At 43.9% G+C, this 144179-nt stretch overlaps 1 protein-coding gene and 1 non-coding gene across 2 annotated transcripts; one reads left to right on the top strand and one right to left on the bottom strand.

Annotated features, from left to right (window-relative positions):
- Positions 1 to 35293: 35293 nt before the first annotated feature.
- LOC124556632 lies at positions 35294 to 115122 on the bottom strand. The gene is made up of 3 exons (XM_047130601.1): positions 115079 to 115122; positions 59864 to 59999; positions 35294 to 36041 (listed from the first exon to the last, which is right to left on the bottom strand). The coding sequence occupies exons 2-3, from the start codon at positions 59986 to 59988 to the stop codon at positions 35843 to 35845; spliced, it is 324 nt and encodes a 107-aa protein (XP_046986557.1). The 5' UTR covers positions 59989 to 59999; positions 115079 to 115122; the 3' UTR covers positions 35294 to 35842.
- Trnas-cga lies at positions 38753 to 38827 on the top strand. The gene has a single exon. It is a non-coding gene; the product is annotated as a tRNA-Ser (tRNA).
- Positions 115123 to 144179: the final 29057 nt, after the last annotated feature.

Here is a 144179-nt window from a genome sequence, read left to right as displayed (position 1 = left end):
TAGCTTTTGTCCCATTTGTTGCATTAACTGTAATAACAATGCACTGGTGTCTGAAACATGTTCCTCAGTGCTTTTCGGCAGTGAATTTGCACCGGCAACATTCACATTTTGACAAGCGGAAAACGTGTCTTGACTCATTTGGGAAAACGGTGAGGACGCAAAACCTGAATCTACAGTATTTGCAAAGTTGTGTCCTGTCATTTCGGATTCCTGAGGCGAGCTGTTGCCGACCGATCGATCGATAATGCTTCCCTCTTCACTAATTGTTTCACTGTCCACGCCATTGTTTGCCGCCCGCTCCATTTCCCTATGCACGATTACCAAATTACTACTTTGAACATCAGTTAATTCATTACTCGGTGGCGCTAACACACTGCTTTCATTTTCACTGTCATTTCTCAGTTTACTTTGGAGCCTAGTATTACGTTTTTCACACGCCATTATTGTCACAGTATTTCACACGACAACACAGAAAAACACAATTTGAAGATCAAAAATAAGAGAACACATTAACATAGCACTGAAAATAATATCTAGTTAATTGCAGCTGCGAAATACTTGGTGCAAATCTACATGCATGCCACAACTGTTTTACAGTACGACAATGAAAGACTGCAACTACAAAGGAGATTTTCTCTACAATTACGCGCTAGCAATAAACAAAATCTACACTAATTACACAAACTACAAGAAAAAAATCAGAAGATTCCAGTGAGGTATCCTAGGCTAAGGGTCGACATATGAAACGTCCCCTTTGAACAATTATACAGGACTGTGCTTAAACTGACACACAATATTTTTAGCGCAACGCAATCTGACTTTCAAAATTCCCTACTAAAGAATGGCCCTGACAAACATTAAACTATACCTTTCACAAATCACTTACCTCACAAAAATCTTCGCTGCTCAAGCTACTGCAATACAGCGAGCGCCACTACTGCCAGCTAAATAAAAGATTCAAACTATGGAAGGCACTAACTACTGATAGGGATAGTTAGCAAATGAAAGATATTAATAGAGAACAAACAATGTATTTACCTTGATATCATCACAAGTCATAATATATATATCAGTTCATGACAAATTAGAAACCTCCGCCATCTCTCTCCCCACATCCACCACTGCTGGCGGCTCACCTCCAACTGCGCAACGCTACACGCTGTTCACAGCCAGCTGCCTAACACTACAATGGCAGACAACAATGCAAACTAGCCACAGACTGCACACAGCACAGCCAGTGATTTTCATATTGAGCGCTACGTAACGTTGCCAATAAGAAAACATAAACAGCCTACTTACATAGAGAAAACATAAACAGCCTATAAACAGCCTACTTACATAGAGAAAACATAAACAGCCTACTTACATAAAGAAAACATAAACAGCCTACTTACATATGAAACGTCCCCTTTGAACAATTATACAGGACTGTGCTTAAACTGACACACAATATTTTTAGCGCAACGCAATCTGACTTTCAAAATTCCCTACTAAAGAATGGCCCTGACAAACATTAAACTATACCTTTCACAAATCACTTACCTCACAAAAATCTTCGCTGCTCAAGCTACTGCAATACAGCGAGCGCCACTACTGCCAGCTAAATAAAAGATTCAAACTATGGAAGGCACTAACTACTGATAGGGATAGTTAGCAAATGAAAGATATTAATAGAGAACAAACAATGTATTTACCTTGATATCATCACAAGTCATAATATATATATCAGTTCATGACAAATTAGAAACCTCCGCCATCTCTCTCCCCACATCCACCACTGCTGGCGGCTCACCTCCAACTGCGCAACGCTACACGCTGTTCACAGCCAGCTGCCTAACACTACAATGGCAGACAACAATGCAAACTAGCCACAGACTGCACACAGCACAGCCAGTGATTTTCATATTGAGCGCTACGTAACGTTGCCAATAAGAAAACATAAACAGCCTACTTACATAGAGAAAACATAAACAGCCTATAAACAGCCTACTTACATAGAGAAAACATAAACAGCCTACTTACATAAAGAAAACATAAACAGCCTACTTACAAGTTTTAGACAAAATATAATCCCAGAATGTACTGACTTCGAGGGCAGGGGGAGGAACCTTCGAAAGGCCGGCAAATCTCCCTGGACGCGGACCTACGAGGGAACACCCAGACACGCTACACGAATTCACGGAGCTTCGTACTCCGGTGTGTTGTAGGTTGAGCGGATCACGCCTTTCCTAGTTCTTCATGGGGGTGTTGGAAGTGTCTTCTCGTCTGAATCTTCCTCACGATTGCGTTGCTTCTTTTAGTTCATCTGGCTCATGTTGCGGCGTGCGTTTACTCCAGCAACAGGTCTGGCCACCCCGTGGTCGGGCGCCAGTGCACTTGGTTGCCCAAGTTACGGACGAGGTCGTTCTCCGACATCCGGGCGGCCGCGTAAAAACGATGCGCCGCTTTCCGGTATCGGTGTTTGAGCAGCGGGACTGCTGCGACTCTGTGGAGTTCTCCGGTGCTGAAGTCTCGTGGCAGGTGAAGCGATAACCGAAGCGCCTTGTTCTGGACCGTCTGCAGCTTGGCGATGGACGAGTCGGCCGCGTTGCCCCACACCACAGCAGCGAGCCGGCACGGTAGTTCAGCGTGTTCAAATGGTTCAAATGGCTCTGAGCACTATGGGACTTAACATCTATGGTCATCAGTCCCCTAGAACTTAGAACTACTTAAACCTAACTAACCTAAGGACATCACACAACACCCAGTCATCACGAGGCAGAGAAAATCCCTGACCCCGCCGGGAATCGAACCCGGGAACCCGGGCGTGGGAAGCGAGAACGCTACCGCACGATCACGAGATGCGGGCTCTCAGCGTGTTCGGTCAGGGGGTTAGCTGCTTTCTGTAATAAAAAAAACTGAGTCAATCGACCAACAACGAACATAAAAGGATGTCTTACGACGTCCGCCCCGAGCAGATGCAACGAACAGAAGCGAACAAAATGAGATTTAAAAAAAAAAAAAATACTGGTCTGATGAGTGTCAGGTACAGAGTTATGTCACAGTACGGAGGCAGGGTCGTCGCTGGGTTGAGTAAGGGATACAGCAAGCGCAATCTGGCAAGCGCTTTACCCCTTACTTCCCTGGTGTGCGCCTTCCACGTCAGGTGCGGGTCCAGAGTGACGCCTAGTTAGCGTCCGGTGTTTGACCACGGGATGGGGCCTCCAATGATGCTGAGTGGCTGCAGGTCGGCAGGAACCTTCTTTCTAGTGAAGATCACCGCCTGACTTCTGGCTGCATTAAACTTGAACCGCCATTTGGTGGCCCAATCTCCGAGGACGTCGCAAGCGGACTGCAGGCGGTGACGCATCAGCCTGGCGTTGACGCTTCTGCCGTAGAGCGCCGTATCGTCCGCGTAGAGCGCAACGTGCACGCCCTGCCTCGTCGGAGCGTCGGCAGTGTGTAGTGAGTAGAGCAAGGGGCCGATAACGGACTCTTGCTGTACGCCAGTTGCTACGGGGTGTGCTATCGACGGCCCGTCGTCGGCGCGTACGTGGAAGGTGCGTCCAGTCAGGTAGGATTTGAGCAGGCGGGCGTGCGACACCAGTAGGCCTCGTGTAAGAAGTTTATACACAAGGCATTCGTGCCACACGAAGACTCTGGTAACGCCCAGGATTACCGCCCCAAGATACTCGCGACGTTCCAGCGCCCCCACCGCCTGCTCTACCAGTCGAAGCAGTTGCTGCTGCGTGGAGTGGCCCCTCCTGAAGCGGAACTGGTCGTCAGGGAACAGGCCTTCCTCCCCGACGTGTCGCCACAGCCTCATAACATACAGCCTCTCGTAAACCTTCGCGGGGCCACAAGCCGGGCGTCGAACCCCGGCGCGGACGGCCGAGAGAGCGCCCGCGGCGCCGACGGCGGAGGGAGCGCCCGAGGGAGGGCGAGAGAGAATCTGATATATACCTCACACCTGCCGTCCCTTGACAGTACATTAGCACACCTGATGATGACAACAAGGTCGACTGCCGAAATATTGTTTCCTTTGATCAATCACACCAGGCTGTTCACCCGAGATTTATTTCCTCATGAAATACGCCTGGAGAAATTGAAGAATCACTCTAGATAACTTGTTTTTTTATCTCTTACACCCGTATGAGGCTTTGTACTGAATGTAATAAAAATATGAGTTTTTACAGGTTTGACACTTGCTTTTCTCTTTATATCTGAAACTTGTGTATTCCCCTTATAAATTTCAGTGTCGTACATTTATGATACTTTATACAAGGATGTAACTTACCTTCTTTTTATTCTTTACTGGTAAGAATGCGATAGGTAGACCAACTCAGCGCTTGGACTGGGACATGTGAGCAAAAATTCCAGAGTTCGTCGCATAACGAATAGCGTCAGTAATAAATCTGATGAATACTTACGGGATGTGATATGCTTCTTCAAGATAAAATGCAATCATTTGGAAATTGAAACTTCCTGGCAGATTAAAACCGCGTGCCCGCCCGAGACTCGAATTCGGGACCTTTGCCTTTCGCGGGCAAGTGCTCTACCAATTTTTTTTTTTTTTTTTTTTTTTAAATATACGACCGAGACTCGAACTCGGGACCTTTGCCTTTCGCGGGCAAGTGCTCTACCAACTGAGCTACCGAAGCACGACTCACGCCCGGTACTAACAGCTTTACTTCTGCCACTTCCTCGTCTCCTACCTTCCAAACTTTACAGAAGCTCTCCTGGAAGGTAGGAGACGAGGTACTGGCAGAAGTAAAGCTGTGAGTACCGGGCGTGAGTCGTGCTTCGGTAGCTCAGTTGGTAGAGCACTTGCCCGCGAAAGGCAAAGGTCCCGAGTTCGAGTCTCGGTCGGGCACACGGTTTTAATCTGCCAGGAAGTTTCATATCAGCGCACACTCCGCTGCAGAGTGAAAGTCTCATTCTGGCATTTGGAAATTGTTGCAGGCTACCCTTTCCGTCTGTAGATGAAGCACGAAACAGAGATTTAAGGAACCAGTAGCAGTAGGTGCAGTACTCCACACTTCCGAAGCTCTCCTCTCACCAGGGAGCCACAAGCATTAATTGCACGGCTCTCTGTGACGACTAAACGTGAATTAGATTCTTAAGAGTAATTGAACAGTTTCTTATACAATACTTCTAACGTGCATACCCTGGATGGCGTATAACACCCACGCCATCATCTTTCTATATATTTCATAAATACGAAAGTTTGTGTCTGTTAGTATGTTTGTTACTCTTCCACGGTGAAACGCTGGACGGATTTCGATAAAATTTGGAATGGAGGTAGTTTATACTCTGAATTAACACGTAGGCTACTACATAAACACTGAGGTGACAAAGGTCATGGAATACCTCCTAATTTTGTGTCGTACCTCCGTTTTGCCCGGCGTATTGCAGCAATTCGGTGTCGCATGGACTTTGCAAGTAGTTGGAAGTTTCCTGCAAAAATAGCGAGCCGTGCAACCTCTATAGCACTCCATAATTCCGTAAGTGTTACCGATGTAGGATTTTATGCACGAACTGACCTCTCCATTATATCCCATAAATCGTAGACAGCATTCATGTCTATCTGTCTGGGTGGCCAAGTCATTCGTTCCAATTTTCCACGACGTTATCCAAAATAATGGCGAGAAATTGTGGCCCAGTGACATGGCGCATTTTCATCTACAAAGATTCCAGCGTTGTTTTGGAAAGTGAAGTCCATGGGTGCAAATGGTCTCAAAGTAGCCGAACATAACCAATTTCCAGACAATGATCGGTTCATGTGGATCAGAATACCCAGTCCATTCCATGTAAACACAGCCCATATCATTAAGGCGCCCAGCAACTTTCACACTGTCTTGTTGACAGCTTGGGTCCATGGCTTCGTGGGATCTACGAAACACTGGAACCCTAGCATCAGCTCTTACCCAATGAAATCGGGACTCAGGTGACAAGGCCACTGTTTCGTCTTCTAAAATCCAACCGATACTGCAAAGGGACTTACGTCGGTCGTCTACTGCCATAGCCCATTAACGCTACATTTCACCGCCATGTCATACCAGATAAGTTCGCCGGACCTCAAGCAGTGGTTTCCGCGGTTATTTCGAGCTGTGTTGCTTGTCTGTTAGCACTGACGACTCTACGTAAACGCCACTGCTCTCGGTCGTCGTGTGAAGGCCGCTGGCCACTGCATTGTCCCTGGTGAGAGGTAATGCCTGCAATTTGGTATTGTCGGTACACTCTTGACACTGTGGATCTCGGAATATTAAATTCGGGAACGATTTCCGAAATAGATTGTCCCATGCTTCTAGCACCAACTACCATTCCGGGTTCAATGACCGTTAATTCCCTCCATGCGGCCTTAATCACGTCGGAAGCTTTTTCACTTGAATCGCACGACTACATACCACAGCATCCCCAACACAATGCGCTTTTATACACTACTGGCCATTAAAATTGCTGCACCACGAAGATGTCGTGCTGCAGACGCGAAATTTAACCGACAGGAAGAAGAACCTGTGATATGCATATGATTAGCTTTTCAGAGCATTCACACAAGGATGGCGCCGGTCGCGACACCTACAACGTATTGACATGAGGAAAGTTTCCAACAGATTTCTCGTACACAAACAGCAGTTGACCGGCGTTGCCTGGTGAAACGTTGTTTTAATGCCTCGTGTAAGGAGGAGAAATGCGTACCATCACGTTTCCGACTTTGATAAAGGTCAGATTGTAGCCTTCGCGATTGCGGTTTATCGTATCGCGACATTGCTGCTCGCGTTGGTCGAGATCCAATGACTGTTAGCAGAATATGGAATCGGTGGGTTCAGGAGGGTAATACGGAACGCCGTGCTGGATCCCAACGTCCTCGTATCACTAGCAATCGAGATGACAGGCACCTTATCCGCATGGCTGTAGCGGATCGAGCAGACACGCCTCGATCCCTGAGTCAACAGATGGGGACGTTTGAAAGACAACAACCATGTGCACGAACAATTCGACGACGTTTGCAGTAGCATGGTCTATCAGCTCGGAGACCATGGCTGCGGTTACCCTTGACGCTGCATCACAGACAGGAGCGCCTGCGATGGTGTACTCAACGTCGAACCTGGGTGCACGAATGGCAAAACGTCATTTTTTCGGACAATCCGGGTTCTGTTTACAGCATCATGATGGTCGCATCCGTGTTTGGCGACATCAGGGTAAACGCACATTGGAAGCGTGTATTCGTCCTTGCCATACTGGTGTATCACCCGGCGCGATGGTATAGGGTGCCATTGGTTACACGCCTCGGTCACCTCTTGTTCGAATTGACAGCACTTTGAACAGTGCACCTTACATTTCATATGTGTTACGATCCGTGGGTCTACACTTCATTCGATCCCTGCGAAACCCTACATTTTTTAGCAGGATAACGCACGACCGCATGTTACAGGTCCTGTACGGGCCTTACTGAATACAGAAAATGTTCGACTGCTGCCCTGGCCAGCACATTCTCCAGATCTCTCACCAACTGTAAATGTCTGGTCAATGGTGGCCGAGCAACTGGCTCGTCACAATACGCCAGTCACTACTCTTGATAAACTGTGGTATCGTGTTGAAGCTGTATGGGCAGCTGTACGTGCCATCCAAGCTCTGTTTGACTCAATGCCCAGGCGTATCAAGGCCGTTATTACGGCGAGAGGTGGGTTGTTGTGGGTACTGATTTATCAGGATCTATGCACCCAAATTGCGTGAAAATGTAATCACATGTCAGTTCTATTATAATATATTTGTCCAATGAATACCCGTTTATCATCTGAATTTCTTCTTGGTGTAGCAATTTTAATGGCCAGAAGTGTAGGAAAGAGTTACAGTCAGGGAAAGTAACAGTAGAATTTCACGGACAAGGCGTCATAGTCCAGTTGCGTCAGGTGCGTCTAGTCTGGGGTACTTTACTGGAAGTGCGCAATTGAAATCGATCATTCAGTTTATTCAAGAGGCAGATAAGAGGCGAAAGTAAAAGGAAGAAAAGAGACGGGAGGAAGAAGACCAAGGACAGGAGACCCCTCATTAACGAAATTAGGCAAATTCAGAAGCGAAAAAACAAGGAGCAAAAGATATAGGAAACAAACTGAGGAAATTCAAAGGAGGGCTGATGATTGTGTCGATAAAGTGAATCAGGTCAGAAATTAAGTTAAATGGTGTAAAAGCTTATGTTGAAGACATTAGGAAAACATCAGCTGACACACGAGAAGAAGCGGTAGAACCTAAACGTGAGGCTAGGACAGTCAGATTAGTAAAGCGAGATGCGCGAAAATATGCCCAAATTGCGCGAGATCGGGCAGCGCTGGCAAACATGCAAACGAGCTCAAGCAAGAAGGCTGTTTCTGCCCTTAAAAAACAGGGACAGAGAGTAGTTGAAAAGACAAAGGAAGAAATGCTAGAAATCAAAGACGAGCAAACATGTCTCACTACCCTGCAGAATGACCTGGTGGATGAGGTGAGAGAAATGTGCGAAGGGGTCGCTCGAGTAGAAATTGAACCAGAAGCAACAGCACGTCGCCGTGAGTTCGTTGGCCACTTGGAACGTCAAAGAAAAAATTTTGCAACTCAACCCGTAGCCACGTCTCCGGCACAGGCCGATAAACGGCAGAAATGCCCGCTTAAATTGGGTACCGCTCGCAGTCAGTGGCGCGTAGTGCTCGAAGTACTAGGCCGGACCACATTTGCGCACCACTCAGTCGTACGGATACAGCACTACATGGCTCTGGTGACACTAGACGGGGGTATAACGGTGTTCGGGGATCGATCGGCTATGAAGTCTTTGGCGGACGCTCCCCGGAGGTTAGAGAAAGTCCAGTGCCACAAAATAACGAATATTTCGACTCAAAACATTTTATCTCAATTCAGAATTTTCAGGTTGTTGTAACGGCGACCGAAACAGTCGTGGGGTTGAAGTGACGGAAAACGCGGCGGGACCCGCGGATCGGTGCGCGAACAACAACACAACGGAGAGGACGGACACGACCAACGAAGAACCTTACGACAACAACAAGATCGAGACAACATTTTGGCAACGAGGTAAACGGTGGTCGTTGCTGGTATGGAGGCGAAGTTGGTCTGTTTGCTGGCGCAACAGCAGCAGCTCATGCCGCAGCAGCACCTCCAGTTAGACATCTTACAAAAGTCGCTGCAGTTGCTAACGGACAAAGTCGATGCCGAAGACGCGTTCCCACAACAGCTTCAGAGTCCGATGCTTTCCCACGTCCGCCGTCGTTTCTACCCTTTAATGACGCTAACGAGGACTGGGAAACCTACTTACATCGGCTGAAACAACATTTCACGGCTTTTCAAGTCACACACGACTCCTTGCAGCGGTCGTTGTTTTTGTCTTGGGCCTCCCCGGACACGTTCTTTCTTCTCCGCGAGTTGCCACCGTTGTCCGATCCTGTGGCTCTCTCTTTCCAGGAGATCTGCCTTTCGCTGACAAACTATTATTCCCAACGCTACCATGTAGTCGCCTCTCGGCTGGAGTTCCACCAGCACCATAAACAGCCTGGTCAATCGTATCGTTCCTGGGCCGCAGACTTGCAGGGTCTCAGCCGTCGATGCGATATACGTGCACTAATCAGCAGTGTAAGGCATCGGATGCGGGCTCCCTGATCCGCGATGTGGTGGTTCAGCTGGCTCCCGATCCTGAGGTCCGTTCTGCGGCGTTGAAACTCGACAACCCCTCTTTGCATTGCCCACTCCGGTGAAATTGCTCAAGCGGCGTCAACGATAGAGTACTTGCACCTGCTTGACCCCTGCCAGCACGTGTTCCACTGTGACGCCCTCACGCTAAATGCGGGCCAGGAGGCTCGCGCCGCTACAGCTTATGGCGCGGTGGTGCCGACACCTCTAGGGGTCTTCGACGTTCATGACGTCTGGCGGGGATTCAAATTCCGCGGCGCGCGGTACCAGACAGGTTTACAAAGAGAACCACAATTCATTACATCCCAAGTCATGGATTTCTCAGTATGATAGGATAGTACCCGAGTTACGGTCACTAGTATAAAAATTGGAATTTGTCTCTCGATACCTGGAAGATTCGATAGCAGAGCACATGCGTAGTGTTGAAGCAAACTGCCATAGCTACGGCGAATTCAGAGAGGCTTTCTTAAGGACCTACCGGTCACAGGACATCCAAGAGAGGATTACACAGGAGATTCTATTAAGTTTACGAAGCAGCGGGATGCGGCAATCCGGTCGAGATTCTCGAGACGCTTGTCAACAAGAACCGTTGCCTGGACCACCTGCCGTGTGGTAGCGTTCTCGCTTCCCGCGCCCGGTTCAAAAATGGCTCTGAGCACTATGGGACTCAACTGCTGTGGTCATAAGTCCCCTAGAACTTAGAACTACTTAAACCTAACTAACCTAAGGACATCACACACATCCATGCCCGAGGCAGGATTCGAACCTGCGACCGTAGCGGTCGTGCGGTTCCAGACTGTAGTGCCTTTAATCGCTTGGCCACTCCGGCCGGCCCCGCGCCCGGGTTCCCGGGTTCGATTCCCAGTGGGGTCACGGATTTTCTCTACCTCGTGATGAGTGGGTGTTGTGTGATGTCCTTAGGTTAGTTAGGTTTAAGTAGTTCTAAGTTCTAGGGGACTGATGACCATACATGTTAAGTCCCATAGTGCTCAGAGCCATTTGAACCATTTTTTTTTTTTGGACCACCTGCATAGTGATAAGTACACAATGCAACACTGCTACATGAAACTGCCACTGAGTTATCAGGGGCTGCTCATCGGCAAATTTAATGACACAGTAGAGCCCTGCGAAAATCTCTACGAGAGTTAGAATTTATCAAGAAAGCACAAAACGCGAGGCACCGAATCGGACATAATGAACGAAATTCAAATTCAGATGGCTCTAAGCACTAAGGGACTTAACATCTGAGGTCATCAGTCCCCTAGACTTACAAGGGGAGGCCATGAAGTTTGACACGCGGATTTACTGCAAACTTCGTACACTCGTAGTACTCCATGAGGACAACAAAATGTGTAAGCAGTAGCGCGTACTTCTCAAGCGTTATTTAGAAAATCGCAAGACAATTTCGGTCGTCAGATATACACCAGTGCGTGGCCATTTTTACCATGAGCCGCCTGCAGCCGAGTTGTCAGCTTTCAAGCCCGCCGGCAGGGTAGCTCAGCGTGTTCGGTCAGAGGGCTGCTCGCCTTCTGTAATAGAAAAACTGAGTAAAGGAATCAACCATCAACTTGAACGGATGTCTTGTGACGTCCGCCCAGACCAAACGCAACGAACTATATCGAATAAAATGAAAAAAAAGCCCGTAATCGCTGGGTCGCTGGATCGAGTCCCGCTCGTCAGTTTTTTAATTTATTTGTAACACAGTCATTTTCTTTGCTATTTATATTACAATTGATGTAATGGGAAAAATACGTGTAATCGGATGAACTTTAATTAAATTTGCAATGTTATTTGGCAGTCTACAAATTCTTATTATCACAAATAATATAATATTCACAACTGCCGACTATTAAACGGCCAAACGCATAAAGTGATACTGAAAATGTATGCTTGTCCGTGATTTGAGAAATCCTTTGTACATGGAAGGAGCCCGAAACGACTTGTTACCTCCAAGTTTTGACCGGCACAGACGGCATTCGAAAGATGTACAATTAATCGTCGCTTTCGACATCACGAGTACAAGTTGCGGGAGGGTATTTTTCGCAAAAACATGAAAAACAAATTTAAACGGCACCAGCTGCATTGAATAAATGCTATGTTTCCGCACACGCAAGGTCTTTTGAGGTTTCCCGTGGAAAAACAAACCTCTTTAACATTTTCAGAAACCTCTCTTTCAGCCGATAATTTGGAAGCAAAGCGTGCATAGAGCAGCATTTCCTTAAATATCGGCGCTGATCATTGCCCATGCAGTATCGAGTGTATTTTAATAGCGTCTTCACGAGAAGCAATTTCTCGTTCTCTTTCGATTAAATACGAAAATTTTGAAGACACGGGCAAGCACACATTTTCAGTATCACTTTATGCGTTTGGTCGTTTACTACTCGGTAGTCCTGAATATTATATTATCTATGATAATAAAAATTTGTAGACTGCCAAAATAACATTGTAAATTCAATAAAAGTTCATCCGATTACACGTATTTTTCCCATTACATCAATTGTTATATAAATAGTAAAGAAAATGACTGTGTTAGAAATAAATAAAAAAAACTGACGAGCGGGACTCGATCTAGCGACCCAGCGATTACGGAGCTTCATCGCTAACCGCTGCTTCTTTTTTCTTTTTTTTGGTTCGATGTATTTGGTCGAAGCGGACGTCACATGATATCCATTGAAGTTCGTTATTGATCTTTCCACTCAGTTTTTTTATTACAGAGACACGCCAGGTTTCTGACCGAACACACTGAGCTACCGTGCCGGCGCCACTCAGCTACCGGCGCTTCATGGTAAAAATGGCCACGCACAGGCATATATTTGACGACCGAAATTACCTTGCGATTTTCTCAATAACGCTTGAGAAGTACGCGCTACTGCTTACACATTTTGTTGTCCTAATGGAATACTACGAGTGTACGAAGTTTGCAGTAAATCCGCGTTCCAAACGTCGTGGCCTCCCCTTGTTAGAACTACTTAAAACTAACTAACCTAAGGACATCACACACATCCGTGCCCAAGGCAGGATTCGAACCTGCGACCGTAGCAGCAGCGCGGTTCCGGACTGAAGCGCCTAGAACCGCACTGTCACATCGGCTGGCTGAATGAAATTCTCAAGGTACATCGGGTGGAAATAATGACCTTTTTTTTCGTTTATTGAATTTCGATTCCCCCCGAAGGGGGCGGGCTCGCAGCAGCTTAGTATGCCGCTCTTCAGCCTACAGACTTTGTTTGAATAAGATGAAGAGAATAAATAATAAAAAAGGCGATAAAATCGGAGACTTAAATAGTAAACAGGGATAAAAAAAATTGTGGAACTTACAACATAGGGATGATGATGCGAGGAAAATACATACTAAGCAGACAGGTAAAATAATAGACAGACACTTACAAAAACAAGGCGACAGTCTGGTTTCTGTTCGCAAAAGACATAAAAGTCACACCCAGCGACAGCATGGTTTCTGTTGGCAACACGAAAAAGACGAACAACACTGAACATTCACTGGAACACTGCACTAAAAAGTTGGCAAATGTGACATACCACAGCCGAGAGCAGGTGGGGGGAAAACGGGACAGATGATGGAAAAGTAAAAAAGGGGGAAGGAGAGGAAAAGCGAAGGGAAGGAAGGGGGAAAGGAGCCGATGGAGGATGATGACCCAGAAGAGGGGAGGGGGGGTGCTGGGCAGGTGCGACAGGGAGTGGGGAAGGCAGAGGAGGGGGATACAGAAGGATGCAGGGGGGGGAGAAGGGAGGTAGGTAGAGGTTTGGTGGGGAGAAGACAGTATGGAAGGGGGGGGGAAGAGGGAGCCCAGGGAAAGGACGGAGGAAAGGAGGGGGGTGAGGATCAGGGTTGGTAGGAGGGATAGATGGAGGGAGAGAGGGCATCATCCAGGAGGGGGAGTTGATGGAAGCGACCTTGGGAAAGGAGATGAAGGGTGTAGAGATGGAGGGTAGGGGGGGCACAACAGTGAAGACGTGGCAGGGGGCGGGGATGGGAGAGGAGAGGAGCAACCAGGGGGTGAGGGGGATCAAGGCGGCGGGAGGTGTAGAGGATGCAGACATGTTCGAAGAAGAGGAGCAGATGTGGGAAAGGAATGAGGTAATTGAGGATCCGCGTGGGGGGCGTATACTGAAGGAGAGGCGGAGTGCATGACACTCAAGGATCTGGAGGGACTTATAGAATTTGGGGGAAATAATGATGGGCAAAACGCAAATAGAAACAGGTCGACAAAAAACCAATATCAAGTCCAAAGGTTTAATAAGGAGCCTCAGTGGAATGTCAGAGTCTGACGAGGGACGCATGGTGGTAACTTAACAGAATTTTCAACAGGAGGAAAAAGCAGAATTGTAACCAGTTCATGCAGCTGGTCTGGAACTCACAAGGGAAGCTCCCCATCGACCTGCAGCAGATTTAATGGTGAGAGGGCGCTGTGGACAGCCCGACAAAAACTGAACACAGATCAAGCATGAAAAGAGTGAGATGGTGGACTGGACTGTGAACAAAAAAACAAAATAGAAACAGTTAACCGTCTAAGAACAAGAAGTACAATATAGAGCAAGTGCAAAGTTAAATGGCGTCGGAATTAAGTGGTTACGGTGTCGGATTGCCATCCTTGCGTGCCTTGTTCAAACCTCCCTCATGCCCTTTTTCCCGCTGTTCGTGTTATTCAGATTTGTGTCTGTGTTGTGGTGTAACGTCCGTTTGCAACAACCAGGTGTAAAGTAGGGACCTATAATGACAGTTGATTCTGCACAGCTACTCTAATAGCAGCCGAAAGGAAGTGGCTTTCGAATGGGAACCGCAAACATTTGATTACAAGGCGGCAAGTCAGCGGAATCCTCCACCGGAAAACACGTCTGATGTGTCATACACGGCATAGTGGCGTTGCGCGTGTCGTATGATAGGAATCTCTTATCGACACACCCAATTTGTACGATGGGTAAGTGAGTGAGATATGCCTCTTTGCCTGATACAGGTGTTTGTATAAATATGAATGTGATCACGCCCAACGGAATGATGAAAACGTGATAGTTTGTCACATAGGCCGCAACAAATCAATGCAACAGTTTCACAATCACACAGTTTGTCTGTGCTCTGTTAAAATATATGTTTTTAACCTTTCTGAAGTTGCGTTCCGTTTTGGAAGTCTTGACTCTTGAATTCGTTTGATGTAACAAAGTTTGTTGTTTTCATTTCTGTGAGATGCCTATGTCGTATCTCTCCTTCTCTCACTATTGATCACGTTTACTTGCTACTGTAGCGTTTTCTTACCACATGACACATATTCCATAACTAATGACAACCGCCGAGGCCGGCCGTTGTGGCCGAGCGGCTCTAGGCTCTTCAGTCTGGAACCGCGCGACCGCTACGGTCGCAGGTTCGAATACTGCGTCGAGCATGGATGTGTGTGCTGTCCTTAGGTTAGTTAGGTTTAACTAGTTCTAAGTTCAAGGGGACTGATGACCTCAGATGTTAAGTCCCATAGTGCTCAGAGCCATTTGAACAACCGCCAAGACCACAGAAAGAGAACAAACATGACCGGACGGAAAGTTCACAACGTTGTAAAAAAAAACATTGCAAAAGGTAGTTTTAAACAAGGCTCGCTCACTTGGTAGTCTAAGACCATGACCACTTACCCACGACGCCGTTGTTGTCGGTACTGCTCTTCATTACACATCTTTTTCTTGGACCGTTCACTGTTTCTATTTTTTTTTTCACTCTTCAGGACACCATCTTCATGTTTTCATGCTTCATCTGTGTTCAGCTTCTGACGGTCTATACATTGGGCCATCTTACCACTAAATCTGAGGCGGAGCGATGGAGATTTTCCCTTGTCAGGATCAAACAAGGAGTACTGGAAGGATTGGTAGGCGAAATCCGCAACTCGATCGCCAGAATGACGTAATGGAAATCAGGCCACTTAACCCCTAAAACAAAAACCGCAACCAAAGTCCGCGTAGGAATTGACGGTTCTCCGCTGCGGCCTGAGCCCAAGATAAAAGTCGCGCATAAAATCGGAACGGGCAACAAAATAAGACTTGTACAGTTATATCATTAACTTAGTGTTAACAATCAATTGTTTCCATTTCATTTATGTAGTCATTCAGAGTTTTGTTTTAATTATTGGATTAAATCTTTTCCTGTGACATCTGGTCAATGATTTAGGCGCTTGTAATTTTCCGTACAGCATTAGCACTTTGATAATTTACCACAAATGTGAGACGTACTGGTATTCTGTGACGTTTCGCAGATAGAAAACTTTTTCATGGATGGGAATGCGCCGATTTATCGGTGGAAGACTATTGGGATTATAACAAAACTGCAATATTGCAGTGCCTGCATTATTCTGATTACGATGAAAAGTTCCTTAGGACATTCGTGCATCAGCTTTACAATGGAACGGCGACAAGGAAAATTTGTGCAGGACCGGGACTCGCCGGCCGCTGTGACCGAGCGGTTCTAGGCGCTTCAGTCCGGAACCACGCTGCTACTACGGTCGCAGGTTCGAATCCTGCCTCGGGCATGGAGGAGTGTGGTGTCCTAGGGTTAGTTAGGTTTAAGTAGTTCTAAGTCTAGGGGACTGATGACCTCAGATGTTAAGTCCCATAGTGCTCAGAGCCATTTGAACCGGGACTCGAATAGGATTTCCCGCTTATCGCGAGCGTTCGCCTTACCACTTTTTTTGGTAACATAGGACGTTTTCTTTGGTGGGCAAGTGCCCTACCGTCCTTTTTTTAAAACTGAAAACAAAAGTCCCTGTTTGTTGGTATTCCACTACTGGCCATTAAAATTGCTACATCAAGAAGAAATGCAGATGATAAACGGGTATTCATTGGACAAATATATTATACTAGAACTGACATGTGATTACATTTTCACGCCATTTGGGTGCATAGATCCTGAGAAATCAGTACCCACAACAACCACCTCTGGCCGCAATAACGGCCTTGATACGCCTGGGCATTGAGTCAAACAGCTCTTGGATGGCGTGTACAGGTACAGCTGCCCTTGCAGCTTCAACAGGATACCACAGTTCATCAAGAGTAGTGACTGGCGTATTGTGACGAGCCAGTTGCTCGGCCACCATTCACCAAACGTTTTCAATTGGTGAGAGATCTGGAGAATGTGCTGCTCAGGGCAGCAGTCGAACATTTTCTGTATCCACAAAGGCCCGTACAGGACCTGCAATACGCGATCGTGCATTATCATACTGAAATGTAGGGTATCGCAGGGATCGAATGAAGAGTAGAACCACGGGTCGAAACACATCTGAAATGTAACATCCACTGTTCAAAGTGTCGTCAATGCGAACACGAGGTGACCGAGACGTGTACCCAATGGCACCCCATACCACCACGCAGGGTGATACGCCAATATGGTGATGACGAATACACGCTTCCAATGTGCGTTCACAGCGATGTCGCCAAACACGGATACGACAATCATGATGCTGTAAACAGAACCTGGATTCATCCTAAAAACGACGTTTTGCCATTCGTGCACCCAGGTTCGTCGTTGAGTACACCATCGCAGGCGCTCCTGTCTGTGATGCAACGTCAAGGGTAACCGCAGCCATGGTCTCCGAGTTGATAGTCCATGCTGCTGCAAACGTCGTCGAACTGTTCGCGCAGATGGTTGTTGTCTTGCAAACGTCCCCATCTGTTGACTCAGGGATCGAGGCGTGTCTGCACGATCCGCTACAGCCATGCGGATAAGGTGCCTGTCATCTCGATTGCTAGTGATACGAGGACGTTGGGATCCAGCACGGCGTTCCGTATTACCCTCCTGAACCCACCGATTCCATATTCTGCTAACAGTCATTGGATCTCGACCAACGCGAGCAGCAATGTCGCGATACGATAAACCGCAATCGCGAAGGCTACAATCTGACCTTTATCAAAGTCGGAAACGTGATGGTACGCATTTCTCCTCCTTACACGAGGCATCACAACAACGTTTCACCAGGCAACGGCGGTCAACTGCTGTTTGTGTATGAGAAATAGGTTCGAAACTTTCTTCATGTCAGCACGTTGTAGGTGTCGCCGCCAGCGCCAACCTTGTGTGAATGTTCTGAAAAGCTAATCATTTGCATATCACAGCATCTTCTTCCTGTCGGTTAAATTTCGCGCCTGCAGCACGTCATCTTCGTGGTGTAGCAATTTTACTGGCCAGTAGTGTACAAAATGAGGTTAACAATTTCTTTATACAGGGTGAGTCACCTAACGTTACCGCTGGATATATTTCGTAAACCACATCAAATACTGACGAACCGATTCCACAGACCGAACGTGAGGAGAGGGGCTAGTGTAACTGTTTAATACAAACCATACAAAAATGCACGGAAGTATGTTTTGTAACACAAACCAACGTTTTTTTAAATGGAACCACGTTAGTTTTGTTAGCACGTCTGAACATATGAACAAATACGTAATCAGTGCCGTTTGTTGCGTTGTAAAATGTTAATTACATCCGGAGATATTGTAACCTAAAGTTGACGCTTGATACCTCCGACGTTCTGTTGCGTGTTGTAACAATCACGGGCCACGGTCGGCGAGCAGCATCTGCAGGGACATGTTTACGATGACGACCGTGTTTAGGAGTGTGGCTGTAGTGCACTGTTGTGGTTTGGTCTAGCTGTCGCAGTGTCAGCATGTAGCGCTTGCTGCTATTGTTATTCTGCATTCGTCTCCGCACGCAGACCAACTGTAGTACACCGTGTTACTAGACGTCTGTGATAGTGTAGTGTTGTAGGAACTGTGACCATGGTGTGTTCGAACTCTGAAAAGGCGGAGATGATACTCATCTATGGCGAGTGTCGACGAAATGCAGCTGAAGCCTGCAGGGTGTATGCAGAACGGTACCCGGACAGAGAGCATCCAACGTGCCGCACATTGCAAAACATCTACCGCAAACTGTAGGCAACAGGTGTGGTCGTAGCACGCAAACGGGTCCGTAACAGGCCCGTCACAGGAGAAGCGGGTGCAGTTGGTGTGTTAGCTGCTGTTGCCATGAGCCCACACATGAGTACACGGGACATTGCGAGAGCCGGTGGACTGAGTCAAAGTAGTGTCATGCTCATACTGCATCGTCACCGCTTTCACCCGTTTCATGTGTCGCTACATCAGCAATTACATGGTGATGACTTTAATCATCGAGTGCAATTCTGTCAATGGGCATTAACAGAGAATGCGTTGCAGTTCTACCTGATTACCGATGAAGCGGGCTTCACAAACCACGGGGCAGTGAATCTACGGAACATGCATTACTGGTCCGTGGACAATCCTCGCTGGTTCAGACAGGTAGAGCGACAGCGACCGTGGACTGTAAAATTATGGTGCGGAATCATTGGCGACCACCTCACTGGTCCTCACTTGATTGCAGGGGCCCAAACAGCTGCAACATACATCGCGTTTCTACAGAATGATCTGCCAACGTTGCTCGAAAATGTCCCACTGGAAACGCGTCGACGTATGTGGTATCAGCATGATGGTGCACCCGCACATTCCGCAATTAACACTAGGCTGACCCTTGACAGGATGTTCCACGGGCGTTTCATAGGACGTGGAGGACGCATAAATTGGCCAGCCCGTTCTCCTGATCTTATACCTCTGGACTTCTTTCTGTGGGGTACGTTAAAGGAGAATGTGTACCGTGATGTGCCTGCAACCCCAAAGGATATGAAACAACGTTTTGTGGCAGCCTGCGGCGACATTACACCAGATGTACTGCGGCGTGTACGACATTCATTACGCCAGAGATTGCAATTGTGTGCAGCAAATGATGGCCACCACATTGAACATCTATTGGCCTGACATGTCGGGACACACTCTATTCCACTCCGTAATTGAAAACGGAAACCACGTGTGTACGTGTACCTCACCCCTAATGGCAATGTACATGTGCGTCAGTGAAAAAGACCAATAAAAAGGTGTTAGCATGTGGACGTAATGTGCTGTTCCAGTCTCTTCTGTACCCAAGGTCCATCACCGTTCCCTTTGGATCCCTACGTAATTCGGTGCTCTCCGATACACACGATCGAACAGCGGAGGAGTGGTACTCAAGCGTCAACTTTAGGTTACAATATCTCCGGATGTAATTAACATTTTACAATGCAACAAACGGCACTGATTACGTATTTGTTTATATGTTCAGATGTGCTAACAAAACTAACGGGGTTCCATTTAAAAAAGGTAGGTTTGTGTTACAAAACATACTTCCGTGCATTTTTTTATGGTTTGTATTAACCAATTACACTAGCCCCTCTCCTCACGTTCGGTCTGTGGAATCGATTCGTCAGTATTTGATGTGGTTTACGAAATATATCCAGCGGTCATGTTAGGTGACTCACCCTGTATATGAACTTATATAAGCTGAACACGACAACTGTAAACCAGACTGACGTAAAATTAACATCGTGATAAGTAGTAAACTTTGGGAAGTTAAACATACGTCAGAAATGAAAAATACAATAAAATTATGTTAAAAAGAAATACTTCTCCAACTATGTTTCAAATGTCAATGAATATCTGTCACAATTTAAAGCAAGTCCTGCTTCACTTATAACATGTAAGTGAATTTGAATTTCGGTAACAACCACTGCACTGTCATACCACAAATAATATTTCTGTATTGCTTGAAACCTGGTAAACTGAACATCATTGTCGCATTACGAAAAGAAAGAAAAATACTTCACAGTGGAGAATAGTGTTTCCAATCCCCCTTCCGCTGTTCTGTCATCCGGGTACGTCTTCTCGTGAGTATATACGGTATCCACAGTTCTTATCACCCGTTCATTCTTTCTTCGCGTCGATAATTTAACTTCTCCTATCCAGGACGTTCCAGCTATGCGGGGGCTCTTGAAACACACTCCATAGGAAGTTAGAGAAATACTGTCGGTATTTGGGATTGTTCACTATCTTTAGATGCCGTTCTTTTAAAAAGGTCCAAAAGCCCATTACATTCTTTGGGCCATCTCTGAACATAGAGCAATGTCTGGCCTAGGAGCCACGTTACGGCATTCGTTTTGGTACGTGGGTAGTACGTCCCGTCCGGGAAGAATATAATCCCTTGTTCAATATTGTGTTGTCACATTCGAAGAAAGAAAACGATCATTTGTGTCTCCAAACACCACACTTCTGACGAAGGGCCGCATATGATGCGGCGTTCATCGTTGTCCAAATTTTGACACTGAGGGTATAATGGTGAATCTGTCATATGAATCGCGTGAAGTTTGGAATGGGTGACACTTCTACCATTAACTGTTAGGAACCACATTGCACGTGTCTCTGTGTCTAAAGAAACATGGTGTATCGATCGCCATGCTACTTACCAATTTATATGTGGATGCTTCCTCTCAATATGATTGCTGCGTCGTCCGGTCGTTAGTATCCCGTAGATGTCCCGCACCGTTACAGGTCTGGTTTCCGGCAGAGCCATCTGAACTTAGCTGTATTCTATAAAAAAAATGCTTATAGGCTGTAGTGACTGGGAAATGTGCTGGACCGCCACTGGCGCCAATCCTCTATTAAGATTCCTGCCAGACAAGTCTGGTGTCTTCTCCACAGTTTTAACATTGTGCTGATATACAGGGCCACCGCACGATCACGAACATGAGCAAGACCAAGTCCACTCCTACAAAGAGGGGGGGGGGGGAGGTGTCGTATCTTACTTTAAATAGTAGACCTGCACTCAACAAAGGAACCGAACGCCACCAGTATTCGTCAGGCTATCGTCACCAGCATTGGGAGTACTTGAGAATGCGGAATTCGTGACACCAGGTAGGTGTTAACATACATGACTAGTTGGATCATGTCTAATGCCCGTGTGATGTTCCACCTAGCGCCCGTCCGGACTGACTGAAGTAGTCTCTTATACACTACTGGCCATTAAAATTGCTACACCACGAAGATGACGTGCTACAGACGCGAAATTTAACTGACAGGAAGAAGATGCTGTGATACGCAAATGATCAGCTTTTCAGAGCATTCACACAAGGTTGGCGCCGGTGGCGACACCTACAACGTACTGACATGAGGAAAGTTTCCAACCGATTTCTCATACACAAACAGCAGTTGACCGCCGTTGCCTGGTGAAACGTTATTGTGATGCCTCGTGTAAGGAGAAGAAATGCGTACCATCACGTTTCCGACTTTGATAAAGGTAGGATTGTAGCCTATCGCGATTGCGGTTTATCGTATCGCGACATTGCTGCTCGCGTTGGTCGAGATCCAATGACTGTTAACAGAATACGGAATCATTGATTTCAGGAGGGTAATACGGAAGACGTGCTGGATCCCAACGGCCTCGTATCACTGGCATTCGAGATGACAGTCATCTTATCCGCATGGCTGTAACGGATCGTGCAGCCACGTCTCGATCCCTGAGTCAACAGATGGGGACGTTTGCAAGGCAACAACCATGTGCACGAACAGTTCGACGACGTTTGAAGCAGCATGGACCATCAACTCGGAGACCATTGCCGCGGTTAACCTTGACGCTGCATCACAGACAGGAGCGCCTGCGATGGTGTACTCAACGACGAACCTGGGTGCACGAACGGCAAAACGTCATTTCTTAGGATGAATCCAGGTTCTGTTTACAGCATCATGACGGCCGCATCCGTGTTTGGCGATATCGCGGTGAACGCACATTGGAAGCGTGTATTCGTCGTTGCCATTCTGGCGTATCACCCGGCGTGATGGTATGGGGTGCCATTGGTTACACGTACGGTCACCTCTTGTTCGCATTGACGGCACTTTGAACAGTGGACGTTACATTTCAGATGTGTTACGACCCATGAGTCTACCCTTCAAATGGTTCAAATGGCTCTGAGCACTATGGGACTCAACTGCTGAGGTCATTAGTCCCCTAGAACTTAGAACTAGTTAAACCTAACTAACCTAAGGACATCACAAACATCCATGCCCGAGGCAGGATTCGAACCTGCAACCGTAGCGGTCTTGCGGTTCCAGACTACAGCGCCTTTAACCGCACGGCCACTTCGGCCGGCGTCTACCCTTCATTCGATCCCTGCGAAACCCTACATTTCAGCAGGATAATGCACGACCGCATGTTGCAGGTCCTGTACGGGTCTTTCTGGATACAGAAAATGTTCGATTGCTGCCCTGGCCAGCACATTCTCCAGATCTCTCACCAATTGAAAACGTCTGGTCAATGGTGGCCGAGCGACTAGCTCGTCACAACACGCCAGTAACTACTCTTGATGAACTGTGGTATCGTGTTGAAGCTGCATGGGCAGCTGTACCTGAACACGCCATCCAAGCTCTGTTTGACTGAAAGCCCAGAAGCATCAAGGTCGTTATTACGGCCAGAGGTGGATGTTCTGGCTAGTGATTTCTCAGGATCTACGCACCCAAACTGTGTGGAAATGCAATCACATGTCAGGTCTAGTATAATATATTTGTCCAATGAATACCCATTTATCATCTAATCTTCATAGTAGATAGTCAGTACGAATGAGGCATTATAGGTCGAAGGTGCAAGCCCTAGCGAAGGCTAACACGGAGTAAACACCCGTGTGTGAGCGAAGCTCCGCGGCATGGACGTAAACAGACGTCCGAGCCTCACGACTGCGGAAAGCAGACTTCCCATTTGGCCATCCGTGCCCGACTCACGGCCCCAACCAAACTTCCATATGTCGTCAACCACGCGTTTACTACCTGTACTCCTACATCCATTATGTATATTCCCATACAGGTCAGACGTTGTATTTCAAAGTCACCTGCTCGGTATCGCCAGATAAATACGACATTACATTGCCTGTGTTATTCTGATTGTGGAGCAAAGTTCCTTTTGCCCTCGCGATTAACACTTTAGCATTGCTGTATTAGTAGCTTGTCTCGTCACAGCAAAGGTATGTGCTAGAACAGCATGAAGATTGCATTTTTAGTTCAGAAGTAATTGCACAAATCTTGGAGACACAATTCTTCCCAGAATCCATCTTGGAATGTAGTAATTGTTCGGTTTCGTCCGTTGATATTTTGTGCGTTGCCAGCGGGGCGAATGCACGGTATGTTCCACCATTCGTAGCGAGGAGGCGATAGTGGTGCAACAGAAATTGATTTGCGATCCGCTCATGCATATTGGCTTGGTTTCAATCATCTACCGATACCGATGGGGTATCTTGCAAGAGGGACATCGTTTGTCTAGGCCAAAGGCGTGTTGACGTGCAAGTATGGTTTTTTTCGTCGTGGTTCGATTAGGGTTATCGCCAGTGGAGCTATGTGTTCTCGTTGGTGGTTTTCGAGTATGGTTACGCTTGTGGATAATAGCCTATGATGAGATATTTTTCCGTTGGTGATGCTTTTTCGACTGTGGTTTTCACTTATGGATTATCGCCAACAGTGCGATGATGTTTGCCTTTTGATATTTCGATTGTGGATCGCCAAGGCCAGAAGCGTGTCATCAGCAAAGTTTGGTGAACATGGGGAGTGCCAGTCACAGTAGTACGTTTCTGGATAAAGATGGAAGATAATCACGGATTCTTGTGCATTACAAATTACAAAATCTGGTATCTTATGTCTTTGCAGCGGCTGTTTATTGATGATATCTGTACGACGATTTCTGAGAGTTGTATGTCAGTTTCAGGGGGAAAGGTGAATTCGTGACAAAGTCTGATTTATCCTGATATCCTGGTAAGGGGTGAGCGGATGGCGGTGGATGGTATTCGTCTCGGCTTCTGTGTCAGATAGATGCATCAGCGACAACACCCATAAAGTTGGCATTGGGAGAAGTATCCAGATTATCGTAAAGAAGAAAGGGGTATAGGTAGCTGGACCTGGTAATGAATAGAATATAATTATAAGTAACTGTTGCATGGTGTGAGAGTGCTTGAGGTATGGATGTGCAGGCTGTGCCCACTTAGCCCATTGGGATGTGTGAGTAGTGTGGGGAAAACAACAAAAAGATGACATACACTACAGCAACACGACCACACTACTAGAAAATGATTAATTTATGTCTTTTAGCTAAGCGATTAATTATCAATGTTTATTAAAATAAAAGAAATGTATCTGTGAAAGACTGCAATTTTTTAAAGGAGCCTTAGTAGTAACATTGTTAAAATAAAAGAATGCCGTAAGGTATGAGTCAGTTCTTTGCATTAATCATAGTGTAAAGTTTCAACTATAAACAGTTCAAGTTTTTGTTATGATTTTCTACCTATGTGTTTTTGTAAACATTCATTGTAAAAACACAGTACTAAGATATGCGATACGGATTGTGCAGAGGGGTAGAGCCTTCCAAACATTGATCTAGAAGCAGACCTGTGCTGGGCTGGTAGTACTCATTGCAGTGCAGCTGCAACACCGACTCAATGGAAGGCCTCGGCGCTTGTTCGTGACGTCACGTCAGCTAGGCACGGCGAACGCCAGGTCTGTTGCAGGCATACTCATAATGGTGGTGTCTCCCTCTCTGACACAAGAAAATATGAAACTATTGGCGGTAGTTGACCGACACACATAGTTCTGAGAGATTTCTGCAATCAGTTAATTGTGCAATTCATTACACTTCTTAACAAATAGTGTACTCCTGAACTTAAGTTTCCTCCTGTTTTAAGGATTGACATACAAAAACAACCTCGTGGTCCAGCAGCAACAGAATTTGTGCTTCTTTACCTTATTTGTAAATCTGAGGAAGTGACGTTTGTATCTTTAGGTACCTTGGTTAACTATGGGATGAGGAGCACTGAATGTTAATGAAGTAGCTTGCGATTGTACACGTTGGGGGAGCGGGTGTGGGACAGAAGAAGAGGCAAAAGAGAGATACTTGTTTTATCAAATAAATTTTTTTTATCTTATAAAGTTTCTCCTTTCTGTTGCAAGAGGGGAATATTTATGTTTTCTAATGTGCATGTTAAAGCTCAGCAGTATTTTCGATGTATGAAGCTATTTTGTTTCCTGTTTAGAATTCCTTTCGTTGAAAACGACTGTAAACTAATGACTGGCAACAGTTGGACATTTACACATGTAAATTAGTTCATATTTCCAGTGACGATGTCAAACGAAAATAAATAAATAAATAAAAGAAACGAGTTCATTGTAAGGGGGTTGGGGTAAGTTTCGATAACAAAACGGATCAAGTAAATATGGTTACTTGAATGTAAAATTTCCGAAGCTTGAAATGGGGCAAAGCATCTTCTCATATTGATCTACGTTTATTTCGACAGGATTCAGTAATACAGAACTATGATCTTCATTTGTAGCTTTACGATAGTAAGAAAATCTTTCATCTAAATAAAACTGCAGAATCCAAAACAATACCAAACATTTTGTCCAAACATAAGAGATTTATAGTTATGAACACGCCCAGGCGTTTCTGCCTGCAACAGACCTGGCGTTCGCCGTGCCTAGCTGACGTGACGTCACCAACAAGCGCCGAGGCCTTCCTCTGAGTCGGTGTTGGCAGCTGGCGGGGCTGGTGTGACGTAGCGCGACGTCGCCTGCAGCTGGTAATGTGACGTCACCACATGGCCATCAGCTGAGTCGAGCCACCGCATGGCCACAGCAGTAGCTGTCAGCTGCAGGTAATCTGCCCCCCCCCCCCCCCCTACATCTCCCTCCCCAAAGCGACAGGGCAGACAGCCGGCTGACGTGACTTCATTGGGGTGGCTCACAGGCGGTAGATGCATGCACAGAGTCCCTCTCGGCCCTTTCGCTCACGCCAATGGAGAGGGAAAGGAATTCCAGACATTGTGGCACATCCGCACGGAGGCCTTGCCAGCAGGCAGAAGATAACGAAGGTTCGCCCCTGACGTCACGCGCCCAACTGGGGCCACTATCGTTTGATGCAAGAGGCTTGAAGAATCAAATCTGAAGGCAACGCCACCGCCGACGAAAAAGGTGGGACTAGAGAGCTCCAAACCAAGTGATTAACGTCTCCGGACACTCACCACAATACTGGCAACTGCTGCTGGAGGACAGACTACAACAAGAGCGAGAGTCTGTAAACTGCTGCTCCATCTCTTGACTGTCAGTAGCCCAGACGCCAACCTGTTGCTACCATAGACAGGAGGCAGGTCCTACTGCCACCCATGATGCTATTAAGTAAAGGAGTAAGGTAACCCTTCTCTTAGAACCAACAGAGCCGCCATAGCTGCCATGGCCAACTTGTTACACACCTAATGAGTTTATTTGTGTGATTAATGTAAAGTTAATTTTTGGTCTCCCTAAAGACCCTTGAGAACGGAGCAATAGGAGACTTAAAAATGTTTGCCTTTTTTCATTCTTATTTTTGTGTGCCTTCCTATATTTATTTTATTAGGTTAAATGCAATTTTTACTTTTCTTTCCTACTACGTTTGACATGAGGGACAATACCATTTTCTGATGTGTACTGGGGTACAAGGTCACTCTCATCGAAAATTTAACATTGACAAAAGATCACACAAAACAAATACACTAATATGTAAACCAGCCCGCCCGGTTGGCCGTGCGGTCTAACACACGGCTTTCCCGGCGGGAAGGAGCGCCTTGTCTCCAGCACGAATCCGTCCGGCGGATTTGCGTCGAGGTCCGGTTAACCGGCGAGTCTGTGGATGGTTTTTAGGCGGTTTTCCTTATTCCGCCTCAGTTACACTACGTCAGCAATTGCTATGCAAACAAGTTGTCCACATACGCGTACACCACCATAACTCTACCACGCAAACATAGAGGTTACACTCGTCTGGTGTGAGACGTCCCCTGGGGGGTCCACCGGGAGCCGAACCGCACAATAACCATGGGTTCGGTGTAGAGCGGCGGAGGGGTGAAGTGGACTGCGGTAGTCGTCGTGGGATTGTGGACCACTGCGGCTGCGGTGGGGACGGAGCCTCTTCGCCGTTTCTCGGTCCCCAGTTAACATACATACAATATTCAAACCACTTTTTGAGGCTGACTCGTGTTTTTATTTTGTCTGTCATTTGTGTAAGGATTAAGCTTATACATTACGGATATTTTAGAACCCATGACTGTTAATTGAATGTAAATACATAAAACTGCAACCAGTCACTTTTTCGAACAGTTATTTATTATTCCATGAACCGGTTCTCGAATCTCTTCAGGTCATCTTCAGATGTTTTCCCGGAAGTTACAGACCTATTTCTAGCAAATACTTCTTGTCACAGAGCCAGCACCAGCATTATGCTATGAACAGATATGTAACTTCTGGAAAACCATCTGAAGATGAACCTGAAAAGGTTCGAAAACCGGTTCATGGAATAATAAATAACTATTCAAAAAACCGACTGGTTACAGTGTTATGTATTTACATTTGTATCAAGCCTCACTATGTTTCACATGTCATTTAGATGTTGTTTATTTTGTGTTAACTCTATTTACACCATTGAACTAAAGGAACAGAACCTTACTATGAAATAAGGGTGACAGATGACACAAGTCACAGAAACACGCACGCGACTTGCCTAAATATGCTGAACACTTGGATAAAATTTTGGCATTTTATTTGTCTCCATAGAGGATTGAAACATTGTGAATGCTTGGGTAGCGGTAACAAAATCTACAAAGTCTATGAGGCAGAAAATGCTCAATACTCAACGATATTGTATTGTGGTTAGGATAACCAGTCATCTCTGAGATCAGCTTCGGTGTGAATGGGTTACTTAAATGTCTGCATGATCTTTTAACCGTTCGATTATTGCACTTACATTCAGATGTTTATGTCAATAACTTGAGGGTCCACAGGAACAATTCTAACATCCAGAAAAATCACGTTACTTTTGCAGACATGCAGCAGTGTGTGTGTGTATAACCCCTGGTTGAATGAGATCAAGACAGGGTGTGGTATTTTTAATTAGTAAGACTGTCATGGTCCAGCATGTCATTCTCGAAGAAGCCGACCGCGGTGACCGAGCGGTTCTAGGCGCTTCAGTCCGGAACCACGCGACTGCTATGGTCGCAGGTTCGAATTCTGCCTCGGGCATGGATGAGTGTGATGTCCTTAGATTAGTTAGGTTTAAGTAGTTCTAAGTTCTAGGGGACTTATGTCCTCCAATGTTGAGTCCCATAGTGCTCAGAGCCATTTGAACCATTCTCGAAGACCCAATTAAAGTGTAATAATTTCTTCTGCTCCATGTCGCACTAACCTTTTTATTGAAGTGTGACACTCTCCATGCAGAAATTGTTGGGTAACGGGATTGGATCGGATTGTTTGGGGGAGGAGATCAGACAGCGAGGTAATCAGTCTCATCGGATTAGGGAAGGACGGGGAAGGAAGCCGGCCGTGCCCTTTCAAAGGAACCATCACGGCATTTGCCTGGAGCGATTTAGGGAAATCACGGAAAACCTAAATCAGAATGGCCGGACGTGGGATTGAACCGTCGTCCTCCCGAATGCGAGTCCAGTTTGGATAACGGGGACGTAGTCTCTCATTTTAACAATATTGTCAGTCAGATTAACTTTCATATTTTAGGGTGTGATCTCGGTGTTACCCAGTCCAACATTTCCTGCATATGGTTAATGACTTTTTCTGCGTGAGGAAATTGTGGGTAGAATGTTCTTGTGACTGCATGTGTAAGCTGTCGAGAGTTTGTACCCAGGTGAGACCAGGAAGAGGAAATGAGACGAATTGGGACCGCGAATGCTGAGCACAGTGACCTGGCTGTGCAAGTCATTCTTGGAAACAGTGTTCAGTGGTTCTTACCTGCAGAGGGCTTCTGGCCAAAGTTCTCTTCTCCTTCTGCTTAGGATTGGACACAAGAGCGGCAGTTTACAAAACATTTTACCTGGGCCAGGCGCCAGTCTGTCGTGGAAGACAGCTGGGTGGAGCATAACATTTCAAAAAGACTGCTGTAAACTGAGCTATTGTGTAAATGACAGGAAGGCCGTACAGCTCTGTACATTCTCATGTTAGAAGATGGGATGATACTAAAAGAGTAGCTGGTGTACACTGGAGGTAGCACTGCAATCCCTGTTCCCCTGACGCCAGGTAATAGTCAGGTTCTTTTAGTGACAGATATTACAGGGGCACGACTGTCTGGGAAGCTTAACAGTTTTCTTTCAGAAACTGGATATGGTAGGTCTGGAAGGATTGGATCATTTCCTAAACGAGGGACGTTGTCCCATGTAGGCAGATGTTTTTTGCCAAAACGTGGCCATTGTTACCGTGAGAACGATGCCTCTATAGTCTACAATCTTCTTTTTACAGACAAGACAGAATTGGAAGCCGGCCGTTGTGGCCGACCTGTCCTAGGTGCTACAGTCTGGAACCGCGCGACCGCTACGGTCGCAGGTTCGAATCCTGCCTCGGGCAAGGATGTCTGTGATACCCTTAGGTTAGATAGGTTTAAGTAGTTCTCAGTTCTAGGGGGCTGATGACCTTAGAAGTTAAGTCACTTGGTGCTCAGAGCCATTTGAACCATTTTGAACATATTTGGAGTCCCTGATTGGCTTCTGTCAGGATATGAAAAGTAGAGGCTTATTCCCCCAGTGTGGGAGAAGCTACCAAGCCAACAGAACCGTCAAGATAGGAGATTCATACAGGAGAAGACAGTTCGATTGGTTTGTGCAATGTGGGGACGGTTTTCGTTTTCCTATTTCGGCTCCCATACCTAGGCTTAGTGGAACGTGGTGGTGATTCTTCTGGGTCTTTATCTTCTGGACCTCCCCTGCTGGGGATCTTCAGGTCTTTCCTTAGTGGGTGAGACTAGTGGTCTGTATCTTGTGATGGACTAAAAGCCTGTTGCAGTTTCCAGCTGTACAGTGGAACATCATAGATTAAGGGTCGACCTGCGACAGCAATCGCACAAGTTGCGTACGGGCCGCGAGGTGCCGCCACGAGCGCAATCGTATATAAGTGCCGACGGAGTTCGGCCAGCTCTCATTTGGTTGGCATCTCATTTTTGCCTATTCTCTTATTTGCTTAGTTGCTTAGCTCTTATTCGTTTATGGCTCATGTTATTGTGCTCTCTTTTAGCTATTCTGATTGTTTTGATTTACTCCCAATTGAGAAGTGCTCATTTTGGCATTTCACTTTAGCATATTTCTCAGTTTGCTAATAATATGCTCCTTAGCTTTTTACAGTTGAATTGATTAACATAGTCTCATGTACTGTTTGTTCATTTCAGCCTGTTCACATTTTGATGTTCTTTAAATATTGTAATAATTATCGGAAGCATTTCTTCCATTAAACTTGTGTAAAGTATTCTCGATGTAGGATTTGTTCTGTGACACAGGTGTAAGGTTTTGAATATAAATTACATACGAAACTGTGCTTTAAAAGAAATTTATTTTTTCAGTTGTACTACCTCAGACGACAATTTTGTGATATGGGGGAGAAATTTGAGGGGCGAACCCATGGAAATAGTCTTAAATGATCCCCTTTAAAAATAAACATTTGTGTGACACTGAAAGACGTAACACTGTAGGCACCGAACATATATATATATATATATATATATATATATACGTCACAACAGGCAGTGGATTTGCATATTATCTTGGACATACCGTGTGCCACGAGGTTGAACTTATTCGTCCTGCATCGGCCAACTGACGTTGCACAATTGCAGCTTGCACCATCGTGACTGTGAGTCAAAATGGTTTGGCCAGATCAGCGAATGGGTGCACCTCACACTGAAATCTGTGGGTATTTCAGGGCTCTGATAGGGAAGTTTCCTGCGTTCTGATAATCAGAACGCCAGACCGTGTAGTTCGCATACTTTCGTGGACCCGTCAGAATATTACAGTTGCCGCAGTCACCGTTTGTCTCCTACAGCGCGCCGTTTTCTGCTGCCGCCTGAATCAAGGTGAAAGGGTAAAGTACTGCTTCACCAGTGTAGGGTTGTTAAATGATATTCACAGTTCCCTGTTCTCAGGTAAGCCGTAGAGTGTGGTATAGTTGATCGTAGTTGATTCCATATAAAATAGAGTTAGGCCTCACAGTGGATTCATATAAACAGAGTCAGATTTCGTTGTAAAAGGGATTAATTCATGGGAGGTTTTTTACAGCTTCCACTCCAATATATGCTTTGCCTATCGAACACTATTCCTTATCTGATTTTTGTTTTACATTTTAGTGTAGGATTTATCAGCTAGTTGTAGTTACAATACTGGCCATTAAAATTGCTACTCCACGAAGATGATGTGCTGCAGACGCGAAATTTAACCGACAGGAAGAACATGCTGTGACATGCAAATGATTAGCTTTTCAGAACATTCACACAAGATTGGTGCCGGTGGCGACACCTACGACGTGCTGACATGAGGAAAGTTTCTAACCGATTTCTCATACACAAACAGCAGTTGACCGGGGTTGCCTGGTGAAACGTTGTTGTGATGCCTCGTGTAAGGAGGAGAATGGCTCTGAGCACTATGGGACTTAACATCTATGGTCATCAGTCCCCTATAACTTAGAACTACTTAAACCTAACTAACCTAAGGACATCACACAACACCCAGTGTAAGGAGGAGAAATGCGTACCATCACGTTTCCGACTTTGATAAAGATCAGATTGTAGCCTATCTGGATTGCGGTTTATCGTATCGCGACATTGCTGCTCGCGTTGGTCGAGATCCAATGACCGTTAGCAGAATATAGGATCGGTGGGGTCAGGAGGGTAATACGTGAACGCCGTGTTGGATCCCAACGGTCTCGTATCACTAGCAGTCGAGATGACAGGCATCTTATCCGCATGGCTGTAACGGATCGTACAGCCACGTCTCCATCCCTGAGTCAACAGATGTGGACGTTTGCAAGACAACAACCATCTGCACGAACAGTTCGACGACGTTTGCACAGAAGCATGGACTATCAGCTCGGAGACCGTGGCTGCGGTTACCCTTGACGCTGCACCGAAGACAGGAGCGCCTGCGATGGTGTACTCAACGACGAACCTGGGTGCACGAATGCCAAAACGACATTTTTTCGGATGAATCCAGGTTCTGTTTACAGTATCGTGATGGTCGCATCCGTGTTTGGTGACATCGCGGTGAACGCACATTGGAATCGTGTATTCGTCATCGCCATACTGGCGTATCACCCGGCGTGATGGTATGGGGTGCCGTTGGTTACACGTCTCGGTCACCTCTTATTCGCATTGACGCGCACTTTGAACAGTGGAAGTTACATTTCAGATGTGTTACGACCCGTGGCTCTCCCCTTCATTCGATGACTGCAAAAACCTACGTTTTAGCAGTATAATGCACGACCGCATGTTGCAGGTCCTGTACGGGCCTTTGTGGATACAGAAAATGTTCGACTGCTGCCCTGGGCAGCACATTCTCCAGATCTCTCACCAACTGAAAACGTCTGGTCAATGGTGGCCGAGCAACTGGCTCGTCACAATACGCCAGTCACTACTCTTGATGAACTGTGGTATCGTGAAGAAGCTGCATGGGCAGCTGTACCTGTATACGCCATCCAAGCTCTGTTTGACTCAATGCCCGCCGGCCGGAGTGGCCGAGTGGTTCTAGGCGCCACAGTCTGGAATCGCGCGACCGCTACGGTCGCAGGTTGGAATCCTGCCTCGGGCATGGATGTGTGTGATGTCCTTAGGTTAGTTAGGTTTAAGTAGTTCTAAGTTCTAGGGGACTCATGACCTCAGATGTTAAGTCCCATAGTGCTCAGAACCATTTTGACTCAATGCCCAGGTGTATCAACGCCGTTATTACGGCCAGAGGTGGTTGTTCTTTATACTAATTTCTCAGGATCTATGCACCCAAATTACGTGAAAATGTAATCACATGTCAGTTCTAGTATAATATATTTGTCCAATGAATACTCGTTAATCATCTACATTTCTTCTTGGTCTAGCAATTTTAATGGGCGGTAGTGTCCTAATGGGTTAATAAAACTTGACATTGTTTTGTAAATTTCAATATGCCACTGTTCTCGTTCACACTTCCTCTACTATTCACTGTTTTCATTTTATTGTGGTGGTACATGAGTAGCTTCACTCAGACATACATTTATGATTTAAATGCGCGATGGCCCGCAATTGCGAGGCACAGCTTGTCATACAGAAATTTGATAAATTACGTTTCCAGCCGCATTTTGTTCCGGATCTTGATCTGTTTGTTGATTGTTTTATAACTATGGCACAAATGTAGGTACTCAAAGGATATGTAATGTTTACAGCTAACAGCTGATTTTATTGCTATAGTAAATTTCCTTACAAGTATTTCATTGCTATAAATAACCTCTGTCATAAATTACCATGTAAGTAATTTCCTTTTTGTGTCCGTACTGTTGGTCAGCTTTAACTTGTTACTTGATCAGGCATTCCTAAATAACATAAGCAGTCTTGAAATTCCGGATGTATCTCATTGACTAACTTGAAATGTAGCTTGTAAGCGGCTCTGCAATATTTAAGAGTCAGAATTCACTAATCTCGTCAGCGTTTATTTGTCACTGGGTAGATTTAGTACACAATTAGAGAGCTATTATAGGTATTGATCACTATTACTATCAAATTGACATATGATTTTGCAGACATTAACTTTATCGAGTAAGAGTGATACATACATCAATCTTAGCCCAGAAAAAAATTCCCACTCCTTCTTCTGTTTCATGATCTTTAGCGGTATAACATTCTCAGTCGCGTTTTCTAGTACTATACTTCCAGACACACTATGGGGTGACAGAAGAATGTAACGACGTTATAATATCGTCCTCCACAGGAAGAATGCTTTTTCTACACCATGGTATTGATCACTACGAATCCTGTTTTCTTTGCATATTAAAACGAATAACACGTTTCTGTGTCTAATCAGGCAGGCAACTTGCTTGCAGTAATTTTTTTGTACTAAGGATGGAAATTTCGAACGAAAGCTATTTTACAATGTAACTTTCAATCCGTCTTGATTGCAAAACGTTTATTCATATGAGGGGTTTCGGTTCCTCTAGAACCATCTTCAGATCTGTAAAGATAATGATACTAATTTACTATTTCATGAATGCGAGCCTTTTTCATTTTATCTAATCAAAATCAAATGTACCAGAACGTACCTGATATTTCGGTTACAGGAGTAACCCGTCCAAATACAACAACTTTCACATGCTGCATCACATAAAATTGGTTGGCAGAATGCACGTCATTTATATTAATTATAACACTTTTAGGGACAGGTGGCGTCTGGTACATTTGTTACATTATAAATGACGTGCATTCTGTCAACCAATTTTATGCGGCGCAGCATGTGAAAGTTGCTGTATTAGAACGGGTTACTGTTGTAACCTAAATGTCAGGTACGTTCTGGTACATTTGATGTTGATTAGATAAGATGAAAAAGGTTCGCATTCGTGAAGTAGTAAATTAGTATCATTCGCCCGGTTGGCCGTGCGGTCTCATGCACTGCTTTCCGGCAGGAAGGAGCACCGGTCTCCGACACGACTCCGCCCGGCGGATTTGTGTCGAGGTCCGGTGAGCCGGCCAGTCTGTGGATGGTTTTTAGGCGGTTTTCCATCTGCCTCGGCGAATGCAGGCTGGTTCCCCTTATTCCGCCTCAGCAACACTATGTCGGCGATTGCTGCGCAAACAGGTTCTCCACGCACGCGTACACCACCATTACTCTACCACGCAACACGTCTGGTGTGAGACGTTCCCTGGGGGGGGGGGGGGGGGGCACCGGGGGCCGAACCGCACAATAACCCTGGGTTCGGTGTGGGGCGGCGGAGGGGTGAAGTGGACTGCGGTAGTCGTCGTGGGGTTGTGGACCATTGCGGCAGCGGCGGAGCCGGAGCCTCTCCGTCGTTTCTGGGTCCCCGGTTAACATTACCTAACATAACATCATTATCTTTACAGATCTGAAGATGGTTATAGAGGAACCGAAACCGGTCATACGAATAAACATTTTGCAATCAAGACGGATTAAAAGTTACATTGTAAAATCACTGGCTGCGGCTATTTTATCAGACATTATGTCTGTTTTTGCGAAAGCTATTTTGTTGTAATTACTCAATGCCTAAGTGCGATATAAGCCCTTGGGATTTGAGAATTGCAACAAAGGGACTTTTAGAACGAAGACGCATCGCACCGCGCCAACGCGGCCAGAAGGTACACTGCTGACAGGGATTTTCAGGACGTTCGCGTGGCAGCAGCTCATTTGGAACACGGGATGTCAACAGTCGTACGTAATTAATAAATATTTCATCCAGGACATACAAAAGTTAAACCATAAATACATCGTACATTGCGAAACGAATATTGTTTCGCGTGTATGTAGAAAAAGTGGTGTCAGCTTCAGACGCGGAACAGTTTGAGGTGAGCGGCTGCGATGACGTCCTTGCAGTCGACGTCGGGGCTGTGCCTGGCGAGCGCGAGGACGAGCCCAATGAGGAGGCCCACGACTAGCAGCCCCAGCGCCGCCACCACCAGCACCAGCCTGCGCTCCAGCTTGGTGCGCGGCCGGCACATGCAGTACTGCTCATGCACCACCGTCCTGCAACACACCCCTCCACTCAGCACACCTGCTCTGCTTTCACCATTGCGCAATACACTGTATATACACTACTGGCCATTAAAACTGCTACACCACGAAGATGACGTGCTACAGACGTGAAATATAACCGACAGGAAGAAGATGCTGTGATATGCAAATGATTAGCTTTTCAGAGCATTCACACAAGGTTGGCGCCGGTGGTGACACCTACAACGTGCTGACATGAGGAAAGTTTCCAACCGATTTCTCATACACAAACAGCAGTTGACGGGCGTTGTACGGTGAAACGTTGTTGTGGTGCCTCGTGTAAGGAGGAGAAATGCGTAACACCACCTTTCCGGCTTTGATAAAGGTCGGATTGTAGCCTATCGCGATTGCGGTTTATCGTATCGCGACATTGCTGCTCGCGTTGGTCGAGATCCAATGACTGTTAGCAGAATATGGAATTGGTGGGTTCATGAGGGTAATACGGAACGCCGTGCTGGACCCAACGGCCTCGTATGACTAGCAGTCGAGATGACAGGCATCTTATCCGCATGGCTACAACGGATCGTGCAGCCACGTCTCGATCCCTGAGTCAACAGATGGGGACGTTTGCAAGGCGACAACCATCTGCACCAACAGTTCAACGACGTTTGCAGCAGCATGGACTATCAGCTCGGAGACCATGGCTGCCGTTACCCTTGATGCTGCATCACAGACAGGAGCGCCTGCGATGGTGTACTCAACGACGAACCTGAGTGCAAGAATGGCAAAACGTCACTTTTTCGGATGACTGCAGGTTCTGTTTACAGCATCATGATGGTCGCATCCGTGTTTGGCGGCATCAGATGGTTCAATTGGCTCTGAGCACTATGCGACTTAACTTCTGAGGCCATCAGTCGCCTAGAACATAGAACTAATTAAACCTAACTAACCTAAGGACATCACACACATCCATGCCCGAGACAGGATTCGAACATGCGACCGTAGCGGTTGCTCGGTTCCAGACTTTAGCGCCTAGAACCGCACGGCCACACCGGTTGGCGGTATCGCGGTGAACGCACATCGGAAGCGTGTATTCGTCATCGCCGTACTGGCGTTATCACCCGGCGTGATGGTATGGGGTGCCATTGGTTACACGTTTCGGTCACCTGTTGTTCGCATTGGGGGCACTTTGAACAGTGGACGCTACATTTCAGATGTGGTACGACACGTGGCTCTACCCTTCATTCGATCCCTGCGAAACCCTACGTTTCAGGAGGATAATGCGCGACCGCATGTTGCACGTCCTGTACGGGCCTTTCTGCGTACAGAAAATGTTCGGCTGCTGCCCTGGCCAGCACATTCTCCATATCTCTCAATAATTGAAAACGTCTGGTCAATGGTGGCCGAGCATCTGGTTCGTCACAATACACCAGTCACTACTCTTGATGAACTGTGGTATCGTGTTGAAGCTGCGTGGGCAGCTGTACCTGTACACGCCATCCGAGCTCTGTTTGACTCAATGCCCAGGCGTATCAAAGCCGTTATTACGGCCAGAGGTGGTTGTTCTGCGTACTGATTTCTCAGGATCTATGCACCCAAATTGCGTCAAAATGTAATCACACGTTAGTTGTAGTATAATATATTTGTGCAATATATACCCGTTTATCATCTGAATTTCTTCTTGGTATAGCAATTTTAATAGCGAGTAGTGTAATATCCGGTAGAGACAAAGACGCTGTTGGCCCGACAACGGCGCCCGCCTACTGTGTTGGCCGCCTACTGTGTTGTTGTCAGTCTGCCTCAGTGTGCGCCAGAGCTGACCGTTAAGCTGTCGGCACACGGACCGTGCTGTCGAACGTTAACATTGAGCGTGCCAAGTTGAACGTGCTGCTGAACGCTCAGGAACGATGCGACTTGTGCATACGGTACGTGGGCCCCAACGTGGTATAGCGATCGCAACGATCTCCAGCTGGAGTTGCGGGATGTTTCTATTTCGTAAATCACACTGTTTACTCAACGGGCGCGAATAAAATTCCCACGTTAGCTCTATTAAAACGCACATTTCCTCCATAGTCCACGAAAAGGAAAGTACCATGTCCAGTCAATAAGGACACAAGCTTATAAAAGTTCCACTAAAAACACTGCGGTACAAATTTGGAATACTTCTCCGCGTAAGATAAACATTATTTCATCATTCCCACATTTTTGTAAAACCCCAAGGTCAGTCTTACTTGATCACTGTTCCTACCCAGTAGCAGAATCTTTGCAACATGCGAATTACGAAGCACAAAAGAAAAAGGAGCAAATTATCTTTATACAACTTCCTGGCAGATTAAAACTGTGTGCTACCGAAGCACGACTCACGGCCGGTACTCACAGCTTTACTTCTGCCAGTACCTCGTCTCCTACCTTCCAAACTTTACAGAAGCTCTCCTGCGAACCTTGCAGAACTAGCACTCCTGGAAGAAAGGATATTGCGGAGATATGGCTTAGCCGAGTTCGAATCTCGGTCGGGCACACAGTTTTAATCTGCCAGGAAGTTTCATATCAGCGCACACTCCGCTGCAGAGTGAAAATCTCATTCTGGATACCTCCCCCAGGCTGTGGCTAAGCCATGTCTCCGCAGTATCCTTTCTTTCAGGAGTGCTAGTTCTGCAAGGTTCGCAGGAGAGCTTCTGTAAAGTTTGGAAGGTAGGAGACGAGGTACTGGCAGAAGTAAAGCTGTGAGTACCGGGTGTGGGTCGTGCTTCGGTAGCTCAGTTGGTAGAGCACTTGCCCGCGAAAGGCAAAGGTCCCGAGTTCGAGTCTCGGTCGGGCAAACAGTTTTAATCTGCCTGGAAGTTTCATATCAGCGCACACTCCGCTGCAGAGTGAAAATCTCATTCTGGTATCTTTATACAAGTAGCGCAAGCTGTCCTGGAGATTATGCCAATTGAACAAAGTCACCCCTCAAGAAAAGATATACTTATATTTACATAACATCAAATATTGTAGTATATACTTATATTAAACTAATAATAATGTATCAGAACCTAATAAAAACGCGAATGCTTGGAAAAAAAATTTGGAGGTGTCAATAAGCGAAGCACCGCCCCAACAAATATATGAATTCCCAACAGTGGTGCTACCCATTACGCTAAACCAATAGCACACACTTTGTCTTAATCATATTATCCTACTCCTTGCTGAAAACCTTACTCGTAGATATGCTACTAATTGAAATTTGATTTTAACAAATTGTACCAAGAACTATGTGTTTTAGGTGTATCTTCAGTGTGTCGCTGCCTTCAGATAGCACACTCTTATAATACGCAAGTTACAATAATTCTTTTGCCCCGAATATGATGTATCTCATTATTTTATTGGAGCGAATCACACAATTAAAAACGGGTTTTCCAGTGATTCTCAATTTGCTGGTGCTCAGAAATGGCATGTACAGGGTGGTCCATTAATATTTCTTTACGTACTACACGACTATGTAATAAAAAGTGGGGGTTTCTGTTTAAAAAAAACGCAGTTGATATCCGTTCGACCTATGGCAGCGCCATGTAGCGGGCCAACCATAGCGCCATCTGGTTTCCCCCTTCGAGCTAGACGAGTTTCGTTCTTTGTAGTTTTTTCGTTTGATGCTTATTTCGTGAGATACTTGGCCCGGTCGCTATCAATGGACCACCCTGTATACATATAGGCTTGAAATGAATGCCATATGGCGCCTCATAAGTCTGTAATGAAGAGAGACGGCGTGCGTGTGACGTAGTTGGCGTTGTGCCATCTCATTGGTCAACGCTCAGACGCACGCTCAGAATATCTGACATGTCAGATATTGCTCTGCACGTTCGGAAAGACTCCCGAACGGTCTTTTCCACGCTATGACGTCAGAAAATCGGCACGATCACCGCTCAACGTTCTGATGCACGGTCCGTGTGCCGACGGCTTCAGGCTACATCGTGTTGTTCGGAAGACGCCGTACAATACCAGTTTTGTGACTTCGCTGTGCGTGTGGATTTTGTGTCGCATGTCTCCTCGGACGGTCAGAACTTTGCCGTTGAGGGACTTTCTTGTATTTACGGAAGAAGTGTCTCCTAACTTCTCCTGTGGACACACGTATCTCTTGACGGGGCATCACAGCTGTTTCCACTCACAACCTCCGGGCTGATAGGCCATGGTGATGCATAAAACGCTCTCATGACGTTTCGTCTCTGACTGCGAGAGATATCCTCCGAGGTAAAGCTGCGACCTACAAAGAGAACTCGAGGAAGCGCTGATTATACAGGGTGGTCCATTGATCGTGACCGGGCCAAATATCTCGCGAAATAAGCGTCAAGCGAAAAAACTACAAAGTACGAAACTTGTCTAGCTTGAAGGGGACAACCAGATGGCGCTATGTTTGGCCCGCTAAATGGCGCTGCTATAGGTTAAACGGATATCAACTGCGTTTTTTAAAAATAGGAATCCCCATTTTTTATTACATATTCGTGTAGTACGTAAAAAAATATGAATCTTTTAGTTGGACCACATTTTTCGCTTTGTGATAGATGGCGCTGTAATAGTCACAAACATATGGCTCACAATTTTAGAGGAACAGTTGGTAACAGGTAGGTTTTTTAAATTAAAATACAGAACGTGGGTACGTTTGAACATTTTATTTCGCTTGTTCCAATGTAAATTCCACATTAATGCAGTAAATGCTCAAAATGATGTCTGTCAACCTCAATGCATTTGGCAATACGTGTAACGACATTCCTCTCAACAACGAGTAGTTCGCCTTCCGTACTGTTCGCACATGCATTGACAATGCGCTGACGCATGTTGTCAGGCGTTGTCGGTGGATCACGATAGCAAATATCCTTCAACTTTCCCCACAGAAAGAAATCCGGGGACGTCAGATCCGGTGAACGTGCGGGCCATGGTATGGTGCTTCGACGACCAATCCACCTGTCATGAAATGTGCTATTCAATACCGCTTCAACCGCACGCGAGCTATGTGCCGGACATCCATCATGCTGGAAGTACATCGCCATTCTGTCATGCAGTGAAACATCTTGCAGTAAAGTCGGTAGAACATTACGTAGGAAATCAGCATACATTGCACCATTTAGATTGCCATCCATAAAATGGGGGCCAGTTATCCTTCCTCCCATAATTCCGCACCATACATTAACCCGCCAAGGTCGCTAATGTTCCACTTGTCGCAGCCATCGTGGATTTTCCGTTGCGCAATAGTGCATATTATGCTGGTTTACGTTACCGCTGTTGGTGAATGACGCTTCGTCGCTAAATAGAACGCGTGCAAAAAATCTGTCATCGTCCCGTTATTGCTCTTGTGCCCAGTGGTAGAACTGTACGCGACGTTCAAAGTCGTCGCCATGCAATTCCTGGTGCATAGAAATATGGTACTGGTGCAATCGATGTTGATGTAGCATTCTCAACACCGACGTTTTTGAGAATCCCGTTCCTCACGCAATTTGTCTGCTACTGATGTGCGGATTAGTCGCGACAGCAGCTAAAACACGTACTTGGGCATCATCATTTGTTGCAGGTCGTGGTTGACGTGTCACATGTGGCTGAACACTTCCTGTTTCCTTGAATAACGTACTATCCGGCGAACGGTCCGGACACTTGGATGATGTCGTTCAGGATACCGGGCAGCATACATAGCACACGCCCGTTGGGCATTTTGATCACAATAGCCATACATAAACACAATTCGACCTTTTCCGGTATTGGTAAATGGTCCATTTCAACACGGGTAATGTTTCACGAAGCAAATACCGTCCGCACTGGCGGAATGTTACGTCATACCACGTTCAAAAATGATTCAAATGGCTCTGATCACTATGGGACTTAACTTCTTTGGTCATCAGTCAAAAATGGTTCAAATGGCTCTGAGCACTATGGGACTCAACTGCTGTGGTCATAAGTCCCCTAGAACTTAGAACTACTTAAACCTAACTAACCTAAGGACATCACACACATCCATGCCCGAGGCAGGATTCATACCTGCGAGCGTAGCGGTCGCCCGGTTCCAGACTGTAGCGCCTAGAACCGCTCGGCCACTCCGGCCGGCAATACCACGTACTTATCCGTTTGTGACTATTACAACGCCATCTATCACGAAGTGAAAAAAAAGTGGTCCAACTAAAACATTGATATTTCTTTACGTACTACACGAATATGTAATAAAAATGGGGGTTCCTATTTAAATAAAAACGCAGTTGATATCCGTTTGACCTTTGGCAGCGCCATCTAGCGGGCCAACCATAGCGCCATCTGGTTTCCCCCTTCAAGCTTGACGAGCTTGGTTCTTTGTAGTTTTTTCGTTTGACGCTTATTTCGTGTGATATTTGACGCGGTCACTATCAATGGACGACCCTGTATAGCCAGTACAGAGGGCGGCACTGTCCATAGCGTGGTAATGCTAACATTCTCGATTGAAAGTAATCCATCGTTACGTTTCCCGTGAAACGCTGACATCCAAATTTTATCACACAAGTACCGGGATGGTTCCTTCGAAGAGCCTGTGATTCGTCTCTAATGACTTTGAAATCGACGAGTTCTTAAATGCTAATTTTCTTTCCCTTTCTTTCGGAAACAGGCAACGCTCTATTAATCCCGCATGCAGTTCTTTCAGTGTGTTCCGACATCTCTGGACTGCTAACGTTTCTTGTCTTTCAGACTTCTGACAATGTTCGGGTATAGCATCTAATGTTACGTACGGTACAATTCTCCAAACGGTATTGTAAGTGTCAACTTCTCTTAAATTATCATAACAGAGTCCTACATCAAAAGCCGTTGGCATTTGTTCTGCTTCGGAACTTGTATGTAGCGCTGTGATTGCTAGTATTAGGAACATTCTCTCTACGTGAGCTATACCTGAAATTGAAACTACTGTGTTAATCTGTTGGAGGGACTTTTGATTCTTTCGACTTTTATTACTACCTTCGGGGTTTCTATGCGTTCTGCTTCAGATGGCCCTTGCCACTATGACTCTAACTTTCTAGATCTCTCACGTCTTACTGAATCATCAAAGAGCAACACTTTGTCACCCACTTTAAATTCTTTCGGGCTCTGTGTCTCAATAAATTGTTCCTTAACGTCTTTCTTAATCTTTACTATGAACTCTCTTACTATTCTGTGTGCTGCCTTGATTTTCACATATGATTCATTATCGTAAGTTATCTGTGTTGACTCTTGTTGCAATATTCTTTCTTCCTTTTGCTTGCCCTATTTTTCCTGCCAATATGCAGGGTCGGCATGGTGAATCGAATGTGGCAATGTTAGTTGAAGGGTGGCTGGATGCACTAGGTGCCGCCACCACGTGCCCCCCCCCCCCCAGGAAGGAATTTGTGTACCCCAACTGTCTGCGACTAGTGTAATCCATGTAATAGTGCAAAAGTGTTCAGATGTCTGCGAACCGTGTAACTGATGTACGTGGGGACCAGCCCCGTATTCACCTAGCGGGATGTGGAAAACCGCCTAAAAACCACATCCAGGCTGGACGACACACTGGCCCTCGTCGTTAATCCGCCGGGCGGATTCGATGGGGGGCCGGCGCGCCTACCCGAGTCCAGGAAGCAGCGCATTAGCGCGCTCCGCTAACCTGGTGGGTTACTCTTGTTGCAATATTCCTGGTTTGTTTACTGTTCTAGCATAGACTAGTTCGAATGATGCGAACCCTGTTCAGCTGTATGATGTGGTACTAAACACTAAAATTGCTTACTCGTATTGTACCCACTTTTTGCAAGAACTTTGATCATCTGCTACAAAATGTGTAAAATATTCAACTAGTGTAGTAGGACTTCTTTCCAGTGCGCCATTAGATTCTGGGTGGTAAGCTGTAGGCTATATTTAATAAATTTTCTGCTTATATTGCTTAAACAGTATGACCATACATTGATTTAGATCCATGACCTCCTATGTCCCCCATTGTACGAAAGATTTTGGTCCATGAGTCAACTGTCAATGAACATGCCCTCTTACTCATATGCAGTTTATCAGATGAAGCAAGCCAGGTCTGCAATAAGCACTTTCGTCTGTACAGACAAACGTTTACCAGTAAATTCTCATGAGAAGAAGGCAATCTGGACATAATAAACAGGCTACTATCTCATCCATAAATAACAGGTATGACACCGAAGCCAAAGAAAACCAGCGAACCTTTCTTAAAAGAAACATTACGTTTACTGTTCTCAAGCGAAGAACTGATTAGTCAGGTCCCTTAAGCTCAAAATGATGATGAACATAAACAAGACTGGGAGACATCATCTGAATAATACGAGGGGAGTCAAATGAAAACTTTAAATTTGTAATAACAAATCGAAATTTCGCGCCGTCATCCTGTAAGTTGGTAGGCGTGCTACAAACAGCGTGCAGAATAGTGCAGACGCACATACCGTCGCAGTATCAGTATAAAGATGGCCGCCCCACTTGCGACTTGCACCAGGGAAGAACAGCGCTCTGTTATTCGGTTTTTGTGTAGTGAAGGTGTGAAACCTATTGAAATTCATCGGTGGATGAAGGTTCAGTACGGTGATGCATGTTTGTCACAGCAGCAAGTCTACGAATGGAGTAGGAAGTTCGCAAATGTTATGACTTCAGTGGAAGATGCTCCTCGTCCAGGTCAGGCACAACGAGTTGTGACTCCACAGAACATTGCAGCAGTTGAAGCCATAGTGAAGGAAAACCGCAAAGTGACACTGAATGACATTGCAGCATGTTTACACATTAGTCTTGGGTCAGCACACCACACTGAGCATGATGTGCTCCAGTTTCACAAAGTGTCTGCAAGATGGGTGCAACGGCAGCTGACTCCTGAAATGAGAGAACGACGTGTTATTCTTGTGAAGAACTTTTTCAGCGCTTTGAACGAGGAGGCGATGGCTTCCTTGCAAGAATCGTTACTAGGGCGAAACCTGGGTTCACTTCCACCAACCGGAAACGAAGAGAGAGAGCATGGAATGGCGCCATTCCTCATCACCAAATCCAAAGAAGTTTCGAACAGAACCAGCAGCAGGGCGTCATTTGGAGCATTACATGCCTAGAAGGACCACTGTCACCAGTGCATCATACACAGATCTCCTAAAAAATTATTTGCGGCCTGCAATCAAATCAAAGCGACGTGGATTGCTGTCAGCAGGTGTCCTTTTGCAACATGAGAATGCAAGGCCCCACACTGCCAGTGCAACAATTGCAACAATCACAGTCCTGAATTTTGTGTGTTTTCCTCATCCACCATACTTACCAGACCTTGCCCCGAGTGATTTTCATATGTTTGAACCACTCAAAGACGCAATGGGAGGAAAGAAGTTCCGTTCTGATGATGAGGTATGCCACGCGGTGCATGAGTGGTTGCGCGGACTGCCAAAGGAATTTTTTTCTAAGGGAATTTATGCACTTCGTAAGCGCTGGAGGACTTGCATTTAAGGTTTTCATTTGAGTCACCCTCGTACATGTTATTGTAGCTAAGAAATAAAGAATCTAATAAAAATACCATAATATCCTACAAATATGTTCTCTAGGGCCTGAAGTACAGAAGATACCAAACACTAATTATGGCTAACTTTTGGCATCAAATACCCCCATGTGTGGCTTTTGGGCAGTGCCTGTTTAGCCACTTCATGACTGGAATGTCAGTGTTGACGGTAGGAACGGGAGGACAACACAACACCAGTCCCCGAGCGGAGAAAACCTCCGCCAGGGTCTGGAATCGAACCCGGGCTCTTCCACTTAGCAATCTGCTCATGATGACCCCGTAGCTAACGAGGCTGACCGACTGGTGTTAGCAGAACGGACTTATTAACAGACGGACAGCCAGCCAGAGACAAGGGTGTCGTCAGGCGTGGCCCAAGAAATGTGATAGGACAGCTGATATTTCCTGGACACAAAAATGATCTGACATACAGGGTGAGCAGCAATCTGCAGCTGTTTGGTTATGATGCTGTGTTGTACGGGAAGATACTGTCTTTGGGTGACTGTAGGTGGATACATGATGGACGGCCTCTGTGGCCGAGCAGTTCTAGGCGCTTCAGTCCGGAACCGCGCTGCTGCTACGGCTGCAGGGTCGAATCCTGCCTCGGGCATGGATGTGCGTGATGTCCTTAGGTTAGTTAGGTTTAAGTAGTTCTAACTTCTAGGGGACTGATGACCTCAGCTGTTAAGTCCCATAGTGCTCAGAGCCAATTGTAAATACTTCTCATCCTTTGTTTGTTTGTTGTTGTTGTTGTGGTCTTCAGTCCTGAGACTGGTTTGATGCAGCTCTCCATGCTACTCTATCCTGTGCAATCTTCTACATCTCCCAGTACCTACTGCAACCTACATCCTTCTGAATCTGCTTAGTGTATTCATCTCTTGGTCTCCCTCTACGATTTTTACCCTCCACGCTGCCCTCCAAAACTAAATTGGTGATCCCTTGATGCCTCAGAACATGTCCTACCAACCGATCCCTTCTTCTAGTCAAGTTGTACTACAAATTCCTCTTCTCCCCAAACCATTTATCAACCACGTACACTTCCATACATCGCTACACTCCATACAAATACCTTCAGAAACGACTTCCTAACACTTCAATCTATACTCGATGTTAACAAATTTCTCTTCTTCAGAAACGCTTTCCTTGAACAGTACGCAGAGGCTTACGTAGATACTGTCCATATGCAAAAATGGTTCAAATGGCTCTGAGCACTATGGGACTTAACAGCTATGGTCATCAGTCTCCTAGAACTTAGAACTACTTAAACCTAACTAACCTAAGGACATCACACAACACCCAGTCATCACGAGGCGAGAAAATCCCTGACCCCGCCGGGAATCGAACCCGGGAACCCGGGCGCGGGAAGTCCATATGCATTTCTTGGGTTAGTACTATTAGTAGATCGTATCATTATTCTGTTCAGTATTAGCGGACTTTGTGGAAAGTAACCCCCATCCCTCTCACCCCCCATCTGGCATGTCTGCGGACTGCGTCGCCAGTGCTTTATAATGCGCGCTGCGGAGGATCGGTTTAACTTTGTGAAACAACCTGTAGTTGCTTTTTGCAACGTGGTGGGGTAGACAGAGTGGGACAACACCTGTCTGCAGACCTATGATGCAGGGAACTGCAGGACCACATTCCGGCGACCGAACTTCCCTCGCCGGCCGCTGTGGACGAGCGGTTCTGGGCGCTTCAGTCCGGAACCGCGCTGCTCCTACCGTCGCAGGTTCGAATCCTGCCTCGGGCATGGATGTGTGTGATGTCCTTAGGGTAGGTAGGTTTAAGTAGTTCTAAGTCTAGGGGACTGGTTACCTTAGCTGTTAAGTCCCATAGTGTTCAGAGCCATTTGAACCATTTGAACTTCCCTCGTGCTCCTACCCTTCAACCTGTTACAGCCCCAAAACAAAATTAATCCCTTAAATCGATTCTGCTGCACTTAGACGTGGTACACAAATATAGTAATTGTTCTTAACCTACTTCAGTTAAAAATAAATATTACTTTTATGCCACTAAGAGGCTATTTTTAATAATATAAGATTTCACGATCCCCTGCAATGCGAAAAGTGTTAGATCTACTGAAAAAATGAATAGGATGCTTTTCGTAGGAAGTTTAATGTAGCTTAATTTGAGAAACATTTTCGCTGGAAGCCAAGGTTTTCGAGTTATTCAAAAAACGTAACTTTTAAACGCACCCCCACCCCAACGCGCACGCCTCACGGTTGAAAGTTGCTAGAATATTGCTCATTTCACTCTTCCTTATCACTGTATAAAAATCTGTGGCTACACGAATTTTTTTTCCTATTCATCCTGTTTTCGTCTTCATTGCCTGGGCTATAACGCCTGGCGCTACGTGTGACTGCAGGCCACTACATCACCGCGCTCGACCGTTACATCACCTCGCTCGGCGTTGCGCAATAAGCTCTCGCGTGCCATTCCGCCTAAGCATTATCTTCAGTTTTCCACAGGGAAATTTATGTATCAAGTCAAAGATATAGAACTAAAGTGTCGGTCTTCGGCAGTTTCTCCAACTATCAAAACAAAATCTGTTTGATCACATACAAACTGTAGGTATTAAATAATTTTCTATGGTTACTAATAACACGAACCTTCTTTTGTGATTTGAAGGTATCATTTTCGATATAACTGAGAGAATCTAAGTGGTATCACTGAGACCGTAAGACTAGCCCTCCTCAAGTAATTCAGTGTGAAGCCTGAGTCTTGAGCGAATGAACAGTTTTGGACAAATCGAGAAGGAGTTAACTTATTAACACTGTGTATTGAAAATTGAGTTCTCCACTACATAGGACAGGAAGGCTTAACTTCAGTCGCTTCAATGAGGCGGAATGTTGACCGACCATTCACAAATCCTGTTTGCCAAACGAACAACACGCGTAATTCTTCTGCAGTTACCGGTACTTAACTGCAACCAGAAACTATAAACAATGTGGTAAACGTGAAATGAAGACAAGCTAATGTTGGAAGGGGAAAAATTACAGTGCACATGCAAGGAAAATAAACGATCATCTAGCCAGGTTGTCAGAGTATACAAAATGAAACCCCGAAACCAAATATAAATATGAAGAAATGCGAGTCGTTCGTATGCTTATTCTGCCTGCCCTATAAGTCAGATTTGTTGTACCACAATACATGGACTCTATTCAAAATAAGTAAATGTTCAAGTAAATAAAGAACCGTATTAATCCTCATGTCCATTTCTGTTGAGAAAGAGGATACCGGCTGTGTTCAGAGTAATGCTGAGACCAGAAAACATGGACTGCTTGTGAATGGCATTGCTCTATGTTCAACTATGTTTTTGCACCGCCCTGGACGACCATCGGGCATGGATGTGTGTGATGTCCTTAGGTTAGTTAGGTTTAAGTAGTTCCAAGTTCTAGGCGACTGATGACCTCAGAAGTTAAGTCGCATAGTGCTCAGAGCCATTTGAACCATTTATTTGGCCCAGTCACTATCAATGGACGACCCTGTATATACACTGATCAACCAACATTATGTCCACGTGCCTAATAGCCAGTACGTTCACCTTTGGCATGGACAGCAGCAGCAGCAGTGCATCATGGCTTGGAACGAATGAGACCTTGGTAGGTTGCTGGAAGGAGTTGGCAGCACATCTGCACACACAAGTCACTTAATCCCCGTAAATTCTGGAAAGGTGGTGGGAGGAGGGGGGGGGGGCGGGTGGCGATGAGCTCTGACACAACAGTCAATCACATCCCAGATGTGTTCGATCAGGCTCAGATCTGCAGATCTTGTTGAGTTAGGGGACTAGCACATCAATTATAACGCGCCGCTGTGTTCCTAAGACCACTCCATCATACTCCTGGCCTAGTGGTAAGCCACATTATCTTGTTGAAAATGCCACTGCCATCGGCAAACATGATAGTCGTGAAGGGGTATACGTGATCTGAAACCAGTGTACGATATTCCTTATCCATCATGGTGTCTTGCACAAGCTCCACTGGACCTATGGATGCCAACATAGATGTTCCCCAGAGAACATTGGAGCTACTGCCAGCTTGTCGCCATCCCACAGTACGTGCGTGAAAGAGCTGTTACCCTGGAAGAGGGTGGATTTGCGCCCTCCCGTCAGCATGATGGAGAAGGTACTGAGATTCACCAGACCATGCAACGTTCTTGCAACGTTCTACTTCTGTGCAGACGTCCAGTGGCGATAGTCACATGCTCATTTCACTCATAGTTGCTAATGTTGTGGCGTAAACATTGGCACATGCTTCGCTCGTCAGCTGTGGAGGCTCATTGTTAGGTGTGTTCGGTGCAATGTGTGTTAAGACTCAGTTGTACTCTACCCAGCGTTAAAGTCGGATATTAGTTCCGCCACAGTCTGTTGCCTGTCCTGTTTTACCATTCTGCCCAGCCTATGGTATCTGGCATCTGTGATGAGGGATGGCCGCCCAACCCCACAATGTCTGGACGTGGTTTCACCTTATTTTCACCAGAGTACTCCTCGAACACCTAACAAGATGTGCGGATTCTGAAATGCTCGTGACAAGCCTTTGGGCTATCACAGTCTGTCCTCGATCAAACTCAGACAGCCGGCAGGTGTGGCCGAGCAGTTCTAGGCCCTGCAGTCTGGAACCGCACGACCGCATGGATGTGTGTAATGTCCTTAGGTTAGTTACGTTTAAGTAGTTTTAAGTTCTGGTGGACTGATGACCTCAGATGTTAAGTCCCATAGTGCTCAGAGCCATTTTTGAAACTCAGACGGATCACAAGCCTTCCCCATCCTACATAGAGGCAGCACATTCACTGATACTACATGCACTGTGCGTGTGTCTGACTTGCAGACTCCTCTTCATGTAATATTTATATATATACATATATATATATATATATATATATATATATATATATATATATATATATATATATATAAGGTGTAAATTTTAAGTTGACAAACCAGAATTACTAGAAAAATAAGCTTCACACGAAAAAATGTGTAGAATCCAAAGTTGATTATTTTCGGGGGGGCCATCTGCTGGTGCTGAAATTAGCCCGCCACCCCAGCCTCGCTGGACTCGGGTAGGCGCGCCGGCCCCAGTTCGAATCCACCCGGTGGACTAATGATGAGGGCCGGTGTGGCAGCCAGCCTGGATGTGGTTTTTAGGCGGTTTTCCACATCGTACTAGATGAATACCGGGGTGGTCCCCACGTTCCACCTCAGTTACACGACTCGCAGAAGACATTTGCTACACGTTTCGTACTACTCCATGGGTTACACTAGCCGCAGACAGTTGGGGTACACACATTCCATCCCAGGGGGTATGGGGTGGCGACAGGAAGGGCATCCGGCCACCCCTCAAAATTAACACGCCAAATCTGGTTAACCATAACAGCAGACCCTGCCAGTCGGGATAAATGCTTGGAAAGAGAGAGTGGCGCATTTAGCAACACTCTTACGCTACTGCCACAAAATATGAAGAGACATCATCTTTCATATGTAGAAGCTCATCTTCGAACTTTGTGTCACACAGCTCCTTGATGTTCCGATTTTTTTGCGTCAGTGTAGAATGACCATTGTACTAAGTTTTGGTGTGTTACTCGAGAAAGGGCAATCTTTATGTGAGACTTCATTACCACCCAGTGCTGTGGTTTAAAATACAAGCAGAAGCCTTCACTATATAGACACAGTACAATATCAAGAACCAGTTATAAGAGTTGTGGGCTACAATGCCTCACGAGAGGCTCTACAACACCTGTCCGAGGGAATCAGTATATGCACCCAGGCCAGAGAGAGGGCAGCTCCTAATGATAACTGAGATCATACTGCCAAGCTCTTTCCAAATTTGACTCGATATTGTAATTACTGGAATAGCATGACATACCATCCCACCCTGCCGAAGTTTCATTTCGTTTTCACCTCCATTTCTGGGTTCTTCACTTTCTTTGTCGATCAGAGTAAATTCCGCATGTCACTGTTCGGTGAATAGCGGACGAAATTTCGCATGAATATTAGCAATGGTCAGTCCTACTCCACTAGTGCATGGAGCGAGGTCATGCCCTGAACTTCCTCAGCTTTCTTGGCCACCAGTTCTCTATAATTTACCCAATTTATGTTCTTGGACACCGGTGTTGCGTTTCCGTAAGACTTTTATCAACTTGTTACGACCTTAGCGACGCGTTTCTGAATTCGTTCCATGTTTGTTGTAATGCCTATCAGAAAAATGAAGAAAGCTGTAGATATAATTTAGAAATTGGAAATTTGTGGTAAGGTCTTATGGGGCCGAACTGCTGAGGTCATCGGTCCCTAAGCCTACACACTACTTAACCTAACTTAAACTAACTTACGCTATGGGCAACTCACACACCCATGCCCGTGGGAGGACTCGAACCTCCGACATGTGCAGCCGCACGGACCGTGATATGGCGCCTAGACTGCACGGCTACCCCGAGCGGCCGATATAATTTAGACTTGGGCGCATTAGAACCTTGTATTATTTTTCGTAACAGATGCACTACGTTTCCCGACAACCTTCCAACTAATCTAAGTCTTTCCTAGAACGGATGTCATATCGCTTTGTAATATTCTTCTCCGTATGTCAGAGCCTAACAATCTGTACAACTAATAGGATATTTGGGGTTCTTCCTCTTTGTTACCAGCGCTATCTTGTAATTATCGACACTTAAAGAGAGCTTGCTCTCCTTACGCTAAGTGTAAATATTGCCTTCGTCCTTCTACATTTCATAGGCTTGGTCAGGGAAAATTTATCGATATTTAAATGCTAAGTTTACTCATGTCCGTACTCAAGATCGTCATAGAGATTTTTCTACATTTTACCACACATGGAGGAATATGATTCGAATGCCGGTCATGAAAGTAATCATAATTTCCAAAACTTTTTCTAATATACTGTTGTTAGTCACCAGATCACATCGAACTGAGTATCCCAATTATCCTCCGAAAGTTCACTTTAGTGTCGCAGGGACACAAGGAACAGTGTATTCAGTGATCGCCCGTCTATGAGATGGGTACTTTAATAATTTCAAATACTTCTGTCCATTCTAACCAATATCCACTGCCGACATCTCTCTTCAGGAAGCTACGATGTCTCCAGTCATGTTGATTACTTTTTCCACTTTTTTGGTAGCATTCTTTCAGCAAAATACACTACTGGCCATTAAAATTGCTACACCAATAGGAAATGCAGATGATAAACGGGTATTCATTGGACAAATATATTATACAATAACTGACATGTGATTACATCTTCACACAATTTGGGTGCATAGATCCTGAGAAATCAGTATCCATAACAACAACCACTCGCCTCAATAACGGCCTTGATACGCCTGGGCATTGAGTCAAACAGAGCTTGGATGGCGTATACAGGTACGGCTTCCCATGCAGCTTCAACACGATACCACAGTTCATCAAGAATAGTGACTGGCGTATTGTGACGAGCCAGTTGCTGGGCCACTATTAAGCAGACGTTTTCAATTGGTGAGAGATCTGGAGAATGTGCTGGCCAGGGCAGCAGTCGAACATTTTCTGTATCCAGAAAGGCCGGTACAGAACCTGCAACATGCGGTCGTACATTATCATGCTGAAATGTAGGGTTTCGCAGGGATCGAATGAAGGGTCGAGCCACGGGTCGTAACACATCTGAAATGTAACTTCCACTGTTCAAAGTGCCGTCAATGCGAACAAGAGATGACCGACATGTGTAACCAATGGCACCCCATACCATCACGCCGGGGGATACGCCAGTATGGCGATGACGAATACACGCTTCGAATGTGCGTTCACCGCGATGTCACCAAACACGGATCCGACCATCATGATGGTGTAAACAGAACTTGGATTTATCCGAAAAAATGACGTCTTGCCATTCCTCCACCCAGGTTTGTCGTTGAGTACACCATCGCAAGTGCTCCTGTCTGCGATGCAGCGTCAAGGGTAACCGCAGCCATGGTCTCCGAGCTGATAGTCCATGCTGCTGCAAACGTCGTCGAACTGTTCGTGCAGATGGTTGTTGTCTTGCAAACGTCTCCATCTGTTGACTCAGTGATCGATACGTGGCTGCACGATCCGTTACAGTCATGCGGATAGGATGCCTGTCATCTCGACTGCTGGTGATACGAGGCCGTTGGGATCCAGCACGGCGTTCCGTATTACCCTCCTGAACCCACCGATTCCATATTCTGCTAACAGTCATTGGATCTCGACCAACGCGAGCAGCAATGTCATGACACTATAAACCGCAATCGCGATAGGCTACAATCGGACCTTTATCAAAGTCGTAAACACGATGGTACGCATTTCTGCTCCTTACACGAGGCATCACAACGTTTCACCAGGCAACGCCGGTCAACTGCTGTTTGTGTATGAGAAATCGGTTGGAAACTTTCCTCATGTCAGCACGTTGTAGGTGTCACCACCAGCGCCAACCTTGTGTGATTCCCGGGTTCGATTCCCGGCGGGGTCAGTGATTTTATCTGCCTCGTGATGACTGGGTGTTGTGTGCTGTCCTTAGGTTAGTTAGGTTTAAGTGGTTCTAAGTTCAAGGGGACTGATGACCATAGATGTTAAGTCCCATAGTGCTCAGAGCCATTTGAACCTTGTGTGAATGCGGTGAAAAGCTGATCATTCGCATATCACAGCATCCTCTTCCTGTCGGTTAAATTTCGCATCTGTAGCACGTCATCTTCGTGGTGTAGCAATTTTAATGGCTAGTGGTGTAGTATGAATCCTATGTGAGTTAATTAAATAACAATGACTAAAATGAACCACGTCCCACAGTGTCTTAGAAACAGCCTGTCCCAAGCTAGACATTTGTCATGGGAACACAAAGGCATGGAAGAGGAGTGCTGTGAAGGTTGCCTTGTTCGATAGCATACGCTAAGGGGAGTGACTCAAATTGAGTACCGTCACTACTTCTGTTTACGAGAAGTCTGTTCGAGCAGCTGCAATGTAATCTTCATTTGCTTCTATTTCTCGTGGTTGAAACTCTCAATAAATTTTTTCTAAACAGTGCTTCTCTTTCAGGTCAGTTTCTTCATTCAGTACCTGGATCGGGAATTATGTGTATATCTGTAATTCTTTCCCAGTGTTCATGGTACATACTTTAGATATTTTCTGTAAAATTTTTACACAGTTTTCAATGCGTTGTGCTTTGTCATTTTCATTCTTAAGATGTAGGTACAGAGCTGACTAATTGTTTTCGCATGATCTCGTAAGTCCTTTGAATCTAATGTTGATACTTCTGACCGTTTGTGCGATGTAGAATTTAATGATAAATTTTTGGACACAAGCAGATGGGGTTGCAATGGGCAACTGTGTAGTAGGAATAATTGCAAACATATTCAGAAATACACTATGTGATCAAAAGTATCCGGACACCCTAAAAACATACGTTTTTTTATATTCGATGCATTGTGCTGCCACTTACTACCAGGTACTCCATATCAAAGACCTCAATAGTCATTAGACATCGTGAGAGAGCAGAATGGGGCGGTCGCGGAACACGTGGACTTGGAACGTGGTCAGGTGACTGGCTGTCACTTGTGCCATACGTCTGTACGAGAGATTTCCACACTCCTAAACATCTCTAGGTCCACTGCTTCCGATGTGATAGTGAAGTGGAGACGGGCAGGGAAACGTACAGCACAAAAGTCTGACTGACAGAGACCGCCGACAGTTGCAGAGGGTCGTAATGTCTAATAGGCAAACATATATCCAGAACATCACACAGGAATTCCAAATTGCATCAGGATCCACTGCAACTACTATGACAGTTAGGCCGGAGGTGTGAAAACATGGATTTCATGGTCGAGCAGCTATTCATAAACCACGCATCACGCAGATAAATGCCAAACGACGCCTCGTTTGGTGTAAGGAGAGTAAACATTGGACGATTGAACAATGGAAAAATGTTGTGGGGAGTGACGAATCACGTTACAAAATGTGGCGATCCGAAGTCAGGGTGTGGGTATGGCGAATGCCCAGTGAACGTCATCTGCCAGCGTGTGTAGTGCCAACAGTAAAATTCGGAAGCGGTGGTGTTATGGTGTGGTCGCACTTTTCATGGAAGGGGCTTTGCATCCCTTTTTGTTTTGCGTGGCACTATCACACCACAGGCCTACATTGATGTTTTAAGCACCTTCTTGCTTCCCACTGTTGAAGAGCAATTCCTGGATGGCGATTACATCTTTCAACACTGCCGAGCACCCGTTCACAATGCACGGCCTGTGGCGGAGTGGTTACACGACAGTAACATCCCTGTAATGGACTGGCCTGCACTGAGTCCTGACTCGAATCCTATAGAACGCCTTTGGTATGTTTTGGAACGCCGACTTCGTGGCAGGTCTCACCGACTGACATCGATACTTCTCCTCAGTGCAGAACTCTGTGAAGAATGGGCTGCCAATACCCAAGAAACCTTCCAGCACTTGATTGAACGTATGCCTGCGAGAGTGGAAGCTGTAATCAAGAATAAGGGTGGGCCAACACCAGACCGAATTCCAGTATTACCGATGGAGGGCACCACGAACTTTTAAGTCTTTTCAGCCAGGTGTCCCATTACTTTTGATCACATAGTGTACATCAGAATAAAAAATTATTAGTTCCATCAGACAATTAACTGAAAAAAAATTATGTGTTACTACACATACATGGACGACATTCTATTGCTGAAAATGATGACATTCAAGAAATACACCAAAAATTTAAAATTTACATCGAAAAATAAACTTTACTATGTAACCTGAGACCAATAACTCTATAAATTTTCTTGACCTAGAAATAAGTAACAACAAGAACACATTCGAAACGTATAGAAAAGCAGCCACTACAGACAACATCATTAATAAACATTCTTGTCACCCGAATACAGATAAATAAGCAATTTTCAAATCGGTGACCAACAGAATTGTAAATGTGCCCCTAGAGCATCACACAATACGAAAAGAAATCAAAACACTATAATAAATAGCACAAAAAATAATTCTCACCCACGTGTAATACCCATAATGTACAACCAACAAAAGTACGCGCAAAAAATTATTTGGGCCACACAATGAATAAAATGAACAAATTTTTACATAACACAAACCCTAAAATTAGCGTTCCACACGACCGATGACCTGAAAATATTAATTCGATTAGGAAAATCCAAAATCTCAGAATTTCCGAACCCAGAACTCTCCAGAATGTTCTGTGAAAACTTAAATAAATTCTAAATCAGACAGACAAGAAGAAACATCAACATTAGATTTAACGAACATATGAGAACATGAGAAAGCAATTGTTCAACTTTCGACCAACACCTTAAAAATGAAAACGGCAAAGCATAACACATTGAAAACACTTTACAAATTTTACACAGAATATCTAAATGACGTTCCATGAACATTTTGGAAGAATTAGAGATTACACACATACGAGAAATTTCGCGAACGGCCTGGTCAGTAAACAAACTGACTTGCAACTGAAGCCCTACTTAGAAAATTTTATTGAAATTGCCTGCCACTAGAAAGGTTAAAGAGATGAAATCACAAATAACAAATACATAAAAATTTTAACCAAATAATAGCTATGTTACAAACACTCCATCCCTGGTACTCAAAGATAAAAAAATCTGTAAGCATCAACGATTCTAGCTGTCAAACACTTATCACAAAAAAATTCATGTTATAAAAATTACGTGATTCTAATAATATTATTTCGTACCAGACAGCTCACAGTTGGCCCCTAGGTGCCATGTGATCGTCAACTCTACGTAGACGTAAGTAAAAATTTAAATTATAAAAATGACATTATTGATCATAAGTAAGCCGAAAATAAGGTTTACTGTTCACAATATCCACATGTGCACTTCAAAATGGCATTGTAAGCCGAAACAGGCAAGCATGTTCTGCTAAAATCTCGAAAAGCAAGCAAATTGGCTCATTACAAAATGTCATATTTCGACTTAGCTCGTGCTGTAGGCCCTACTGACAAGCGACTTTCGTTTATAATAAGATGTTGACATTCGGAAATACCCTCAAATGGGAGCTGAAGGAGAAGTCTATAAACGCCATAGATGCACGCTTGTTACGAAGTAAATGCTATCAGGAATCTAATTCATAAGCTAAAAGGCGAAATTTGTTAAAAAATGACGTCAAAATGCATCCTCAGGCAGGCGAGCTCGGCCGTCGATACACGATAAACTGACTTCTGGCACTGAAGTAGTTCATTGAGTGTTGAAGACTCATAAACGCACTGGCACTGAAGTAGTTCATTGAGTGTTGAAGACTCATAAACGCGCTTCTTAATATTTTTTTTAGTGATAGCCTATTGCAGTATTACTTCTGATCTCCTACTCCGTAGACAGTGAGAGAATATTAATTTTTTTTTGGTGAAATATTCAACGCCAAAAACGAATGTAACAATGCGCGTCGATGCTAATTTTAGTTTATAAAGTTGTCAAAGACGTCCCGAACAACATTACCGACCACGCTGCAAATCCTACTGAAGAGTGTTGACAGGACAACTGAAGAAACAATTACCCAAGGAACGTTTGAACTGAACTTAGCGTTTATACAAGAAAATTACATTATGTGAACTTTTACCAGCTCTCTGTGATGTGCTACCATGTGACGTACTTTAAGAGGATTACTTACTATCTGAAGATAGAGAACGATGAATTGCCAAGATAGCTTGTAATGACTGTTCAGTACCTCGCTTTGAGGAAGTACAGCGCTTGCGCCTAGAGCTGTGAAAAGCAGCAAGCCACCTTACGGTTGAGTTTACTCGACCGGCCCAGGAGCATTTTATTCAGCGCGTCTTAGCAAACAGATAGGAACATGCCGATGGCATGCATTCAACTGCTAAATGCAGCTATAAATGTGGTAATAAGTCTGCACAATTTGGTTGACTTCTTGAAGTAACGTCGAGAAGTATTATCCTCTGATAGAAATGCTACTGTCACAAAAACTATATTACTTTATTTCTTTCTTTCTTTTGCTTGTGCCGTTTGCCCGCAGTGACGCAGGGTCGGCATGGTTAATCGGATTTGGCAAGGTTAATTTAAGGAGTGGCCGGATGCCCTTTCTGCTACCATCCCGTACCCCCGGGACGGAATGAGTGTACCCCAACTGTCTGTGTCTAGTGTAATCGATGGAATAGTGTGAATGTGTTCAGATGTCTGCGAGCCGTGTAACTGAGGCAGGACGTGGGGACCAGCCTGGCTTTAACCTAGTGGGATGTGGAAAACCGCCTAAAAACCACATCCAGGCTGGCTGGCAGACCGGCCGACGTTGTTAATCCGCCGGGCGGATTCGATCCGGGGCCGGCGCGCCTACCCGAGTCCAGGAAGCAGCGTATTAGCGCTCTCGGCTAACCTGGCAGGTAATTATATCACTATAATAGAATTTCAAAATTTTATCTTGCTTCAATGTCCTTTGGGAAATAAGATGATGATCCAGATAGCTAAGGATATTATACCGTTTGACAGTTCCTACAGTAAAATTTGCCGGATATTTTTACTATAGTTTTGAGAACCGGCCTGAAAATATAGGATATAAAGTTATCAGCAATGGAGCCTAATTTAAAGGTAGAAGTCCTCTGCTTTACATTTAATATATAACGTTCTTCCCTAGAGCATATGGCAGTGATTTGTAAAACACGCCATTCCGTTGAATACTCGTATCATCAATTTGCACTTAAATCCAAATAGAAGCATACTTCCGATGCCGTTTATTACCCATTACTAGAAAACTTACAAAAATGCCTTAGTTTTCTGTGAAGTTTCTTTGTGAGGGAATCATTTATAAAGATACATAAAAAAATATTTCTTAATAAACGTGCTATCATAAACTCATTACCTAATAGACTCGAGTAGATGGGAATATGGTGTACGTAAAATAAGCTCTAAAAGGAAACTACGTCCCAAAAACCTCATAACTACTGAAAATTAAATGAAGTGGCTATTAAAATCTTTACAAGATCACGTATTTGATTGTCATTCTTAGAGTAAGGTAACACCTGCAAGAGAAGTGAAGGAATGAAAGAGCATAATAAGAGGAATGAGTCAGATGCTACATATTTTGGTTGTAGATTTGGTATTAACATTCCAATGGCATGGTATGCTACCCTTACATGATGCTGAAGATGCAGACGAGACATTCACCCCGTGCATCTGCAATTTCTTCAGGCTAACCGAATCTGACCGGAATGAAATCGTATCTGAATCTCCCGGTTACCAACACATCATTTTATCTTTTTGTAAACACCTTCTGTGTTCTGTTGGAAAAAAATAAGAATGCATTAAGCATTCAATGAACATGATACATTACAGAAAATATGTCCACCAATATTATATTTACCATAAATATAGTTTTTGTGTCTTATCGAGAGGTATTTGATACTTACGAAACTTGAGAGATATTCCCCGCACTACCCATCTGCATAGACCCGTATGTGGACGGGGCAGATGTCAAAGTATGTATGTCAAGGGTACGGGGTGCATCTTCGATTTGATCATTGGTCCTTTTCATGGTGACTCCCTCTGAAATAAAATTAAAGCTCTTAATTTCTTCCTACCAGAAGTCATACATAATACAATTATTTGCATTTCACTTATTCTAGACATATTTAAACTATATAACGCTTACTGTTGTAAAGCCAGCAAAACGCAGATGATTTTATGTACCTCCACCTCCATTATCTTTAATTGAACTCGCCACTGTTTTACAGGAAGAATGGTATACACCTAGATCTCTACTAGAGTTTGGAATTTCCGTTGCGAGGCCATCTTCACCAGGATCTCTGTTGCGTTTTATTTGATTGACGTAACTTTTAATCATTTCGATGCTTGGTGTTTTTAATTTTCATTTGGGATACTATCGTGGAATTCTAGTCGTTCCACCGATTTTTCATATTTCAATGGCTGTCAGTAGCGTACAGTATTCTTCATTGTTAAGTACGCGTTTTGGATTTTCTGCCCTGAAGCTTAGTGATTGTTGAACATACCCCTATATAGAGCTGTTGAACATTTTGTAATAGTCTGTGTATTATATTTTTTAAAGCTTTCATCCATGATTTGAAGGAGCTTCTTTCTAAAGCACCTCTTGTGTCACCTATTAATTTTATCTTGTCGCTTCTTCTCAGTCTGATAAATTTTCCAATTATTGCTTGTTAAGCTGCTATAAAAATTGTTTCTAGCTTTATTTGTCAGTTGTAACTAATTCTTCAAATTCGTTATTCCACCATCTGTGCTTTCTTTGTTTGTTCTCTGGAGCTATTTCAAATGCAATATGTTTCATGGTTTCTATGAGGTTGTTGGCATTAATATTCACATCTATCAGCATCTTTTGAAAATCACATTTCCTTTCACTCAAAGTTTCGTTACTAGTTCTCTTAGTTGTACTGGTTCGTGTCATGATTTTATGTTTTGAAATAAATATCATATGGATATCCGTTGGGCAGTGACCTGAATCAATTTCCATTTCTCTAATGATTCTGGTATTCTTGATTTTTTGAAAATTATGTCTGGAGATGGCGATATCATCATTTCGAGACTCTTTCAAATCGGGATTTGGTTATATCCATGTTTTTGGCTTTCTGGGTGGTTTTCTGAAGCGTGTTTCCATGATATTAAGATCGAATGAGTTGCATATGTCTACCAATCTTGAGCAATTTGTGTCAGACATTGTGAGCTGGATAGTTTCGAATAACTTTTCGGAATGATTTATTCTTACCTAGTTTGCCATTTAAGTCCCCGGCGTGATTATTATGTTCTTTTTGTGAGTTTTCCACAGTCTGTTTCACAGATTTTTCCCTAAAGTTTTCTACTTTGTCTCTGTTCTCCTTGTTTCCTTCATTTGCTGATGCGTGGCAGTTGAGTATTGAGAAAAATTTATTATTTCATTTAATCACTAAAAGAGAATCGTTCAATAAAGGACTCAAAATCAAAACCATTGCGGATTATATTTTTGTGAATTTCTATGGTTGTTACCAGAATTCTGAGGTTTGAGTTGGAAAGTCTAACTGCACGTTTATCTTTCAAAATTCGATAGTTTGCCTTATCCATTGTTAGGTTATCAGCATAACGGGTTTCTTGGATGGCTGCTATCAAGGTGGAAGTTGAAGTTCAATAAGTTTATAGTTTGGTTTGGTTTTCCGTATTTGCAGAGTGTGTTAATATTTATGAGTGCAAATTTATATTTGCTCTTAAACTTAGTTTGAAATTACAAAGGTTTTCAGGGTCCCCAAACGTTCTTTACGTGATGGTGCAGACACTCAAGAATCGGAACGTCTGCTTGCACTCCTTTCACGACTGGATTGGCAACCTGGAGTAATACTGTTTTTTTTTTTTTTCATCACACGCATGCTTATCCAGTTTTTGCAATGTGGATAGACATTGTCTAGCAACGTTATAAGTTAGATTCTTAGTCCTGGAGTGTTCTTTTTCAGTAGGTTGTCTACACCATGTTTGTCCGTCCTCTTCTGAAGTATTACTGCGCTGTGTGGAATCCGCATCAGACAGCACTGACGGAGGACATTATAAAGGTTCAGAGAAAATCAGTTCGTTTTGTATTATGGCGAAACAGCTGAGAGAGTGCCACAGATACTATAAGCGAAATGGGGTGGCAGTCATTAAGACAACGGCGTTCTCGTGGCGGCAGGATTTCCTCATGAAATTTCAGTTACCAACTTTCTCCCCCGAATGCGAAAACATTTTCTGGTACCCATTTACATAAGCAGAAACGATCATTGTAATAAAACAAGAGAAATCAGAGTTCGCACGAAAAGGTTTAAGTGTTCGTTTTTCCCACGTAATGTTCAAGAGTGCAACGATAGAGATATTCCTTGATGGTTGTTTGACTAAGCCTCTGTCACACACTTAATAACGAATTGCAGAGCAGTCATGTAGATGTAGATGCAAACAGTATGGCAGATTCCATTAGTGAATGTGATCCATTTCACGTTAAAATTAAAAAAGAAGTAGTCAGTTCATACCATGTTAAAATATAACCAAAGCAGTAGATTATGAACTCGAAACTGAAGAAATGAATCAGAGTGTAGTTGTTGAACAGCAATCAGTTACTTCTAAAATGACGGAAATATTAAAAAATATCAGTGTTAATACGAATACTATGAACAGTAATATAGGTATTCTGCAACGTGTTCTTACTAGCAAGGCTGAAGAAACTACACTACTGGCCATTAAAATTGCTACACCATGAAGGTGACGTGCTACAGACGCGAAATTTAACCGACAGGAAGAAGATGCTGTGATATGCAAGTGATTAGCTTTTCGGAGCATTCATACAAGGTTGGCGCCGGTGGCGACACCTACAACGTGCTGACATGAGGAAAGTTTCCAACCGATTACTCATACACAAACAGCAGTTGACCAGCGTTGCTTGACGAAACGTTGTTGTGATGCCTCCTGTAAGGACGAGAAATGCGTACCATCACGTTTCCGACTTTGACAAAGGTCGGACTGTAGCCTATCGCGATTGCAGTTTATCGTATCGCGATTTGCTGCTCGAGTTGGTCGAGATGCAATGACTCTTAGCACAATATGGAATCGGTGGGTTTAGGAGGGTAACACGTAACGCCGTGCTGGATCCCAACGGCCTCGTATCACTAGCAGTCGAGATGACAGGCATCTTATCCGCATGGCTGTAACGTATCGTGCACCCACGTCTAGATCCCTGAGTCAAAGATGGGGACGTTTGCAAGACAACAACCATCTGCACGAACTGTTCGACGACGTTTGCAGCAGCATGGACTATCAGCTCGGAGACCGTGGCTGCGGTTACCCTTGACGCTGCATCACAGACAGGAGCTCCTGCGATGGTGTACTCAACGACGTACCTGGGTGCACGAATGGCAAAACGTCATTTTTTGGATGAATCCAGGTTCTGTTTACAGCAGCATGATGGTCGCATCCATATTTGCCGACATCGCGGTGAACGCACATTGGAAACGTGTATTCGTCACCTCCATACTGGCGTATCACCCGGCGTGATGGTATGGGGTGCCACCGGTTACGCGTCTCGGTCACCTCGTGTTCGCATTGACGGCACTTTGAACAATAGACATTACATTTCAGACATTTCAGATGTGTTACGACCCATGGCTCGACCCTCCATTCGATCCCTGCCAAACCCTATATTTCAGCAGGATAATGCACGACCGCATGTTACAAGTCCTGTACGGCCTTTCTGGATACAGAAAATGTTCGACTGCTGCCCTGGCCAGCACATTCTCCCGATTTCACACCAATCGAAAACGTCTGGTGGTCGAGCAAGTGGCTCGTCACAATACGCCAGTCACTACTCTTGATGAACTGTGGTATCGTGTTGAAGCTGCATTGGGCAGCTGTACCTGTACACGCTATCCAAGCTCTGTCTGACTCAATGCCCAGGCGTATCAAGGCCGCTATTACGGCCAGACGTGGTTGTTCTGGGTACTGATTTCTCAGGATCTGTGCACCTAAATTCCGTGAAAATGTAATCACATGTGTAAGTAGGCTGTTTAGGTTTTTATGTTGGTAACGCCATGTAGCGCTCTGAGCTGTGTGCAGTCTGTGGCTGGTTTGCATTGTTGGAATTTGCTATTGTAGTGTTGGGCAGTTGGATGTGAACAGTGCGTAGCGTTGCGCAGTTGGAGGTGAGCCGCCAGCAGTGGTGGATGTAAGGAGAGAGATGTCGGAGTTTTGAGAGCGGCTGATCTACACGTGTGTCCATCAGAGACAGTAAATTTGTAAGACTGGATGTCTTGAACTGATATATATATATATAATGACTTTTGAACACTATTAAGGTAAATACATTGTCAAAATCTTTCACTTGCTAACTATGCCAATCAGTATTTAGTGCCTTCAGTAGTTACAATCTTTTATTTAGCTGGCAGTAGTGGTGCTCGCTGTATTGCAGTAGTTCGAGTAACGAAGATTTTTGTTAGGTAAGTGATTCATGAAAGGTATAGGTTATTGTTAGTCAGGGCCATTCTTTTGTAGGGATTTTTAAAAGTTAGGTTGCGTTGTGCTAAAAAATATTGTGTCAGTTTAAGCATAGTGATTTATAATTATTTTAAGGGGACGTTTCACATGTCAGTTCTAGTATAATATATTTGTCCAATGAATACCCGTTTGTCATCTGCATTTCTTCTTGGTGTAGCATTTTTAATGGCCAGTAGTGTAGTAAGATAGAAATTAATATTTGTAAAACGCAACATAATAATAGCAAGATGGAATATAACATTAGTAAGCAGGAGACGAACCGTAGTAATATGAAGAAAGAGAAGATTACTGAATTAGATAAGAGTCTTACAGTTTAGATCATGCACTCTGGAAGCACGAGCTCTCCAGCCATACCTACACCTAGCCCTCCGAGTTTCGCTGATAGGGAAGGAGGAAGAGAAAAATAAAGGTTGCAGCCAGACGCCACTAGAACAAACCATTCGGCATCTCAGGCGTCAAGCAGTTTGCTGACAATACTACTTGCGTTAAATTACTTTTACACTCTGCATTAGGAATACTATGGCGTATCGTCCTTGTCTAAAAAAGAAAAAGTAGAGATGCCAGATCTTTCTATGCTGAATGGGAATTAGAGATTGCAGGTAAAAGAAAATGCTCAGAGCCATTTTTTTGAATGGGAATTGTCTTACTTTTCGTATCGTTTAAAGGCCTTGCAAAGTGCTTAGTGTGGCATCACACGATCACGCGCTAGAAAATCAGTTACTGGTTTGGTTTTTTTGGGGAAGGAGACCAGACAGCGAGGTCATCGGTCTCATCGGATTAGGGAAGGACGGGGAAGGAAGTCGGCCGTGCCCTTTGAAAGGAACCATCCCGGCATTTGCCTGGAGTGATTTAGGGAAATCACGGAAAACGTAAATCAGGATGGCCGGACGCAGGAATCAGTTACTGGAAAGTCATTACATCAGCCAGAAAGACGGTACGACGCACTTGTTTTCTGACAAGCTACAGTAAGTGCTGGCTTTACTGTAGGCGGCCATTAGGACAGAAACACAGTTAATGGTAAGTATAGTAGTGATAAAATCTTCTGTGGTCGACATCGGCAATTATTTGAATTCATTAAGCTTCTTAATGCAAGGTGTCAATCATTTAGTGACAGATACGGCGGACAAACAAACAGAAACCATATGGAAAAATCGGCTTCAAGTTCATGATAGAACATTTCCCGTATCTCAAGACAATCATCTGTAGAATAGACATGACTGACTACCTTTTAGTAACCGAAACATTTCATCATAAGTTCTCAAAGAGACTCCAAGACAATGAACGAGTGAAGACGGATTTCGATTTATTTGTCAGACCGTTCCCGCTTTTCGCTGATAATGTATCTCTTTACTATCAACCTGAAGCGATAGACATACAGTGTGTCACCGAGCTCAACGACTGTTTGTTCAGTCCATGAACTTAAAAAACTTTGATAAATGTTGTCTCAAAAGCAATATCCTCGACTGCATTCACAAGCTTCTAAAGTTATTTCAGTTTATGACCTTCTGGAAGTCCCGTTTTAAAACATTCGTGCGCACCGGTTGTTTGTCACTCACTCCGCCCCACTGCAGCCGCCTAATGTTCGAGTTGCAAAGTGCTGTATACCGGAGTAATAACCAGAGCGCGATGTTGAAGGACAGAGAAGACGGGGGCGATCGACACATTTGCCCAACGTGTTCTGAAATCTACGAGCATACATGCTGTTTAATCCGGCTGTTTCGTCCATACCAAAGATCTCCGCCGGTGGGCTGTGATCATGCGGGCGGGAGCCGTTAAGAAGTCACTTTTTATGTTTTTCTTGAATAACTCTAAAACTATTGCTTCTAGCGAAAATATTTCTCAAAAAAAAAAAAAAAAAGGATTCAGATGGCTCTGAGCACTATGGGACTTAATTTCTCAGGTCATCAGTCCCCTAGAACTTAGAACTACTTAAACGTAACTAACCTAGGGACATCACACACATCCATGCCCGAGGCAGGATTCGAACCTGCGACCGTAGCCGTCGCGCGGTTCCAGACTGCAGCGGCTAGAACCGCTAGGCTACTCCGACCGGCAAAATATTTCTCAGTACAAAATTAAATTACATTAAATTTCCTACAAAGAAGGTACTATCCATTTTTTCTCTTGGACTGTTGGTTTCTGCCTTACATGGGATGGAAAAATTGCAGGCTGGAAAGAAGAAGCACGAGGGAAGTTCGGTCGTGGGAAATTGGTCATGCATTTCCCTGCATCATAGGTTTGCAAAGTGAAGAAGGAGCCGTTGATTCTCCACTCTATCTACTCCACCACGACGCAACAAACAATTAAAACCGAGCGAGGTGGCGCAGTGGCTAGCACACTGGACTCGCATTCGGGAGGACGACGGTTCAATCCCGTGTCCGGCCATCCTGATTTAGGTTTTCCGTGATTTCCCCAAATAACTCCAGGCAAATGCCGGGATGGTTCCTTTGAAAGGGCACGGCCGGCTTCCTTCCCCGTCCTTCCCTAATCCGATGAGACCGATGACCTCGCTGTTTGGTCTCTTCCCCCAAACCAACCAACCAACCAACCAACAATTAAAGGGTGTTTCATAAAGTTACACCGACTCACCGCAGCGTGCCTTACGATTCACTGGCGACGCAGTGCGCAGATACGCCAGGGGAAAGTTTATTTTCCAGAAAGCGCGTGTAACATTACATAGTATACAGATATAAGTTACTAATAACGTAAGAAACGCATATTGACTCAATCTACGTAAATCTCTGTACATTGTATTGTATCGAACTGTGGACCCAGAAACGACGGAGAGGCTTCGTCCCCGTCGTAGCCTGCAGTGGTACACCACCCCACAACAGGCTACAGCAGTCCAGTCACCCCACTGCCACCGCACGCCGAACCCAGGGTCATTGTGCGGTTAGGCTACCAGTGGACCCCCCCCCCCCCCCCCCCCCCGACACCTAGGAGCGTCTCACACCAGACGAGAGTAACCCAAATGTTTGCGTAGTAGAGTAATGATGGTGCACGCGTACGTGGAGAAAGTGTTTACGCAGCAATCGCCGACATAGTGTAACTGAGGCGGAATAAGGGGAACCAGACCGCATTCGCCGAGGCAGATGGAAAACCGCCTGCGGTAGCGTTCTCGCTTCCCACGCCCGGGTTCCCGGGTTCGATTCCCGGCGGGGTCAGGGATTTTCTCTGCCTCGTGATGGCTGGGTGTTGTGTGCTGTCCTTAGGTTAGTTAGGTTTAAGTAGTTCTAAGTTCTAGGGGACTGATGACCATAGATGTTAAGTCCCATAGTGCTCAGAGCCATTTGAACCATTTGAAAACCGCCTTAAAAACCATAAACAGGCTGGCCGGCACACCGGATCTCGACACTAATCCGCTGGGCGGATTCGTGCCGGGATCCGGCACGCTTCCCGCCCGGAAAGCAGTGCGTTAGACCGCGCGGCTAACCGGGAGGGCTAATCTCGGTGTACAGTTGTACACCGCTAGAGGCGAAATTGATTCTTAGTCAGCCTGCACGGCTTCAGGGAAACGCTGCCTTCCTTTCCTTCTCGAAGAATGAGAGCTATGTGTTTAACTTTGAACATAGCTGCTAAGGTTCAGTGACAGTGTCAGAATTATATTAGAACAAATAAGCCCTTAGTCACAAATATTAAGTCAAAATTGACCAGGTTTCGACGCTACTATGAGCGTCGCCTTCAGAATTAAACTAACTCTTCTAAAATATATTACGTATATAATACATTAATAAAATTAAAGTTTGTACTGACTGGAAAGAGATGCAGTACTTACAAGTCACATTTTAAAAAAATCTAAGCCTGAACGGCAACCCTTGTTCACTCAAGCACGAGCAGCCCTTAGCGCCTCGCATTTTATTTACAACTATTTATGACGTGGCCGTTCCAGCTTAGATCTTTTTAAAATGTGACTTGTAAATACTGCATCTCTTTCCAGTCAGTACAAACTTTAATTTTATTAATGTATTATATACCTAATATGTTTTAGAACAGTTAGTTTAATTCTGAAGACGACGTTCGTAGTAGCGTCGAAACCTGGTCAATTTTGACTTAATATTTGTGACCGAGGGCTTATTTGTTCTAATATAGCTATGTGTTTATATGTTAAGTGAAGATGACTGTAATGGTGACTGTATAATGTAGTGTCGTTTCCGTGTTGTAGCTGATAAGAGACACTTGGGACAGGCCCTTCAGTGTGGTAGACAGCTGACTGCTCCAGCTTTGAACTTTTTCACATAACATCTCACTTAACAGCTTCAAGTAAGTTCTCTATTAATGAAGTGAAAATAACACCACTATATAGGATGGCCCATTGATAGTGACCGCGTCAAATGTCTCACGAAATAAGCATCACACGAAAAAACTACAAAGAACGAAACTCGTCTAGCTTGAAGGGGGAAACCAGATGGTGCTATGGAAGGCCCGCTAGATGGCGCTGCCATAGGTCAAACGGATATCAACTGCATTTTTTCTTTTAAATAGGACCCCCATTTTTATTACATATTCGTGTAGTACGTACAGAAATATGAATGTTTTAGTTGGACCACTCTTTTCGCTTTGTGATAGATGGTGCTGTAATAGTCACAAACGTATAAGTACGTGGTATCACGTAACATTCCGCCAGTGCGGACGGTATTTGCTTCGTGATACATTACCCGTGTTAAAATGGACCGTTTACCAATTGCGGAAAAGCTCGATATCGTGTTGATGTATCAAAATGCCGAACGGGCGTGTGCTAAGTATGCTGCTCGGTATCCTGGACGACATCATCCGAGTGTTCGGACCGTTCGCCGGATAGTTACGTTATTTAAGGAAACAGGAAGCGTTTACGAACGTATGAAACGTAATCCACGACCTGCAACAAATGATGATGCCCAAGTAGGTGTTTTAGCTGCTGTCGCGGCTAATCCGCACATCAGTAGCAGACAATGTGCGCGAGAATCAGGAATCTCAAAACTTCAGTGTTAAGAATGCTACATCAACATCGATTGCGCCCGTACCATATTTCTATGCACCAGGAATTGCGTGGCAACGACTTTGAACGTCGTGTACAGTTGTGCCACTGGCCACAAGAGAAATTACGGGACGGTGACAGATTTTTTGCGCGCGTTCTATTTAGCGACGAAGCTTCATTCACCAACAGTGGTCTGCTGGTCTGGCCATGCGGTTCTAGGCGCTTAAGTCTGGAACCGCGTGACCGCTACGGTCGCAGGTTCGAATCCTGCCTCGGGCATGGATGTGTCCATAGGTTAGTTAGGTTTAAGTAGTTCTAAGTTCAAGGGGACTAATGACCACAGATGTTAAGTCCCATACTGCTCAGAGCCATTTGAACCATTTTGAATCACCAACAGCGGCAACGTAAACCGGCATATTATGCACTATTGGGCAACGGAAAATCCACGGTTGCTGCGACAAGTGGAACATCAGCGACCTTGGCGGGTTAATGTATGATGCGGCATTATGGGAGGAAGGATAATCGGCCCCCATTTTATTGATGGCAATCTAAATGGTGCAATGTATGCTGATTTCTTACGTAATGTTCTACCGATGTTACTACAAGATGTTTCACTGCATGACAGAATGGCGATGTACTTCCAACATGATGGATGTCCGGCACATAGCTCGCGTGCGGTTGAAGCGGTATTGAATAGCATATTTTATGACACGTGGATCTGACGTCCCCGGATTTCCTTCTGTGGTCAAATTTGAAGGATATTGCTATCGTGATCCACCGACAACGCCTGACAACATGCGTCAGCGCATTTTCAATGCATGTGCGAACATTACGGAAGGCGAACTATTCGCTGTTGAGAGGAATGTCGTTACACGTATTGCCAAATGCATTGAGGTTGACGGACATCATTTTGATCATTTATTGCATTAATGCGGTATTTACAGGTAATCACGCTGTAACAGCATGCGTTCTCAGAAATGATAAGTTCAAAAAGTTACATATATCACATTGGAACAACCGAAATAAAATGTTTAAACGCACATACGTTCTGTATTTTAATTTAAAAAACCTACCTCTTACCAACTATTCGTCTAAAATTGTGAGCCATATGTTTGTGACTATTACAGCGCCATCTATCACAAAGCGAAAAAAGTGGTCCAACTAAAACACTCATATTTCTTTACGTACTACACGAATATTTAATAAAAAATGGGGGTTTCTATTTTTAAAAAACGCAGTTGATATCCGTTTGACCTATGGCAGCGCCATCTAGCGGGCCAACCATAGCGCCACATGGTTTCCCCCTTCAATCTAGACAAGTTTCGTTCTTTGTAGTTTTTTCGTTTGACGCTTATTTCGTGAGATATTTGGCCCGGCCACGATCAATGGACCACCCTGTATATACAGAAGCTCAGTTACTTTGTTATTTTATCTACTCACATAAGAGAACTGGACACGCAGTGCTGTAGGAAGTCACTTCCCTTGGAAGAACACTATAGCTGCCGTCCAGGATGACTAAAATTCAATTTACCCTCTAGCAGCGTAGACCAGTGCGCAGAGATTTACGTAGATTCTGTCCATATACATTTCTTGCTTTACTATTATTGGTAACCCATACCCGTATTCCATGTAGTATTCATGCACTTTGTGGAGAATAAACGCTCCCGGGCATGTCTGTGCACTGTGTCACCAGTCATTCATAAAGCGCGCTGTGGAGGGTGGGTAAATCTTTGTGAAACGCCCTGTAGTTGCTTCTTGTGGTGCAGCGGGGTAGTCAGAGTGTATAATCGCCTGCTCGCTCTTCAGTCAGCAGACTTATGAAGGAGAGAAATACGTGACCACAATGCGGCGGCCTACCTTCCCTCGCGCTTATACTCTCCACCTTATTACAACCACAAATCAAAATTTATCTCCTACTAAGGCTTTAATGCACCTGGACGTGGTACACACGATTAAAATTTGTGCTTCACCCATTTCATTTAAAAGAAAATAATAATTTGATGCAAATAAAACACTATTTTTAATAATATGTGATTATTTCATCCTCTGCCAGGCGGCAACAGTTAGTCCTAGAGTAAAAGTGAATAAAACCTTTTTTTAGGAAATTTAGTTTCACTACATTTTGTACTACGAAACGTTTTCGCCGGAAGCCGCGGTTATTCAAGAATAACATCAAAAAGAGACCTTTAAAGCCCTCCTGCCCCACCCCCACTCTCACAGCATACCGCTGAGAATTTTTAGTATGTTGTTCATGACACTCCCTCCTTCTACTGCAGAAAAATTTGCGGCTACACTATTTTTCCCTTAATTTTCCATCGTTCTCTGAACTAATCTTACACGAAAAGTGGTAGTATGACTACAAAATATGTCAGTCTCACACATATATACGTTCAACGTTACTTTAACAGTATTCTTGTATCGATTTTCTGCACCTGTATACTCGTATATGCATTAAAATCAAACAGAATAAATCCAAGCCACTGAAGAATTGTTAAGAAATGAAGTTAATGATTTTCAGTGTATAATTTAAGCATGCTAATCACGTTGAAGAATAGTTCATCTCCTTCAAATTAACTACACTTTAACACTGCCAGCTTTAAAATCCAAAGAAAATAAGAGCAGTGGTAATCATTCAAGAGCTACTTCTTTAATGCCACACTCATTCGTTTCGTTTATTTACACTACATTCGTAAATCGTCACATAAAAGGTTCAAAATACTGAGGTCTGTGGCTTCCGCTACAGGTTAGAATCCGTGCTCTTTAACACAATGAACAGTTCTGATGTCAAAAGATTTCACAAAGGTTTTACTCACTCCACTCTGTACTGCTTTGCGCTTTGGAACTAAACTGTTGCAGTGGGGTGGGGCGAGTGACATCGGGTGCGCTCGCCTGTTTAAAAGGTATGCTTTCAGAAGGCCTAACTGCGTACTATGGGAATTATAGTCCAAATTTTTGAGCGTGATCGATTGCTGGGGCTGATCCCTTTTTTTCGTTAAAGTATGTCAAACTTGTGATGTTTCCTTGTCAGACAAATCAATGCAGTCACCCGAACAAACAACTAGAAAAGCAGCTGAAAAAGATCTAGATCCTAAGATTTACTTTAATCAGTCGTATTATCAAGAATATCTGCCGTCTGAAGTTCTGCGAACAGTGACAGTGTGGAGTCCACGTTACAAGTGACTAATACGTGGGTGAGTCAAATGAAAACATTAAATACTTTTTTTTAATATTATCTATTGTGCAGAAGTAGTACACATCTGTATCACTTTTCAGCATAATCTCCCCCACGCACAATGCAAGTCCTCCAGCGCTTACAAAGTGCATAAATTCCTTTAGAAAAAAATTCTTTTGGTAGTCCGCACAACCACTCATGCACCGCGTGGCGTACCTCCTCATCAGAACGGAACTTCTTTCCTCCCATTACGTCTCTGAGTGGTCCAGACATATGGAAATCACTTGGGCCAAGGTCTGGTGAGTATAGTGTATGAGGCAGACACCCAAAATGCAGGTCTGTGATTGTTGCAACTGTTGTACGGGGAGTGTGGGGCCTTCCATTGTCATGTTGGAAAAGGACACCTGCTGACAGCAATCTACGTCACTTTGATTTGTTTGCAGGCCGCAGATGTTTTTTTTTTTTTTAGGAGATCTGTGTATGATTGGTTCAAATGGCACTGAGCACTATGGGACTTAACATCTATGGTCATCAGTCCCCTAGAACTTAGAACTACTTAATCCTAACTAACCTAAGGACATCACACAACACCCAGTCTTCACGAGGCTGAGAAAATCCCTGACCCCTCCGGGAATCGAACCCGGGAACCCGGGCGCGGCAAGTGAGAACGCTACCGCACGACCACGAGCTGCGGACGATCTGTGTATGATGCACTGGTGACAGTGTTCACTCTACGCATGTAATGCTCCAAACTGACGTCTTTTTCGTCCCAAAAGAGAGTCAGCATAACCTTCCCTGCTGATGGTTCAGTTCGAAACTTCTTTGGTTTTGGTGATGAGGAATGGCACCGTTCCTTGCTCGCTCTCTTCGTTTCCGGTTGGTGGAGGTGAACCCAGGTTTCGTCCCTAGTATCGATTCTTGCAAGGAAGCCATCACCTCGTTCAAAGCGCCGAAGAAGTTCTTCACTAGCATCAACACGTCGTTCTCTCATTTCAGGAGTCAGCTGCCGTGGCACCCATCTTGCAGACACTTTGTGAAACGAGCACATCATGCACAATGTGGTGTGCTGACCCATGACTGATCTGTAAAAATGCTGCAATGTCATTCAGTGTCACTCGGCCGTTTTCCTTCACTATGGCTTCAACTGCTGCAATGTTCTGTGGAGTCACAATTCGTTGTGCCTGACCTGGACGAGGAGCATCTTCCACTGAAGTTACACCATTTGGGAACTTCCCACTCCATTCGTAGACTTGCTGCTGTGACAAACATGCATCACCGTGATGAACCTTCATTTGTCGATGAATTGCAATAGGTTTCACACCTTCACTACGCAAAAACCGAATAACAGAATGCTGTTCTTCCCTGGTGCAAGTCGCAAGTGGGGCGGCCATCTTTACACTGATACTGCGACGGTACGTGTGCACCTGCACTATGCTGCCACCCACAGGCCATTCTGCGCGCTGTTTGTAGCACACTTACCAACTTACAGGATAACGGCGCAAAATTTCGATTTGTTATTACAAACTTAAGGTTTTCATTTGACTCATCCTCGAATAAGGAGCGAACAAAAGTTTCCATTCGAAAGCCTTACTGTCCAGTGCCGGTATAAAAAACAGACAAAACCCCCGTGAGCAATCATGTTACCGACATATCAATTTGAAGATACGCGTTTGGTAAAACACCATGTTCTGGTGCATGAAGAAGTCCGTAACTGCCTTTTGCACATCCTCGTCCCACATGAATCATCGACCCTTCATGGGGTCTTTCTAAAGGACTGAAGGCGTGATAATAGCATGGGGAGAGATCAGGACTGTAAGACGGATGTTCGAGTGTCTCCCATTCGTCCGTAACAGATGAGACTGATCTCTCAAATCGACTGGTATCTTTTGCCAAACCCCGACCGGCACGAAACTTGGTGCACCATTCCACAACGGCGGTTTTCGACAGACTTGCTATACCATACACTTTCATCATTGTATTATGGATGCCTACCGGAGTTTGTACACCGGCTTCCAAAAACAGTAACAGGTCGTAGGTTCTGTCTGAACGCATTTTGTAATAACAGTGCCATAGTTCACATTCCTGCATTAACAGCACACGCGTCTGAAAACACGAAAGACACACCAATCCTTTGCCTATATAACGGGGCTGAGGCAACAAAAGTACAGAATAGCTACACTACTGGCCATTGAAATTGCTACACGACGAAGATGACGTGCTACAGACGCGAGATTTAACTGACATGAAAAAGATGCTGTGACAGGCAAATGATTAGCTTTTCAGAGCATTCACACAAGGTTGGCGCCGGTGGGGACACCTACAACGTGCTCACATGAGGAAAGTTTTCAACCGATTTCTCATACACAAACAGCAACTGACCGGCGTTGCCTGGTGAAATGTTGTTGTGATGCCTCGTGTAAGGAGGAGAAATGTGTACCATCACGTTTCCGACTTTGATAAAGGTCGGATTGCAGCCTATCGCGATAGTGGTTTATCGTAGGTTTATCGTATCGCGACATTGCTGCTCGCGTTGGTCGAGATCCAATGACCGTTAGCAGAATATGGAATCGGTGGGTTCAGGAAGGTAATACGAAACGCCGTGCTGGATCCCAACGGCCTCGTATCACTAGCAGTCGAGATGACAGGCATCTTATCCGCATGGCTGTAACGGATCGTTCAGCCACGTCTCGATTCCTGAGTCAACAGATGGGGGCGTTTGCAAGACAACAACCACCTGCACGAGCAGTTCGACGACGTTTGCAGCAGCATGGACTATCAGCTCGGAGACCACGGCTGCAGTTACCCTTGTCGCTGCATCACAGACAGGAGCTCCTGCGATGGTGTACTCAGCGGCGAACCTGGGTGCATGAATGGCAAAACGTCATTTTTTTCGGATGAATCCAGGTTATATTTACAGCATCATGATGGTCGCATCCGTGTCTGGCGACATCACGGTGAACGCACATTCGAAACGTGTATTCGTCATCGCCATACTGGCGTATCACCCGCCGTAATGGTATGGGGTGCCATTGGTTACATGTCTCCGTCACCTCTTGATCGCATTGACGGCACTTTGAACAGTGGACGTTACATTTCAGCTGTGTTACGACCCGTGACTCTACCCTTCTTTCGATCCCTGCGAAACCGTACATTTCAGCAGGATAATGCACGACCGCATGTTGCAGGTCCTGTACCGGCCTTTCTGGATACAGAAAATGTTCGACAGCAGCCCTGGCCAGTACATTCTCCAGATCTCTCACCAATTGAAAACGTCTGATCAATGGTGGCCGAGCAACTGGCTCGTCACAATACGCCAGTCATTACTCTTGATGAACTGCGGTATCGTGTTGAGGCTGCATGGGCAGCTGTACCTATACAGCCATCCAAGCTGTGTTTGACTGATTGCCCAGGCTTATCAAGGCCGTTATTAGGGCCAGAGGTGGTTGTTCTGGGTACTGATGTCTCGCGATCTATGCACCGAAATTGCGTGAAAATGTAATCACATGTCAGTTCTAGTATAATATATTTGTCCAATGAATACCCGTTTATCATCTGCATTTCTTCTTGGTGTAGCAATTTTAATGGCCAGTAGTGTACATTTAACGGCTTCCAGGAAGCGTCCTGTTCTTGAGTCTTTTGTCCATCTGCGAGTGATTTCTGGAGACTGGAGAAAGTTTATCACTGTCAGTGACAGGTTAGAAGAGGCCTGGTAAATCGGTATCCTTACTCATGGGGGGGGGGGGGGGGGTCGGTAGGAGCGAGGTAGGGCGGGAGGTAAGGCTAGTTCTGAACTGTTTAGTCTGTATCCACATATCGATGTGAACACACATACAGCTGCCGCCACTCTATCCTGGCGATACTTTTTGGGGTCGGTTTATGTGGTAGCTGTGTTTTTACAATTATTTTTCTCAACTTTAAGTGCATGTGTTACATTATGATGTATATGAGTGGTGGTTTTTCATGACGATTTTAGTGTGCAATTAGAGCAGTGAAACATTTTCATCAGTTGTCTAGCATCTGCTAGCCTTCCTACACTTCAGTGAAATTTTTGATGCCCTTTCCCTTCGTACCATGTATGTATGCATGTGTACAAGTTTCTTAGCAGTTATACACTTTTAGATTGGTAGGAAGCTACTCTTCCTACACTTCAATGATACTTTGCTGTCTGAGCCATTTTTCTACTGTGTATCTGTTCACAAGTTCCTCAGCAACTGTACGCTTGTAGATCAGCTGGAGGCAATTCTTCCGGCAGTGGTGTAGGACAGTTCCTCACCAATTTCGAGTGGTATTGTGGACTAGGGCACACAGAAAGGTGAACACGCAATCAGAAAGGGGAACAAAACACATTCCAAGCATCCTGAATCAAGTCCCAAACACAAAGGTGAGCACCTCTGTTTCATTCAGTCTCGGGTAGTGGAAGAAAACGAAGTTGCCTCCTGCACTGTGGATTGACGGTCATTTCATGAAACATTTACAGATCAAGCGCAGGCAAAAGTCCTTACGAGTTGCGAAATCATCTTCAGCCCATCCTCCTGCATCACCATTATTTGCTGAAAAGTATTTCCTCTATCCTCATCCACTAACACATCCTTTCAGTTCTCATGTAGGAGGCTTTGGATATAGTCCTCAGGAGTACGCTTACAGGTAATAAACTCAGCAAACTCCTCTCTGACTGACACCAACATCTCGTCCATTGAACACATTTCCTGGCAATTTAATTAATTAATTTAATTAATGTTTACATAAATAAGCAAAATATTGCTGGAATTATCCGCCAATTTCATGTAATGAGAGCGTTTTTCTATAATTGCGCCAGTTTTAAGCAGTTACACTATGTGATCAAAAGTATCTGAGCACCTGGCTGAAAATGCCATCCAAATTCGTGGCGCCCTGCATAAGTAATGCTGGAATTCATTATGCTGTTGGCTCACACTTAGCCTTGATGACAACTTCCACTCGCGGAGGCAAACGTTCAATCAGGTTTGGAAGGCTTCTTGGGGAATGGCAGCCCATTCTTCACGGAGTGCTGCACTGAGGAGAGGTATCGATGTCGGTCGGTGAGGTCTGGGACAAAGTCGGCGTTCCAAAACATCCCAAAGGTGTTCTGTAGGATTCAGGTCAGGACTCTGTGCAGGCAGACCATTACAGGGATGTTATTGTCGTGTAATCACTCCGCCACAGGCCGTGCATTATGAACACGTACTCAATGGTGTTGAAAGATGCAGTCGCCATCCCCGAATTGCTCTTTAACAGTGGGAAGTATGAAGGTGCTTAAAACATCAGTGTAGGTCTGTGCTGTGATAGTGCCACGCAAAACAACAAGGGGTGCAAGCCCGCTCCGTGAAAAACACGACCACACAGTAACACCTCCTCTCCGAATTTTACTATTGACACTACACATGCTGGCAGATGACGTTTACTGGGCATTCGCCGTACCCACACCCTGCCATCGGATCGCCGCATTGTGTACCGTGAATCGCCACGCCACACAACGTTTTTCCACTGTTCAATCGTCCAATGTTTACGCTCCTTACACCAAGCGAGGCGTCGTTTAGCATTTACCAGCGTAATGTGTGGCTTATGAGCAGCCGCTCGACCATGAAATCCACGTTTTCTCACCTCCGGCCAAACTGTCATAGTACCTGCAGAGGATTCTGATGCAGTTTGGAATTCCTGTGTGATGGTCTGGATAGATGTCTGCCTATTTCACATTACGACTCTCTTCAAATGGCGGCGATCTCTGTCAGTCAACAGACGAGATCGGCCTGTACGCTGTTGTGCTGTACTTGTCCCTTCAGGTTTCCACTTCACTACCACAACGGAAACAGTGGACCTAAGGATGTTTAGGAGTGTGGAAATCTCACGTACAGAGGTATGACACAAGTGACAATCAATCACCGGACCATGTTTGAAGCCCGTGAGTTCTGCGGAGCGCCCCATTCTGCTCTCTCAGGATGTTTAATGACTACTGAGGTCGCTGATATGGAGTACCTGGCAGTGGGTGGCAGCACAATGCACCTAATATGAAAAACGTATGTTTTTGTGGGTCTCCGGATACTTTTGATCACATAGTGTGTGTTTATCTGAATACCAAGCAGCAAGGCTTTAGGATAATTTTCCGGCCAAAATTTAGGAAATTCTTCCAGCAGGATAATACATATATAAATAAATGAATACATTTTTCAAGACAGTACCTTAGGTCGTTTCTCTCCAGCTGCTCAATGGTCTTTTTTCCACCAGTTCACAAGTGCAGGAGGGAAGAGCAATTAGGGTGTGGATTTGGGAAGTGGGGGATGGGAGGGGACGTTAAGAACGGAGAGGAATCGAGGTGGTGACGTCAACAATGTGATGTGACATCTACCCCCATGGAGAGAAGGTGCAGATACTATCCAGGAAGAGCCGCCATCTTGAATAAATTTGGCAACAACGCGTCTGCACCAGAATGAACTTCATGCCACTACTAAAGCAGACATTATTGTATCATTGCCGAGGCATATTTCATGCTTTTTTTAGAAGCATTATATCACCATGAAAATCAACGTGGATGGCCAAGAAAACAACTGACTGCCATTTTTACTCACATTTTAACTACGTCTGTTGCGGAAATAAATAAGTTGCTATCATACTATACATCTTATATGGATTTCATTCGGAATTTAAAGTTCCTTTGCCATTTAGCTCTGGTTTGAATCATTTTTCTGTTCAAAGTTTTTTGTGAGTGTTCTTACCATTAAAAAGTTAAAGTTATTCTTTACTGATCTTCTAGGATGTGCATTTCACTATATAATAAATGCTAGTGACTTGCCCGTGGTTCTGTGTTACACTACCTCCAGCTGTTGATCTAAAATGCCTAAAATATCATCATATGCACGGCACACGTTTTCCCCTACGACAGTAGCTTCTTCGTATTTGTAGTATCCTATGACTGACTCAAATGAAAGGTCAGCCTCCAAGCTACTTTCCTTTCTTTTTTGTGTAGATATTTATCTGGCAGACTTGTATACACTGAAATGGCAAAAGTCATTGGTTAGCGATATGCACATATACAGGTGGCTGTAGCATCGGATACACAAGGTGTAACAGGGCAGTGCATTGTCAGAGCTGTCATTTGTATTCGGGTGATTCATGTGAAGAGTTTTCTGACGTGATTAAGGTTACAGGAAGGGAATTGACGGACACAAGACACGAAGTCGTAGTTGCAGCCACAAGCATGGGGCATTCCATATCGGAAATGGTGAGGCAGTTCTATGTTCCTAGATGCACAGTGTCAAGAATGTAACGAGAAAACCAAATTAGAGGAATTACCTCTCACCACGAACAACGCAGTGGCCGATGGCCTTCACTTACGGAACGAGAGCAGTGAGATTTGTGTAGAGTTGTCAGTGCTAGAAGACAAGAAAAACTGCTTGGAAAAAACGCAGAAATCAATGTGGGACGTACGACGAACGTATCCATTAGGAGAATGTGGCGTTAGTGGGCAATGGCAGCAGACAATCGACGCGAGTGCCTTTGTTAACATCACGACATTGCCTGCAGAACCTCTGCTTGGCTCGTGACCATTTCGGTTGCATCCAAGACGACTGGAAAACCGCATCCTGGTCACGTGAGTCCCAGTGTCATTTGGTAAGAGATAACGGTAGAGTTCACGAAGCCGTGGACCCAAGTTGTCAATAATGCACTGTGTAAGGTGGTGGTGGTTCCATAATGGTGTGGGCTGTGTTTACATGGAATGGACTGGGTCTTCTGCACCAACTGAACCATTCATTTACTGGAAATGGTTATGTTCAGCTATTTGGAGACCATCTGCAGCCATTCGTGGAATTCATGTTCCCAAACAATGATGGAATTTCTATGGATGACCATGTGCCACCTCACCAGACCGCAATTGTTCGCCATTGATTTGAAGAACATTTTGGGCAATTCGAGAGAATGATTTGGCCATCCAGATCGCCCGATATGAATCCCATCGAACATTTGTGGGAGATAATGAAGAGGTCAGCTCGTGCACAACATCCTGCACTAACAAAAATTTCGCATTCATGGACTGCTATGAAGACGGTATGGGTCAATACTTCTGCAGGGGCTCCCAGCCTCTTATTGAGTCCATGCCACGTAGCATTTCTGCACTACACTGGGCAAAAGTAAGTCCTACACGATATGAGTAGGTATCCCATGGCTTTTTTCACCTCATTGTATGTCCTGCAAAGATGTTATTTTCTGTTTGTTGTATTCCATTTGGAAGAGCTTACGTATGGTGCGGCAATATGTGTTTTGTATAATCACCTGCATCTTTTAATCCTACACTCCACATCCCATAGCAATCTCTGCAAGTAGAAATGCGTGGGTATATGTGTTCGAATCTATCTAGGTAGACACAGACTCTCTAGTGGTTTTCTGGAGAATGAGTATCCTCCCCACTCCCTTCCCCATGGCATCCGCCATTGGCTGGCGTTTTAAAACGGTTGACAAAGTTTGAATCAAATCATTTTCCGCTCATTCGTCTCCAGGAAACATTGGCTGTCTACCACAAACACTTTAAAAACAGCGAATCTGACTTCAACGACCACCATCTGGCCCCACAGTATTGTTACTCGTGGTCCGCATGCTGGTGTGGTAAGTATTATGTCCTTCGGAGCATATTTTGGTACTCCTTTGTGTTTTGACTAGTGAGAATAGATACTACTCCTTTTGACTAGGTAATTGCTTTATTTAATGGAAAATCCAGGATGGACTATAACAATTTTGACAAAGGCCTTCTTGGCCGAAAACTTATTTCGTGACAGTCTTTTTGTTGTGCCTATCTACTACTCAGCATTTCCGCTATATTCTTAATTGCTTCATTTATTTACTTAAGAATCGTAGATTGTTTTTCGCTTAGAATCGTACAGTTCTTTTTGGACAGTCTGCGTGTGTAATCACTGAGTTACATTTCTCTTGCCGGTCAGTGTGGCCGACCGGTTCTAGGCGCTTCAGTCTGGAACTGGACGACCGCTACGGTCGCAGGTTCGAATCCTGCCTCGGGCATGGATGTGTGTGATGTCCTTAGTTTAGTTAGGTTTAAGTAGTTCTAAGTTCTAGGAGACTGATGACCTCAGATGTTAAGTCCCATAGTACTCAGAGCCATTTGAACCATTTTGAACATTTCCCTTTTCCTTCGTGCCAACGTGACTCATGTGCATTCAACATTGGTTTTCCTTCAGTCGAGAACCACTTCGAATTTCTTAAAATCAGATGCTTTTCTAAATTTTCAGGCGTAGCAATGTTAATAAAAATTTGATTTATTGATATAAGCAGATTGATGATATAGTGTAAGGAGCCTTGTGTAGGAGAAAAGCTGAAGTTTTGGGTTCTCCCTATCCGAGTTACAGCCTTCAACGATTAGCTTGTAATGCTGAAGTGAGATATGAATTTTGTTCCTTTGTTAATGGAGTAGGGATTTCTGCGTGTCTCGATTGACATTTGTGCACAAAGCGGAGATACAGCTTTCATAGGGCTTATTAACGAATGGAATGCATATTTCCACGCAAAATGAACACGAGTTCAAAATTTCATGAAAATTACGGAAAAAATGTGGTGGGAGAGATCTGACTTAGACTTAAGCCCCTCTGTAATACAATCTCTTGCTCCAGTGTGATTCAGTGAATGGTGAAGGAAGTCTCATTCCTTTCTGTTACACCTTTGCGTGTGTCTATTTTAATATTAATGTAGAATTATTCTCAGATTGTTGCATGGATTCCCAAATTTCGTGGCAGTACCTTTGAGACAATCCGCACTGGTGCTCCCCTGTAACTTCATTTAAGTCAAACTTACAGCGCGGAGTGGCCGCGCGGTTTGAGTCGCCATTTCACGGATTGCACCGCCCCTCACGCTGGAGGTTCGAGCCCTCCCTCGGGCGTGGGTGTGTATGTAGTTCTTAGCATAAGTTACTCTAAGTAGTGTGTAAGTCTAGGGACCGATGGTCTCAGCAGTTTGGTCCGTTAGGAATTCATATACAGTTGAACATTTTAAGCCAAACTTCTACAAATCAGAGGCTGCATAAACTTTATTGTTAGTCCAACATTACGTTAAACGTGCTTGAGTTGTCAATTACTGTAACAAATTTACAGTCTTAATCAGAGTTGCCTTCCAAATGTTTCCCCTCGCTATGTACTCACGCATCCTATAAGGGTTCCCCGAAAGTTATAGATTTCAAGTCAAATCCTAATCATGTTTTATGTATAATCACACTACTAGCCATTAAAATTGCTACACCAAGAAGAAGTGCAGATGTTAAACGGGTATTCATTGGACAAATATATTATACTAAAACTGACATGTGATTACATTTTCACGCAACTTCGGTGTATAGGTCCTGAGAAATCAGTACCCAGAACAACAACCTCTGGCCCTAATAACGGCCTTGATGCGCCTGGGCATTGAGTCAAACAGAGCGTGGATGGCGTGTACAGGTACAGCTGCCCATGCAGCTTCAACACGATACCACAGTTCATCAAGAGCAGTGACTGGCGTATGGTGACGAGCCAGTTGCTCGGCCACCATCGACCAGACGTATTCAATTGGTCAGACATCTGAAGAATGTGCTGGCCAGGGCAGCAGTCGAACATTTTCTGTATCCAGAAAGGCCGGTACAGGACCTGCAATATGCGGTCGTGTATTATCGTGCTGAAATGGAGAGTTTCGCAGGGATCGAATGAAGGATAGAGCCACGGGTCGTAACACATCTGAAATGTAACGTCCACTGATGAAAGTGCCGTCAATGCGAACAAGAGGTGACCGAGACGTGTAACCAATGGCACCCCATACCATCACGCCGGGTGATACACCGGTATGGCGATGACGAATACACGCTTCCAATGTGCGTTCACCGCGATGTCGCCAAACACAGAAGCGACCATGACGATGCTGTAAACAGAACCTGGATTCATCCAAAAATTAACTTTTGCCATTCGTGCACCCAGGTTCGTCGTTGAGTACACCATCGCAGGCGTTCCTGTCTGTGATGCAGCGTCAGGGGTAACCGCAGCCATGGTCTCCGAGCTGATAGCCTATGGTGCTGCAAACGTCGTCAAGCTGTTCGTGCAGATGGTTGTTGTCTTGCAAACGTCCCCATCTGTTGAATCATGGATCGAGACGTGGCTGCACGATCCGTTACAGCCATGCAGATAAGATGCCTGTCATCTCGACTGCTAGTGATACGAGGCCGTTGGGATCCAGCACGGTGTTCCGTATTACCCTCCTGAACCCACCGATTCCATATTCTGCTAACAGTCATTGGATCTCGACCAAAGCGAGCAGCAATGTCGCGATACGATAAACCGCAATCGCGATAGGCTGCAATCCGACCTTTATCAAAGTCGGAAACGTGATGGTACGCATTTCTCCTCCTTACACGAGGTATCACAACAACATTTCACCAGGCAACGCCGGTCAACTGCTGTTTGTGTATGTACCGATTGGTTGGAAACTTTCCTCATGTCAGCACGTTGTAGGTGTCGCCACCGGTGCCAACCTTCTATGAATGCTCTGAAAAGCTAATCATTTGCATATCACAGCATCTTCTTCCTGTCGGTTAAATTTCGCGTCTGTAGCACGTCATCTTCGTGGTGTAGCAATTTCAATGGCCAGTAGTGTAGTTTCTCTAGGAAGTGAATTTCATCACCAAGCAGTCGAACCGTATTACCGGTATATGACTGTTGCACAATTTAATATTAGGATCTTGATAAATCTCGAAAAACATCCCAAGTGATCGACATTGCACGCAAGGTGGCCGAGTATGACACGAAAGCTACGTTAATGACTTGTTTCCTCAGTTACATATGCACGACCAGTACCAAAATCCGTGACAATGCCCATAGGTGTGCAGTCTTCTGGGATAAAGTGTCTCTTCCAGATCGAGGACAGATTTTAATAACAGTGTTTTTAATGGGAGTAGTTGTTTTGAACTTGCTGGTTTCTGTCAAAAATAGGTGCTTTCAAGAAGCCGAGGTCAAGAAACCTATACCGGAGATTGTCTAGTGATCGCTGGAGAGCCTCGTTTCAGCATTTTGAGCAGCTTCAGACATGAAGCCTCTAGAAACTGGAGTTGTGCTGCCTACTCACCCCCCCCCCCCCCCCCTTCCTCCCTGAGAGGGTAGCCGTCTTCACTGCTTCGGCCAGCCACTTGTAAGAACAGCGGATGGCGTTTGAAGATTGTAAACAGCTGTCGTGGTGGCTGACTGTAGCAACTGAATTCCTCTGGCTGCATTCGGTGAGTCAGATAACTGTCAACAGCCTACTACCCATCTCTAAGTAGGACTGTATTTCGTGAGATTATCGTGAAGGTTTTTGCGTTATCTGTATTGAACTACAGACAAGTATTGTGTCCCTGGATGTTGAAACATTTACAGTCTCGGAGATGATAACAGCTACGTCAAGGAATTACGAACCTCAACAGATCCGGACTTACACAGTGAAAGGATGATAAAAATTACGCGGAAAGACTGGGCACCTGTCAAGATATCAGTGGCGCGTATTAAGCTATTCGGAGAAGAAGACTTAATAAAATCTTAAGGAAATGAACACAAAGATCCACCAGTACGACAAAAATTCCAAGAATTTTCCCGAATCTACCACGTCGTTTAAGTGTGGCAGTAAAATCTGATTGCAGTGACTGCAAGAAGGATCCTAGTGAAAATATTACTGAACCAACAGGGAAGCCTCAGTGAGAGATCTGAAGAGTCGCTTGCAGAAGATGCAGTTCAAATATTTACAAACGTGTTTGAAAATGTAGTTAAGGTAGTTCAAATTAGCAAATGGCACCGTACCATAACAAACGATTCACCGTTTTTGTGCAAATTAGCGATGGAAGGTATTCCTGACATATAAACGTGCGTAACATAGTCAGTAATCTGTATGTTAAATTGTGTACCGCGGATAATATGTGGCGCATAAGGCGTCCATAGTTCAAAGGAAGTCAGTAGTCACAGGTGAAAAATATTTAAAGATATGAAATCACTGAATGACCCAATTTAAGATGTGAGTAGTGTTCTGTCACAGAACAAGAAAAACCCGTGTCAGTTTCTTACGGTAAATATTTCATCGTGCGGTATGAACAAAAGGTTCTCTGAATATTTTGGTACATTTTTTTATATACATATATGTTTTCAACAGGCTAGTGCAGTATGTAGTGACTTTTCAGTCTGCCACAATCAAAGTTAATTCAAACACGCACGAAGTCGTGATGGAAAGTAATACCTCCGCATTTTTATATGAAAACTCTTAACGCTTTTTAAATAAAAGAAAGGTTATTAACATTCCACAACTTTATTCTTCGTATCTACAAATTTATTTCTCGACATAGTACACCTAGCGATGACCATATTTCTCCCAACGAGAGACCAGTTTGTGATACTGTCACTGTAGAATGTTTGACGTTGTTGACGAAACCATAACCTCACCTTCTCTTGCACAGCTTCATCACTATCGAAGTGAAGTCTTCGACGGTCTTGTTTAAGTTTCGGAAACAGATGAAAATCGGATGGGGCTAAGCCGGAACTACAGGGAAGATGATCGATGACAGTTAACCCGAGGAGTCGGACTGTTGCAAACCTCGCAGCACCCGTGTGTGGTCTTGCATTGTCATGTTGATGGAGAGAGTGCTTCATGCGTGGAATAATTCTTCGAATTCGAAACTCGATTAAAGCACGCTCCGTCTCATGCACCGACATATTTACGTTAAAAGCCATCTTGTTACATCCTACAGTTCGGACCTCTTGTGCGTGCGTGCGTGTTCGTGTATATGTGTGTGTGTGTGTGTGTGTGTGTGTGTGTGTGTGTGTGCTGCTGACAAATCTGTGTGGGTTCTGCTGTCAAAGTATACTGCCGCTGTTCTTGCCTCCACCTGCCACAGCTCGAGGAACAGCCTGAATGTATATTTGGTCTATAGAGTAGATTGCGCTCCTACTCCCCATACGCAAAACTAAAATGTCCATTAGAATAAATAAGCCATACAGAATACAAGTTACGTGTCGACATGCAATTCTTAATGGTAACTGAAGACAGGCCCACTCTTCCTATGATAAAATGTGGCCCATTCAGCATACAGCAGTTTAACAAATAATGTAGAGGGAAATTACTGTGAGTTCTGCAGCGTTAACGGAAACCAAAGGCGTGGTCGAGAAAGCTGGAGCTGATAATCTAAACACAGAGATAAGCTATTCACGTAGTATGAGATTAGATACACCTGGTATTGCAACAAGCGAGATTTGAGACTAGCTACAAACAGACAATTTACCAAAGGAGGGAATGGGAACATTTTGAAAATTCGTCGGTAGTCGACACATATCCATATCCTGTAGCTCCAAAACTGGAATTGCTAGGATGAATTAAATGCAAAAAAATTTTTCTTAAGATGATTCGATATACAGTACTCGATGGTGAACGTAGTGAAATATAGATGACATGGGATATACGCCTTATGCAAGACACAGTTTTGTTTCATTTTGTTCACCCATACATGTTTCATCACTTTTTGTGCTATCTTGACTAGGTTTTTTCATTCTTTTCTTTCTGTAAAACTGTTATAACATGTTATCTTGTATGAGTAGTGAACCTTTGGTACAAGCTACACTGACGAAAAAAAAAATCTCAACACCAAAAAGGAGTTGCGCAACACAGCCCGCCTCTCACGTAAACAAGCCTGTGTGAAGCATGCAGCCGACCACACGTCACGCTACGTAGAGTGGGGGAGGAGAGCAACTACCAGCACGTTATTACGGAGTGAGCGTCAACGACCACGGTGTGCAACTGACGGATCCCAATCGAATGAAGTAACAGGATTTGGATACCTCTGTACCACAACGGTAACTTGAGGTGTATACAGTCTTTCCCTCAAGAGAGAAGCTATACGGCCGTGGTAGTTGTTGTTGTTGTGGTCTTCAGTCCTGAGACTGGTTTGATGCAGCTCTCCATGCTACTCTATCCTGTGCAAGCTTCTTCATCTCCCAGTACCTACTGCAACCTACATCCTTCTGAATCTGTTTAGTGTATTCATCTCTCGGTCTCCCTCTACGATTTTTACCCTCCACGCTGCCCTCCAATACTAAATTGGTGATCCCTTGATGCCTCAGAACATGTCCTACCAAGCGATCCCTTCTTCTAGTCAAGTTGTGCCACAAACTTCTCTTCTCCCCAATCCTATTCAATACCTCCTCATTAGTTACGTGATCTATCCACCTTATCTTCAGCATTCTTCTGTAGCACCACATTTCGAAAGCTTCTATTCTCTTCTTGCCCAAACTAGTTATCGTCCATGTTTCACTTCCATACATGGCTACACTCCATACAAATACTTTCAGAAACGACTTCCTGACACTTAAATCTATACTCGATGTTAACAAATTTCTCTTCTTCAGAAACGATTTCCTTGCCATTGCCAGTCTACATTTTATATCCTCTCTACTTCGACCATCATCAGTTATTTTACTCCCTAAATAGCAAAACTCCTTTACTACTTTAAGTGTCTCATTTCCTAATCTAATTCCCTCAGCATCACCCGATTTAATTTCACTACATTCCATTATCCTCGTTTTGCTTTTGTTGATGTTCATCTTATATCCTCCTTTCAAGACACTGTCCATTCCGTTCAACTGCTCTTCCAAGTCCTTTGCTGTCTCTGACAGAATTACAATGTCATCGGCGAACCTCAAAGTTTTTACTTCTTCTCCATGAATTTTAATACCTACTCCGAATTTTTCTTTTGTTTCCTTTACTGCTTGCTCAATATACAGATTGAATAACATCGGGGAGTGGCTACAACCCTGTCTCACTCCTTTCCCAACCACTGCTTCCCTTTCATGTCCCTCGACTCTTATAACTGCCATCTGATTTCTGTACAAATTGTAAATAGCCTTTCGCTCCCTGTATTTTATACCTGCCACCTTCAGAATTTGAAAGAGAGTATTCCAGTTAACATCGTCAAAAGCTTTCTCTAAGTCTACAAATGCTAGATACGTAGGTTTGCCTTTTCTTAATCTTTCTTCTAAGATAAGTGGTAAGGTTAGTATTGCCTCACGTGTTCCAACATTTCTACGGAATCCAAACTGATCTTCCCCGAGGTCAGCTTCTACCAGTTCTTCCATTCGTCTGTAAAGAATTCGCGTTAGTATTTTGCAGCTGTGACTTATTAAACTGATAGTTCGGTAATTTTCACATCTGTCAACACCTGCTTTCTTTGGGATTGGAATTATTATATTGAAGTCTGAGGGTATTTCGCCTGTCTCATACATCTTGCTCACCAGATGATAGAGTTCTGTCATGACTGGCTCTCCCAAGGCCATCAGTAGTTCTAATGGAATGTTGTCTACTCCAGGAGCCTTGTTTCGACTCAGGTCTTTCAGTGCTCTGTCAAACTCTTCACGCAGTATCTTATCTCCCATTTCGTCTTCATCTACATGCTCTTCCATTTCCATAATATTGTCCTCAAGTACATCGCCCTTGTATAAACCCTCTATATACTCCTTCCACCTTTCTGCCTTCCCTTCTTTGCTTAGAACTGGGTTGCCATCTGAGCTCTTGATATTCATACAAGTGGTTCTCTTCTCTCCAAAGGTCTCTTTAATTTTCCTGTAGGCAGTATGTATCTTACCCCTAGTGAGACAAGCCTCTACATCCTTTACATTTGTCCTCTAGCCATCCCTGCTTAGCCATTTTGCACTTTCTGTCGATCTCATTTTTGAGACCTTTCTATTCCTTTTTGCCTGCTTCATTTACTGCATTTTTATATTTTCTCCTTTCATCAATTAAATTCAATATTTCTTCTGTTACACACACACCCAGGAAAGGGAAGTAATGAGAAAAAATGGCTCTGAGCACTATGGGACTTAACATCTATGGTCATCAGTCCCCTAGAACTTACAACTAATTAAACCTAACTAACCTAAGGACAGCACACAACACCCAGCCATCACGAGGCAGAGAAAATCCCTGACCCCGCCGGGAATCGAACCCGGGAACCCGCGCGTGGGAAGCGAGAACGCTACCGCACGACCACGAGATGCGGGTGAGGAAGTAATGAGAGTGGCACGTAAAGTGCCCTCCGCCACACACAGTTGGGTGGCTTGCGCAGTGTAGATGTAGATGTAGAAAGCTGTTAGCAGATAGCACCGTTGTCTTTAAGGAAGTAGAAACGACAGAAAACTGGAGCGATTTGCAAGAAGACCTGCAGAGGGCGGATGAGTGTTGATGGGACTAACCATTAACTTTGAACATATGGTTCCAATGGCTCTGAGCACTATGGGACTTAACATCTGAGGTCATCAGTCCCCTAGAACTTAGAACTACTTAAACCTAACTAACCTAAGAACATCACACACATCCATGCCCGAGGCAGGATTCGAACCTGCGACCGTAGCAGTCGCGCGGTTCCAGACTGTAGCGCCTAGAACCGCTCGGCCACTCTGGCTGGCACTGACTTTGAACATAAATAAATGTAGCATATTGTGCATACGTAAGAGAAGAATTCCAGTACTGTACAAACAAACTAATGATGACAAATTGCTGAAAACGGCATTTATCATAATATATCTAAAAGTAACCATCCGGTACGAACGTAAGTTGAATGACCACGTGAAACAAATACTAGGAAAATTAGGTGCCAGACTGAGATTCGCACGAAGAATCTTGAGAAAATGTAGCCCACCACGAAAGAAGCGGCTAATAGGTCAGTAGTTCGACCGATTCTTTAGTGTTGCTCAACAGACTAGGACGCTTACTAGGTAGGATAAATAGAAGAAATAGAGAAGATCCAACGAAGAGCGGCGCGTTTAGTAACGGGATCGTTTAACTGCCGTGAAAGCGATATAGAGATGCTCGACAACCTCCAATGGCAGTCTCTACGAAAGAGGTGTTGTGCATCACAGAGAGGTTTGCTATTGGAATTCCGAGAGAGTATCTTATGGAAGAGTTCGGACAAAATATTATTTTCTCCCACATACGCCTCTCGAAATGACAAAAATCGAGAAATACAGAGGTTTACCGACAATCATTCTTCCCATTCGCGAATGGAACAGTGAAGGGGGGGTCGGTTAGTGGTTCCAGAAGTACCCTCGGTCACACACCGTCAGGTGGCTTGCGGAGTATTGATATAGGGGCAAAGTATCAAAGATTTTTAGTTTTATACTTCACGAAAAGATACCGACATTAGACTGATTGCAGCACTTGACAGCAGTATGCATTAGACAGCCGTAACAAGATCACAACTCCAGCACCATTTCCAGCGTTACCGTTATCAGTTGCTTCATATCTTCTGTTATGTCTCTGACACGCCTCAGGTTACTACTGTGTAATAAGTATTTCATGTTATTCAATTTTACACTAGCCCTCCATCTACTTTAGGAGTAGGGCTTCAGAGCTATCATTAATTCCTTCACTTTCATTGGTGCCCAGTTTTAATTGTGTGTACCATTAGCTGAACAATGACATTTCATGTGTCATTCTCAACCAGTAACAAGGAAACCAGGCAGTACGTGAAAAATGTCGAATTTCATAAAATTTAAATGTGCATGCGGCAGGTCTTTCACTGATTCAGGGAAAACATGTTTTCTGTCTTATTAGAGATAACGGAATATAAAAATGTAGCCACCAAAGCCTGAATGTACTACCGGTACCTAAAAATGGGGCTTAGCTCAGAGACACGTTGAACATGAGTTCAAAAATAGTCATACGATGCTGGGTGTCAAATTGTTGACACTTGTTGAACACAACAGAAATGCGCACGCATATTACCGCTGTTAATGACTTGCACCTATAATCTGTATGACAAACTGGGAAAAATAATTTCCATGCATACCACATTAGAGTAAGATGCAAATAAAAAATAAATCATAAATATGGTTTCTTGAAGCCGCTAGCTAATAAGAGCAATAATTGAGACCCTTTTGGACCTTTTCATCTATATTGTTTTAACTACAAAATCTTAAGAGGATTACTGTACCTCGTTAGCAAGCTGGAACTGTGTGGTTAACTATGAAGTCGTCTGAAAATCTCTGCCTTACGCAAACGACATTTCGTCGTCGAGGCGCTCTCGACAATTTGACGTAAATGTTCCAACTATCAGCACATGTGAACAGACAGAATTTTTCAGCCAGAATGTGTGGTGTGATAGGTAGGGTAATTTAGCGGAGCGCAAGAGACTTTGGTCAATCCTTAGCCGTCACATCCTTCTAATTTGCCAGGAACGTTTCTAACGAGATTTCGATTTGGAATCAACCCCTAATTCATTCTCTTCGAGGAGTTCCTATTAGGTCATATGCGTCAAAGCCTGCGCGTGGCTGATAGAATTAAGCAGGGGTGCTGGACTTGGAGTCGAAAAGGAGGATTAGCTGTTAAAAATTTCTGAATGCGGTAGTTAAGACAACACACAGTTATGAAATTTGTTTAAACGCAAGCCAGATTTCATTGGGAATAAAACTACAACTGTTGTAATGCTATCCAGAAAGGAAAACCGTTAGAAGGGTCAGAATCGCACGAAGCAATGCATTCGTGTGAGCAAACAGAAGTAATTTGTAACAGTATAGATTAAATTTTATATTTTGCACTAGGACTTCAGTACGCTATTGCAATGCCTGAAAGTAGCCTTGAGTCAGGCAGTAGTTGCCGACCGAGACAGACGCAGCAACAGGGAAGCAACCGCTTTTGTGACATTTACGAGTTCCTAACCAGGAGCGAATTTTATTATATCATCTTTGTGCTTTAATAGTTTAATTTCTTGAGTCTCTGATTGTAAATTAAAATATCTAATAGCCACAGTTCACGCGTTTTCGTTTGCGTCGGAAAGTAAACCGATTTTGTGACACATTACAAGTTCCTAATCAGGGGCGAATTATTTAATTTCACCTGAGTGCTTTGGTAGTTATGTTTTTGAATATCTGAGTATTATTAGTCACAGTTCCTGCGATTTCGTCAGGGTCTACAGCAGAGTTGCGCAGCACGTGCCAATAGTCCGTTTATCTGCATAGTTTCGTTTTCTACGGTCTGTAGCATGGGCAGGGACTGCGATTATTGTGTGCGGATGCGAGCCGAGTTGGTGACACTTCGCTCTCAGCTTCAGGCTGTGATGGCTTCGGTTACACAGCCTGATGCTGCAGTGTGGATGGGCACTACTGTTGTGGGCCGGCCGCGAGGATCCAACGGACGTCCAGCACGGCCGAGTTCTCCGATCGATCCTCACCAACCCAGTTACTGCTCGCACTGAGTTTGAGCCCTCAACTGTGGTCGAGTGCGAGGTCGCCCCGGGGCGAAGCACGTGGCGAAAGACTTCCCAGGCGGCCGCACGTAAGGCCTCCCCGGCTTGTCTGACAAACAGGCTCCAGGTGCTGTCTGTGGCTGACACTGTCGCTGAGCCATATGCTGTCGCCTGTCCTGTTTCAGAGGAAACCACTCAGCTTGCAAGACCCAGGCAATCACAAAGGGTGGCATTGTTGTTAGTTGGGAGCTCCAACGTTAGGCGCGTTATGGGGCCCCTTAGGGACTTGGCTGAAAAGAAGGGAAAGAAAACTTACGCGCACTCCGTGTGCATACAGAGTGGAGTCATTCCAGGTATGGAAAGGGTCCTCCCGAATGGCATGAAGAGCACAGGGTGCAGCCAACTGCAGGTGATTGCTCACGTCGGTACCAACGATGTGTGTCACTTTAGATCAGAAGAGATCCTCTCTGGTTTCGAGCAGCTAACAGAAGTGGTAAAAGGCGGCCAGTCTTGCTTGCAAGATGAAAGCAGAGCTGACCCTTTGCAGCATAGTCGACAGGTCCGATTGCGGACCTCTGGTACAGAGCAGAGTGGACGGTCTGAATCAGAGGCTCAGAAGGTTCTGCAAACCGTGTAGGCTGCAAATTCCTCGACTTGCTCCAAAGGGTGGTTGGGTATCGGGTTCCACTGAATAGGTAGGTGTCCACTATACGCAGGAGGCGGCTACACGAGTAGCAGGGGCTGTGTGGTGTGGACTGGGCGGTTTTTTAGGTTAGAGGGTCTCGGGAAGACACAAGAAGGGCTTCAGTCACAGAGGGTGCAGGCTGAACAAATGGTTTAAATGGCTCTGAGCACTATGGGGCTTAACATCTGTGGTCATCAGTCCCCTAGAACTTAGAACTACTTAAACCTAACTAACCTAAGGACATCACACACACCCATGCCCGAGGCAGGATTCGAACCTGCGACCATAGCGGTCACGCGGTTCCAGACTGAAGCGCCTAGAACCGCACGGCCACTCCGGCCGGCGCAGGCTGAACACGTAGATACAGGAACCGTTGGTATAACAGTTGTAAATTGTCGTAGCTGTGTTGGGAAAGTACCAGAGCTCCAAGCGCTAATAGAAAGCACTGGTGCTCAAATCGTTATAGGCACTGAAAGCTGGCTAAAGCCGGAGATAAGCTCAGCCGGAATTTTTGTGAAGAACCTAACGGTGTTCCGAAAGGATAAGCTAAACACGGTTGGCGGTGGCGTGTTTGTTGCTGTTATAAGTAGTTTAACTTGTCGCGATATTGAAGTAGATACTTCCTGTGAGTTAGGATGGGCAGAGGTCATTGTTGGCAGTGCGGTAGCGTTCTCGCTTCTCACGCCCGGGTTCCCAGTTTCGATTCCCGGCGGGGTTAGGGATTTTCTCTGCCTCGTGATGGCTGGGTGTTGTGTGATGTCCTTAGGTTAGTTAGGTTTAAGTATTCTAAGTTCTAGGGGACTGATGACCATAGATGTTAAGTCCCATAGTGCTCAGAGCCATTTGAACCATTGTTGGCAACCGGAATAAAATAATAATAGAACCCTTTTACCGACCTCCCAATTCAGATGATACAGTTGCTGAAAGGTTCAAAGAAAACTCGAGTTTGATTTCAAACACGTATCCCACTCATACAATAATAGTCGGTGGTGACTTTAATTTACCCTCGATATTTTGGCGAAAATACATGCTTAATCCTGGAGGTACGCATAATATATCATCCGAAATTGTGCTAAACGCAGCCTCTGAAAATTATTTCGAGCAATTAGTTCATGAGCCCACGCAAATAGTAATCGGTTGTGAAAACACACTTGACCTCTTAGCAGTAAATAATCCTGAGTTAATAACGAGCATCAAAACCAATACAGGGATTAGTAAACACAGGGTTGTCATAGCGAAATTGAATATTGTAGTCCCCAAATCCTCGAAAAATAAGCGAAAAGTATACCTATTCAAAAAAGCAGATAAAAATTCACTTGACCCCTTCCTGAGAGGCAATCACCACTCATTCCAAATTAATAATGTAAGTGTAGACCAGATGTGGCTTGAATTCAAAGAAATAGTATCTGCAGGAATTGAGAGATTTATATCAAATAAATTAACAAAAGACGGAGCTGATCCTCCCTGGAACACAAAACGGGTTAGAACACTATTGCAGAAACAACGAAACAAACATGCCAAATTTAAACAGATGCAAAATCACCAAGATTGGCGATCTTTTACATAAATGTTCAAATGTGTGTGAAATCTTATGGGACTTAACTGCTTAGGTCATCAGTCCCTAAGCTTACACACTACTTAACCTAAATTATCCTAAGGACAAACACACACACCCATGCCCGAGGGAGGACTCGCACCTCCGCCGGGACCAGCCGCACAGTCCATGACAGAAGATCTTGTAAAATTTAGGGCGGACTTCAATGCGACATCCTTGCAATGGTTTCCACAATGAAACTTTGTCTCGAAACCCGACAGACAAATCCAAGAGATTCTGGTCATATGTGAAATATGTTAGCGACAAGAAACAATCAATGCCTTTTCTGGGCGATAACAATGGAGATACTATCGAAGACAGTGCTGCCAAAGCAGAGTTACTAAACACAGCCTTCCGAAATGCCTTCTCAAAAGAAGACAAAGTAAATATTCCAGAATTCGAATCGAGAACAGCTGGCAACATGAGTAACGTAGAAGTAAATATCCTCGGAGTAGTGAATAAACTTATATCACTTAATAAAAGCAAGTCTTCTGGTCCAGACTGTATACCAATTAGGATCCTTTCGGAGTATGCTTATGCATTAAATTCATACTTAACAACCATATACAACAGTTCGCTCGTCGAAAGATCTGTAAAGATGCACAGATCTGGAAAGTTGCATAGGTCACAACAATATTCAAGAAAGGTAGTAGGAGTAGTCCACTAAATTACAGGCCCATATCGTTAACGTCGATATGCAGCAGGATTTTGTACATATATTGTGTTCAAACACTATGAATTACCTCGAAGAAAACTGTCTATTGACAACTGTCAACATGGGTTTAGAAAACATCGTTCCTGTGAATCTCAACTAGCTCTTTATTCATATGAAGTGTTGAGTGCTATTGAGATGGGATTTCAGATCGATTCCGTATTTCTGGATTTCCGGAAGACTTTTGACACTGTACCACACAACAGGCTTGCAGCGAAATTGCGTGCTTATGGAATATCGTCTCAGCTATGTGATGGATTTGCAATTTCCTGTCAGAGAGGTCACAGTTCGCAGTAATTGACGGAAAGTCATCGAGTAAAACAGAAGAAATTTCTGGCGTTCCCCAAGGTAGTATTATAGGCCCTTTGCTGTTCCTTATCTATATACACGATATGGGAGACAATCTGAACAGCCGTCTTAGGTTGTTTGCAGATGACCCTGTCGTTTATCGACTAATAAAGTCATAAGAAGATCAAAGCAAATTGCAAAATGATCTAGAAAAGATATCTGAATGGTGCGAAAATTGGCAGTTGACCCTAAATAACGAAAACTGTGAGGTCATCCATATGAGTGCCAAAAGGAATTCGTTATACTTCAGTTACAAGGTAAATCAGTCTAATCTAAAAGCCGTAAATTCAACTAAATACCTAGGTATTAGAATTACGAACAACATAAATTGGAAGGAGCACATAGAAAATATTGTGGGGAAGGCTAACCAAAGACCGCGTATTATTGGCAGGACGCTTAGAAAATGTGACAGACTTACTAAGGAGACTGCCTAGACTACGCTTGTCCGTCCTGTTTTAGAATACTGCTGGGCAGTGTGGGATCCTTACCAGATAGGACTGACGGAGTACATCGAAAAAATTCAAAGAAGAGCAGCAAGTTTTGAATTATCGCGAAATATGGGAGAGAGTGTAACAGAAATGGTATAAGATATGGGCTGGAAATCGTTAAAAGAAAGGCGTTTTTCGTTGCTACGGAGTCTTCTCACGAAATTCCAATCACCAACTTTCTCCTTCGAATGCGAAAATATTTTGTTGACATCGACCTACATAGGGAGAAACGACCACCACAATAAAATAAGGGAAATTAGAGCTCGTTCGGAAAGATATAGATATTCGTTCTTTCCGCGCGCTATACGAGATTGGAATAATAGAGTATTGCGAAGGTGGTTCGAGGAACCCTCTGCCAGGCACGCAAATGTGATTTGCAGAGTATCCATGTAGATGTAGATGTAGATATCAGTAAATGATCTGAATGGATTAATTTTCCGATTACCAATTAATTAATCTTCATAAGCTTCTAAATCGTGGAACTCATTCGGTTGTTTGAAGATATTAAACCCTCCATTGCATAACGTTATTCTATAATACCCGACCTTAAGTTAGGGCCCTATCAAATAAAATTTTGTGGTTATTAAGCAGTAAATACTGCTTTTAGAACTGTTTTAGAATAAAAAGCCTACAATGTAGCAATGATGATTTAATATTTAATTTTATTGTACGATTTAGAAAATTAAAAAATTGAATTCATTTTGATATACAACACAATTTATTGCATCGTTATGAATAACTACACTCTTTTTAACAAAAGAAAAAAGTTGTTATTCAAGTCCATTCAAAATCAATATTTTAATTTTAAGAATAATATGTTGCAACTATAAGCAAACATGCTTTTAAGGCAAACGCAAAGTATCAAAAGGTATGTAACAGCCAAGTAAATTTTACTTATACTTAGTTCTGATACAATAGTTTCACAAACAATTAGTCTTAAAATGAGCCGCATAGGATTAGCCGAGCGGTCTCAGGCGCTACAGTCATGGACTATGCGGCTGGTCCCGGCAGAGGTTCGAGTTCTCCCTCGGGCATGGCTGTGTGTGTTTGTCCTTAGGATAATTTAGGTTAAGTAGTGTTTAAGCTTAGGGACTGATGACCTTAGCAGTTAAGTCCCATAAGATTTCACACACATTTGAACATTTTTTCTTAAAATGAAAGTTTCAAACAATCTTACAGGCTAATTGGTTCGCACCCATACTTCATATTAATGAAGTTACTTATAATCTGACAATAGCTCAGGGTGGCTGCTTGAGCTTTTTATGTCACGACTCAGTAAGCTATTTTTCAGACGCTGTAGGTCTGAGAACGTCTTTTACGTTTCCTCCAATACACTCGCAAGAAATAAAATTACCTGAAAATAGTGTTCCCAAGCTAGAAGAGGTTAAGAATCTGCATCTTGCTACAGGCTGTGAAGAAGAAAAAAATTATGGTTCCTTGTTTCGAAGAAATGGGTTGTGGAAGACATAGTCTTTCTGCGATATCGAACTCACTCACAACTGCCAGAATTCCGTCAACCATTCTTTTAAAAGTGTTAGCGGCTTTGGCACACGTTCGACTGGGCTCCACTGGCATTTGCCGTGTTGCAGCGCAGGATTTGAGGGGTTAATGTTAAAATAATTCGTATCGGTTGCCAACTGAAAACTTCAGCCAAATAAGCATATACGAAATAATTGCTTCTACGTCTTTTAGGACTAGAGGGACCGCAGTATGGTATTTAAAGAATTTTAAATTTTAAATTTTGGTGATTTTGGTCTCTACACTGCATCCTAGATAGCCTGCATGGAGATGTGTCTCTGACAAGAAGGACTTATCAAAGTACAGTATGTGTCATGAATAAACTCAAAATATTTGTTGATGCATCTTGGGTTGGGTTCGGATTAGGTTTAGTTTTAGGTTTAGGTTAGTAAGAAAACCTGCACAGAAATCTGTCTTTGGTTTGAAGGAGATTTGGCAGCATATGTTAAGGATAAACTCAAAACATTTGTTAATCACGTCGGTTAGGCAACACAACTTAAACACCCAGCTATAAAAGGCTGTTTTCTGACTTAATTGTAAAAACGGTGATGTTGACTTTTCTTTTCACGTTATTATAACATGCCTTTGCCATCAGTATGTCTGTGAATGTTATGCTGTTGTGATGATGTGACGTGAGGATACAGACTTCCAACAGGGGATAACTGTTTTGAGTACATAGTTTGTTCGTGCATGACTACGCTAGAAAAATCTCCTTTGGGTAAATATATCTATTGTGTCTACCACCTGACAGTATAGGCCTACAGAGTTTTTAGAGAAAATTCACATAGCTTATAGTAAACAAAATACTAGCTGGAACATTATACTTACTGACGGAGAAATATTCTTTAAAGGGGATTGTTATCTCCCATGAAAATAATTAGCAACACTGCTAAGAAAGTAATTGCCGAACTTTATATACGTCTACTAGAACACAGGTGCAATGAAAACATAGATCGAGGCACAATTACCAAACCATTTGTGGAACAGGTACTGTACGTCTAATGGAGATGTTTCTTTGGTGAAAGGAGTATAAAATCTGAATTGTCGAACATTGAGAACCTCTACTGTGCTCTCTTGTTGTATTGATCTATAACTCAGGACGTGTTTACATGAGGAAAACTACACGAGAGGAATACAGTTCAGATCATTTTCTTAGAACTAACAAACATGGAGAAGATTTTTTAAATGATTAATTGTTCATAGCTGTATTTATAGAGAACACTACGAGAACAATGTAAAAATTATTATAAGTTTTTATGATCAATGCAATTATCTCAGATGAATACATTTATTCAGTGATGCAGGCTTTGTACCTGGAGGGATTACATCTTGCAAGATGAAACGCACTCACCTGGCAAATATTACTCACGTCTTTGCGGGGATGCGCAGCAGCCACTTCTAAATATTTTTAAACTAGTGTCTTTTGTATGGGAAATATAATTATCGCTCCATTACTGCTCCAGAGTCTCTCAAAGAACTGAAGCAATTTCTTTGCGAGTAATGGTACAGAGTCTCACCGACGCGACTCGTGATGTAACTGAACTGATGCCCAGGAGGAAAAAAATGGTTCAAATGGCCCTGAGAACTATGGGACTTAACTTCTCAGGTCATCAGTCCCCTAGAACTTAGATCTACTTACACCTAACTAACCTAAGGACATCACACACATCCATGCCCGAGGCAGGATTCGAACCTGCGACCGTAGCAGACGCGCGGTTCCAGACTGTAGCGCCTAGAACCCTCGGCCACGCCCAGGAGGATCTGGGTGGCTTTGATTATTAGATTCAAGCTTTGTATGTATGTATGTATGCATGAGCGTGGTTAAAGGTGTGTACCACAGCTGTTACATGTCACAAGCATATTCCTAGATGTGATGTTTGAAATCTCGGCCTAACGGTTCTTAGGGAGAGTTCAAATTATTTCGGTGGATAACACTACCTACGTGTTTTTAGGTTTATTAAGCACGGACAGTGCCCCAACATTCCCATCCCATCGTATCGACTCACATATCTACACTACAGGCCATTAAAATTGCTACACCAGGAAGATGACGTGCAACAGACACGAAATTTAACCGACAGGAAGAAGATGCTGTGATATGCAAATTATTAGCTTTTCAGAGCATTCACACAAGGTTGGCGTCGGTGGCGACACATACAACGTGCTGGCATGAGGAAAGTTTCCAACCGATTTCTCATACACAGCAGATGACCGGCGTTGCCTGGCGAAACGTTGTTGTGATGCCTCGTGTAAGAAGGAGAAATGCGTACCAACACGTTTCCGACTTTGATAAAGGTCGGATTGTAGCCTATCGTGATTGCGGTTTATCGTATCGCGACATTGCTGCTCGCGATGGCCGATATCCAATGACTGTTAGCAGAATATGGAATCGGTGGGATCAGGGGGGTAATACGGAACGCCGTGCTGGATCCCAACGGCCTCATATCACATCAGTCGAAATGACAGGAATCTTATCCGCATGCCTGTAACGGATGGTTCAGCCACGTCTCGATCCCTGACTCAACAGATGGAGACGTTTGCAAGACAACAACCATCTGTACGAACAGTTCGACGACGTTTGCAGCAGAGTGGACTATCAGCTCGGAGACCATGGCTGCGGTTACCCTTGACGCTGCATCACACACAGGAGCGCCTGCGGTGGTGTACTCAACGACGAACCAGGGTGCACGAATGGCTAAACGTAATTTCTTCGGCTGAATCCAGGTTCTGTTTACATCATCTTGATGGTCGAATCCGTGTATGTCGACATCGCGGTAAACGCACATTGGAAGCGTGTATTCGTCATCGCCATACTGGTGTATCGCCCGGCGTGATGGTATGGGGTGCCATTGGTTACACGTTTCGGTCACCTCTTGTTCGCATTGACAGCACTTTGAACAGTGGACGTTACATTTCAGATGACCCGTGCCTCTACCCTTCATTCGATCCCTGCGAAACCCTACATTTCAGCAGGATATTGCACGACCGCTCGTTGCAGGTCCTGTACGGGCTTTTCTGGATACAGAAAATGTTCGATTGCTGCCCTGGCCAGCACATTCTCCAGATCTCTCACCAACTGAACACGTCTGGTCAATGGTGGCCGAGCAACTGGCCCGTCACAATACGCCAGTCACTACTCTTGATGAACTGTGGTATCGTGTTGAAGCTGCATGGGCAGCTGTACCTGTACACGCTATCCAAGCTCTGTTTGACTCAATGTCCAGGCGTATCAAGGCCGTTATTACGGCCAGAGGTGGTTGTTCTGGGTGCTGATTTCTCAGTATCTATACACCTAAACTGCGTGAAAATGTAATCACATGTCAGTTCTAGTATAATATATTTATCCAATGAATACCCGTTTATCATATGCATTTCTTCTTGGTGTAGCAATTTTAATGGCCAGTAGTGTAAAAAAGGTAAATTCCTTTGAATCGTAGGAGGTACCAAATAGGTGCAGCAGATGCGGAAACAGTATGGGACAGAACACTTTGCGTCCACTCGCAGTAACCCCAAAACATCTTCGAGTCCATATTAAAAACAAAACGGTAACGAAGCGGATACTTTGTTACTCGTTAGAAAACTGAAGTACGTACAGATAGACAGATGGCACAATGCTGCTACAGACAATGTGCATTTAGGAATGATAAAGCAAAGAGAAAGTCAACCGTATTCTTTCCAATGTGCAACTTTTGAATGGAAAATTTTGTCCCACAACACTCCGTCGAAAGTACCGTAATCTTCGATACACGATGCTGCGACACAGTAAACACTTAATACTTCCTGCACTTTTAACAAATCTGATACCACACCAGAGAATAAGGGGGACAACTATAGTGTAAGCAGTCTCTATCGTAAGCCTGTTGCATTTTCTAAGCGTTCTGCCAATGAATTGTAGTTTTTGGTTAGGTTCCCCCACAACATTATCAATCTTCCTGTTTTTCTTCAGTTGTTATTGTTATTTACGCCTGCATGGATTGCTTATGAGCCTTTCTGTTTCTAGGCACTATCAATAACAATGAACCACAGCTGCGGAGATCGAGCAGATTGACTCATCCCAGACAATGAGCTTACAGGGGTGGACCTCCATGATAGAAGTGCAGTTATATAAATAATTTATTTCTCTCCTTCTACAATAATTTTACACTTAAGTACAATGTTTAGGGGCAGTATTGCAATTTTCTAGTCGCAGCGATGGAGGAGGATGTGGATCTAGATGTACTGCTAAGAATCAACACGCCAACAGACGATAATGTGAGATCCATATTTATGTCCAGACACATTTCTACATAAGTACCAGAAATTACCGCATGTGGTCCTTGGCCGGCCGGAGTGGCCGAGCGGTTCTAGGCGCTGCAGTCTGGAACCGCGCGACCGCTACGGTCGCAGGTTCGAATCCTGCCTCGGGCAGGGATGTGTGTGATGTCCTTAGGTTAGTTAGGTTTAAGTAGACCTAAGTTCTTGGGGACTGATGACCTAAGCAGTTAAGTCCCATAGTGCTGAGAGCCATTTGAACCATTTGTAGTCCTTGTTTTGAAAATCATTACACGCACAAGAGACTTATCAGTATCGTTTCTTCTTCTTCCTAGAACGAATTCTGGGTCTGCCTAGAGACAGGTTTGTAGCAATAATAGTGCACCTTAACCCCTTCGGCGATGCGTTCTCCAGGACCGTCAACGCCACACCTGGGTCGGTCAGTGTCAGACACAAGTCTTTCAGTACTGACCATAGACTCATGAACGACACGCTCCCCCCATGCAGCCCCATAGAAACTGTTCTGGTGTAACCACAAGCGCCCGAACGAAGATGCGGAACACAAGACCAGAGAAGGCGGTGAGAAAACGTCGACCAGTGGTGCATGGAACTAGGTCGCATTGCGCCAGGAGCGCCTCCTGCAAGAAGTGAATACACTACTGCTCATTAAAATTGCTACACCACGAAGATGACGTGCTACAGACGCGAAATTTAACCGACAGGAAGAAGATGCTGTGATATGCAAATGGTTAGCTTTTCAGAGCATTCACACAAGGTTGACGCCGGTGGCGACACCTACAACGTGCTGACATGAGGAAGGTATCCAACCGATTTCTCATACACAAACAGCAGTAGACCGGCGTTGCCTGGTGAAACGTTGTTGTGATGCCACGTGTAAGGAGGAGAAATGCGTACCATCACGCTTCCGACTTTGATACAGGTCGGATTGTAGCCTATCACGATTGCGGTTTATCGTGTCGTGACATTGTTGCTCGCGTTGGTCGATATCCAATGACTGTTAGCAGAATATAAAATCGGTGGGTTCAGGAGGGTAATACGGAACGCCGTACTGGATCCCAACGGCCTCTTATCACTAGCAGTCGCGATGATCGGCATCTTATCCGCATGGCTGTAACGGATCGTGCAGCCACGTGTCGATCCCTGAGCCAACATATGGGGACGTTTGCAAGACAACAACCATCTTAACGAACAGTTCGACGAAGTTTGCAGCAGCATGGACTATTAGCTCGGAGACCATGGCTGCGGTTAACCTTGACGCTGCATCACAGACAGGAGCACCTGCGATGGTGTACTCAGCGACGAATCTGGGTGCACGAATGGCAAAAAGTCATTTTTTCGGATCAATTCAGGTTCTGTTTACAGCATCATGATGGTAGCATCCATGTTTGGCGCCATCGTGGTGAACGTACATTGGAAGCGTATATTCGTCATCGCCATACTGGCGTATCACCCGGCGTGATTTTATGGGGTGCCATTGGTTACACGTCTCGGTCACCTCTCGTTCGCATTAACGGCACTTTGAACAGTGGACGTTACATTTCAGATGTGTTACGACCCGTGGCTCTACCCTTCAATCGATCCCTGCGAAACTCTACATTTCAGCAGGATAATGCACGACCGCATGTTGCAGGTCCTATACGGGCCTTTTTGGATAAAGGAAATGTTCGACTGCTGCCCTGGCCAGCACATTCTCCAGATCTCTCACCAATTGAAAACGTCTGGTCAATGGTGGCCTAGGATCTGGCTCGTCACACTACGCCAGTCAGTACTCTTGATGAACTGTGGTATCGTGTTGAAGCTGCATGGGCAGCTGTACCTGTGCACGCCATCCAAGCTCTGTTTGACTGAATGCCCGGGCGTATCAGGGCTGTTATTACGGCCAGAGGTGGTTGTTCTGGGTACTGATTTCTCCGGATCTATGCACCCAAATTGAGTGTTAGTGTAATCACATGTCAGTTCTAGTATAATATATTTGTCCAATGAATACCTATTTATCAACTACATTTCTTCTTGGTGTAGCAATTTTAATGGCGAGTAGCGTAGATCTGTTAGCGAGGGCTTTAATTCCCTTTATTTCATTATGATTATCGTTTTTCCCTATGTAGTCTGCATCAACAAAATATTTTTGCATTCGGAGAAGAAAGTTGCTGATTGAAACTTGGAGGGAAGGTTTCTCCGCAACGAAAAACACCTTTGTTTTAATTATGTCCACCGCAAATCCTGTATCATGCCTGACGCTTTCTTCCTTATTTCTCGATAATACAAAATATGCTGCTCTTCTTTGAACTTTCTCAATGTACTCCGATAATCCTATCTGGTAAGGATCCCACACCGCGCAGCAGTACTCCAAAAGAGGACGGACAAGCATAATGTAGGCGCTCTCTTTAGTAGATCTGTTGCGTCGTCTAACTAGTGTTCTGCCAATAAAACGCAGTCTTTGTTTCGTCTTTCCCACAATATTTTCTACGTATTCTTCCCAATTTCAGTTATTCGTAAATTCAATTCCTAGATATTTAGCTTAATTTACAGTCTTTAGATTTGACTAATTTATCGTGTAACCGAAGTTTAACGGATTCCTTTTAGCAGTCATGTGGATGGCCACACACTTTTCATTATTTAGGATCAATTTCCAATTTTCACACCATATAGGTATCTTTTTTAAGTCCTTTTGCAATTTGTTTTGACCTTCTGATGGCATTACTAGATGATAACCGACAGTATCATCTGAAAACAACCTAAGACGGCTGCTCTGATTGTCTCCTAAACTCTTTATATAGACAACAAACAGCAAAGAGCCTATAACACTACGTTGGGAAACGCCAGAAATCGCTTCTGTTTTACTCGATGACTTTCCGTCAATTACTAGGAACTGTGAACTCTCTGAAAGGAAATTACGAATCCAGTTACATAACTGAGTCGATATTCCATATACACACAGTTTGACTAAAGGCCGCTTGTAAGTTACAGTATCAAAATCCATCCGGAAATCTAGAAATACGGAATCAATTTGAAATAACTTGTCAACAGCAGTCAACAATTCGTGCGAGTAAAGATTGTTGCGTTTCACAAGAACGATGTTTTCTAAATCCATATTGACTGTGTGTGAATAGACCGTTCTCTTCGAAGTAATTCATAATATTTGAACGCAATATATGTTCCTTAATCCTGCTGCACATCGACATTTATGATATGGATCTATAATGTAGTGTATTACTCCTACTACCTGTCTTGAATATTGGTGTGACCTGTGCAAATTTCCAGTCTTTGGGTACGTATCTATCGTCGAGCGAGCAATTGTATATGGTTTGCATCAGCATACTCTGAGAGAAACCTAATTGGTATACGGTCTGGGCCGGAAGACTTGTTTCTATTAAGTGATTTAAGTTGCTTCACTAGTCCGAGGAAATTTTTTCTTCTAAGTTACTCATGTTAAAAACTGTTCTTCATTCGAATTGATTCTTTGGTGAAGAAATTTCGGAAGGCTGTGCGTAGTAATTCTGCTTTAGCAGCACTGTCATCGACCTTGCATGGCACAGCCATATTCACTTCAGAAACCTGCTGAGACAATGCACCAAGAGAACATACACCTCAAGACAGCTGAACATCCAGAAGATGCAAAGTTTCAGCTCATGATGAGCAAGAGGTCTTCTTCCCATACGAATATCTGGATTCAATGGAGAGGCTCAACAAAACGACACTGCATGACATAGCCACATTCGCCAAAAAGTATACAGGCAGTGCATTTACGAATGCAAAGCATCTTGGCAGGAGTTCAATATCTCTAATTGAGGGGAGTATGCAAAGCTATATGTGGACAAGGATGTACGCATGCTTACAGATATTTTCTAGATAATGTATGCATGACCATATACAAGCTCGATCCTGCATCTATTATACTGTGCCATGGGATGCAGTGTCGAAAACGACACGTTTCAACATCGAAAAACTGACTGTTGTCGACATATTGTTCTTTTTCGAACGTGGAATTTTCTGGGAACTTCTACAGTGTGTCCGTAGGCACGCCGTGGCAAATAACTTGCGATTTGGTGAGCATTTCTAGGCATCTGATGAAGTGAGTCACATAAAGTACCAGGATGTTAATAACTTATATGGGCTTGCCATGCAACAATCTCTGCCTTTTGGAGAGTTCCAGTGACTGCCCAATAGGGAATTCGTTAGGATTACAAAATTGTTAAGGCTTTCGTGGCCACTTGTTGACAAACTGCCTATTCTCTTCTGTCTCGGGTTCTTCGGCCGACGTTCATCTAATGATTTTTCTGACGTTCCGCTAGCACGAGTGGCTGGCATTGGCAAAGCTTCACCCTCCATTGCCAGTTCACCACCGGCAATGGAGGGTGAAGCTTTGACAATGCCAGCCACTCGTGCTGGCGAAACGTCAGAAAAATCATTAGATGAACGTCGGCCGAAGAACCCGAGACAGAAGCCAATAGGCAGTTTGTCGTTAGGATTAGACAAATTCACCGATATGGCAGCGAAATCTGGTGCAGCATCTGTCCTGGAGGCAGTCCTAGCCTATCCTAATAGTTTGCATGACATACACAATGATACACTGTTCCAGAGGTCTAGTTACGGACAAAAGTTCAATCCCCAACCTGTTGATGACTTTTTGGGGTAAACAGATGTGCATTACGTACCATAGAAATTGTTGTGGACTGGCAAGACAGCCAATCCACTGTGACGGGTAACCGAAAGGCACGCGTTTAAGCTCACGCAGGCTGGCGTGAGGTCTGGAAAATGACAAGGAATTGAGACTAGCAAAAAAGGTACATAGCTGCTGGAATACTTAACTTTAATCCATAATTGGTGAACATCGGTCTGACGGCACATGCATCACAAGATAAATAGCAATTGATAATGGCGCCTTGCTAGGTCGTAGCAAATGACGTAGCTGAAGGCTATGCTAACTATCGTCTCGGCAAATGAGAGCGTAATTTGTCAGTGAACCATCGCTAGCAAAGTCGGCTGTACAACTGGGGCGAGTGCTAGGGAGTCTCTCTAGACCTGCCGTGTGACGGCGCTCGGTCTGCAATCACTGATAGTGGCGACACGCGGGTCCGACGTATACTAACGGACAGCGGCCGATTTAAAGGCTACCACCTAGCAAGTGTGGTGTCTGGCGGTGACACCACAGAAATCTCCAGCAGTGTCTCAATTTGGGAATGAAAGTGATTAGAGTCATCCGCACTATCTCATTCATGCAGTGACGCTGGCTGAAGGTATATTGATGTTAATATCAAGCAGAGGGCACTCACAACGTGCGAATATGAAAAAGACTTTTTAAATTAATTAATAACGCTATTTTCGGGAAAAGCACTGGAATATCTGTGAAACTACTGCAAGATTAACATAGCATACTGGCTGGATGGGCGTTATGGCCTACATGATTATATCGCCACGCCGTATTTTAAATGGGCCACTATCATCAATCAAGGATTAGTCGTTCTGGAGATGGCTAAGATTTTGGAACGTTCACAAAACCTGTCTGTATAGATATGTGTATACTAGACCTTTCCAGGTTTCACATGTACCATTTTCATTATGTTATTTGCGAAAACTCATTTTGCATATCCAAAGTTTTAACCAATCGAGTAAGTTCTCAGTTCTTTGGTAGAGCGAAACTAGTAATCATACACTGAAATGTAAACTCTAAGATCAACTACAGTCCTTTTACCCTTTTATACTGAAACACTAAAATTCACTCTGAGTCTCAGTTTCGGGCATATACAGTTCCAAATCCGAAGATGAAGTTTTGCCTGTATGCATAAAACAATTCACAGATATACCAAACAGAATGAGGAATCAGATGCAGCAAAAAGACCAGTAAGAAATAATAAATGTTTAACGGTAAGCTCCAATAGAAATCATGGTCAGTTTCTCGCTAATTTTTAGGCAAAATAGAACTTAGCGATTTCGGTGGTCTACGGGTATGAAACTACAGGGGATAGTAACGCAATACGCTACGCTTTGCCTTATTACAATTAGAATTTAATTTGAGAAAATGACTACAGTATTTGTGTTCTGGTATGACATTGTTTCTAATTTACCCACAAGACACTACTATTGCTGAAAACAATTTTGAATATAGAGGAAAGGTGCCTATTATGGGAGAGTTCCCTAATGTGAAACAGTTAGGTCTGACAAAAGTAAGTGCCCGACTCAGTTGGAACTTAGTTCACACAGCGGCGGGAGTATACGGTATGACAGTAAGAACGTTACAGAGCTGGACATTGTACACAATCCTTGATTGTAGAGGCGTTAAATTTCAAGTTTTTTAATGTATGTGCTTGTAGGGCTTTAATATCTGAAGTTGAGTAGCTGTTGCAACAATATTCGTATGATTACATTCTTCACAGAACATAGTCGTTGGGTCACTGCAAACCGAGCAGTGTAACTATGTGGCTATGTTTAGAGCGCAACAGGTTTGTTCTTAATATACGATAGTTTGAGTAGCCTAATAGGTTCAGTATCTCATATTAGGAGACGCTATCTCGTAATAGGATAACTTCACCTTGTCACCTTAGTAGCTGGATTCATACTCAAATTTTTGATAAGCGGTTCGACAATATAGTGAACTTTGTGAAGCCATCTGGTGGTGATCCTGTTTTGCTAATATTTGATGGGCATCATTTAACATTTCTTTAACAGACAAAGCAAGAGAAAACCATGTCCACATCATCTGTTTATAGCGCCATTCCACGCATAAAATGCTATCTCCTCTGTGGAATTAATGACACCGTTTAAAACGCACCATCCCCAAGAAATAGAAATCTGGTGGGAAAATAACCCACGTCAAGTAGTACCTTCATTTTCATTACCAGGAAACTTGGAACGGCCAACTTCAAAGCAGGAAAAATGCATTATGATACGAACGGCCTGTAGGAAAAGGGACTCTTCCAATGTAACAGGCATGCACGTAGAGACAACGACTTTGAAATACAACAGGAGTTTGACGTACAAGATGCAGATTTTGTGTGTCCTGACTGCACTTCGGTTGCACAATAAACGCAGAAAATGCTGGAGAGGCAATAAGAACGAGAGTATTCTTGGTTTAGCGTTTGCCTATTCTTGTATTGGTCGATACCAAGCGATTTCTCTGATTGTCTCATATTAGGACGCCATTTCCATTTCGATTTAAATGGACTTCATTGTGATTTTCCTCACATTGGCATGTGTCACGTTTTAAGTGGAACGAATTCAATAAATAAAATACGAAGTGCAATGGCTTCTCGTAGATTTCCGATTAACAAACACTACTGGCCATTAAAATTGCTACACCAAGAAGAAATGCAGATGATCAACGGGCATTCATTGGACAAATATATTATACTAGAACTGACTTGTGATTACATTTTCACTGAATTTGGGTGCATAGATCCCGAGAGATCAGTACCCAGAACAACCACCTCTGGCCGTAACAACGGCCTTGATGCACCAGTTGCTCGGCCACCATTGACCAGACGTTTTCAATTGGTGGGAGATCTGGAGAATGTGCTGGCTAGGGCAGCAGTCGAACATTGTCTGTATCCAGAAAGGCCCGTACAGGACCTGCAACAATAGTGTAGGCTCGATTGCAGCACCTGGCACCAATCAAACAGGACCGAAATGACGCGTGCTCGAAAAGCGAGTCGCGCGACTCACAGCATTTTCAGTTTGCCTCAGGAATAGCTTTCAGCTGTCACCGATGAAGGACGCCTTGCGAATCGGCAGAAGAGGCCAAGCCGGCTGCTTTCCTGCCATACTATACAGCAACGAGAAGCAACTTAGTACGTATGCTGCGTAGATGTGGACTGAGGCCCATGTTCTTGCCTGACCCCAAAATATGAGATATTCTGCGACCTGTTAATGAAGCTCTTCATGTGTCCGGTGTGTGTGTGTGCATGTGTGTGTGTGTGTGTGTGTGTGTGTGTGTGTGTGTAGGTCAAAATATTGGCAGATCTTCGGAGTGTTGTACTGAGCATAAAGACATATTAAACAGAGGGAGCTTGAAAAGTCTACCACAGCTGATTACTGCCTGGAAAATAGACGCAAAATACTGTTTGAAAAGACGAGTGTCTTATCTTGTGCCTCAATATATAGGAATTCTGTTATAAAGAAGGCAGCCGATATTTGAATAAATATCAACAATTTTAACAGAGGCCAGGATACACATTTAGTAACGCAAGCTGGTGGTTTCCGGATATCGAAAGAAAGCAAAGCCGGATGACTAGCGCCTGTAGGAAGGCGGGAGCGGCAGTTTCACACGTGGAACCAGCACCTCGCTGCACGTGACATTGGAGCTGTTGTGAGCTGCGCAACTTGCCTTCTGAGTACGAGTCATTTCAGCTCTCTGTGACGTGCCAGATGTTGCAATCGTGCAATTGTATGCGGGGCGTGCCGCTGCGAAAGACTCCGAGGGCACGAAGTCGCTTACGCTAGTGGATTTCCCCATATCATCGCTCGAATGAGTCCTCATGCATCTCTGCTTCTCACTTTCTTACCGCGTCAACTACCCACAACACCATCAGGCGGTACTCAATCTGTCGACAGGCAGCGGTCATGACGTTTTGGATCATCAGTGTAGGCGCAGTGTGCTTCTTTCTCAAAACATGACTAATGTGGTGCATCCAGCTAAAAACTCTCCTCATCAATGCCATTAAATGTTTGTTTGTTTGACTTTATGCCTGTGATTGAAATCCGAGTAACGTAGAAGTAAATATCTTCGGAGTAGTGAAGCAGCTCAATAAAACCAAGTCTTCTGGTCTGACTGTATACCAGTTAGGTTCCTTTCCGAGTAAGCTGATGCATTAGCTCCACACTTTACAATCATACACAACCGTTCGCTCGACGAAAGATCCGTACTCAAAGACTGGAAAGTTGCGCAGGTCACACCAATATTCAAGAAAGTTAGTAGGCGTAATCCACGAAATTACAGGCCCATATCGTTAATGTCTATATGCAGCAGGATTTTAGAGCATGTATTGTGTTCGAACATTATGAATTACCTCGAAGGAAGCGGTCTATTGACACACAGTCAACATGGTTTTACAAAACATCGTTCCTGTGAAACACAACTAGCTCTTTATTCACATGAAGTGCTGACTGCTATTGACAAGGGATTTCAGATCGATTCCGTATTCCTGGATTTTCCGGAAGGCTTTTGACATTGTACTACACAAGCGGCTCTTTGTGAAATTGCGTGCATATGGAATATCGTCTCAGATATGTGACTGGATTTGCGATTTCCTGTCAGATAGGTCACAGTTCGTAGTAACTGACGGAAAGTCATCGAGTAAAACAGAAGTGATTTCAGGCGTTCCCCAAGGTAGTGTTATAGGCCCTTCGCTGTTCCTTATCTGTATAAACGATATGGGAGACAATCTCAGTAGCCGTCTTCGGCTGTTTGCAGATGACGCTGTCGTTTATCGACTAATAAAGTCATCAGAAGATCAAAACAAACTACAAAACGATTTAGAAAAAATATCTCAATGGTGCTAAAAGTGGCAGTTGACCCTAAATAACGAAAAGTGTGAGGTCATCCACATGAGTGCTAAAAGGAATTCGTGATACTTCAGTTACAAGGTAAATCAGTCTAATCTAAAAGCCGTAAATTCAACTAAATACCCAGGTATTAGAATTACGAACAACTTAAATTGGAAAGAACACATAGAAAATGTTGTGAGGAAGGCTAACCAAAGGCTGCGTTTTATTGGCAGGACACACAGAAAATGTAACAGACCTACTAAGGAGACAGCCTACACTACACTTGTCCGTCCTCGTTTAGAATACTGCTTCGCGGTGTGGGATCCTTACCAGATAGGACTGACGGAATACATCGAAAAAATTCAAAGAAAAGCAGCACGTTTTGAATTATCGCGAAATATGGGAGAGAGTGTCACAGAAATGGTACGGGATTTGGGTTGGAAATCATTAAAGGAAAGACGTTTGTCGTTGCGACGGAATCTTCTCACGAAATTCCAATCACCAACTTTATCCTCCGAGTGCGAAAATATTTTGTTGACACAGACCTACATAGGGAGGAACGACCACCACGATAAAATAAGGGAAATCAGAGCTCGTACGGAAAGATATAGTGTTCATTCTTTCCGCGCGCTATACGAGATTGTAATAATAGAGAATTGTGAAGGTGCTTCGACGAACCCTCTGCCAGACACTTAAATGTGATTTGCAGAGTATCCATGTAGACGTAGATGTAGAGTGTGACCATCAGTATGTCCAGGTAGGCAGCACCGAGAGCAACTGTGCAAAAATGTTGCCATATAGAGCGGTATCATTCTGGAGAGCTGCAGAAGAGCGGCAGTAGTTACTTTTCTGCTGCGTTCAAATAACAGGTACATCACGAAGTACGAGATAAAAGGAGCGTTAACTGGAAACGTAAACGAGAGCTGAAGTACGCGATACAGCACTATTATTGTGGGCAAAACGTCTAATTTACGTACAGATTCATCACGAACTTCTAGCGGTATACAATCCTAATGCAATGCTGCGTACAAACAAAGCGAAACGTTGACAACGTTTTGACCAAGTCCGTATGGAAGCAAGTGGTTTTGGTCGGGAAGGCGGGATGAAGGTGTGATTTCCATCTTTTCGGCAAGCTGAAAAAGATCTGTATGGAAAGAGATGGGGATGTTCACACAGCGGTTCTCGAATGGTTCCCTGACCGAGTAGCGGATTTGTATCGTCGAGGAACTGAACGAGTGGCAGGACGTTCAAAAATGGGTAAAATAGCTCTAAGCACCATGGGACTTAACATCTGAGGCCATCAGTCCACTAGACTTAGAACTACTTAAACCTAAGGATATCACACACATCCATGCCCGAGGCAGGATTCGAACCTGCGACTGTAGCAGCAGCGCGGTTCCGAACTGAAGCGTCCAGAATCGCTCGGCCGTTGTTTACATATACTTGGTGACTATGCTGAAAAATTTACACTTTCAAGTGAACTGCAGCGCTCAATAATGTGTATTTTCAGTGCACGTGAGATGATCGAAAGGCGAAAATGTAGTGCGATTATCTTCATTGAAACAGTTTGAATTTCTTGATCACGGTGGCCACTATGTGGCTCCATTTTCTGTACATTATCACACAGTGTCACCGTGAACGCTAACAGACCGATTCTACTAACTTTTAATTAGTAAACTTCTAAGAATAATTTTTGCAAAAAATATTTCCCCGACTTTTTTGTTCTATTTAAATCAAATGTCGGAAACTACTCCGGCTACAATAGTGGTACTGAATTTATTTTAACATCACAAAAATATTTCTAATGTAAGTATTTGTTTCTCAGGGAGCAATCCTGTATTTCTTCTATAAGCTTAATTCGCTCGTAATGTTCATAAATCGTGAGAGGTCTTATGATCAGCGAAAAACCTAATACGAGAAAATTATACTGGTGTAGCTCTGTAAATTATATCCACAAATATTTCCGTAATTGAGCCTATTCACAACCGGATTCTTGGAGAAAAAATAGTTCAAATGAGTGTGAAATCTTATGGGACTTGACTGCTAAGGTCATCAGTCCCTAAGCTTACACACTACTTAACCTAAATTATACTAACGACAAATATACACACCCATGCCCGAGGGAGGACTCGAACCTCCGCCGGGACCAGCCGCACAGTCCACGACCGCAGCGCCCAAGACCGCTCGGCTAACCCCGCGCAGCGATTCTTGGAGAAAATGACCACAAATCATAGTCATTTGGCTGTGATTAAATTCCAGTAATTGGGATATAACAGTAGCAACTCTTTAAGTGGAGCCGCGGTCTGATATCTTTTCAGAGCTTACAAATTCCCTATACTAATTTCGGCTTGTTAATTGGAAGGAAATACTATAACCCAGTGTTTAAAAATATTCGCACGATTGTATTGTGTGACGTGGTTGGATGCCAGTCATGGCGGTGATGATCACGGAGAGACTGCTTCACAGTAAGTTAAGATTCCTAAGCACAACAATATTGTCACACTTCCCGAGCAACTCACGATCCACTGGTAAGTTGGGTACAACGAAGCAGAGGCATGAAATTTCAATAAAACATGAATAAAAATCAGTTAACATCTGTTCCACTTTCCACACGTAAAAACAAATGACAAACATTTTTTGCCGGCCGGTGTGGCCGTGCGGTTATAGGCGCTTCAGTCTGGAACCGCGTGACCGCTACGGTCGCAGGTTCGAATCCTGCCTCGGGCATGGATGTATGTGATGTCCTTAGGTTAGTTAGGTTTAAGTAGTTCTACGTTCTAGGGGACTGATGACCTCAGATGTTGAGTCCCATAGTGCTCAGAGCCATTTGAACCATTGACAAACATCTTAGCTGATGATAGAAGTTTTACACGAAGGAAGTCAATTATACGTGGTACGCTGGAATTTAAAATTAACTCACTATGATCTTCAATTACAGGACGACGATATTGTAATACTTTATGGCATGTCATAACGCAATAGGAAAAATTGTAGAATTTGTAACAGCGACGAGCATGGCTCGGAAAACTGAGACGAACGATTGGTTGCGTGTATTGGTATCTGAAGCGAGCATTTCATTTGAATTAATATAGTTTGGCAAGACAAGAGCGATGAAATATCGAGTGATGCCGCAATTAGCTTTGAAGCTAGAACCGCAAACATAAATACCTTGAAGCAGTCGGCGTGCTGAGGTATCGCCTGATGGGTTGACCGTTGACAACGGGGAGAACACGCGCCGACTCTCCTCTGACACCTGCCCACCGATAGCAGATAACACTCTTATCAGAATCGCTCTCCTGTTTCCACGACACGTAATCTATGAGTGCAGTCCTTATCTTGGTCCAGCAAAAGACGGGCAGGAAATTGACGCACGCTGATACCACTGCTAACTAATGTGCTTCCTTCGCGCAGGTCACGTTCCGTGCTAATGCGGAACATTGCTTATAGAGAGGGGAAAGATTTTCGTGAAAACACAGAGCGCCATAATCACTATTCACTAATAAGAAGTATCGTCATGTCATATCGTTAACGTCGATATCCAGAAGGATTTTAGAACATATATTGTGTTCGAACACTATGAATTACCTCGAAGGAAACGGTCTATTGACACACAGTCAACATGGGTTTAGAAAACATCATTCCTGTAAAACACAACTAGCTCTTCATTCACATGAAGTGCAGAGTGCTATTGACAAGGGATTTCAGATCGATTCCGTATTCTTGGATTTTCGGAAGGCATTTGACACTGTACCTCACAAGCGGCTCGTACTAAAATTGCGTGCTTACGGAATATCGTCTCAGTTATGTGACTGGATTTGCGGTTTCCTGTCAGAGAGGTCACAGTTCGTAGTAAGTGACGGAAAGTCATCGAGTAGAACAGAAGTGATTTCAGGCGTTCCCCAAGGTAGTGTTATAGGCCCTTTGCTGTTCCTTATCTATATAAACGATTTCGGAGACAATCTGAGCAGCCTTCTTCGGTTGTTTGCAGATGACGCTGTCGTTTATCGACTGATAAAGTCATCAGAAGATCAAAACAAACTACAAAACGATTTAGAAAAAATATCTCAATAGTGCTAAAAGTGGCAGTTGACCCTAAATAACGAAAAGTGTGAGGTCATCCACATGAGTGCTAAAAGGAACTCGTTAAACTTCGGTTACACGATAAATCAGTCTAATCTAAAATCCGTAAATTCAACTAAATACCAAGATATTACAATTACGAACGACTTAAATCGGAAGGAAACCTTAGGAAATGTTGTGAGGAAGGCTAACCAAAGACCGCGTTTTATTCGCAGGACACTTAGAAAACGTAACAGGCCTACTAACGAGACTGCCTACACTACGTTTTTTCGTCCTCTTTTAGAATACTGCTCTGCGGTGCGGGATCCTTACCAGATAGGACTGACGGAATACATCGAAAAAATTCTAAGAAAAGCAGCACGTTTTGAATTATCGCGAAATATGGGAGAGAGTGTCACAGAAATGGTACGGGATTTGGGTTGGAAATCATTAAAGGAAAGACGTTTGTCGTTGCGACGGAATCTTCTCACGAAATTCCAATCACCAACTTTATCCTCCGAGTGCGAAAATATTTTGTTGACACAGACCTACATAGGGAGGAACGATCACCAAGATAAAATAAGGGAAATCAGAGCTCGTACGGAAAGATTTAGGTGTTCATTCTTTACGCGCGCTATACGAGATTGTAATAATAGAGAATTGTGAAGGTGGTTCGATGAACCCTCTGCCAGACACTTAAATGTGATTTGCAGAGTATCCATGTAGACGTAGATGTAGATTGTGACCATCAGTATGTCCTGGTAGGCAGCACCGAGAGCAGTTGTGCAAAAGTGTTGCCATGTAGAGCGGTATCATTCTGGATAAACTGGATCCTACAGCTTCTGTAGAGCACGTGCCAGAGCATTCATTCAACAAACATAACCATTGACCTAATCTTACAAGCTGCCAGATGGCTTAAATTTTGAGTAATTGGAAAACAAAAAAGTACCCACGCTACTTTTGCACAATATTTCAAACGCCGCACGACAAATGAAATGGAGCCCTAAACATTTGATTATAGCCTCAAAATAAATAAACACAACTGTACATTTTTTGTTGTTGGCACGTACATGTCTGCAGTATGCGAAATCCCTGGGTCACAGTTCCCTAGTCTGCCGAAACAAATGTGGCTGGCTCTGAGCACTATAGGACTTAACATCTGAGGTCATCAGTCCCCTAGAACTTAGAACTACTTAAACCTAACTAACCTAAGGACATCACATACATCCATGCCCGAGGTAGGATTCGAACCTGCGACCGTAGCGGTCACTCGGTTCCAGAACGAAGCGCTTAGAACCGCTGGGCCACTGCGGCCGGCGAAACAAATGTACCAGGTACTGCTGAAAAGGAGCATTGGGTGGTTAATCGTTCTCTGCATTAGAATGGGAGCAACAAGCCATGCTGAGCTGATGGAAGTGCTCGGAAACATTGCACCATCATATCACATAGCGATTAACTAGTCAAACAAGTCTAAATGAAGAAGAAGGAAGTAGCAGGTTGCGTATCCGTGACGAACCGGCGATTGTAAGATAAGCGAGGACTGGTGTGTGAAGATGGCACATCACCATTGATGCTACAGTTGGAAAAATTAAAATTAGTCGTGGATCAGTGTACAACACATTTCGACATTCTAAACATGACAACGGTCATCGCCCGACCGGGGGTAATTTTGTAGCTGTCACACACCAATCCAGATGCACAGGTCACACCAATATTCCAGAAAGGTAGTAGGAGTAATCCACTAAATTACAGGCCCATATCGGTAACCTCGATATGCAGCAGGATTTTAGAACATATATTGTGTTCGAACGTAATTAATTACCTAGAAGGTAACGGTCTTTTGACACACAGTCAACGTGGGTTTAGAAAACATTGTTCCTGTGAAACACAACTAACTCTTTATTCAAATGAAGTGCTGAGTGCTATTGACAAGGGATTACAGATTGATTCCGTATTCCTGGATTTCCGGAAGGCTTTTGACACTGTACCACACAAGCAGCTCATAGTAAAACTGCGTGCTTATGGAATGTTGTCTCAGTTATGTGACTGGATTTGCGATTTCCTGTCAGAGAGGTCACAGTTGATGGAAAGTCATCGAGTAAAACAGAAGTGATTTCAGGCGTTCCCCAAGGTAGTGTTATAGGCCCTTTGCTGTTCCTTATCTATATAAACGATTTGGGAGACAATCTGAGCAGCCGTCTTCGGTTGTTTGCAGATGACGCTGTCGTTTATCGACTAATAAAGTCATCAGAAGGTCAAAACAAACTGCAAAACGATTTAGAAGTAATATCGAAATGGTGCGTAAAGTGGCAGTCGACCCAAAATAACGAAAAGTGTGAGTTCATCCACATCATTAAAAGAAAGGCATTTCTCGTTGCGACGGAGTCTTCTCACGAAATTCCATTCACCAACTTTCTCCTCCGAATGCGAAAATATTTTGTTGACACCGACTTACATAGGGAGGAACGATCACAAAGATAAAATAAGGGAAATCAGAGCTCGTAGGGAAATATTTAGCTGTTCATTCTTCCACAGGGCTGTAAGAGATGGGAATAATAAAGAATTGTGAAGGTGGTTCGATGAACCCTCTGCCAGGCATTTAAATGTGATTTGCAGAGTATCCATGTAGATATAGATGTAGATGTAGATGATTCATTTAGCTGCCTAATCACAATGGCTGAGTGCTGGGTGTATTACTTTTACTGTATCCCAGAGTCAAAGTACATAGCTTGGTTTTTTTAAATTTTTCTCTTTTTGAACTTCCAAGTGGAAATTTTTAAATATTCATTTAAGCAAATGACTTTTTATACTTATTAATATGATGTAATTTGAATGCAATCAAACATTAGTGAGAGGATATGCGACATACAAAAACACACACACACATACACACACACACACACACACACACACACACACACACACACAGAGAGAGAGAGAGAGAGAGAGAGAGAGAGAGAGAGAGACAAACGAAAATTTAGGTCTCCAAATCACCAACTAGAATTTCATCTGAAACAGCCAACTGTATGTACTCCAGACTATAGTCCTATATTTGCATCCAACTTTTTCTGTGCACATTGCACACTCAAACAGAAGATCACAATATTATTCTCACGTCTAAATTGTCTACAGTATTTATCAAAATAGGTAACGACATCGACACTACTGGACGGAAACAGACAATCAGAGAGCTTCATATGTCAAATATGGCCAAGGGGAGGTGACATGATATCGTTCTCATCCAGTTCTGACAGTAACTGTATAACATCCGCATATGATTGTCTGCAATGCATATGCCTTGTTTATCTGCATGTAGCCAAGTCTACATCTACATCTACATTTATACTCCGCAAGCCACCCAACGGTGTGTGGAGGAGGGCACTTTACGTGCCACTGTCATTACATCCCTTTCCTGTTCCACTCGCGAATGGTTCGCGGGAAGAACGACTACCGAAAGCCTCCGAGCGCGCTCTAATCTCTCTAATTTTACATTCGTGATCTTGGGAGGTATAAGTAGGGGGAAGCAATATAGTCGATACCTCATCCAGAAACGCTCCCTCTCGAAACCTGGACAGCAAGCTACACCGCGATGCAGAGCGCCTCTCTTGCAGAGTCTGCCACTTGAGTTTGTTAAACATCTCCGTAACGCTATCACGCTTACCAAATAACCCTGTGACGAAACGCGCCGCTCTTCTTTGGATCTTCTCTATCTCCTCTGTCAACAAGACCTGGTACGGATCCCACACTGATGAGCAATACTCAAGCACAGGCCGAACGAGTGTTTTGTAAGCCACCTCCTTTGCTGATGGACTACATTTTCTAAGGACTCTCCCAATGAATCTCAACCTGGCACCCGCCTTACCAACAATTCATTTTATATCATCATTCCACATCAAATCATTCCGTACGCATACTCCCAGATATTTTACAGAAGTAACTGCTACCAGCGTTTGTTGCGCTATCATAAAATCATACAATAAAGGATCCTTCTTTCTATGTATTCTCAATACATTACATTTGTCTACGTTAAGGGTCAGTTGCCACTCCCTGCACCAAGTGCCTATCCGCTGCAGACCTTCCTGCATTTCGCTGCAATTGTCTAATGCTGCAACTTCTCTGTATACTACTTGGACATGTATTCTCCGAAATCTGTTAGCTGAAATTACCTATGTAACTGCATTCATGCATGAAGGACTTGAAATATGGTGTCTGTTATGGAAGTGTAAACAGGTATAATAGGTATTCATCACAAGAAAACATTGATATTGTAAGATGGCAAGAACTATGCGCCTTGCATGAAGTCATTAAAGATCACCGAACTCACGTTGAGCGAACAGTAGGGCTGAACAAAAATGACTGACAAGGCACAATGCATCTTGTAGAGGGTATAGTATTGACGTATTGGAATAATTAATATTGGGTGATGGTTTTAAAATAATTCATGCGACGTGAAAACTTTGTAGAAACGCGTCGATTACTGGAGGCGAGTTTATCCCAGGGAAGTAGTCAGAGTTGACCGCGGCCGGGTGACGGTGCACGAAGAGAAGCGACAATAGGCAGCTTACGACGGCTCAAACTCTGAGAAAGCGGTAATGGGGCGCGGCCTCCAGCTGCCTTATGATGAGTGACAGTGAGGGGGTGGTTGACCCCATGCTGGTGTACCGGGAAGCAGACGGAAAACGGTACGCCTGTTGATAAATGTCCGTCGTCCCGTTTTCAGTGAAACATGCGAGAAAGCCGCGCTAAGCTACGGTGGAGCGGTCAACAGCGGCCAAAATATGCGTGTTCCTGACTATAGAAACTTCACGCTGAATTCTGGGTCCGCAGAGTCTGAAGTAAGTCAGGTGATGAGCGACAGAATGAAATACGCCAGCCTCTGGTGGGAACATAGGACCAAGGAATTCGAAGTATTCTCCTGGGAGTCAGAATTTCGGAGAAATTGGTGTTTTATGCAGACGCTAACCTTGATGCGTGGCCTGGGAGGAGCTAAACAGCTGAAGTGAGAGGAAGGGAAATTTTGTGGGAATTTGTTCACTTCCCAGAGCAGGCATTGGTCGGTGCTGGGAAGCGACGCATAATTAACGCGACTGGCGCTGCAATTGGCGTAAGTGATTTTGCTGGAGGGGAAACCGAGGCGAAGAGCGGACTGGCAGAAGTCTCCGTAGAGGTCTTCCGTTCCCAGCTTGCCTAGAGTGCGGACGTGGCATTCTTTACTCAGCTTGCCTGAGAGAGAGTGAGCATCTCTGTAGTTTAGGACTTAGCAAACGGAATGATTGAGCTTGGAGATAGTAAGTTTTCGTTCAGCTATGTACTGAGCAAGATAGCTAGGAGTGAATAAACGAGCACAGCCTTGCAGCACCACGAGGCCGGCCGACGGCCGCATAAAGACGCCGCCCCGCCGCGCTGAATTCAGTGATATTGCACCCGCTCCGGCTTGAGTTACGCCACTGATTAATTTGTTGGCTCACATCGGCAAAGTTTCCACGAGGGTTTCATGGACCGTGTATTGCAGAATTCTTCTTGCACTTCGCATTACGCCTGGGTCAGCCGATTTATCGCGCTTTACTCCACGTAAACGCAATTTATTCCCACTGCCTGTTAGGAGAGTCATGTAATGTGATGATTGAAGGTCGTGAGTTAAAATAAATTTGTGCTAATCGACTGCATCTGTTCTCAATCAAGTAGTTGCAATCCCAAGTCACTTTCTTAATTAATTTTATGTTCAACATGTGCATCTGGTGTTCAACAGCTGAATATAACATCAATATGCACCCCTTTTAATTAAAAGGGATCAATTATGAATCAATTAATGTCAATACTGCCACCGCAGTTCAATCAGGAGTCACAGGGCCTTATTAATTTCTTTGCGTTATCCGATATTGCGGCAGTTTTTGCACTCTCTGTTGATCTGTTAGTCAATTAGCTGGGGTGAACACACGCCAAATCTAGATAAGTGACGGGTGGGGTGTTACAATATTTATAGCTCAAAATATTATGGAATGTCGCATTGTCATAATACATCTACTACCTACAGCTTATAAATTTAGTTTCATAATATATCTACAACATGTGTGCTATAATTTCTGTTTGTTAATATGTATACAACCAGTAGTAGGTTTCAATCTCATTTTCATAACACAGCTACAATATGCCCGTTGTACACTGACGATTTTCTGCTCTAAGTCGACTACTCGATTTGAGTCAGCGTTGACTGCCTGCGTGTAAATCAGCAGCCAATCATAATGCTAGTAGATTAGTGACGTCAATGATTAACCTAGAGCTCTTACACGATAGGATGGATCGCCATGTTTTCTCCAGCTCTGAGGATTCGGCTATGTTTACCTTGAGGATGGTTAATTTATTCACGCAACTTTATATTTCCCACAAAATATTTGATGTTGGGCGTATGAAGTGTACAGAACAGCAGTTACTGTGTACAGAATGCCCTTTTCATGTAACAGAAAAACTGAAATGTAATATTATACAGCTAAAGAAATATAGGCTCAGAACTTGCGCGGTAGTTCTTAAATATTAAAAGCAATGAGTTCCTCATTACTAATGTCTCTAAATATGGGTGTAATACAGTAACAAAGTGTGCCTATTTATTAGTTGTCGCCCGTATATAGGCACTTGTAAAAGTGGTGTTTATACCTTTCCCACCTCTGTACAATGAAAATGCCGCATTTCTTAAGTACATACTTACGATGAAAAATTAGTTTCATGTTACAGAGCAACGAATTTTTATTAAAAGTTTCATCTGTCGTTTAACCAGTATTCATTTGTACTTCAAGATGGGTTTGTTGCTTGTTGAGTTGTGTTAAAAACTTCGTTCTTTCACGGTTATGTTACTTGTGCAGGTTCCTTCACGATAACGTGTATGTATGTTTGTGATAATGACGTATACATACATAACAAATATTCGTATCAACTTTGCTAACTGCGAAAATGTCTCAGGAATCAAAAAAATTTGAGGCGAACTGCTTCATTATAGTTTTCGACTGGGGGAAGAAACACTATTGTATACAACTGGTTTCATATTTATAACTACTTTTATTAAAGGATAGTTACAATCTTGGTTCCCGGTCGTCTCTCCCGCAATTTATGGCCGTAGGCCCATCTTTGGCTTCATTCGGGGTCACTTGGATATCTAAACATGCGGAAACCGATTTTGTAATAGTTAGTGCAGTTCACAGCTGAGCGACCACCCATATTTATGACAAATTCTTTAATACATTTAGTTAGAAATCTCCACTCGCATAGTGCCTCATGCATAAACAAGTATGAAGATCCTGCACTTTGGGGAAAACATGTCGGACAGTTCAGCTTGGGTTGTAGGAGTCCTGGATCAACCGACTACGCCGAGTGCGGAGTTCTAAAATTCCGAGTACGCAGAAGCCATAGCTGCGCCATATTTGTTCACAGTCGTCAACCTCCTTCAGAAGACTCGCCTCAATTTTTCACGGAACACTCATAGTGAGTATTCATCGTCACTTGTTAATTAATGTACTGAACTTCATGGTATTGTCAGAATATATTTATAAATATTTGTATTTTATAAGTCTGTGGTATTTTCTAGAAATGGAATGGACAAAGAACTATATGACTGCCCTGATTTTTGCTTATCACAAGGAAAACATACTGACTGATACGGAACACCCACTGTATCACAATAGGATAAAACTGCAACGTCTGTAATATTCTTTGTGGTCCTTATACACTGAAGAGCCAAAGAAACTAGTACCTGCCTAATATCGTGTAGGGCCCCCGCGAGCATGCAGTAGTGCCGCAGCACGACGTGGCATGGACTGGACTAATGTCTGAAGTAGCGCTGGAGGGAACTTACGCCATGAGTCCTGCAGGGCTGTCCATAAATCCGTAAGAGTACGGCGGGGTGGCAGATCTCTTCAGAACAGCACGTTGCAAGGCATCCGAGATGTGCTCAATAATGTTCATGTCTGGGAAGTTAGGTGGCCAGCGGAAGTGTTCCTGGAGCCACTCTGTAGCAATTCTGGACGCATGAAGTGTTGCATTGTCACGCTGGAATGCCCAAGTCCGTCGGAATGGACACGAATGGATGCAGGTGATCAGACAGTATCTGTCAGAATCGTATCTAGACGCATCAAGGGTCCCATATCACACCAATGGCACACTCCCCACACCATTACAAAGCCTCCAACGGCTTAAACAATCCCTGCCGACATGCAGGGCCAATGGATTCGTGAGGTTGTCTCCATACCCGTACACGTCTGTCCACTCTACACAATTAGAAACGAGACTCGCCTGACCAGGCAACATGTTTCCAGTCATCAACAGTCCAATGTCGGCGTTCACGGGCCCATGCGAGGCGTAAAGTTTTTGTCGTGCTCAAGGGTACACGAGTGGGCCTTCGGCTCCGAAAGCCCATATCGATGATGTTTCGTTGAATGGTTCGCATGCTGACACTTGTTGACGACCCAGCATTGAAATCTGCAGCAATTTGCGGAAGGGTTACACTTCCATCACGTTGAACGATTCTCTTCAGTTGTCGTTAGTCTCGTTCTTGCAGGATCTTTTTCCGGCCACAACGATGTCGGAGATTTGATGTTTTACCGTATTCCTAATATTCAAGGAACACTCGTGAAATGGTCGTACAGGAAAATCTCACCTCATCTTTACCTCGGAGATGCTGTGTCCCATCGCTCGTGCTCCAACTATAACACCAGGTTCATATTCAGTTAAATCTTGGTAACGTATCATTGTAGCAACAGTAACCGATCTAACAACTGCTCCAGAAACTTGTTGTCTTATATAGACGTTGGCGACCGCAGCGCCGTATTATTCCTGTTTACATATCTCTATATTTGAATACGCATGCCTATATCAGTTTCTTTGGCGCTTCAGTGAATCTTTATATTGCGTGTAGATGCAAGCAGATATGTACACGTGTAGAGAAATATGTTGGAACACCCTGCATTTTCTAGAATTCAAGGAAGGATAGTTTGGATCTTGTAATGATAAAGGTAGCCCTAGTACTGCAACGCGTTACTACCTATGACTGCGAGTCAAACTTTTCAACTTTGAGGTCTCACTACGGACCAAAACTAAACAAAATATGCTAGGGTGAGAGGAATGGCTCCTCCGGCGCCGTATACAGACCAAGAGGCTTTTGATTTGATCTGTAACATTTTCTTAAAGATTTCATAACACCACGTGAAGGACGAAGTAACATTCCGAACAGCTGTATTTTCATTCTGATATTCAGTAGTTTGGAAGACTGTTCTCTATTGACAAAGTTCATATTTGATAATGATGTTAGTTCTGTACTGAGACGAACTAAAAGAACCTACTGAATATTTAATAGAATACTGAGCATGGTTTATGAGTTAAGCTATTTAATGTAGGAAGAAGAGCATGCTCAAATTGTTTCTTATATCCCTGAAGCAAGAATTAGTTAAAAATTTTCGGTAGTAATCTAATATATTGCTTGGAGTAGTAACTACAAAAATGTTCATGAATGTAGCATAGGTGGCTATATTTATTTTATCACTGAAGCAAGCAGAAGTTAAAACTTTTAAGTAGTAATCGAATATGTTGCTGGGAGTAGTACCTTCAACCACTAAAAGCTATCTACATACCGGATAAGTAAGGTTGCACCTAATACAGACATTACAGCCATGCAGAATTTACATTCTTGAGTCCAAGTACACATATCTTAGAGTGGCTAATGAGATATTCATTTATTTTGCATTTAAATATTTGTAATTTTCGGTTTCTTGCTGGATGTCGACTGGTCACTTGTTATTATGCTACTACATCAGAATGTAAAGCTTCACTCTAAATCCTAGATAGGGGTACAGTTTATATGAAAATTGTTACTTTTAGTGTTGTAGCTGTGAATTGCTGAGTTCAGACTAAATACCATTAGGGAGTGTACATATCGGGAATTAAGAATCCCTAGGTCCTAGAAGAAGCGTCAGCAAGATGTTGAGTTATCAATTTTACACAATACTATTACCGCCCACTTCTGCAAAATAAACACTTATTGCCACAAAGTTGCTATGCCCCACAAGATGTTGCCACAGGATAAAATGAGTGCAAGAATGTCAGCAATCTCGTCTGCAAATCAACATAACGCAAGACGTTTCTAAGTGCAAGTCATGAAGAACTGAGCTTTTGTGTTAACGTATCCACCATGCTGGTGCCACCTCAGTTTATTACCCACCTGGATGCCTAGGTACTTAATACTTGGAGTCTCATCCATTGAATGCACCATTGTTCCCTACTGCTGGTACACGTTAAGTTATTTTGATATGTTTATAATTGCACGTTATGAGTTTCTGAAATTTTAAATGATAGCGTGTTGGCTGTGAACCAGCTGTAGGCTCGTTTCATTATTCTGCTGGCTGTCTCCAGTGTGGATATGTTTGGAATTCTATGAGTACAGCAGTGCCATCAGCAAACAGTACAGTTTTTGAGGAATCCTCAAATGTTCGTGATAAATCATATACGTAGACCAAGAACAGGTGTTAGCCAAGCGTCTAACCTTGCAGCACGACATATTAATATTTTCCCACTCTGGATCTTTTTCTTATTCCCACTGTATCATTTGTTAAAGCGAGCGTCCGTTTTTTGTTGTTAAGATATGACTTCGAACTTACGTAGGAGAGACCACTAATGCCATACAATTGTAGTTTCTGTAGCAGAACTTTATGATTACGCAATCAAAGGACTTAGCAAGATCACAAAAAACGCCAGGAAGATTTTTTCATTTACTTTTACAGTAACTTAGTTTTTGAAATCACATATCGGATTCTCGGTAGAGAAGCCATTACCAGAAGCCAAATTGAGCTGTTAGAAGATTATTCTCAAGACTTACTTACATTAACAGTTGCAGAGTGAATAGTGTTGTGTATCCAAATTTAATAACTGTACTACAGTTAGGCGTAATCACATAATCAATGCAGAAATGCAACCTAAATTATCACTTAAAAGCCCCTTTACATCAATGTGCAAATTCGCCTGAAGGGAATGGTAAATGCCGCAGTACATGCAGGATGTAATGCATTTGAAATGCAAATACTAACAATGCTAGACTACTATAATTTCTCAACATCAAGAATAAATAAGGTAGCAAAATGTGCTCTTCAACAGCCTATTCGCGGATTAGGTAGGAAACAGTAACATTTGGTCTTAATAAACGTTCTACCAAAGTTAGTATATGTAACTGATATCGATTGAAATACGCTTTTCCAATTATGTTTACAGTACCACTGACTTAATCCTATTGATGAATGAATTTGAATGGCAAATTACTTGTAGTATTCTGCAAGAAGTTGGCACGAAGTAAATACACATATAAAAATTATAATCCTAACAATATGGTATATTGAATTCCACCTTGATCTTACTTTCCGCTAGGAGAAATTTATTCTCTCATGACGGTGTCTTTGTGACGAATGTTATCGCTAATGAACGCCAACAATTTGTCATAACATATCTTATCCATACGTATAGAATTGAGAAACTAAGTGGGGCCCTCTGGCTCCAATTCATCCATCAACACGCTGTTAATACCCCCCCCCCCCCCCAAATCTGCCCGTCTTTGCATCCAATGTCGCACCAAACAGCCTCTGTTTCTGCCTATTCTATCTTTCTTTCCCTCTTCCAATACAGCGACTAATATCGTCGCTGTAGCAATATCTAGCAGATTCCGATCCATTGCTGTTTCTTCAGAACGTTGAAACAAGTATACAGGGTGGTCCATTGCTCGTGACCAGGCCAAATATCTCACGAAATAAGCATCAAACGAAAAAAACTACAAAGAACGAAACTTGTCTATCTTGAAGGGGGAAACCAGATGGCGCTGCCATAGGTCAAACGGATATCAACTGCGTTTTTTTTTTTAAATAGGAACCCCAATTTTTATTACTTATTCGTGTAGTACGTAAAGAAATGCGAATGTCTTAGTTGGACCACTTTTTTTCGCTTTGTGATAGATGGTGAGTAATAATCACAAACATATGGCTCACAATTTTAGACGAACAGTAGGTAACAGGTAGGTTTTTTAAATTAAAGTACTTAATGTAGGTATGTTTGAACATTTTATTTCGGTTGTTCCAATATGATACATATACCTTTGTGAACTTATAATTAAAGCAATAAATGTTCAAAATGATGTCCGTCAACCTCAATGCATTTGGCAATACGTGTAACGACATTCCTCTCAACAGAGAGTAGTTCCCCTTCCGTAATGTTCGCACACGCATTGATAATGCGCTGACGCATGTTGTCAGGCGTTGTCGGTGGATCACGATAGCAAAAATCCTTCAACTTTCCCCACAGAAAGAAATACTGGGACGTCAGATCCGGTGAAGGTGCGGGCCAATCCACCTGTCATCAAATATGCTATTCAATACCGCTTCAACCTCACGCGAGATATGTGCCGGACATCCATCTTGTTGGAAGTACATCGCCATTCTGTCATGCAGTGAAACGTCTTGTAGTAACATCGGTAGAACATTACGTAGGAAATCAACATTCAGGGCACCATTTATATTGCTATCGATAAAATGGGGGCCAATTATCCTTCCTCCCATAATGCCGCACCATACATTAATCCGCCAAGGTCGCTGACGTTCCACTTGTTGCACAACCATCGTGGATTTTCCGTTGCCCAATAGTGCATAATATACCGGTTTACGTTACGACGCTTCGTCGCTAAATAGAACGAGTGCAAAAAATCTGTCATCGTCCAGTAATTTATCTTGTGACCAGTGGCAGAATTGTACACGACGTTCAAAGTCGTCGCCATGGAATTGCTGGTGCATAGAAATATGGTACGAGTGCAATCGATGTTGATGTAGCATTCTCAACACCGACGTTTTTGAGATTCCCGATTCTCGCGCAATTTGTCTGCTACTGATGTGCGGATTAGCCGCAACAGCAGCTAAAACACGTACTTAGGCATCATCATTTGTTGTAGGTCGTGGTTGACGTTTCACATGTGGCTGAACACTTGCTGTTTCCTTAAATAACGTAACTATCCGGCGAACGGTCCGGACACTTGGATGATGTCGTCCAGGATACCGAGCAGCGTACATAGCACACGCTCTTTGGGGATTTTGATCACTATAGGCATACATCGACACGATATCGAGCTTTTCCGCAATTGGTAAACGGTCCATTTTAACACGGGTAATGTATCACGAAGCAAATGCCGTCCGCACTGACGGAATATTACGTGATACTTATACGTTTGTGACTATTGCAGTGCCATCTATTACAAAGCGAAAAAAGTGGTCCAGCTAAAACAATCATATTTCTTTACGTACTACACGAATATGTAATAAAAGGACGGCCGCGGTGGCCGTGCGGTTCTAGGCGCTGCAGTCCGGAACCTTGGGCCTGCTACGATCGCAGGTTCGAATCCTGCCTCGGGCATAGGTGTGTATGATGTCCTTAGGTTAGTTAGGTTTAAGTAGTTCTCAGTTCTAGGGGACTCATGACCTAAGATGTTAAGTCGCATAGTGCTCAGAACCATTTGAACCATTTTGTAATAAAAAAAGAGGGTCCCTATTTGAAAAAAAAGGCTGGCTGTATACGTTTGACCTATGGCAGCGCCGTCTATCGGGCCAACCATAGCGCCATCTGGTTTCCTCATTCAAGCTAGACGAGGTTCGTTGTTTGTAGTTTTTTCGTGTGATGCTTATTTCGTGAGATATTTGGCCCGGCCACTATCAATGGATCACCCTGTATAATTGCACGTGATTAAATGCACATCGCAATTACACTGAATGCACTGAATATAATGCAAGAAAATGCAGGTCTATAAGTAAATTAGATGTACCTTTAGGGCTGACGCGCCACTCGGCAACAAGATTCAAGCAGCTTCGAAATGTGCAACAGATACAGCTAACAAACTGCACAGCGAACACCACGAACTCGCGCGATTTTGCCCGCCAGCAGTACAAAACGAAAACCACCAGTCGAAATAAGTGTAGCCCAGTACCGCCAGGGCCGTTGCAGTATACACACTCGCCATGAGTATGCGAGCGGCATAAGAAAGTCGTTCGTTAAATGGGACTCGAGGCTGCGAGTGACAGCTGCGGCCTGCTATCGTAAGGGGAGTCACCGCCGAGATATGCACGTCACGTGGCGCTATCCACTGGCGACTGTTTGCCTTTGAGCCTGTGACCTGGGATCGCGACGCGAAGCGCTCCTTGTTATACCTCGCAGCTGTCCCTGTAGCGCCACTGCACACTCAGGCTGACTCAATCATAACTACACTACTGGCCATTAAAATTGCTACACCAAGGAGAAATGCAGATGATACACGGGTATTCATTGGACAAATATATTATTCTAGTACTGACATGTCATTACATTTTCACGCAATTTGGGTGCATAGTCCTGAGAAATCAGTACCTCTGGTCGTAATAACGGCCTTGAAACGCCTGGGCAATCAGTCAAACACAGCTTGGATGGCTGTACAGGTACAGCTGCCCATGCAGCGTCAACACCATACCACAGTTCATCAAGAGTAGTGACTGGCGTATTGTGACGAGCCAGCTGTCGGCCACCATTGACCAGACGTTGGCAATTGGTGAGAGATCTGGAGAATGTACTGGCTAGGGCAGCAGTCGAACATTTGCTGTATCCAGAAAGGCCCGTACAGGACCTGCATCGTGCGATCGTGCATTATCCTGCTGAAATGTAGGGTTTCGCAGGGATCGAATGAAGGGTAGAGCCACGGATTGTAACACATCTGAAATGTAACGTCCTCCGTTCAAAGTACCGTCAATGCGAACTACAGGTGACCGAGACGTGTAACCAATGGCACCCCATACCATCACGCCGGGTGATACGCCACTATGGCGATGACGAGTACAGGCTTCCAATGTGCGTGCACCGCCATGTCGCCAAACACGGATGCGACCATCATGATGCTGTAAATAGAACCTGTATTCATCCGAAAAAATGACGTTTTTGCCATTCGTGCACCCAGGTTCGTCGTTGAGTACACCATCGCAGGCGCTCGTGTCTGTGATGCAGCGTCAAGGGTAACCACAGCCATGGTCTCCGAGGTGATACTCCATGCTGCTGCAAACGTCGTCGAACTGTTCGTGCAGATTGTTGTTGTCTTGCAAGCGTCCCCATCTATTGATTCAGAGATCGAGACATGGCTGCATGACCCAAATGTTCAAATGTTCAAATGTGTGTGAAATCTTACGGGACTTATCTGCTAAGGTCATCAGTCCCTGAGCTTACACACTACTTAAACTAAATTATCGTAAGGACGAACACACACACCCACGCCCGAGGGAGGACTCGAACCTCCGCCACGACCAGCCGCACAGTCCATGACTGCAGCGCCCCAGACCGCTCCGCAAATCCCGCGCGCCTGCACGATCCTTTACAGCCATGCGGGTAAGATGTCTCTCATCTAGACTGCTAGTGATATGAGGCCGTTGGAATCCAGCTCGGTATTCCATATTACCCTCCTGAACCCACCGATTCCATATTCTGCTAACAGTCATTGGATCTCGACCAACGCGAGCAGCAATGTCGCGGTACGATAAACCGCAATCGCGATAGGCTACAATCCGACCTTTATCAAAGTCGGGAACGTGATGGTACGCATTTCGCCTCCTTACACAAGGCATCAAAACAACGTTCCACCAGGCAACGCTGGTCAACTCTTGTTTGTGTATGAGAAATCGGTTGGAAACTTTCCTCATGTCAGCGCGTTGTAGGTGTCGCCACCGGCGCCAACCTTGCGTGCATGCTCTGAAAAGCTAATCATATCACAGCATCTTCTTCCTGTCGGTTAAATTTCGCGTCTGTAGCACGTCATCTTCATGGTGTAGCATTTTTAATGACCAATAGTTTATATGAAGATGGTATCTGTTCTTTCGGACGTGTCAGAAAGAACAGATACCATCTTCATATAGTCAAAACTAACCGGCCATTGACCTTCTTCTTCTGTGTTGGATGCACACTCATTGCCCGAACTCTTACGGGACTCGGTAAGATTGTCTCCGCGAGTAATGAGTGTAATGGTCAGGGGCACTACGAATGTAATGTATGGACATTAAGATGGGAATGTGGGTCTCAAGGGGAGCGTGCAAGGGATAAATCCCTGTAGTCGCACTACCCTTTGTGCCCTCGGTGGTTCAGATGGATAGAGCGTCTGCCATGTAAGCTGGAGATCCTGGGTTCGAGCTTAGCTACGTCAGAGAAGCCTTCCCACCAACACGACTACCGACGTCGCGAGATGTATACCAACTCTTACAGCGCCGGTGCCCCAGGAATACGCTGGAAAAGAAGTGCCCAGACAAGAACTGGCGACAGATATAGCGCGTTATACGGAACGTTTACCCCCCCAACGTCGGTGCGCTCAACGTGGTATGTGGTGGTAAATAGGAAGTTCGCAACGAATCAACTGCGGCATGCGATTCATTTGGCAGACACTCCACTATGTTTAAGCTGTGCAACAGTGGACACTGATGAGCATCGTTTAGCATGTAGTGGGACGGCTCCGGTGTGGCACTTGGCTCGACAGATATTGGCGTTCCTGTTACACTCCGCTCCTCACACCATTTCATCGGACACACTTTTTTTCCCCCAAGAATTTTATTTTCAGGTCCCAAAAACCAATGCAGTGCCATGCATACGGACAATGGTTGTGGGCTACGTCTGCAACGAATCGGAAAAGGACAAATTGATTTTTGGCATTTTCTCCTGGATGAACAGCATAAGAAATATAGGTAAGACTTGGTTAATTACCTGCGACGGACATTTACCGACCCGCCGGCTAGATGATGTGTGACGGGTGAGAGATGAGATACACGGAGTAAGCCGAAACAGTCATCGATCACACTTAACGGAAGCATAGTTATTTCCGAGAAGACGACCCAGTCTTACCCCAACGTCTGGAGAACGGGTCGATAGATGGCTCCATTGCTCTATCGAACGTCGGATGGTGATCAGGTGTCGCCCCCGACATGAATTTCGTTTCATTGCTAGAGGAGCATGTTTCTTTTGTATTTGTACTATTCGCGATGTCTTCATGTCCTTTTCATTTGGACATTTTCAGTTCCATTCATTTCCTTACTTAATTAATTTTCTAATTTGCCGCTATTTGTCAACATTTCGACATTGTAGACACTATTTATGCAGTAGTGTAACAAAATGTTCGTCAGCAAAGGTTGTAAGGCTGACCTTGTAAAACAATTATTCTTTGTAATATATATACAATAAAAGTGGCAGAGCAAAATATAAGAAAAAGATAAAAAATGACAAGAAAAAAAGATGGATAGAGCGTCTGCCATGCAAGCAGGAGATCCTGGGTTGGAGTCTCGGTCGGGGCACACATTTTCAACTGTACCCTTTGATGTATATCAACGCCTGTTGAGAGCTTAGGGTTTTGATTTATTATCATTTGACTCAGTCTGTTTTCCGATCTTGAGTGGTTACTGATCTGGAACTGTTGTGTTTCTACGACGACTTCGCTACATCCCTAACTTTTTAGTGCTCCGTCCATTTCGTGAAATCAAGCTATTGATAATAGGAACGTACGCGACACAGGCTAGAAAACCAGGTGCAACATATAGCTTAAATTCTCAGTTTATATCTTTTCTGTATCTGTTACGTCTACCTTACATTCCCAGTTTACATTTTGTCTATATTACAATTGGGGTATTACGTATCCAACACGTACGTTTCAGTTACGTCACTTTAAATTTCCAAACAATAGGTTACTGTTAAATCAAATATTCTGCTCTCAACTGCCTTCTCAAAGTTGACCCCACGCAACGGTGATCAGTTCATCGTCTAGTGCGAAACGTTTGTCACTTTTGTCGACAGTAATAATTCACATTGCTTTACAGTCGAAATTGTAAGCAGCTTGTAAGTTTACAGAAATAGATTCCCCGTGTAGCGTATTGAATCAACCCTTATTTACGAGTATCTTCGGCAGGCTGTAGCAGCACAGATGACACGTAGACGCCCCATATTACGAGAGAGGTGACGGTCCACTATGGCGAGCTTGAATGTGCCAATCTGGTCTGAGAGAGCGTACTGAGCAGGTCACGAGAAGTGCGACGGGTGCAGTCAGGTACTTAACTCTGGTAATTGTGGAATTTCACGTTTGATTAAAGGATATTAAAAATATTATGGCAACCTACTGAACCTAAAATCAATAGATAGCTCAAAAGCAACTCTGATGTGCATGTGAGTGAAACTGCAGAGTGGATTCTAATTAGGCAACACAGGGACATTCGTCTGGAACTTAATCATAATAATCCAGTTTTCGTTAAAATATGTGTAATTTCGAGACAGCTTTTCCATAAATTTGATTGTTTTGGTGTAGAATGATATGCAGGAACAATAGGTGCTTAGGTAGGGCATGTGTCACTAAACACACAGTTAGAGACATTGATAGCGCGAGATGCTTGTATCATGAACTTAAGTCTGACCAGCGGTGGTGTCGTAAACGTTACTTTGGACAGCAAAATGCGACAACAAATTATAATGGCTCCCTGGTGGTAGGACTGTTTCAATCTTCGGATGCGACCAATATGAAGAGGAGAAGAACTGAGCCACTTACGAGAGATGACGAGTGAATCAACTGCGTAACTCTTTACAAACGACGAGCTACGAGTGTGGATGAGTAACTGCATTTTAACAAATTTTAGAGTCAACTGTGACAGAGAAATGCAAGTAACAGCAGCTCACAAGTGACTCAGCGAGAAATTACAGACCTGTTTAAACAACACAATGGCCACAAAGAACTGGTTAAAATCTCCATTGACAACTACTACAAGAAGAGAAGAGACAGGAACACATAACCGAGGAACATGGGTCGAGCAGATCCCACATCACAACGCACAGCGTGCATCAGTAGCAGAAAACGACCGTTTAAGTATCGCAAGCGCCATAGGTGAATATTTAAAATCACAAATATAGACAAGCATTTAGAATTGCTGCTGTAGGCGTTTATTTAGAAGTGGTCTACAAAGAGTGCTGGAACTGAGTGTGACAACATTTGGTGTAATAAAATAAAAGTTGCTGAGCCTTGCATAATATTCAGGACATGTATTTATGAGTATAAAATAGTGAAAATGGGAATGTATCACCAACTGGTTAAACAGGAGAACCTATCAGATGGGAAGGAGTATTAACTGGATAACTAGATGGAGTTTCCACTAACAAGGCAGGAACATAAACACACTCCGGCAAGTATTGTGGGTAATTGTAGGAGAAAGACAAGATGATGGCAGAATTAAAAATTCAGAGACGCCAAAAACACAAGCAGCAAACTGTAAGAAGTTAATAAATACAATAATAAAATTTATAGATTGAAAATTAAATAGGCAAGAGAGTAATTTAAAACAAATGGAACCATAGTTCGATGAGCGAACCACGGAATTAAAATCATCACTGGAAGAAAAATTTGATAGACGAGCATATCGTATCAAAGACATAAAGCAGTCGAACAAAGCGGAAGCGATAAATGTAGTTGAAACATCCAACACAGAAGAAAATAATAATGGAAAACATATTTCATAATCCGGAGGAAAAAATCGAAGACTTGAAACTGAGGTGGTACCGAAACTATAAGCAGTAAAGAACAGTATTGAAGTACAAACTGTAAGCAGGGAAAGAGTATTTAAAAAGTAGAAAACCGAAATTATGGAAAATCGCGAATAACAGCCTCAAAAGGAAGAAGCTCAGGTAGAACGAAAGATAGATGAGGCTCAGGTAGATCGAAAGGCAGACGGGGTATGTCATGTGGTACAGGACGTAAAACAAACAGTGAAGAAACGTGGGTAACGAACAGTAGATGATAAGCTGCATTCCGCAGCAATTTTGATTGAAAAGAAAGGGACAATAACTGCTAGCAACAAACCTCAAGTGGAATACAAAGTTGCAAAAAGGTACGGCCAAACTTTCAGGAAACATTTCTCACACACAAAGAAAGAAAATATGTTATGTGGACATGTGTCGGGAAACACTTACTTTCCATGTTAGAGCTCATTTTATTACTTCTCTTCAAATCACATTAATCATGGGATGAAAACACACAGCAACAGAACGTACCAGCGTGACTTCAAACACTTCGTTACAGGAAATGTTCAAAATGTCCTCCGTTAGCGAGGATACATGCATCCACCCTCCGTCGCATCGAATCCCTGAGGCGCTGATGCAGCCCTGGAAAATGGCATATTTTATCACAGCCGCCCACAATACGAGCACGAAGAGTCTCTACATTTGGTACCGGGGTTGCGTAGACAAGAGCTTTCAAATGCCCCCATAAATGAAAGTCAAGAGGGTTGAGGTCAGGAGAGCGTGGAGGTCATGGAATTGGTCCGCCTCTACCAATCCATCGGTCACCGAATCTGTTGTTGAGAAACCTACGAACACTTCGACTGAAATGTGCAGGAGCTCCATCGTGCATGAACCACATGTTGTGTCGCACTTGTAAAGGCACATGTTCTAGTAGCACAGGTAGAGTATCCCGTATGAAATCATGAGCGTAGGTGGAAGAACATGGGGCCCAATCAAGACATCACCAACAATGCCTGCCCAAACGTTCACAGAAAATCTGTGCTGATGACGTGATTGCACGATTGCACAAGCACCGAAGTCAACATTACCTTCCTTCCTTCAATTGGGCCAACTGGCGGTGAATCGAGGAAGTACAGCACATACTGACGAAACTGAAATGAACTCTGACATGGAAATTGAGCGTTTCCGGACACATGTCCACATAACATCTTTTCTTTATTATATATATATATATATATATATATATATATATATATATATATATATATATATGCAGCATAACAGTTAAACAGTGGTATGCTGGTCAGTGGAGGGATTCCAGAGCGAAACCGTACATTTCAGCAGGATAATCCACGACCACATGTTGCAGGTCCTGTACGGGCCTTTCTGAATACAGAAAATATTCGACTGCTGCCCCGGCCAGCACATTCTCCAGATCTCTCACCAACTGAAAACGTCTGGTCAAAGGTGGCTGAGCAACTGGCTCGTCACAATACGCCAGTCACTACTCTTGATGAACTGTGGTATCGTGTTGAAGCTGCATGGGCAGCTGTACCTGTGCACTCCATTCAAACTCTGTGTGACTCAATGCCCAGGCTTATCAAGGCCGTTATTACGGCCAGAGGTGGTTGTTCTGGGTACTGATTTTTCAGGAGCAATGCACCCAAATTGGGTGAAAATGTAATCACGTGTCAGTTCCAGTGCAATATATTTGTCAAATGAATACCCGTTTATCATGTGCATTTCTTCTTGGTGTATCAGTTTTAATGGCTAGTAGTGTATCAGGGGCGATCAAAAAGTTTTCATTTAAAGGCGTTGCTGTGGCGAATACGCAACGTAACGCGATTGCGATGCGGGTTTATAAGCAGCATCATGTAAGCAAGGTAGTTCTGTGGCATACTTGTCTTTCCGCTGTGGCTGGCCGCTCTGGCGAGCGGTTCGGGGCCCTTCAATCCGGACCCGCGCTGCTGCTATTGTCGCAGGTTCGAATCCTGTCTCGGGCGTGGATGTGTGTGATGTCCTAAAGTTAGTTAAGTTTAAGTAGTTGTATGTCTAGGGGACTGATGACCACAGATGTTAAGTCCCATACTGTTTAGAGTCATTTGAACCTTTTTTTTTGTTTTTTTTTTTTTTTTTTTTTTTTTTTTTTGCGCTGTGCGTGCGATAAATGCAGAAACGCGAACTATGGCGACAGTTATTACCAAATGCGTCCAAATAGGAACAACGTACTGTTATTTTTTTTCTTCGCTGCCGAAGGACAAACATCAGTAGTTATCCATTGCAGAATATAGAATGTGTATGAAGCAGCATGTCCGTCGAATACCCCCAATGTGGGATGGTGCACCAAGTTCCGTGCTGCTTCATGTTACTGCATGACCCCATACCGGAAAAGTCGCAACGCAGACGTTAGGCCAACTCGAGTGGGAGACACATCACGTCTTCGTTCCCTTAAAGAAGGTCTTTAAGAGTCTACGAATACTGTGGGACGTGAATGTGCAGACTTCTGGATGTGCGGACTTCTTCACACAGCAGGACACGGTGTTTTAAAAAATTGATACCTTCAACCTGGAGCGTCAGTGGGATGATTGCCTCAGTGATCACGGCAATTTTGACTGGTTGGGATACCGATTCGGGACTTTTTATTGCCCACACATAAAGGCCCAGAAGCCGCTACTGACGTGAAAACGAATGGTATCAGCAAAGTACGTTAAAGGAAGAAAAGTGTGTTAAACAGTAAGGTGTAAATTAATCCAGTTATTATGATTGAACCCAATGGGCGAACAAAATAATCATTAACTGATCTGTAAGTCATCTGTGAGTAACAGCAAGTAGTGTTTATAATGAAGTACTTCGGAAATGATCAGAAATACCAAATTTAACTGTAAGAAGATTCAATATAAGAGGTGCTGAGCAGATAAGTAGTGATGCTGTGAGGACTCCAGGACACTTTCCAATTGAACAGCATGGGAGTGGAAGATGTGATGACAGCAGTACCAGTGACTATATCAGTGAGATCTAAAGACATATCAGTGACGTCACCATCCTCATCATTGTGAAGCCACTCCCCTCCCCTCTTCACCCCTGCTTGTCTCTAGCCAGTCTTAGCACAGTATTAAAAATAAAAAATCCGAGATAGTGGATGAACCTCAATTGCTTTAACATCTCCAGCCATTTATAGTGCACTATTAAAAATGCTAGATCAAGGAAACAGACCAAAATTGTGGTTCATAACCTCTCCCTCTCTTCCTTTCAACCAATCAGAGTGTAGAATTAGAAATCAGCCTAAGTGTGTTTGTAGAAAATTAAGAACCCTCATCCCCTTTCCTCCCCATCTTCCGTTTCTTATCTCCCAGCTAACATAACACAGTATTAAAAATCCAAGATGATGGATATAAACCAATTGCACATTGCACACCCCCTCCGATCTCCAGTCAGTTACAGTGTAGTATTTAAATGATGTGCAAAAATGGTTTCAAATTTCATTATTTCCGACGTACAGATCAAGTCATGCTTTTTCTTCCTCTCCCCCTCCTTATCTCCAGCGAATCACAGTGCACTATTAAAAATCCTAGATGATGGAAATAAACTAGTTGAATTATTTATACCCATCACTCCCCTGTTTTCAACACATGAAAGTCTATTATTAGAAAGTACCTAAGTTTTGTTAATGGCAAATTAAACACCCTCGCCTCCCACCCCCTCCCTATCTCTGGTCAGTCAGCACAACATTGAAACCGAATATTGTGGGAATAACACAACTGTGCTTGATACCCCATATCCTCTTCTTCCTGTCTCCAACCAGAGTGTAGTGTTTAAATGATTAGTAAAAGTGGTGCCAAATTATATTATTTCCAAAGTACACTTCCTCGTCCAATCCTCCCTACCTCCAACATATCACACTGTCGTTTTAGAAACTGGGCAAGATATGCAGCAAAATATTACAAGACCGCCAGATCGAAGTCCATGATACTCACAATTTCCGTGAAAGTCATGTACCTCAGACTTAATATTACAGTGAAGTCAATGTCAAACACATGCAGTATTTACCAAAACGTGCATTCGAGTGTTTAATATTAAAGTGACACCAAGTTCAAGGACATACATTACATAGGCATACACTCTTATGTCTGTATTTACTGGAACAAAAAACGTCTAACTAAAATTTGACCAATAGATGGCGCTGTAAGCTTCAGAATATGCACAGCAACAGACGTGCAGCTGTTCAAAATGGTTCCAATGGCTCTGAGCACTATGCGACTTAAAATCTGAGGTCATCAGTCCCCTAGAACTTAGAACTACTTAAGCCTAACTAAGGACATCACACACATCCATGCCCGAGGCAGGATTCGAACCTGCGACCGTAGCGGTCGTGCGGTTCCAGACTGAAGCGTCTAGAACCGCTCGGCCACACCGGCCGGCCGTGCAACTGTTCCTTAGTTTGATTCCGAGACGCCCAACTCAACTGTCTCTGTGAGGGATCGCGCGCTGTTCGTAAAGCTCTTTTACAAGGACAGTGACTGTGTGCCAGCAGCCCTGCAGAAGTCCAAGACACTCAATGGCGTGAAAAACGGCGTTGCTCCGATGTCTGATAAGGCCCTAGAGGAAATGATCACGAAATTCGAAAAGACAGGTACCTTTGAAGTGCAGCGTGGCTGAGGGACGAACATGGTTGATCCAAGTCTGTCAAAGCTGTGGCCACAGCACTGCAGGAGGGGTCTGGCGATGATGTGCAATTGTGCAGTGCACTGGGAATTCCACGAGCGTTGGGCATTCCTGCGAGTACAGAGCATAAAATCATACGAAACTTCCTGCATTACTATCCGTACAAAATCACCCATTTTAAGAACTACTTCCTGCTGACCTAAACGCAAGACAAACGTTCGCTCTGACATTCCTTGCTCACATGGAAGTGGACAATGAATGGCCATGGGACATGCTGCGGACAGACGAAGTCCATTTCCATCTCCAAGGACATTCCAATACGCAAGGCAACGGAAAATGCGAACGATTGTTGACCGACGAACTTGAACATTAATGCACATTGAACGGCATTGATGGTGTAATAGTTCAAATCGCTCTGAACACTATGGGACAACATCTGTGGTCATCAGTCCCCTAGAACTTAGAACTAATTAGACCAAACTATCCTAAGGACATCACACACGTCCATGCCCGAGGCAAGATTTGAACCTGCGAACTTAGCGGTCACGCGGTTCCAGATCGCAGCGCCTAGAACCGCACGGCCACACCAGCCGGCGATTATGTAATGTGTAACGGGCGGTCCATTGATCGTGACCGGGCCAAATATCTCACGAAAGAAGCATCAAACGAAAAAACTACACAGAACGAAACTAGTCTAGCTTGAAGGGGGAAACCAGATGGCGCTATGGGTTGCCCGCTAGATGGCGCTACCATAGGTCAAACGGATATCAAATGCCTTTTTTTAAATAGGAACCCCCATTTTTATTACATATTCGTGTGGTACGTAAAGAAATATGAATGTTTTCGTTGGACCACTTTTTTCGCTTTGTGATAGATGCCGCTGTAATAGTCACAAACATATGGCTCAAAATTTTAGACGAACAGTTGGTAACAGGTAGCCTTTTTAAATTAAAATACAGAACGCAGATACGTTTGAACATTTTATTTCGGTTGTTCCAATGTGATACATGTACCTTTTTGAACTTATCATTTCTGAGAACGCATGCTGTTACAGCGTGATTACCTGTAAATACCACATTAATGCAAGAAATGCTCAAAATTATGTCCGTCAACCGCAATGCATTTTGCAATACGTGTAATGACATTCCTCTTACAGCGAGTAGTTCGCCTTCCGTAATGTTCGCACATGCACTGACAATGCGCTGGCGCATGTTGTCAGGCGTTGTCGGTGGATCACGATAGCAAATATCCTTCAACTTTCCCCACAGAAAGAAATCCGGGGACGTCAGATCCGGTGAACGTGTGGGCCATAGTATGGTGCTTCGACGACCAATCCACCTGTTATGAAATATGCTTTTCAATACCGCTTCAACCGCACGCAAGTTATGTGCCGGACATCCATCATGTTGGAAGTACATCACTATTCTGTTATGCAGTGCAAGATCTTGTAGTAACATCAGTAGAACATTACGTAGGAAATGAACATACATTGCACCATTTAGATTGAAATCGATAAAATAGGGCCAATTATCTTTAATCCCATAATGCCGCACCATACATTAAGCCGTCAAGGTCGCGGATGTTCCACTTGTCGCAGTCATCGTGGATATTCCGTTGCCCAATAGTGCATACTAGGCCGGTTTACGTTACCACTGTTGGTGAATGACGCTTCGTCGCTAAATAGAACGCGTGCAAAAAATCTGTCATCATCCCGTAATTTCTCTTGTGCCCAGTGGCAGAACTGTACAATGTACACGACATTCAAAGTCGTCGCCATGCAATTCCTGGTGCATAGAAATCTGGTACGGGTGCAATCGATGTTGATGTAGCATTCTCAACACCGACGTTTTTGAGAGTCCCGATTCTCGTGCAATTTGTCTGCTACAGATGTTCGGATTAGCCGCAACAGTAGCCAAAACACCTACTTGGGCATCATGATTTGTTGCAGGTCGTTGTTGACGTTTCACATGTGGCTGAACACTTCCTATTTCCTTAAATAACCTAACTATCCGGCGAATGGTCCGGACACTTGAATGATGTCGTCCAGGATACCGAGCAGCATACATAGCACACGCCCGTTGGCCATTTTGATCACAATAGCCATACATCAACACGATTTCGACCTTTTCCGCAATTGGTAACCGGTCCAGTTTAACACGGTAATGTATCATGAAGCAAATACCATCCGCACTGGCGGAATGTTACGTGATAACACGTACTTATACGTTTGTGACTATTACAGCGCCATCTACCATAAAGCGAAAAAAGTGGTCCAACTAAAACATTCATTTTCCTTTACGTACTACACGAATATGTAATAAAAAAGGGAGTTCCTATTTTAAAAAACGCTGTTGATATCCGTGTGACCTATGGCAGCGCCATCTAGCGGGCCAACCATGCCGCCATCTAGTTTGCCCCTTCAAGCTAGACGAGTTTCGTTCTTTGTAGTTTTTTCGTTTGATGCTTTTTTCGTGAGATATTTGGCCCGGTCACTATCAATGGAACACCCTGTATATAGTCTCGTATATTTTCCCAGAAACTATAATAAATTTCCATTGAAATTAGCCTGTCTACTGTGTCATTTCAGTTCCTCTTTAAGTCTCATATCATGTACGTATGTGCTTGTGCACATCTTTTCACCTCTGTCTCGTCGTAAAATGTTATCTCAGAACTTCTTTTCCGCGAGAAAGTATAAATACTAGACTTCTCAAACTCGTCACTAACTCACAGTATAAACGTTACTTAGCGTCAGTTCATCTCCTCGCCTGCCACTGACAGATAACAGAGGTTCAGCTACTTACGATATTAAGGTTATTGCAAATTTTGGTGATAAATATACCAGTAAATTATACTACTATGCCTATTTTCATTCACTGCTTTCATATGGCATCATATTTTAGGGTAATTCTTCACTAAGAGAAAAATTATTCGTTGCACAAAAGCGTGTAATCAGAATAGTAGCTGCAGCCCACCCAAAATTACCTTGCAGACATTTATTTAAGGAACTCGGCATATTCAAAGTGCCTTCACAGCACATATGTACACTTATGAAATTTGTTTTCAATAACCCATCCCAATTCAAAGATAATTGAGAAGTGCATAGTTACAACACTAGAAGAAAGAATGATCTTCACTGTTCTGGGTGAAATCTGACTTTGTCACAGAAAGGGGTGAATTATGCTCTCACAAAAATCTGTGGTCATTTGCCAAATAGCATTAAAAATCTGACAGATAGACAACTAACATTTAAAAACAAATTAAAAGAATTTCTGAATGACAATTCCTTCAACTCGTCAGATGAATTTTTAGATATGAAGTTGTAACTTAAAGAAAAGTGTAATGGAAACTTATGTTAAAATGTCACGTTCCATAGCATTATGAAATGTTGTATTCATGATCTATGGAACAAATATTACTCTAATGTAATGCGGTCGGGTGCATAGGGAGTTATATGTGCATGTCTCAGCTATCCTGATAAGATGCGGTGCAACTGAGAGACAGATATTCACTAATGTTCGTGTGTGTGTGTGTGTGTGTGTGTGTGTGTGTGGCACGCAAGCAAATTGCAGAATGAATATGAACGATAGCAAAAAATAAGTCAAACACAAAATATGGAACATATAAGATTTACTACACAATTACTCTGACACAATGTTTTCTATTTTATTCTCCCAGTATATGAGCAATTACAATCAATGAGTGAATTTAAATTGAAAAAGTATACAGTTTAGATTATTTAAATTTTTGCAAACGAAGTTTCTTTACCTGAAATGTTTTTTACATTCAATGTATTTACAGTGGATCATCGAACTTACATTGAAGAGTATATACAATTTACAATAAAATCAAATTACGATGGATGACTCAAACTTTTGTCTCAATCACAAGAAAGTGGCACTCATCTCACTTTACGCTATTTTCTCTAAAGAATGTGGCACTCACCTCAGTTTACGCTATTTTCTCTACCTATACTCTTTCTTCCATCAGAAAAATGTAGTAT

The sequence above is a fragment of the Schistocerca americana genome, chromosome X (assembly GCF_021461395.2).
Source record: "Schistocerca americana isolate TAMUIC-IGC-003095 chromosome X, iqSchAmer2.1, whole genome shotgun sequence".
In the NCBI taxonomy this organism is placed as follows: Eukaryota; Metazoa; Arthropoda; class Insecta; order Orthoptera; family Acrididae; genus Schistocerca; species Schistocerca americana.
The sequence above is the reverse complement of the archived record's forward strand: the minus strand, read 5'-3'. Positions and strand labels throughout refer to the sequence as shown.

Coding starts and splice junctions, on each gene's coding strand:
- LOC124556632 (XM_047130601.1), bottom strand. CDS start 59,988: ATGAAAAGGACCAATGATCAAATCGAAGATGCACCCCGTACCCTTGAC. Junction 36,042..59,863: donor GGGAATATCTCTCAAGTTTC/GTAAGTATCAAA, acceptor GGTGTGTTGCAG/GACGGTGGTGCATGAGCAGT.